The sequence below is a fragment of the Phytophthora ramorum genome (assembly GCF_020800215.1).
Source record: "Phytophthora ramorum isolate Pr-102 chromosome Unknown Phyram_PR-102_s0008, whole genome shotgun sequence".
Taxonomy (NCBI): Eukaryota; Oomycota; class Peronosporomycetes; order Peronosporales; family Peronosporaceae; genus Phytophthora; species Phytophthora ramorum.
The window spans coordinates 89985-223313 of record NW_027150654.1 but is presented as its reverse complement, the minus strand read 5'-3'; the positions used below and the strand labels follow the sequence as shown (position 1 = coordinate 223313).

Sequence of the window (133329 nt, the reverse complement as noted above, 5' to 3'; positions counted from 1 at the left end):
CACCAGATTGAGCGCAGCCGACTTGCTCACGTTCAGTGTTAATCCGGAGACCGCCGAAAAGCCCTTAACTTTGGTTACCTTCCAGCTCAGCCGAAGTCTCAATGGCATCGTATAACAAATCCACCGCAATGATGAACAACAGGAGGGTTAGAGTACAGCCCTGCCTGGTACCGCTCGTGACCCTCAACATGTCCGAAAGAAAGCCATTCGCCATGAACTGCGGTGTGTATCGCCCGTATTATTGCCAGGAGTTTTGGTGAAAATCCTTTTGCTTCCAGTACTGCTATCAAAACGTCCCTGTCCAGGGAGTCGTAGGCCTTGGCAAAGTCGAGCATGAGAACTTGTGCATGTGTAAGATCTCCTTGATTCTTGCATATTTATTTAGCCGCTTCCAACAAGTCAATCACTTCGTGAGTGGTCCGTCCGGGCACGAACCCGTATTGTCTGCGGTTAACGCGCTTGTCTACAAATTTACGAACTCGCGAGGCCAAGATCCGCGTGAAGATTTTATAATCTGTGTTCAACAGCGCAATGGGCCGGTAGTTTATGGGGTTCGCGTGGTCTCCGCCCTTGCTTACGCTGAAGATATATGCCTCCAAGAATCTTGAAAGCGTGTGCCCTTCCACCATGCAGGCATTATATAGCTTTGTCAGAATCGTCACCAACAGCGCCCCGTGATCCCTGTACCATTCATTGGACAGGTCGTCCGGGCCACACGCCTTCCCTGTCTTGCACGCCGCTATCGCCGCCACAACCCCATCTTCCGTAATATCATCATCCATTTCTTGCATGTTAATGGTCGCCCACTTCCCGCTGTACCTAGCGATATAACTCCCGACAGAGTCTGGATCCTCCACCACCCCGTTGAGGATGTCCTCCCAGCTGTCCCGTAGTATGTTGGCTTTGTCGTACTCCTGTCGTTGCCGCTCCGGATGCCGGGAAGTAAGTGTGGGGATGGTGTTATCGCCGTACGTGGTGCAAATTCTTTTGTAGAAATTCTTCGTGGTGGCCCTGGCACTCCATTCCGTGCGTGACACCACCACTCTCCTTTTCAACGTTCTTCTCATGTCCTGCACTTGTTGCAATTTTTCCAGAAGCAATGCTCTCGTGTCCGTTTCCTCGCCTCCTGTATGACACCTCCGCAGCCGGGCCTTGAGCCTCTTGATCCCCTGTCTCAACCCACCGGTCATTTTCGCTTTTGCTTCCTTCCGAAGCGCCCTCATCTGCTCCGTGATCTCACGTTTGAAGCGTTGCCAGGTCTGTACAACCTCCGCCGGCGTGACTTCTTCGACCGTGTGTTGCATGTTCTACAGTAACTGCGTGTTCAGACTGTGCGTTGCGGCCTGTACATACATCGGTGGTGGGTACATTTTCTGCCTCTTCTTGACTCTCGTCCGTCCTTTGGGCGGGTGGAGCTCCAACAGTACCGCTCGATGGTCAGTTTTGCATAGCGGTTCCTCTGTCTCGATTCCACGCACATATTAGCTGGCTGACACTCCAACATAAAACCTGTCCAGTCGCGCCGATCCCGGTGTCCGCCCTCCGCCGCCGTGGAAGAAAGTGTGTTGCTCCGCAGCGTATTGTCCTAATGCTTGCCGTCCATTGACATGCGGTTTTTGGTGGTCCCCCGGATCAAAGAGTCTAGCCTTTTCCACGAAGGCCTGCAATTCCCGCGCTCCTATATCTCGGCCAGCATGACTTCCTACTCTATCCGTCTCTCCGTCTAGTACACAGTTGAAGTCTCCTCCGCAGATAATATCCAACTCATCGGGCCATTCGATCTGCGTGAGCCGCTTGAAGAACTGTTTTCTCGTGGCTCCATGCGAAGGCGCATAAATGTTGATGAAGAGCACTCGTCGGTCCTCCAACTCTGTGGTCATTATCAAGTGCTCAGACCACAACTCCTTGTTCCAACTCTTCGTGTCGTGCACTGCACCGTATGGGTTAAGCAAGAGAGCCACCCCCGCCCGTCTATCACTCCCCGACGCCCAGAAGGAAAGGGAATCGGCGACTGTGTGCTTGAAGCCCCACATCGCTACGTGTTGTTGTTTCGCTGCCCCGTGCTCTTCCTCTCTCAGACGCGTTTCTTGGAGAAATATCACGTTGCGATTCCCCCTGCTTTGTTGCTCCTTAAACCCCTAGTAATTTCTGTTCCATTTTCCCGAGTGAGATGGCCAAGCCTCTTATATTCTGCGAGGTCACCCCATATAACATGCATAAACTAGGACGGCCGGATCCTCGACCAAACCCAAAATCTGCCCCCACCACGCCAGACTGTCTGGGACCGACCATACTACCATAACTTCTATTTTTGAGAAAATTCGTCCTTATTTTCAGGCGAATCACTTCCGCATTTGCGTACGCGCAGCAATCAATACAGCACTCTTCGCCTCAGCTGCGCTGGAAGATTACCTGGCACGGAGAACTATTCATCGGTGCACATGGCCGCTGTTCTGAAGACCCAAGCTGTCCAGCTTGAGCGCGCGATTGCAGAGAGCGTAGTAACTTCGACGAAAATACAGTGTAGGAGATAACTCTGCGCATAAAGAGATGTTTGAACGTGCACATTAGCGGACCAGTGTAAATGAATGTTCGAGCATCGATGAGCAGAGGTAGCGAAGGACAAGCGACAGCGCTGACGCTAGCGAAAGCGATAGACGCTCTGGTCTTGGTTCGCCCTCGTCATCTAACTGTATCGGACATTAGTATCGGTGTGGGGGACTCATGACGTCAATCCGCCATATCGTCGATGCCGTTTTTGAGAGCACCTTGGTGTTGAACTCGCGACCTCAAAGCCTAATCTGTGATCGAGCAGACAGAGTGAGACGCAACAAGGAAGCGTGACCTTCTAACCAGAGACGAGACCTGGTGAACGGAACGCTAGTGAAATACTAGAATATAACGACAGGCCTCACGGCCGAAAGGGAGGGTAGGAGAAGGTTGTTGGAAATGGGTACATGTTGAAGTGGTTACAGCTGTCTGTGACCCTGCATAATGGAGATCGCCCCCTGGGCCTGGCCGTTACATTCTAGAAGCTTTCGGACTTGCAACAGACAGTAAGTTAGGGTAACCACCGTAGCTCCGAGAGAGCCTCAAATGCATCAGTTCCTAAATCACCCTCAAGCTCTCAAGTCTTTTTCCAGCAATATCAGCCTTTCAACAAAAGTAGCGTGCATTTGTTTGAGAATAAAGATTAGTTCAAAACAATCTTCCGAGGTCTCACTTGCCTTTCTACACTTGGGTCAAAGCGCTCCATCATAACGTGAAACGATTTATCCGATCGTGTTTTTAAATTAAAATGAAGGCTTTATCATTCCCCGCACTATACCTGTAGATCGCTTCCTAAGCTGAACCGTAACGTGAACGTCGGCTCTATCCAAGTAGCTAAGTCCAGGCTGATGCTTCAGCTTCTGCTTCACGCCTTGGTAGTTTTTTTTTAAAGGTCGTATTCATGCATGACATGAATTTTAGGTCAGTTTTTTTTCACGACTTAAACTTCCGATCATGATGAAAGCCCGGACAAAGCGTATTTTGCTTGGGTCTGATATACGTGGATCGAAGCGCACCAGAGCAGAGAAAATATTCAAACTGCAGAGGTGCGACCCGACAAGGAAATCGAAAAGGTCGAGTTCTGTATGCCACTCATTAAAAACACGACCACTGTGTATGTTGCTTAGGTTTACTATGATTCAACCGTAGCGCAGCCATGTAGAGCAAATATGCAAGTTGCGGAAATTTAAACCTAAAAAGATAACGTAAATTCAGCAACCCCACCGACAAAACCACAAAGTCATGTCAGCCAAGTCGATGTGCTGCACTAGCACAAAGTAGTATCTACCTGTGGAGAAGTTGGCTGAGCCATTATCGCCTGTGTCGCCGTCAAAGTCAAGCGAGAAATCGTCCAAAGTGTTGCCTTTCACTTCTTCGTCGACAGCACTCTCCCCGTCTTGACTACTATCTATTTCATCGTAATCGGAGCTATTGAGGCCAGCGCTCGCTAAGATATCTTCGTCATTTTTCTCGTCACCAGACGCCTCATCGTCACTCTCAATAATCTCGACGCTCACGAGGTCAACGGCAGCAGGTACAGCAAACTTCGGTAAGGTTTGCTGTGCTTTTCTGCGAAGGCCTATCGAGGTGTGCATCTGCTTGCGAACGTAGTCAAGGGAGATGTCACGAATATATTCGACGAGCGTTGGTAAGTCTGGTTGCATGTTAGTTGTTGCGTTCGTCTCCCTATTGAAACGTTCAAGTGGATTGTTGGTTTGAGACACTAATGATATATCCAAGCCATGAATATTCCACTCGTGAGCCGAGCTGCGCTCCATCTTGGTCGCTTTTAAAATACACCCAGAACGATCTCCATTTTTTTCTCGAGTAGTGGTAACCAAGACGAGCTCATCTCGACTTGTTATCTGCTTTCACCCACGCGATACCAGTTTATTCTACCATGCCCGGCTCAATTACAGTTAGCATGTCGAACACGCCTTTCGCCATCGCGATCTTCCCTTGATCATCCGGTATGCATAATTTCTTCATCTTTTGACGCAGAGCCTGCTCAAAATGTAGAACAAAAAAATCACCCAATGACCTCTGCACGGGGGGAATGAGCCTGGACATCATTAATCAATCCAAGTTCGACATCACAGAAGACTTCTCCCGGCTGAATGTTGGAGTCGGTGCCCTCTGCTGCGCTGCGTCCCCCGCAGCACTAGATTGAGCTGGCATCTCTGCTGTCGTCAGCATGGCTTGAGGACCTGCACTTGAAACGCTCAGAAGTGTTGGATTTGATTCATTCGTGTGTGGGCATTGCTGCGCATCTGTCTGCGGCCAACCCAGTCACCGACGAGTCGTGGTGGCTCTCATAGACCACCTCGTTATGCCGGGTAGAGAATGGAATAGACCCAAGTAGGCCCACGGTGATGAGAGCTGAAGCCGATGTCTCTTTCTAAATGACTCTGGCCAATTGAGCTGCCACTGGTGCGAGGAAAGAAAGAGTCTAAATATATGCTAGTGATGTTTCCTATGCATGCGAAGTGTTCTCTAACTTTGGCGCATGTAGACAGCACGCAAAGTGAAATGTATCCATTCTTGCCTTGAAAATAACCCGACCTGTAACGGGCTAACAGAACCCGTTACCGACGTACACTGTAGTTGCGAGGAAGTAGGTAAAATGAACTCTGATTGATTGATGTGGACATGCAGTAGTCGAGACTCGAGAACGTCCCAACCAACGGTTGTACGCTCGACTCTGATTGGCCACCGCGCACACGCGGTGGCACCCGTATGACAGAGGCCTGTCACACCATTCCCCATTCAGGCTAAGAAACACGCAGAGAAGGCGAAGCTTGGATCTTCGTCAGTCGAGAATTGGAGCTGCGATGGACACTGGAGACCTCACGTACGAAGAGACACTGGAGCGGTGGGCGCTGCACGATTGCAGCGCCGTGCAAGGTGATCGGAGTGCGGACGAGATGATCGCGTTGTTCAACCGATGGAGATCGACTCGCAGTAAGCCCGTCGCGGCGAGAGGCACCGTGACCTATCGGTCCATGGACCGATCGTGGACGTCCTTCGTGGAGCGCTGGAACATTGAGGGTGAGGAGATCTTCACGCAGAGACTCGAGCAGCGCGAGGCCACGCACTCGCGCTTGTCCGTCAGTGCTCTGGCCCTCGAAATCTGTGAGACGTCGTACGACGCCGACCGCAAATCCTGCTTCGTGCACTTCAAGACAGGATGTCCACGATGTCGCGGGTTCGATCTCCCACGACCGAGTGCAGAAGAGTGGCAGCGCCAGGTTGAGGAGTATCCGCTCACCGAGTCCGAGCGTCGACTGATAGGAAGATTCGAAGCTTCGCTTCATGCGTCTAGGCGCGGCGTGGCGCCGCGCCGTCCGGAGGACTTGCCCCCTCTCCAAGGCTTGCCTCGTACGCCGCCACGCAGTCCGGAATGTCGGCAAGACGGATCGCACGGGGCTCCCAGCTATCCGGCATGGGGCCAAGCCAGCGAACAAGATACTGGCGGTGACTGGGGACGGGGTCGTCGCGGTGACGACCACCGCGACTCCGACGGCCGGAACGAGGGGCAGCACGGGCATCATCGGCTGGAGAATGGCCTCGACCACGTGGCGAATATTACCAGCACCATCGACGAGAGGAGCGGGGCCGTCCCGCTCAAACGGAGAATCGCGGACAGGACGCTGCGATCGCGCAGCGTCTGGATCGGATGGCGCGTCGTCTGGACGTGCTGGAGAATGAGAACCAGGAGCTGCGTCGCCGAGTGCCGCGGCGCCAATCGCCGCAGCGGGGCCAAGACCGGAACGCTGGGGAGTGGCAGCGTCGTCGCTGGGGATAAGCGCGGGATGGTATCGCCGCAGCCGACCGACGTAGAAAGTAGGATGAAGCCGGAGCGCTGTAGGTAGCTGTAGCGTGTAGGCATCTCCTAACACTTTCAACACTTGAAATGGTCCAATATACCTTGGCGCGAGCTTGTTCGCGCCCAAATTGGTAACCAAAATGGGTTGAATGCCGGACGTCGATAGCAAGACGCGGTCGCCGACGGCGAACTTCTCCATGTTCTTGCGGCCGCGTCGATCAGCGTTTTCCTTCTGACGATCGACTGCCACTGCAATCGCGTCACGAACATAGCGCGCCACACTCTGGCGTCGCTGCAAGAACTTGCTGACAGCCGCTGTGTCGCGCGGTTGTGGGGACGGAATGGGGTCAAAGTTTGCTGGAGGCGGCGCGGGCGGGGTCGCCGCGCCGGACGTGTCTTCATATGCAATTGCACGAGGACGCTGACGTGGGTTGATCAGCGTCCGACGTGTCCAAGATGCGATGTCGGATGGTGCCGCCCTCGTGGCGGCACGCGTACGCATGCCTCGAGTTGAGGCTCGGGCACCGTGCCGAGTCGTGACACCGTTCATCAAGGCGGAGGTAGCGCCGTCAGCGGCCTCAGTGCCGCTGGGCACTTGGTCGGCATTGGAAAGGTGCGCCGAGTCGTTCTCGTCGTCAGCGCCGCCTTGGGGAATCGAGCGCTCCATGCCGAGGAGCGCTGGAACGCGGGGATGGCGACCGTAGTTGACGTAAAATGGCGTGAGACCGGTCGACGCGTGAACGGCGTTGTTGAGAGCGAACTCAACCATAGGCAGGAACGAGCTCCACGACTCGAACGACGTGGCGAAGCTTCTCAGCACGTCCTCGACGACCCTGTTTGCGCGTTCGGTCTGGCCGTCCGTCTCTGGGTGTGACGCGGTGGACATCTTCAACCGCGTCCCCACTAGCTTGAAGAGCTCGGTCCAGAATGCGGCGGTGAAGCGGGGATCGCGATCGGAGATGATCGAGGTCGGCAGTCCATGGTGCCTGTAGACGATGTCGAGAAAGATCGCCGCGGACTGCGCCGCGGTGATGGTGACAGCAACCGGAGCAAGATGAAGCATCTTGCTGAAACGATCTACGAAGACGAGAATCCCAGTGCGGCCTTGAGCATCTCGAGGCAGCCCGAAGACAAAGTCCATACTCACGGAAGACCACGGATCCGCCGCAACTGGGAGGGGTCGAAGCGGGGCCTGCTTCGACTGCGACGGCTTGACTCGTTGGCACGCTTCGCAGGAGCGTACCCACTTCCGCACCCACTTGTACATGTGCGGCCAATAGAAGTCTCGCGAGAGCGACGCGAAAGTCTTCTCGCGTCCGAGGTGGCCGCCGCTGGGAGCGTCATGGAACTCGTGAATCAGCCGAGCCCGAAGGTCATCGTCCAGCGGGACGACGATGCGCGGCGGATCGGCGCGATCGACGCTGTATGTCAGCAGGCCTCCTTCCAGTTGGTATCGATCAATGCGGGCACGGCTCCGTGCGGACAATCGGCGCCGCGCCGTGTCGGACGGGTCTCCCAAGTACTTGATCATCTCGGAGCACGCCGCGTCCGCCTCGTACGCGGCCGATATCAGGTCTCGGAGTGGAGTAGTCGCTGCGACTTCCACTGCAGCGACCTCTTCAGCAACACACACAGCGCACTCGTCGTCATCCTCGTCGCCAACTGCGTGTCGACTCGACTGCACGTAGTCTGGCCGACGCGAGAGCGCGTCGGCGAGGATGTTGGCCTTGCCCGGCTTGTAGTGGACGACGAAGTTGTACTCGGAGAATAGCGAGAGCCAGCGCGCCATGCGCTGGGACAAGTGAGGGCTCTTCGTCGCTGTTCTCAACGACGCGTGGTCGGTGTAGATCGCGAAGGTCTGCTCGCCGAGGAGATATACGCGGAACTTGATGAGGGCGTACCGCATGGTCAGCAGCTCCTTATCATGGACCGGATAATTCCGCTCTGCCGGCTTCAGCTGGCGCGACTGGTAACTGATGACCCGCTCGCGCCCTTCGTCATCGAACTGCATCAAGGCGCAGCCGATCGCGAAGTCGCTCGCGTCGCACACGACATGGAAGGGCTTCGAGTGGTCTGGAAGCATGAGTACGGGCGCGGTGGACAAGCTCGTCTTCACCGCGTCAAAAGCCGACTGGTGCTCAGGACGCCACGACCACGCGGCATCTGCCTTCAGAAGCTGCGACAACGGACGGATCATTGCCGCGAAGTTCTTCGAGTAGTGGTGGAGGTACGTCGCGAGACCAAGCCACTGCCGGAGCTGCTTCTGATCCTGAGGAGCGGGCCAAGCGCAGATGGCTTCGATCTTCTCCGGGTCAGCACGGACACCTTCCGTGCTGACGTAGCTCCCGAGCACTGGGATCTCGGGAGCGCAGAAGATGCACTTCTTCAAGTGGGCATACAGCTTGTTCTCCCTCATCACTTCGAACACCTGCCTCAGGTGTTGAAGGTGCATCTCGACGTCCGTCATGCCGCCCGCGGCACGACTGTGAATGAAGATGTCGTCGAAGTAGCTGGGCGCAAAGTCGCAGAACGGCCGGAGCAGATTTGACACCATGCGATTGAAGGTGGCAGGGGCGTTCTTGAGCCCCTGCGGCATCACGAGCCATTCCCAGAGCATCCCACTGGGCGTGCTGACGGCAGTCAATGGCACGTCGGCTTCGCGCATCAAGATCTGGTAGAAGCCATCCATCAGGTCGATGGCGCTGAACTTGGTGCTGCCGGACATGGTGTCGAGCACCATGTCTTTCCTCGGAATCGGCGTCTGCGCCGGGATGGTGGCGTCGTTGAGCTTGTTGAAGGCGTGGACGATCCGCCATCCGCCGGTGGCTTTCTTCACGCAGAACGTCGGGCTGGAATGCGGGGACAGACTCTCGCGGACGTAGCCGGCATGCCGGCGACCTTCGAAGAAAGCGTCGATCGCTTCGACTTGATCTCGGGGAAGCGGCCACTGCCGCGTCACACAGTACTTCGCGCCTGGCACGAGGTCGATCTCGTGCCGAACGCCACGATCGGGTGGAAGGGCGGCTGGAACCTTGTCCGGAAAGATGTCGCTGAACTCGCGTACAAGAGGAGCGACTGGGTTGCCGGCAGCCTCTAGAGCCGGCAACGACTGGGCAGCGTATCGTGCTGCGCGGGCGTTCTTCGGCTCAGCACCTTTCGGACGTGTGCGAGCGTCGGACGTTGAGTCCGGTGCGAGCGTCGGACGTTGAGTCCGGTGCGTGGGTCTCGACGGCTGCGATGGATGCGGCGTCTTCGGCGACGATCATGCACACTTGTTCGATCTCGCCCTTCTTCAAGTCGCGAAGGAAATGTTTCCACGAGAGGCCAGGCAGTCGAGTGATCTCGGCAGCGTCGCATGGAGGACGTGCGACCTCGACGTTGCACGCACGCGGAGGTTCGTCCGCGTCATTCCCCACCAGGACTGAGATCATCTCGGTCTCAGCTTCGACTGGATCCCGCGACGGCGCACGAGGTCGTCGCGGTTTACGACGAACGCGACGACGAACCGGGCGTGGAGAGTCTTCCACAGCTGACAGTGAGAACCCATGCTCGATCACGTCAGCAGACTCGGGGTGCCGGAACTCGACATCGGCACCAAGACGCGGAGCCAGTTGTTCGGCCGCGTCAACTTCTTCGGGGAGCTCTCGCTCGACCACCCGCGGGAATCCATGCTCGACCGCAAGTGGGAGGCCACGCTCAACCACATCATCGCTCGGACGTGGGAACCCATGCTCGACCACGTCATCTTCTTCTTCGGGGGAGAGCCACTGCTCATCCGGACGTGGGAAACCATGCTCGACCACGTCATCATCGTCTTCATCCGAGAACCACTGCTCATCGGGACGTGGGAACCCATGCTCGACCACGTCGGGCGCGTCCTGAGACTCCTGCTCAGGACCGGCGCAGGTTGCGTTTTCGCATACTGCACATGAAGGGCCATCGCTCGCTTCGGGTGCAGCATGGGCCATGGATTCGGGGTCCATGACTGTAACATGCGGCCATTGGTTTGGCGTTCCGCACAGGAACGCTTCGACGGCATTCACGTCGATATCGCGGGGGCGGACTGTACCAGCGAGCCAATCGATGGCAGGCTGGTGGCGAGCGAGCCACGGGATTCCGAAGACGCAGTCGAAGGAGCCACTCAGCTCGATCACCAAGAACTCCTCCGAGCCGCGGAACCCGTCAAACTCGTACGCGAAGGTGGCAGATCGCCGTGGCGTACGCCGCGGCTTCCCGTCAGCATACTTTACGATCATCTCACCGCCGCTCTCGCGGATGCTCATGTCCGTCGGCAATGCCGACAAACTCGCGGCGCGAACGAAGTTGTTCGTCGCGCCGGAATCCAGCAGGGCGCGTATTGGGCGCTGTGCACCTTCAACGTGGAGACTGAGTACGATCAGTCTCGAGTCGCTGCCAGATGTGGTGGCTGATAGGCGTGCGTGAAGCACGGGAGGGCTAGGAGGAGGTTCTGCCACCAGAGAACCATCGCTCCGTACACACCCAGTAGGGCGCCCCGCACCTACTGGTCGTCGCCGTTTTTTGGAGCGGCGACGTCGTTCGCAGTCGTAGCGTTCGCCGCCATGGGCGACGGAGCACGCCACACCGCCGCGCGATGGCCAGGTTTGCCACATCGAAAACACTTCATAGGACGCGACCCCCGAGTGGAGGATTGGCGTGAAGGCGACGTCGGCTCCCGACGTCCGCGATAGGACTGGATAGCATCCACCTCCATGGGTTCGGGCTCTGGGTCAGGGACAAGAGGCCGTGAGACATCGAAAGCTTGCGATGCCGACACACTATAGTCTTCACGCAAAGCGACAGTGAAGGCTTCCTCCAGCGTCGATGGCGTCTTGCGGGTCAAGTAGAAGCGCTGGTAGCCAGCATTCATACCGGAGACAAAGACGTGGACTTGTGTGGCCATGTCGACTGGCTGCGTCGTGATACACGAGGCGAGATGGCGCGCGCGTTGAATGTACTCGAGCATGGTCAGACGTCCCTGCTTTAGCGAAAGGAATGCCGACCGTTGAACGCTTTCATCTTGGGGCGGCTCGAACGCGAGTCGCAGGTCAGCCTGCATAGCTGCCATCGTCGGGAAGCAGGAGGCGTCGGCCACGAGTCGGCCGAGCGCCCACTCCTTCGCCTTCCCGGACAACTTGGAAAGCAGGAAGCGCGTGCGCGCGAGCTCGGTAGACAATTGCCGAGCTTCGATCGCTATGTCCACCTCGCAGAACCAGCGGTTCAGGTGAAGGCGGGTCTTGCCTTCGCCGCTGTATGTGGAGACATCGAGCTTGACGATGTCGGTCTTGTTCTTGGACGGCGTGGGAGTCGTCGCACGCCGACGTAGATCAGCGAGCTCACGCGTTAAGAACTCTTGAGCACACAAGCGTTGTTCGTGTTCCGTTCCAGTCGTCAGGAGCGTCTTGACGACCGTGTCGCCTGACACCGCTGCCAGGCGGTGGAGTGCTTCCCACTCCATCAGCGTCAGGTGCGGGAAGTTCTCGTGCTCCAACGACATACTCGAGATGTCGTTCATCTTGATCTTGGGCGTTGAACGGACGACGAAGTGCTACCAGGTGTAACGGGCTAACAGAACCCGTTACCGACGTACACTGTAGTTGCGAGGAAGTAGGTAAAATGAACTCTGATTGATTGATGTGGACATGCAGTAGTCGAGACTCGAGACCGTCCCAACCAACGGTTGTACGCTCGACTCTGATTGGCCACCGCGCACACGCGGTGGCACCCGTATGACAGAGGCCTGTCACACGACCGAAATAGCAACCAGTGGATGCCTACCAAATATAGGTTAAACAGGCGTCATACTTGCAGCAGATATGTCGGCCATAATCGAGTGTAAGCCGGGCTTATCGGTCAAAGCATCCACCGCAATGGGCATACTTGGGCATGTTGCGTTCGACTGACAATGCCCCAAATCGGGTTGGTGACCTACGAACGTCTGACATCGTGTGGTGTACCCGACGCTTTGCTCCGGACAGCGCTCCACGCCGCAACCTTCTACATTCGATCGCCGAACAGCGCTATACGCCGCAACCTTCTAAATTCGATCACTTTGGATTTGCGCTCGTCGGGCACAGGCGGCATGACGGACGACGGCATGGCGTTGTTGCTGCTCCTGGCGGACGCAGTCGTAGAGCAACGGAAGGAGCTGTCGGAGGTGAGGCGGGGTGTATACGCGCTGCTGGTGGAAGAAGCGTGGCGCACTGCGATGCACAGCCGTCACTATCTGACGGCTCAGTGTCTGGACACGCCGAGCAACTCGGCATGATCCATGCTGTACAGCTACGGAAGCGACCTAAACTTCCTGGACGCAACTAGCTTGACAAGGTGCTGTAAGCAACTATGGCCTTCGCTACGTATCTATCTATGGCTGACTAACGAGACTGTGTGTGTGTGTGTACAGAACATCCTTCCATCAGCTCCTTCTTCGTTTTACTGTCTTCTACACACTGCCGAGGGCAAATGCTCGAGGTCGGCCGCCCAAACTGCGCTTCCACCACCAAGTACTGGGCCTGGTACTATGCTTCTATGTCGGACCCATGGAGCAAAGCACGCTGTCCATGCTGTTCGGTGTTCCTCCGAGCACGTTGTCGAGAACACTGTGAAAGGCGGAGATGGCGCTCTCCAAGGCGCTCGACGGGTTCGCACCTGCACGAATCTTCTGGCCGTCACCAGCCCACCAGACTGAGTTGGCGAAGTTGGTAGAGGCGCGGGAGCCTTTGCTCTCGCACACCTTCGGCTTCATAGACGGTAAAAATCTGAAAGTGAGTGGCATTTGGCTGGGAGGTTTGCATGCCCTGTGTATTAACTATCACCTTGCTGTAGGTTCAACAGCCTTTCAATGCTGGCTTGCAGAACGCTATGTATAACGGGTGGCTACACACCGTCCTGGACACGGGCACGATCTGCTTCGCAGCCGACGGTTGCAACGTGTGGAGTAAGCACAACGGCCCCGGGTTATGGAACGACTCGGACACATCCCTGGAGTTCCGGTCGAAGCTCCTCGACCCGGGGTTGTGCCCGGACACGCGCATGAACGTGGTTTCTGACTCCACCTTTCCGTGCTCGGTTGCCATGGTGGGGCGTATATTGACCCCTCTCAAAGATGGCGACCTGGAGCGCATCCAGCCCGAGCTTCGCAGTGCGGCAAGAACTCTCCACAACGCAATAACTTCGGTGCGCCAAGCAGCCGAGTGGGGAATGGGTAGTGTTCAGAAGGTGTTTAGTCGCCTCAACCTCCCTTTGCCGTACGACCAAGAACTTCGCGGCATGCGGCTCAATAAACTGTTTCGCCTCGCCAACTACCGCGTGCGTGCGGTAGGGATCTCCCAAATCCTTACGGCCTTCGCCGGCGAGATGGAAACGCCGGCCACTCTGCTGTAGTTGTGTTCTAGTCTCGTTTTTTCCTGCACTTTGAAAAATATACAACTTACTGTTTTCCCTACTTACTGTGCCAGTCAATAACTTGATTACATTCTGTATTGGTGGTGGGGGTGGTAAGGAGAGCTGGGCGACGTCGTTGGTCTCGAGAGGAATCGAGCCACATGACGAGCACTGCAGATTCAAATGCAAATTTGAAGCTTTTATGGAATTGGTTGTTGTCCATACATGCAGGAACGACTTCAGTACACAGTTAGCTGCTCTCCGCGCTAGGTTGGCGCGATGAGGATGCAGATCGTCGCGATCACCCCTTCTTGGTGAGAGTGCCAATCAGTAGCAACAGCTCCTGCGTCCGTGCGCGAGCTTCGTCCTTGTCTCGGCGCGCGCGTTCTTCCATGTCCAGCTTGTCTTGGTGGCGACGCTCCTCGGCTTCAGCCTTGTCCGCCATAAACCGGGCCTCGCGAATCACAACCTCGTCCCGGCAACGTTGCTCGTCCTCCGCACGTCGCGCCTCGGCCTTGCGCTCCTTCTCCTCGCGGAGCAGCATTATCGCCTCGATGATACTGCCCCCCCCCATGGAGCTGGTCGAGGTCTCGATCCCGCCAACTTGGTTTCGAGCGCAGTGGTGGTCTTAATCGCTCGGAGGCGCTTGGCTTTGGCGAAGCTCGCCTCGAGGAGATCCTTGTCTCCCTCGAAGCTGCGCTTCGAGCTGACGGTCTCGCGGAGCGTAGTTAGGTCTGCCCCTCCAAGGCGGTTGGAGGACTTGTGGTACTTCGAGGGCTTAGGCTCTGCTTGATCTCCGCGCAGTCGAGCCGGGGGCTGTTGTTGAGTCGGGGACTGCGAAACGCCAGATGTCGGGGAGGCTGGCGACTTGTGCGCGGAGGCCCGCACAGTTCGCGGTGCACGTACGGGAAGTGTCGGGAGGGGGTGCTGGGGTAGTTCGCGAGTTCGTTGTTGGTCGTCGTGGTCGTGAGCAAGTCCTGGAAGTGACCGCGGCAGGACAAGTAGGTGCCGGTCACGAACACGTCGGCGCAACCGGAAGCTGCGGCGGCTTGCGAGGCCGGTTCGTCGTTCGGCAAACTGCGAGCACTATCTTCATCCGCGTGGTGGTCGAGGTCGTCGCTGACGGCGAAGTCATCGTCGTCGGGGTCTACGTTGAAACAGAAGTCCGGCTCGACTTCTCGGTCGTCCTCGTCGGCTCCGTCGTCCATGACGATGACGTTGGCTATCTCGTCAATGCCTCCTTGAGTTCTTTCGCCCGTTTGATGTGTGGAGGAATCTCTGGCGTGCCGGTGGGCTTTCGCGTGCTGTATAGCACTTTAAATCTACGACGCAGACTCTCGAAGTCGCGTTCCGGCCACCCTCGGGTCCTGGAGGTGTTGTAGAATGCAGTAGCATGCTTCCACTCGTCCTTGCCAAGTGGAAGGTACTCTTTAACGAGGTCTAGCAGGCGATCTACCTCGGGCATCTTGTAGTTTGCGCTTCCCGAGAATTGGACCATCTACATGCATGCACACAAGACAATATCAGCGCATGGTGAGGTGCCGAGCCTATGAGCTGAAACACAGCGTACCAGGACTGGGGCTGACGAAGGTTGGGGCGGCTTGGGCCGGGGACTTGTTGGGGACGTGGAGAAAGCACGAATGAAGAAAGCTGACGGGCGCAGCAAGCGCGAACCGCCCCGCTCTCCAAGGAGGACGAGGTCTCCACCACCACCAATTTCTCAGTGCCCTTCAATGTTAACCCGTCTTGAGCTGAGGTCGATTCGCACGCGAAATTTGGGCGCGAAACTTAGGAGGATCGCCGCTGCGGTTCGAATTTGACCAAGGAGCAAGCTGCGTGTTGAAATTGGCCGATAACGCCAACGTGGAAAGTCACATCTCCGGACACCTACCAGCGTACAGTGTATATGATGATCAACCTCGAAGAGTTCGTTTGAATCTGTGGAATATGCAACTGTCTTCGCGTCACCATACCTATACAAGTAGCAGTAGTTTGCGCACCTCGTCTGCATCCTCGTTGCTCCAGCGCGCAAGGCCCCGGGAGCGCGTAGATCCTCAAGGGTTCTGCAGGTGATGGAGGTGGCGGTGGATGCACTGTTCCCGTTGGCACCGGTAGACGAACCATATGTCGTCGCCGTAGTCCACGGTCACTTCTTGGCCGCGGTGAATGTCCTCGGTTGTAGCAACGACGACCGTGGTGCGCCGGCCGTTCGCCACCTCCACCAATTTGGCAACGGGTGCGCACGAGTGGTTCACGAAACGCATGAGCCCACCCATGCGTTGCGCGTTGATCGCCACGCGAACAGGGCGGTTTGGCTTCTCCGGGCGCGTCTTCATCATGAGGCGATACCCGTAGTTGCGCGGGTGGTCGGTGCGAGAGACACGATCATGCTCCATTTCACCCAGGTACTGCCCGATCACCTCGCCCGCACTGATGGCCTCGGAAGCAACCACACCAAACACGGACGGGCGCGTGTTGCGGCCCAGATACATCTTGGTCGACTCGTCCAAGCCGTTGCCGCACTTGATCTCGAACGGACACGAGTTGACATTGCCGTAGATGTTCATCTTCGAGTTCCGGCACGAATCCACACGGCAGGGCGACGAGCAGTCGCACCAACCGAAGTGCGGGACCGAAGGGAAGACGGTTGCCAGTGTGTTGTACTGCTCGCGCAGGTGGGCTACACTGCAAGGCCATGAGGCTGGGGCGAAAACTTCGCCCGGGTGAGTCGCGGCTGGGTGTGCTCGCTGCGGAATTTCCGCGGGGGCGCACACCGCACGACCTGCGTCGACGACGGGGGGCGTGGGCTCTCGAATCGCAGGGTGTGATCGCGCGTACGGGCCGGCAGCTATGCGTCGAGCAAGTAGTCCGACTCGACGAATGTTTGCGTTCTTTGACGGGCGCGAGGTCTGGCGAGGTGGTGCTCGCGGAGGGGTCTCCAGCAGGATCGGCGAGGAGGTCGTCGGGCTGGGAGAACGACGAGCGCTCGCCGGTGGTGTTGACGGGGTCTCAACCGGTGGCGTTGCTGTCGAAGGCGCAATCGGTGGCGTTGTAGCCGTCGAGCGGACGGTGGCAGATCCAGCTCTCAGCTGCCCGCTCTTCGTGTAGCGCATGGTATGTCCAGGCGACAGCCACGGAGGGGTGGCCGTGCCGCACGATGAATAGTCGTAGTCAACGGAGCCGGCCTTGGCTCCTTGCTTCTCGGCGCCCTGCGTGTTTGGTGGCGTGCTCTCTTCGTCGCTGGAATCGCTGATACAGCGCAGCCGTCAGTGCAGCGAGGAGTGCGTTAGGTGCACCATCTGGTTCATATACGCTCAGCACCAGTTAGGAACGAACGTTCAAACACAACACCAAGCCACACACCTGCCTTTTCAGTAGTGTAGTCGCTCTGCTCTCTTCGGCGGGAAATTCGAAAGTGAGCGACGTCTTGGCGCGTCGGAAGATATATGCAAGTGCTTCAACGTGAGGAATGATGGTCAACGTAAACTATACAAATTCCAAGATAAGCGTTAAGATGGCTACACGGCATAACGCTAGGGATAGGTGAGTCTCGTGAGACGCAGATCCGGTCTTACGAGAGCTTATGCCCTCATAAGCTGCGGCATATCTGCTGCAGGTATGACGCCTGTTTAATCTATATTTGGCGGGCGTCCAGTGTGAAATCATCGGGTCATAAATTACCAACCCAAGTCCATGTCATACCCGAATACAATCTTTATAAAATGTAACCTCATGCCTTCCGTGGCATAGGCGAGCGAGAGTTGAAGCACCGCGTTCCCACTTGTAGCTTCGTCGCTGCTAGAACGGAATTTAGAGTGATGGTCCTTTCCAAAATTGCTGCAGGTGGTCTGCGATTTTCCAAACGTTTGAGACACCGTCTCGCACTCACTTTTAGACATCCCAAATGGCCGTGGGAATCACTCCATTATGTTCATTGAGCAATGTGTACTTAGAGTGTGATTTGCAACGACTGCAGGCACCGTTTGTAGCGATGCACCAGTGTTACAACGCTACCTAACCAATGCTAGGCCAGACAGCCACGTGCCTGGCCGAGAGCAATCATGTTGTCCTTGGTAAGCAATCGTCAAAGGGATAATTTCAAGACAAGCATTCTTTTATGTGTATTTCATTATACTCCAGCTATTGGACCTCGACCCGGTTCCAATGAACCGCGGTTCGTGCCAACGATATCGTGCCTTCCAGATTCGGCCCATGGACGAACATAAATATTTTATAGTTACTTTTATAGGACGACTAAAGCGAAGATCCCAATGGGAGCTCGAAGTGTCGTGAGGTGAGGTCTTGGCTGTGGAGAGTAAGGCTCCAGGTGAAGCTTGGTCAAGTGCGCCGAAGAAGGTAAATTGTAAAGTGAGAATAAAATATCAGAGCTCTGAGAATCGTGGTACACTTGCTGACCTCCTAACTACATGCAAGCTCTCGGATTCAAGTACGGAATGCTGTATCACTTGTGCTGCCATCTCTCTCGTTGTCTGGGGACTGCCATCACTGTATTGAAAGAACGCGATGAAGCAGCTGCACAACCGTTTGGATCATGCCAATATGGAGTTGATGAAAAACTTTGCCAACAGCAAAGTGAACTTTGGGTTCAAATTTAATACATGTACGAAGGAGTATGCGTACGTCACCTTGTTGAGGATGGCCAACTTTGAACGAAACGCGTGTCCGCCATATTGCTCGGAAACTACGGCTGCTGCCAATTAACCTACCCCAATGCAGCTTACAGTAATAGCCCTCATCGTCTTGCTTCGACACTTTCAACCCGACTCCTGCAGCCTTGGACTAGCGTCAGATCAGTATGCTGCGTTCGTCGACGACTCGTGTCCTGCCAATACAAATGAGACGGCGGCAAACATAATTTTACTAGAGAACCGAAGTACGAATCACGATTTAAGAATACCATTCGGTAGAGGAGCGTCTTGCGCTCATTTCGATCCCTTGTCCACAGGGAAATGCTAAATATTCGCGAATTGGCATCTTCTCGAAAAAGTTATCTCCTTGGAATGGGGCTACATTTTGTTGGGCGGCCGCTCAAATTTCTGTGATAGGTATATTATCGGAAAACTCACGTTAAAAGCAACCGAAAACGTGAAGTTTTACGCTTTCTAAGAGAGAGAGAGAGAAAAAAAAACTAGCAATATGGAATTTCGGCTGTGTACGAAAATTGGGTGGTCAACTTTATGGTCGATTTTCTTAATGGTAACATTATGTTTGTCATAGTCAAGTGTAGGCGTGCCCAAGAAACCCTGACAAGCAGACACATCATTGCGTACACCGGCAGGTGTTGCACCTCCGGCGCGAAAATACGCAGCGCTAAGGTCTCCGCGGTGGCCTCTCCTGCATATTAATAGGAGGGATTCTCAGTTCACGCGATTGAAGTGGAGCCCCTGGTTGAACTGCTTGAAAGTGCTCGGAAATGCTGTCAACTTGCAGCTAGTGTTCGTAAGTACACGCTGCTGTCGGTGGATGACTGAAGCTCTCGGTTCAGTCCCCGCCAAGGCATCCGATATATGTCTGCGTCTGAAGGCAAGACTGCTTTCGTGCACCGCTCTCATTTGGGGTGACTCACCTCAAAGGCAACTTCAACCTGTCAAGAGAATCAATTGACAGATGACCACATTCATCCCCGTATTTACACACAGCTTCTCCGAATTTGCATCAAGTTTTGCACCAAAAGCAAAGTCTCCACTATTTTTACGAGTTCGCGCAAAATGTCCTGAAAATAGGCCCGTGAACCTACCAGCCCATCTCCTATTGCTCCTGGATGGAGATCGTTTCAGTGGATAAATGGCTCCTGCAATTCGCGGCGGTGGACGAGGATGAGAGCGAGGCCGTGGCCATCAGCTGCGTCGAGTTTCTGCTGTCGGAGACCAACGCGCTTTTCCAGCAGCAACTTCTCGCTCGGGAAGCTGTTCGCGCGGTTTCTTGTCGATTGCGAGACAATGTGCTCGATTCGGTCTTTGCCTCCACCCTCGATGCCGAAATCGCGCTACGAGACGACCGATTCCAGTCCGAGAATCGACCCGAAGCCGAACCGAAAGACCGTCACGCTGTGCGCAGTGTACCGTCAAAAAGCCCCGAAAAATCAATTTTGACAACAATTGCACTACATGTGCCCGTCAAGACCTCGTCTCCAGCGTCGCGTGTGGGGAGCAACCACGACAAGGTGCGACCAACGCGCAGAAGGAGAAAAGGTGAGCGGCGTGTTACGCTTTTTGTGTTGACTTTTGTTGTTGTTGCTAAACTAGAACATTTGACCAGGTGAACCTGAAAAATTAGCAATTGAAGTCGCTCCTCCTGCACAAACGATCGAGAGAGAAGGAGACCCCGACGAAGAGAACCCTGTGCGTGCCGTCTTGGCTCTATTTTGCTCTTAACGACGTGTAGTCGTTTCCTTACTTTCTGGTCTTTTCCCTGCAGGAGGTCAAGGAATGGCGTGACAAATGTTTGAAAACGTTGGAGGCGTCTACCCGAAAGCCTGGGTTCGCCAGGTATGTGACGGTTGCACGAGCGTTCTCGGTGCCGGATAGTCGGGTGTCGATGGAGAGTGGGGTCATTACCGCACCTCCTCCTAACGTGGTCGCAGCACTAGCAGCAACTCCCATAGGCATGAAGACCAACGTCGACAGCTTTTCGTCCATTTTGGACGCTGGCGAGGAAGTTGAGAACGAGAGTTCTGCATTTACAAGGCGAACTAGCCGTCGACCATCTACCGCTTTGGACTTTACGGGAAGGATTCTGCAGCCCATGTCGACGGCGATCCACAGCATCGCAGAAAACCCACTGCGTCAATCCAAGCGACGATCGCAATCCGCAAATGTTAGTGATCTTGCTCTTCAGCAACAGCGCAAAACGACTTTGCTCACGGACTCCCTTTCGCGACGTAAGTTGACGCGCAAACCGTCTTGTACGGAGTCTTTGGCTGGGAATTCAATCAACGGATGGAACAGCTCTAGAAGTCTGTGGCGCTATGAATCGGAAGCTGCGAGTGCAACTAGTCGGACGTTCGTTGCTGATGGAGCCGAGTTTGACGCCACAGCTCTGCCTGCTACAATGAATGTGGCGTCCGGCGTAGTTTTGGTGCAGGGCGAAAACGTCGTGGAAGGCCCCGAGTGGGTAGAGGGCGCCACCACAATGTCTCGCAAACGCTTTGACGTAAGCCAAGCTGTTGCTGTGGTTGTCAATTTTCACAAAATGCGAGCAAGATTAACTAGTGTGCGGTGTTTTTGGTTTTGTTTCCAGCTTCAACAGCGTCTCGCCACTGATGCACTGCTGAATGCGCCGTCGGAAAGCGATTTACACTCGCCCCGATCTTTGATCCTGGGCTCGCCGCTACAGTTTGGCCACCATCCATCCTCGCCGCTGTCTGAGCTTCACTTCCGAGACTACGAAGAGGTTCCGCCGGAACCCATTCCGATCCCACAACTTTCGCCAATTTCCACATCTGCACTTGCAATTCCACGAACGGTAAGGCTTTGGTGATCATCTCGTTTCCACCACATTCCAGCGTAAATGACTCGAATTGTTGTCTGTGTAATGTCCAGCACCTCACGCCGTCACTCTCAACTCCCTCGCTTCGCGTCCGTACTACAGCTTTCAGTGGCAAAGTAGGTGGTTCGTTACATCCCAGCGTCAAAGACGACACCAGCGGAAGCAATCGCAGTATCTGTACCAACAGCAGCGGCAGCAGTCACACCTCGCTGGGAACTCTCAAACCTCGACCAACCACCGCATTAAGAACAATTGCCGGGAGTCCCAAGCTTGTTTCGAACCGTACGAGAGCAACTTCTGCAGCTCCAGGAAACGCTAGAGCATCGATGAAAAGCGCAGGGACAGCATCCGCTAAGTATCTGCGCGAGTTCCCCAAGCCCACGCCTGGAGTAATACGAGTAGTTAACGACAGCTTGTTAGGCAACGTGGAGGACCGCCAGCGAACCGCGTGGATGTCCTAGCAAACGAAATAAAGTACACAAGCGAAGCAAATGTGGCTCAAAATCAATTGAAAGGCATCTATCACGCACAACTCCTCCGTTGAGTACAATGTAAGCCCTGTTCGAGCTAAAGTCCAATAGGAGCCGAGTCTTGTAGAGTGCAAATGACCACCAGTTTCGGTGGGATGCCCACCATCTTCTTGTGTTTGACCTCCATTTGCTTGGCGCGACCCAGGTAGAACGCCATCAAAGCCTGGTAATACAGAGGGAAGCAACAAAAGTTGAGTATTGAAGCTCGAACACGAATAGAGAGTCGACACTCACTTCTTTCGACCTCGCCGCCTTTGAAACCGGAGCAAAAGCAGGAAGTCTCGGTTTCTGCGGCTCCGCCACCTGCTGCAGGCCTCGTTGCTCAATTGTCTTGATCTGCTGATGCTTCGTGTCAGTATCTGGTCCCGGCTCCGGAATTGGCTCTGGGATGGCTGCGGGTTCACTGGTCTGCACCTTCGAGGTCACTAGGACAGAAGACTCCTTGTCGTTACAATCGTCACCTCCCAACTCGACCTCCTGCCTAGCGCTACTGCTAGGCTGTGCAGTGTCTTCGACTTTGAATGGAGCAGGCGGGAGTCCTAGGTCAATCCATTCGTCGCCGTCCACGTCAACGCTGCGTCCGAAACTGCACACGACATCCATTGTTCCGCCTAATACGCTTTCGAGTCACAGCGTTGCAATCGTCACTCGACAACTGACGATGGTTTGATATGTCCTGCTACAGTGATTTGGGTCCGCCCATGCCACCAACTGACTTGCTCAAAACGGTACGCGAATGCAATGCGTCCTCCACCAGGTGGATTGGTGACCTGATGCGATTCATTGCCAGGTCCAACGATTGGTGTCTAGGATCGGACAAATTCATTCGGTCAAATCCTACGTGGTCAGCTCGTGGCAAGCTTTTCGTCCATGATTATCAACTGTGAATCGAGATGTTGTGTTGTTCTCCTCATCTTGTTCTTAAATTGGAAAATGAGCGAAGACAAGGAGAACACTAATTACGGTCGCGCTCGTTGTAGAACTCGCTAAAGTCGAGAATTGCCTGCAAATCATGAGTTGGTTTCACCACCTCGCCACAAAACCTTCCAAAGACTTTGTCGGTAACCATGTCAACACTGGTTGGTTTGGCGAGCACATCAATGCTACCGTTGTCGACGACTCCTGCTCATCCAACGGCCACACATCTGACTCCATCTTGTCTGCGCTCCAACAATGAGTGAACCATTTCTGCTACCAGCTTACTGTGACGTATCGTGATATCGAAATCCGCGTCGTTGACACCTCCATCGAGTAAACACACGCACAACCTTGGAAACTACGACGGACATCGACAGAGATGACGGCTACCAGCTCAAAAATTCCGCTTTCATTCACAATACGCAGCCGCACCTTGTTTGGCCTTGGGCCTTTAGATAGCTCCGATTTACCGCCCCTTCGAAGCCTCGTCAAGCAAAAAGTCGGACCACATGTCTGCAAATCTCTTGCCTTCAATGCTTGATGGGTCAACAGCAGCATTCCCTCCTTCGCCTGGAGCCACGAGTCCGATAATCGATGAGAAGAGGCCGCCACCTCCATTCCCTTCAATGGGGTAGCCTAAACCAACGCGGCGCTTCTGATCCTCTGAAAAACCCTGTAAATCGTAAGTACACGTTGTTAGGTCATCAACCAACGTATCGCGGCCTAAACGCACCATCATTCGCGCCATGAGCTGAAGTACTTCGTCCTTTTTGGTGCTGTCCACGTAAGCGACCTGATGTCAAGCGAAAATATTAGTACAAACTCTAGCAATAGACAGCAAGCAGCAGACACCACACCACTAATTGCGCGGCAAGTCTCTTGTCTAGCACATCGCGCTCCGAGTTGTATTGCGTCGCTGTGCTTTCAAGTGCCTGCTCAAAATATCAAACTTACAACGTTAGCTCCACAAACAACATATCTTGACCAAATTCGAGGCTCGTACCTCACGTAGCTGATCGCACTCGTGCGTCTTTTTCGCCAGCTTTTCCATCACTCGCTCTAAATCGTTGGTTCCCCCCTCGCTGGGCTCTGGAAGTGGTTGACGCGTCAGCAACTTGTTCTTTGCCTTTTCAAGCTTCGCCTCCATCGCAGCAACGCGCTCTTTCTGCGCTTTGCTGTCCACCTGAAATTGATGTAGCACGCCTTCAAGCGCATTAAGGTCACGCTGCAACCTCTCAGCATCTTGTTGAGCCACAGCCTTATCGGCCTCTGATGTGGCTAGTCGCGCCTCCAACTCATACAATCGTTGACTGTCAATGGAGCTCGCGTGCTCCTCACTTTTCACCACCAGCGCCGCCTTCTCTTCCTCGTTTGCGTTCTTCACTTTCTCCATCTCCGCCAGTAAATCCATGTACCCTTGCTCATACTCCGCAGCCCTCGAGCGCGCCTCCCGCTCGTCATCCTGCAGCGTTTCACTGGCAACCTGTAACTCTTCTACTCGATCACGCAGCGAAATTATCTCCTTCTCGTGAGCTTGACACTGCGTTGTAAGTCCTTCAGCCTACACATACACAAACTAATAATTAGTATATCCCAAATACGTCAACAATTTTACAATGAAATTTTACCTCAGCATGAGACTGCTGCAACTCCTGCACGAGTCGATTACAGTCCGTCCCTGAATCTTGCCCCTCATCAGCCTGCAACGTCGCGGCATCCTGTCGAGCAGCCTGCAGTCTCTCAATAGTAACCTTCTGCTGTGCAATCTTCACCTCCTTTATTATAAAAAAATACATCAATATCATGTCACCAAAAACAAAAAACAATGCAATACTTTCAATGACCTGCTCTTTCAATTGTCTTCTGCGTTGTCGGTCCTCCCCTGCTCGACTTTCCAGCTCATGGACCTACCACGTTATAAGAAATATTAATTATCATTATAAAATAAGAAAAAGTATCTTTACCTTGGTCTCCAGTGCCTCGTTCTGCTTCTTCCGTTGCAATAATGCGCGCTCCAAATCACAAATATATTGTTCCTGCTCGTCCTCCTCGTTAGGGACGGACGCTGAGGCTCCAGAGCGGCTCGGGGACGCGGGAGGAGGCGCCACAACGGCGGCAAAGCGACTCCAGATCTGGTCCTCGTCCTCCCGTTGCTGCTCGTCGCCCTCCTCGGGTGCCACCATGTCGGCCAGCCCCTCCGTAAGCCGAGACCACATTGTCGAGGATCGAGGTGTTATTGTGATTCTCTGAGTGGTTTACATAAATATTGAAATATAGTCAAAGTCCGACTTGCAGATGAAGTGTCGTTTCGTGTTACAGCATTCATCGCTTACCTACATCCACAACTTCACACTACTCACATCATCCATACCATCACTTGACCATCGTCATACACACTACTCTCAGTCACTACCAGGCCCCTACCAGCACTTTTAACACGACAGCTATACATATACCTTACGCAGCAATATTGATTGCTGTATGTTGGCAAGTGAACAGTGTGTTTTTAAACACACTTTTCACTTGCCATTAAAACAATATTATGTATTATTGTGGCGTGCACATATTTTGGCAAAACAGAGGGTCCGAAACTCGAATTGACAGCTCCAAAAATGTGGAACAGGCCCGTTTCAGTTGCCTTGATATCGCACCGAAGAGATAGATGTAAGAGCTATAACCGGTGAGATATATCAAAAGAAGTTACGTTTTCAGCTTTACTTCGGGGAAAGTAGTTGACTGTCGAGAACAATGGACCCCGTTCGCCAGCACTGCTCCATCATTGTCCATCGAGCTTCTTCGGCCAATGACATGCGCGGGTGACCTCCGCTGAAGGGCAGTTACTCTCCTCCACGTGTACTGCATTCCTGATGCTCATGTCTCGGAGGTGGTAGGCCCCAAGTTGCCCACAATTCGACGGTGGTACTCGCTTTTTCTGCACGACGGCATGGTGAACGAAAAAAAGAGAGAAGAAAAAGCATGTTCGATGGCCACATGGGTGCTCAAGACAGTTTTTGGCGTATGTGGAGATCCATCCGACATTATACGTAGAGGAGTTACAAGTCTACGTTACAAGACATTTTCCAGAGATATCAAATGTTTTGACGTTTCCATCACGCAAGTCACTTGGGGCAAAGAGATGTATTGTTTGCTGCGGTCGAGTCGGAGGGCGTGGTGAGGCGGGTTCGAGTGCTGCGAACGATGTGAGAACGGAAGTGAGCTACGATAACTACACGCTCTACTCTAAACTTGACTTGGCGACCTTGTCGCAGTCTGCGATGAAGCAGCACGTCATCCGCTTCTTATGCTTCCGGAAATAGGAGTATCCTTCCTGGATACTTCCACTTAACTACCTGCCGCGTGCTCAATTTTGACCTCAGTTTGAGTCGAAAGGTCTTGTCAAAATCAACCTGAGAAGCAGTGCATGCAGAGATTAAAATTTACTACGACAAGATTATGTCGCTGTGCTCCTACACGAGTAAAGTTCTATGAATCATGTCATGCCGCATGACAAGCTCCTTCGTCACCCTGGCACCAGCATCGCCTGTCCTCATCGTCATGGGCTCATAATATGTACCCGCTCGTTTCTTTAGGTTCACTCATTGATCCAGTCGCTAACAAGACAGTAAGGTGCCAGGATAACTTTACTTTCAATCTCAGTTCTCATTTTACCAAGAAAGACTCACGTGGCTTTTGTACGCATCTCAATCCATGGCCACTTCCACGCACGATAGTGATATTGGATAATACAAAAATCCATATGTACTCTGAGCTGCAGGATGTGGTTCATGCGTGCGGTGCTCGACTTCTTTATTACCACCGTACTGTCATCACCTTAATCGCATTGAGCCATGCTTTGGCTTGCTGGAACGGTGATGCAAACTGTTTTCTCTCTCTCTCTCTCTCTCTCTCTCTCTCTCTCTCTCTCTGCATCCCGAACTTTATTTAGGTGTGGCGATTCGGCACTGTACAAGACGAGATTAAAATTGTTTCGTAACTTTTTAGCACTGCGGATAATTAGAAACATCATTCCGTGATAATATATTCAACAACTCGAATACAAGAAACAGTATTAAATGTATAAGCCATGACCTCACCTTTCAAAGTCGCTCGGAAGGCTGATCAAATCGCTGGAAACACTATCACTTGAACGGTTCGGATCTAGTGATGTGTAGCTGTTTTGTTTGGTCTTGTGTTCGTAGATTGTATGTCTTGCGATTTGGCTTCGACTGCTTTTCGTACTCCCAAAACGTGGTCACTGCATCTTCGTTGAAGGCGACGCAGCCCGACGTTGTATAAGCTCCTTGAATCCCGTTGAACATATCATCACGCAGGCCACTATCATCATCATTAACAAAGCGACGGTAGTAATACTGTGCCCTTTGGAACACATCATCAAGCTCAGCGAGCACGGTCGGAGGAAACTGTCGTGCTTGCACCACATACTTTGTTGTGTTTGGGCACGGCGTAGGCAGGAAGAGATGGAAGTTAGCCGAGACGAAGCTTGGTAGTTGTAGTGTTTGAAATTGATGTGTCAGTTGTGAGACAAATTGGAAAGTGACATTCAGCTTTTAGGCAAAGACTGCGATCACTGCAAGACTACTTGGCAGCAGAGGTGCTCTGCTGTCGAATCTCGGGCCCTGGTAATACATCTAGAACGCCTATAGCGCAGCGTTAAATCTTGAACTTGGGCGGTGAGAGTTATCCCGTGCCTGCAGTGTCAGATTCGATACGAGACCGACGCGTCTAGCTTCTCCGTTTGGACAGAGGTATTTGGTCCATATAGAAGAGATTCGCTTGCCTTCGGCAAATTGCGAAGACGCAAATTGCTCGGCGCAATTCTTACAAACTCAGGATGGAGAAAAAAAGCCCAAGATGAATGAAGGCTGCTTGCAAGCATTCCAACGAGACTCCGCTAGTCCAGTCAGAGCGTCGCTCAACTCGGTGCAAGCAAACCCACGATAAATCTCCATATAGGAATTGACAACGTCAGTCACTGTGTTTTCATCTCTCTGCAGACGAAAGGAAGCAGTGCATAATGGATGAACAATTTTCTCGGTTGTCTCCAGCTTCATCCAAACCTCGTGGTCATCAAGAACACGAAGCTTGTCCATCAGTTCGCTGCTGTCCCGATAAGAGGAGACCTTATCTCCAGTGCTCCTCGTGCACGGAGGAGCAACGCGAAACATGCCTGTATTGAATTCCAGCGAGTCTCACATAGTGTGAATGTAGCAAAACTAGCTCTATAGCGCTTATGTATTGCCTTGACTGCACGAACCAGCCATTTAGAAGTAGAAGTGTTCAAATAACTGGCAACACCTACCGCATCCGCGGAAATCTGTTTTGAGGACAACTTTCACGAGGTTATTGACAGCATCAGCGAAGCAATGCACGAACGAAATCTTTGAGTATCGAAGAGCCACAAATGCGACGGGCACGTCCACATTGACCATCACAACATCACCCACATTCCACTCCGACGCAAGAAGCTCCTCGATCACCATTTCAATTTGTTCAGCAATTGCAAGCCCGTCATGGCGATCACCAGCAGGTTGCAAACCGTAATTCATTACACGACCAAACAGTGCAAATTTGCTATCGTTTCCCAGACATCCGAAAGAAAGTTTACTCTTCCACCGCTTCGATCTTGGACCGCTCAAACATTGTTTCGTTGCTCAATTGAATACAGCTCTGCATACTCGTCCAGAATACGGCTGCCCATGACATGGCAATGGGGCGTGGGACCCGGAACACCACAGCGAGCGTTCAAAAAGACGAGCAATATCCTGAATGACAGTGGCTCTACAAAAGAGTCCGGAAGCAAGGCTTCCGCTTGAAGATCCATTAGCAAACGCCAAAAGATCAGTAATTCAACGGGCATAAATGCGAGATGCATTGGATTTTGTTAGTTTGTGCATGTTTATTCGCTCCACCTTGATCTTCATCGCTCTGCAACGAGTCGCCGTTTACTCGAGCGCAGTATAAGCACTTGGCCAAGTGCTTCTCCCAAGCTTCCTTTCGACCTCGAACATGGTGTGGAAAGAGAACGGTTGCTCTGTCGCTTATGTGGACTGTGTAGCAAACTTGCATACAGTCCACCACATCGATTTGTTGCATTTCTCGTGCCGGTAAAAGTTTGTGCTGAGTGCACCTGGCGGGCGTCCACGCTTGGACCCGTCGACGTGTTCATCATGCAGCCCGGGAGGAAATCCATGAGGATGCGACCGCCGCGGTAGAATAGGGGATCGGCGACGGCGTGCAGGTTCGTACGGAGGGCAATTCTTGTAAAGCAGGATGTTTCTCTTCTGGGATATGCGGAAGTTCAGATCGTTTTACGTCAACAATATTTCTCTAAAAATGATTACGGCTGTACTCACTGACGTCGAGTACGGAATCTAGTTCGAGAATTGTGGAGTTCATCAGCGAGCGGTGAAGGTGGGAGGCTGAAGACAAGGAGGCATGAATCGGAGTGCAGATAGACAAAGTAGGTTTTTTCGACGGGGGGTTTCGTGGTAATCCAGGACTGGGAGGAAGAGGCAGCGTCATCGTCGAGCGGAGTACGGCAATGGGGGGATGGACGCCGGTATGGGCAGCTGCGACAGCTCTGAGGAGACCCATAATGACCAACAATGTCGCAGATTTTATCGATCTACACAGGTTACTATAACAAGCAGCAGCACGGGAATGAACATCACTGTAGTGGGTGACAGTGATATGATGTTGAAGATGATGAGACTACGACGACCACATAGGGAAAAGAAGCTGAGGCATGGGTGTGCGAAAGTTACTAGGTGGACGGGAATTTGCGAGGCCGATAGTTGGACACATCGTTATCCCAGGCATAACAAAATGGAGGATGGACTGGCAAACATCATCATGGATACACAACGAAGCACAATGGTACATCTTGCAGAGATGGGTCACGAGCACAGGATTTACAAAGAGCTGATAGCCCACATGGAAGAAGACATGGGGCAGTGGACGAGGGTGGGAAACGCGAGAGGGGCGACGGAGGGAGGATGCCACGAGGAACGATACCAACAAGTATCCGGAAGACCGGTCAGGATGTAAACGACAAACCGAAATGGGTATTCGATTTCATGTCTCTATTAGTGGAACAGTTACATGCTATACATCGCAAATCAAATTAATAAAAGAAAACATTTGCGCGACAGGTGCATACGTCTCGTGAAAGTTGATCACATGCCTTTGGTGGTTGCCTAGTGCCACGATTCGAGCTTTGAATCTGATGGCATAGCTCTGGTGATCGGACTTCATGGCAAACTCCCACATGATGCTGGTCGTTCGAGCGTAATTCGGCATCTCGTCGTCAGAAATTTCCTCGATCACACTCTTCGACTACCAGAAGTCCGCTTTCTGTGAGCGCATCGCTCCGCGATGGTTACGCGGAATCTTCATATCACTAGCTCGAAATGGTCTATCACCTTTGGCAAGAATTCGTGTCGAACTCTACACAGCGTTGACCACATAGTCGTCCAGATATGAATTTCAAGAGAAGATATGCTCGTTCAGGCAGTGGCTGTATGGCGAAATGATCCAGAGACGGAAGAGCTGTCGCAGATTCCTCCATATTAGCGAAGTGAGGCAACCCAACAGCGCAACTTCCTGGACTGTTTTGGGGCTGTCATATGTTGGCTACACTAAGCACAACAAATAAAGTTATTAACATTTATTTTCAGACCTCTTTCGACGAAGACTCACGGTTAATAACTCTAACTGTATACTAGCACAAACTAGTGTACATTAAATGGTGTGAATTACTGAGTTATGGAATGATATCTTGTATTTTTTTCCTGTCTTTCCACAGATCCGCTTCTGACAATCTTACGTCTTCTTGGTCACACGAGCCAGCATCGTCATACCCGATTGTTTTGGCCATGAAATAGTCGTAACGATCAGTAATGGAGCCGTTTTGTCGCGGATGACTTGACCGACACCGATACTTCAGGTGGTGTGATGCTGAGCAGAGAATAAGAAGACGCAGAAGATCAGCTCGGTTGTATTGGACATGGCTGTGGGTGTTGATGTTTCTTACTATGGAGGTTCACATAATGTAGTGCTGATAACATTATATAAAAACTAACACTACAGTGCTGGCCAAAATGATAGCCCACCCTATATTTTCCCGCATAACTCGGTCAGTTTTTCGAGTTTGGACGCCAAACTCAAACATATCTCCAGTCCAGCAATGTGTCCTAAATACCTTACTTCCTCCGATTCCGCTACATCCGGCTTTTGTATTCCTCCCATTAACCCGTCGCTGCCGCCTGCGCTGCTGTGAATGTCTATGTTTACTTTGTATTTCATTAACGTGCTCAACGCGTTGATTCCGCCAATCAAATTTGAGTGGAATCCGCGCGATAATGAGGGAGTTTCTATACAAGCCCTCGAAAACGATGCTGATCAAAAGGATAGCACAGTTATTTTGACTTAGTTTGACTATTGAGAAGTTATGTGTGCCACATGTCACTTAGCAGGACACTCATTTTCCTTCTTGCCACGGGCCGGAAGGGCCAACTCACGGAGTATAACGCGGTCAGATCGATGCCTATGCAGCTCAAGGTGCCAGCGCCAACCAGATAGCTGCTGCTATATGTCGCTCCAGAAATCCTATATCCAATTACCTGCGTGATCCTGACGCGTTCGGAAAGCGCTTCGGCCCCGGCCGCCCGCGGAAGATGTCGCCGCGCGACTGCCGCCGTGTTGTGCGAGCGACACGCCAAGACACGCTGAGCTCGTCGGGGATCAAGAAAAGCTACTATCTCCAGCCGTACTGTTCGTCGCTTCTTGAACTCCACCAAGCTCTTCAAGTATATGACCATGAACAAGGCTACGAAGCTAACTGACGCGCATCGCAAGACCCGAATCGAGTGGGCTGAAGGTCACCACGACTGGGGCGAGGGAAACTGGCGATCTACCGTCTTTTCAGACTAGAAAAAATAGAGCTTAGACGGCCCCGATGGGCTTAAGAGCTATTGGAGATGTTTAAAGGACGACCTTAAGGTGCGGTTTAGTCGCCAAAACGGCGGTGGGTCTGTCATGGTTTGGGGTGGCTTCTGGGCGGACGGGACTACGGCGCTAGCGTTTTGGAAGTGACTCAAGATTCACACGCCTATATTTACTCTCTCTCTCTCTCTCTCTCTCTCTCTCTCTCTCTGAGCACCTGCTGCCTGTGGCCCATCGCCGGTTTGGTACCGAATTTACCCTCCAGCAGGATAACGCCAGCATTTACTCGTCCAAGGTCACGAAGGCCTTCCTGGATGAGCACCTGAAGAAGGTAATGAAGTGGCCGGCTCTGTCACCTGATCTGAATCCAATTGAGAATATCTGGAGCTACTTGATGGGTAAGGTCTACGGAGGGGCGCGCCAGTATCTGACCAAGCAAGACCTCATTGCTAAAATCAAGGTGCTATGGGAGCAAATGCCTGTTAGCCACCTCAAAAAGTCGGTGCTGTCCATGAAGAAGCGGTGCGTTGAAGTGCTAAAGGCAGACGGAAAGACGATTAAGTAGTGATTGTATGTGGTACACATAACGTCTCAATAGTCAAACTAAGTCAAAATAACTGTGCTATCCTTTTGACCAGCCTTGTTTTCGAGGGCTTGTATAGAAACTCCCTCATTATCGCGCGGATTCCACTCAAATTTGATTGGCGGAATCAATGCACTGAGCACGCTAAATGGTTCGAGTTTGGCACCCAAACTCGAAAACTTGACCGAGTTATGTGGGAAAATATAGGGTGGGCTATCCTTTTGGCCAGCACTGTATTCAGTCACTAAATGAACTAACGTTATCACTAGATTTTTTCGGAATAGTCTCAATATTTTAGATTTGCGATGCACTTATTTTGGGAACTGTTACTTTTTGGACAAATTTGGGTCATTTCGCACAACTACCACACCACATTTTTTTCCCTAACTTCAAGTGCATGACAACTACGGTAATCGTGCCGATACGATGCAAGCCGCAACAAAGCCTTGCCAACCTCTCGTCTCGTGACAGGAACGTGGTTCAGCTCGCAGCGATGCGCAGCTTCAGTTCCTGGCGGTTCACTTTGCCAACTGCGGACGCCACGTCAGTCAAAATATACTTGCACCAAGTTGCGTTTCACTGCCCAAAGCGAACGTCAGGCACTGCGTACTGAGAGCGATGCTAACTCTGATCCGTCGAACGGGACCGAGGTACATGCAGTCATCGCACAATCGATTTCAGAGCGCCGTGAGGATGCAGACCATCGGAGACCAAACGTTCGTGAACCCGCGGGATACGCGTCTGGCCTACGCCGACATCATCGTACGTTGTTAGTTGCATGTATGTCTTTGGAGACTTTCATTTGTCTGACGTGGCAGCTTTGACTAGGGCGAGGAGAGTTTGAGTGGCAAGTTGATCAGCGCCGGGCCCATCTTGGAACGACTCGACATCTTCGGAGCTGCAGTCGCTGAAAAGTACGCAGCAAGCTGCAAGCCTTGAGTTGGTGTTGAAGGCTGACGTTTGGATGTTGCAGTGTGGCGTGCAAGGGCATCGCGACCATTTCGGTCGATCGAGTGGATTTCAAGAGTCAGATCGCTCACGGCGACCTCGTCCGACTGGAAGGCGAGGTGATCTACACCGGGCGCTCGTCCTTGGCGGTGCAGGTCACGGGGTACCGCCACGACGTCGAAGCCGGCAAGTTCATCCACACGCTGAGCGCCATGATGACGTGCGTTGCGCTGGACGAGAACATGCGGCCGAGTCCGGGGCTGCCCAAGTTGATGGACCCGACCGACTCGGAGTACGTGCGAAAGCACGAGGAGATCGCTGCCCAGCGTAAGGAACTTGCTGCTCGATGGCGCACAGTGCAGGAAGAAGTGGACCAGCTGCCGCATGTGTCGGTGGACATGCTCAAGACGTACGACTACGGCCGGTCCCTGGAAGTGCCGATCCCTGACACGCTGATCGAGGTGCAGAACTCCTTCCTACCCAAGCACCTCAACCGCAACAACACCATTTTCGGCGGCGAAGTGCTCACGTGGATGGACAAGGTGGCGCTGTACTGCGCTCGCAACTTCACCAAGAACCAGAACATGGTCACGGTCTCGATGAACCGAATCTTCTTCAAGCTGCCGATCACCATGGACGACATCGTGACCATGCACGCGCGCGTCAGCAGCGCTCGGTACGGTTATCTCACTGCTCTCTTCGGTATGAAATGCTCGGACTAACGACCTGCTTGCCCTCTGCAGCCGCCACCACTTGGAAGTCGAGGTGGAAGTGTTTGTCGGCCGCATCGGCTCCAAGGAGCGCCGCAAGTCGCACACAGGGTACGCACCGACCTAGGTTTCTGTGACTGGATAACTACTGACGCTTTTCACTGTGTCCGTGCAGCTACTTCACCGTAGCGAACCTGGATCGCTCCTACCGCATGAAGCAGATCTCCACGGGTCTGAAGGTGGACGAAAACGACCAGGAGAGCATGCGCACGCTGCTCAAGGCTCAACACCGTTGGCTGTTCGACGACCAAGAGCGCAAGCTGCTGACACTTGAGCCGCTCTCGCTCTCGACGCCCAACTCTTCCAACACTCAAGCCACGCCGTGAACGGCATACGTCGATAAGTACAACATGCACCAGAAAGCAGCCGTGTGCACTGGTGATTTGAAAACGCCACGTGAGATCCTTCTCCTCTTCATTCCTGAACTTGTTGTCTCCAAGTGTCGGATTCGACGCCGCTCTTTCTTGCGACTACAGCGCTCTAGAATGTCCACAGCAGCTAAAAGCGCCGTGGCGGTGCAGCAAACGCGCTTGGCATATGCCGACACCGTCGTACGCTAACCACTCCACCAATTGCTAGGGTGACACTAACTCTGATGCTGACTGCAGGGGGAGGAGCATTTGCGTGGCAAGCTGCTCGGTCTTGGACCGATACTGCAGCGCCTAGACAAGTTTGGGGGAGCTGCCGCCGAAAAGTTTGTGGTGCTTGTGGGCCAACTCAATGTTGTGAGGCCACCGACCAGGCTGACGTTAGTACTTTTATGATGGCAGCGCGATTTCCAAGAAGGTAGCCATGGCAGCACTGGAACGCCTTGACGTGGTGAGCCCCATTCTGCATGGGGACGTCGTGCGTTTTGAGGGCGAGGTGATCAATATTGGACGGTCGTCCGTGACACTGCAGGTACATTGAGCAACGGGTGCTGCTGGTTGCAGAGCAGTTTGCCCACATCGATGCGTACTGTTGTAGGTCACCGGGTACCGCCATGATACGGCGACACGTAAGTTCGTTCATGCGATCAATGCGGTAATGACAGCAGTGGCTATGGACGAGGACAATCGCCCGTTTCGAGGACTGCCAGCGCTTGTGGATCCCACAAATGGACACCGAATCGCTCAGCTTCAGGAAATCGCGCGGTACCGCAAGGAGCTATCGATGCGCTTGAAAAGCACGGAGGAATCTGTTGATCAGTTGCCAAGAATCTCGCTCGGTATGCTGGACGACGCCACGCGCGGCGGTGAGCGGTCTGACAAAGTCTCGGTGCAGGACACCGTCGTCGCACTCTCAACCTCGTTCTTGCCGCGCCATTTGAACCGGAACGGCACCGTCTTCGGCGGCGAAATCATGGCTTGGATGGTACGATACTCTTGTTGACATTAGGGCTGAAGGATCGTAAACTAACAAGCTTGGCGAACGCCATGCTTGCTCGAACAGGACAAAACGGCGCTGTACTGCGGTAGAATCTTCACCGGAAACAGCAACATGGTGACTGTGGCCGCTAGTCGAATTTCGTTCAAGCTACCGATCACAACGGATTACGTTGTGGCAATGGAAGCGCGGGTTTGTGGCATTCGGTAAGTCTTGGCGTAGTGTAGATATTCAGCGCTACAGTAATGGGCTTATCGGCACTTATACGTCTTGCTAATACAGGGAGCACTACGTTGACGTGGAAGTGGAGGTCTTTCTCAAGAAAAGCGCAACTGAGGAGCGCCAAAAGGGACTGTCAGGGTACGTAGCATATTGTGTGTCTCTTGATTCGCTGACTCTAACATCATGTTTGGTGCAGCTACTTTTCGGTTGCAAACTTGGATACTGCCGAACATGTTGACCGTGTCACTCGGGGGTTAATTGCAAACGAAGGGGACCAGCGCGGCCTGCGCACACTGCTAAAGGCTCAGCACCGACGTCATTTTCGCGAGAAAGAACAAGAGCTACTGCAACTCAAACCTCTCGCGCTCACTTCGATTTCTGGTAGCCGCCTATAGGTTAGCAGGCTGATCAAACGTGCAAGGTTGCAGGTTATAGACCTCTGGAAATGCACTCGTGTACTTCGAAGTAGAGCGTACGGTAGAAGTTCGTCGGTTCTGCACGAGTTCACGCATTTCAATGCAGATTCGTCTACCCTTTTTTCACTGCAGCTTTCTATCAGAGACGCCCGAGCAGCCTGGGAGCGACCACAGTTTTCGAAGTGGTCGTAGCGAGCGGCAGCCGATGCACCGGGGACAATTTCCGCTCCTCGCTGTCGAAACTGTAGCGGTGCTGGGCTTTCAGCATGATTCGCATGCTCACTTGATCTGAATCATCTACAAGCAGGCCTCTTGGAATGTCTGTCTTGCGATACAGTTGGTCAAGGTTCACCACCGTGAAGTAACTACAAAATTCAAAGAACTTGGGTTAGCAAGGAGCTTGAGACTGGCAGCCACGCTCTTGCGCTTTGGTCACGTACCCGGTATGCGATTTACGGCGCGCTTTCGTGCGGATATGCGAGATGAACACCTCGACCTCGACCTCCAAATCGTAGCGACTGAAAGCACAGAGAGGCGATCAATTTTCGCTCGTACATCGTATTAAACGCAGTGCTGGGGGCTTACCGAACACTGCAGACACGCGCCATCATGGTGACAATATCATCCATCCGAATCGGGAACTTGAAGAGAATACGGCTCATCGACACCGTCACCATGTTCCTGTTCTTTGCAAAACCCTTGGCACATTGCAAGGCCACTTTGTCCTGTCATACAAGAATGGTTCAGAAAACAACAACCCCTGCTCGGTAGAAAGCACCATTACCATGAATGCCATCACATCGCCGCCGTGGATGGTGTTGTTCCGGTTCAGGTTCTTGGGTAGGAAGGTCGTCTGGACTTCCACCAGTGTGTCCTGAACAGAGACGAAAGCTGATTTGGTACTCTCAAGATCCTTAACCATGTCCGTCGAAATGTGCGGCATTTGATCCACTTGGTTTTGCGCCGCACACCAGCGAGCAGCGAGCTTCTTGCGCTGCTTTGCAATCGTCTCGAGTCTTGGTACGTAGGTTGGATCCGTCGGGTGCACCAACTTGGGTAAACCTGGCTTGGGCCGCAGAGTCACCAAGTCAACAGCTACGAACGTCGCAATTGCACTCAACACTGCAACGAGCTTGGTCTGCTCCAAGTCATACCGGTAGCCGGTCATCTACAGGGCAGCATAATGCATAGCAAGTGGCTCAGAAACCTGTTCCTTCCTAGCCTGAAAGCCCAATCCACAATTACCTGCACGACTAAAGAGGTCCGCCCGATGTTGATCACCTCTCCTTCCATTCGTAGCAGGTCACCATGAGCGATGGGGCTCTGGATGTCCACGCGATCGATCGAGATCGTGGCAACCCCTTGGTCGGCGCTACTTATACTGAAATCAACGCACACAAAGTGTCACGAAAAGTAGCCATTCCGGTTGAGCCTTTCATCAATCGTACTTTCCAGCCAGCGCACCGGCAAGACGGTCGACCAGATCCAGAATGCCTCCTGCACTCATGAGCCTGCCACTGAGACTCTCATCGCCCTGGACAAACAAAGTCCAGAGTTATCCGAATCAGTACAAAACAGTTGATCGAAAGGTGAGAAACATACCACGATGTCACCGTGGGTCAGGCGAGCATCGGCCACCAGTACGATCCGCTGTTCGTCTACAGTTTGCACCACGCTTGTGGGTGAAGTGGTCGCTGCTCGGGGACGAACAGTGGTTGCAGCAACAGCGGACCCCGACATGTTGCGTAGCGTTGGAAATTGCAACTGGCAATGTGCGCGAGGCCGAAGAAACCTCTCTGGTCGATGTCAAGGACACGCACGACCAGCGCTGACGTTTTTGCGGTGATCCCTCCTGCCCAGGTGACCGTCATGCTCCCGCTCATCGAAGATCTGTTCTTCTGATGGCGTAAATCTCAACAACCAGCAAGCCAATCAACCAAACAAACTCAATGCACATCGGTCTATTGCTGGAGCTATGATGTAGTATCGGCACTGTTCGTCAACGCAACTGCAGGTTTATGCGGGTTGACTTCAAAGACGCCCGCGCAGTGTGGAGGCAACTGCGAGACTTGGCGTAGCCGTTGTGAGCTCCAATCGACCCCGCGACAGTAGATTCTGCTCCGCTTTGTCAAAAGCGTAGCGGTGTTGGGCCTTCAGCAAGGTACGCATGCTCACTTGGTCCTTTTCGTCAACAAGCAGTCCTCTCGAAATGCGCGCCTTGTTGTGCAATTGGTCGAGGTTCACCACCGTGAAATACCTGACACACACACCTCGTAGTTAGCCTCCTCATCCTAGCCTGTACCAGACACACCAGCGATTTATACGCACCCGGTGTGGGACTTGCGGTGATTCATGGTGCGGACGTGCGAGATAAACACCTCGACTTCGACCTCCAAATGGCAGCGACTGCGGAACACGAAAAAACGTTAGATGATCCGCAGTACAGCAACCACATTTTGTGCGTCTACACTTACCGGACGCTGCAGACGCGTGCGTGCATGTTGACAATGTCGTGCATGTGGATCGGCAGGTTGAAAGAAATTCGGTTCATGGACACTGACACCATGTTCCTGTTCTTCGTGAAGCCCTTGGCGCACTGCAAGGCCACTTTATCCTACAAAACCCAAGACGCGAAGAGAGCGTGTTAAGCCCAGCGTACAGGCAAAGCTTCTAGAAGGACAACGTACCATGAATGCGAGCACGTCGCCGCCAAAGATGGTGTTGTTGCGATTCAAGTTCTTGGGCAGGAAGGTCGTCTGTACCTCGAGCAACGTGTCCGACACAGGAACCAGCTCTGAGTGGTTGTACTCAGACTCCTTGATCATGTCCTCCGAGATGCGGGGGAGTTGGTCCACTTTCTGCTGCATCTCCCGCCAACGCGCAGTAAGCTCCTTTCGCTGCTTCGCGACTGCCTCAAGTCTCGGTACGTAGCTGGGATCGGTCGGGTGCACCAACTGGGGCAAACCTGGCTTGGGCCGCATAGTCTCCACGTCGATAGCTACCAACGTGGCAAACGCGCCCAATACTTCGACAAACTTGGTCTGCTCCAAGTCGTAGCGGTAGCCGCTCATCTGTACGACCAACCAAGCGTCACCACTTCAGTTGCCTGACTCTCTTTACATTGCAATCCCCTGCCAGCATTTACCTGTACGACCAACGACGATCGTCCAAAGTTGATCACCTCGCCTTCTATCCGGACCAAATCCCCATGTGCTATGGGGCTTTTGATGTCCACTCGATCAATGGACACCGTGACGATACCTTGGCCGACAGTCACACTGCATCACCAAACCTCATGAGCATCGTAAACTCTGCGATTTTCAACAAAGTTGTCACCTGCAGCTCATGCTTTTCTGCGAGAGCAGCGGCCAGTCGGTCCACCAAGTCTAGAAGGGGCCCCGCGCTCATCAATCGTCCGCCCAAGCTCTCGTCGCCCACGATATCGCCGTAGGCCAGACGGGCGTCGCACACGCGGACGATTCTCTGGCCATCGATAGTCTGCACAACCTTCTTGGACGGAGTGTCCACGGCGCGAGGAATTGCAGCAGCGCTACTAGTCGACAGCATGGCAGAGTGAGTTCTCCAAGAGGGGGCTGCTGGAGATGATACACAATGACGCACCATATAGATACATGTACCGGATTTAACGGGGCATGCGGACATAGAGTACATACATGTATAAAAGAGAGGAGGGCTTCGATTTCGACTGACGTTATATCAGTTATGCAGAGGTTTCTGAAGTTGCACAGCATTCGTACAAACGAATGATGTGAGACCGCCCACGATTCGAAGGCACAGCCCGCCAGTGGTGCCACGCATTTGCCTCGACGCCTCCGTCGTCATCGAGTCGCAGCGACAGAAAGGGTCGTCCTCATTGTGGGGTCCTCATCGTGGGGACCGCCAGCGTTGGCGAGACTTCCACTACTGTGCGAGCACTTATGCAGTTAACACCGACGATACCCGGCATTAGGAAACGAGGCTCGACAACGCCGTAGTCTGCGGTAGAACATGGAGTGCCAAGTCCACCGCGGAAGCGACGTCGTTGTCGTGGCAACGACTATGTTCTGCTGGGCTCGCGTTTGAATGCGGCTGGTCACACTCGCCAGTGGTGCTTGGTGACGACGTGCAAAGCTGAACTTTCGGTGCCGCCGAGTAACGTTGCCTACATGCCACATAACAATAAAACTCTAAGATGGAAAGCACTGGCGTGTTGTCAAGCCTGCATATGCCCAAGGCGCTCGCAAGACCGACGCCAAATCTCGCCATGACGGACGCCGCATTTCACTCGGCACGGCCACAAAGCCCAGCACCGATCTGGTCGGGCCAGTCGAACTTCAACCCCGCCGCGGATTGCACAGCACACGAGTTGCACAGCACACAAGCCCACGACAAACACCGGCAAAGTGTACACACTACACAAGCACGAGTCAACTTGAAGTTCCGCAGGTCCTGACCGCGCGCTGATTGGTCGAAAGTCGTGTTTTTCTCGGCATCTGCTGGGGGGGTCATCATAAGCAACCCGGCGCGGTCCTGAACAAGTCGACCGCTGAGTGCGCCGCCCCTCGCACTCTGTCACCAGCGCCAGGCAGCGCGTTGCAACCTACAGCTCTCGATCTCTACTATGGGTGCGCTCCCTGTGCCCACTTTGCCCCCAGTGACGTGTTCTGACCTGTTTTGCCTTGCTGCTGTCACGATCACGCAGCGGACGCTGCACTGTGCGTAGCTCCGCGCGCAGCACTTTCTTGTGTGTGCGGACCCATTCTTATGTGTGCGAACCCTATTTATTTTTTGTGCAGCAAGCGCGAGCGCGACGCGAGCGATGACGCGTTGCGCTCGTTCCACGAGGTGCCGAGTGATGCGCAGAAGCCCCGCGCAGAGGAGGAGAAGGGCAAGCGCTGGACGCCCGGGCAGGATGACGCGCTGCGCAGAGCGGTGGACGAGTTCGGCCAGCGTAACTGGAAGGCCATCGCCTCCCGTGTGGACGGCCGCAACCACGCACAGTGTCTACAGCGCTGGAACAAAGTGCTCAAGCCGGGGCTCGTGAAAGGCCACTGGTCCTTCGAGGAGGACAGCACGCTGGAGCAGATGGTGCTGCAGGGCTGCCACTCGTGGGGAGAAGTGGCGGCTCACATCCCAGGAAGGACGTACGTTGACGGGGTTTGAAGTGCTGCTGCTAGAAGTGCGCAATGCTGACGCTTTTTGTGTCGGTTGTAGAGCCAAGCAGTGCCGTGAACGATGGAGGAACCACTTGGACCCGAGCATCAACAAATCGTACGTTGCTGGTGCTACGTTGAAGTGTTGAAGGAAGTTGGATATACTAACGGTGTTGTCATTACCACTGGTGGTGCAGCCCCTTCACGCCAGAAGAAGACAATATTATCCAGGAAGGCTTTGAGAAGATGGGTAACCGATGGACGCAGATTGCAGAGTTGCTGCCAGGACGCACGGAAGACGCGGTGAAGTTGAGATGGAAGGCCTTAAACCCGAACCAGAAGGTCAAGGCCAAGCCGGGTCGTCCTAAACTCATGCCCGGTATGACAGTGAACAAGCAGCGCTCTGCAGCCCCTCCTACGCCTGACGATGTCGCTGCAACGTTGATGAATGTCCCGATTACAATGCCAGAGATGCCGACGTACGGGAATGGCTACCCCATCCCGATGCCGTATCCAGACAATAGCGTACCGATCACACCTATGCCCATGCCGCCTCTGCACCCTCCGCAGTTGACAATGCCTCACCCTGATGAGCACATACTGACTACACCGGTACCAATGCCTAGCCAATATCCGGAACCAAGCGTGGAGCCGCTGAGCGATGAAGTGAAGGCTGAGGATGAGATGAATGATGCCGCAATGCTCAAGGAGCTTCTTCGCAGTCATTCCAACAGCTTGCTGAGCTTTGGCAGTACACGCGGTTTGAGCTCATTCACGGACATGTCACCCGAAGATCTGCTAGCTAGCGGCGAGCTGGATGAGATGTTCCGCGCCACCGTGTCAATATCCAAGGAGAAGAGCGAGAGAGGTCGGCTCTCTATCGGCGCCAGCAATATGATGGATAGTTTGACCAGCTCGTTCAAGAACCCGGAGTCGCTGCAGAAGGCAGTGCAAAACTTGGATCACGACGACAAGCATCTGTTCCAGGGTCTAATCGACAGTTGGCGCGCACAAAAGTCAACTGGCGGCGATACGGTTATCCAGGAAGACGATCGCATTGCCAACCTACCAGTGGAGCCGAACGCGTACTCACAGCACAACTTCGAAACGAGCAGTGGACGCAACTTGACCCACTCACTCGACTTTGAGGAAGCTCGCTCGCTGCCTCGACGGAACTCGAACGGAATCTCATACGAGCTCGGTAATATTTCGAACGACATCGACGATCTGCTGGACTCGGACCTCATGCGCCCGATCCGGAAGGGCAAAATGTATTAGTCAGGAGCAGACAAGAACCTGGAGCGAGTGAGCGTGGACCAAGTGCTGGTGAGAGGCCCCTGCGCATGAAGTGGGGGTCGTGGACACGTCTTTATTTTCATTTTATAAGTTGGTTGGGGACACGAGACCACGAGCAGACGAAGAGGCCACACCGCCGCCAGGCAAGGACAGGAGGTAGCGACAGTAGATTCGTGTTGGTGCGAGAAATAAATCAATGGATGTTCAGCGATGTATTGGAGCTTGATATTAATAGTGAGCAACGCGAAAGAATCCGGAGCCATTCCACTCGACTAAGATAAGCTAATGAGCTGAAGCTGCTCACTTTGCGTAGCAACAAATGACTTGCGCGGGAGAGCTGGTTGTGGTCATTGTGCATACGCTCGCCATGCGCTGGTGTGTAATACATAGATGTATCTATCTGGACTTTCGTCCAATCGTGGAGTGGATTGCGCATTATCAACAAATGGGGAGAGAACTCAGGAGGGCGTGTTTTAGTCCAATTAGACGTGGGTACACTGTCTTTCCGCAGAATTGGTGCCCCAGCCCATCGCTTTGAGTCTCACTCTCTTCAGTCCAAGTCCCGCACACGTCGAGAAGCTCGAGCAGGAGGAACAAAGCAGCAGCTGCAACACACAGGACCCAACACCCCAGACCCCTCTACAATGGGTGCGTATCCACTCGCTTCGAGCGTTCCTTGCCGCCTATGTGATGTGGCTTGGTCCTCAATTACATATATACAATCTTCTAACGTTTGTGACTTTTATTTGGTCCTCGATGCATTTCTAGTGGCGGAGGCGACAGTGTACGAAATTTCAATACAATGTTTAAATGTCTTGAGAGTGATGGTCATGACGCTTTATGCGGTGCAGGAAGCGCGGACGGGACGCCGTGGGGGAAGAGACCCACGTCGAGCAGGCGGGGGAAGCGCAGAAGAAGAAGAGCGGCGGCGTCGTGAGCAAGCGCTGGACGCCCGAACAGGACGAGGCCCTGAAGAAGGCGGTGGCCGAGCTAGGACACCGCAACTGGATGGTGCGTGGCCTGCTGCTGATGCTGGAGATGGCTACAGACTCTTAACAGCTGTGGCTGCTGTAGGCGGTGGCCGAGCGAGTGCCAGGACGCGACAACGCGCAGTGCCTGCAGCGCTGGAATAAGGTGCTCAAGCCTGGGCTCGTGAAGGGCCCGTGGTCGGTGGAGGAGGACGCGATGCTCATGGAGATGATGCTCAAGGGCTACGACAACTGGCGTCAGGTCTCCAACAGCATCCCAGGACGAACGTGCGTAGATGTGGATGAGTGTGAGGAGGCTAAAGGCTGATGTTGGAGGTGGCTTTTATTGATGGCAGGGCGAAGCAATGTCGTGAGCGCTGGCGGAACCGATTGGACCCGAGCATTAACAAATCGTGAGATTTGCTTCTGCTGACTGTGGGAAGGAAATCGATTAACGTGACTATTCGTTTGGTGACAGACCGTTTACGGAGGAAGAAGACGACGCGATTCAGCAAGCCTACGAGAAGTATGGAAACCGCTGGACCCAGATTGCCGAGCTTCTGCCGGTAAGTGGATGGATATGGAGTGTTGGACTGTGACCTGTAGACTAACGGTTTGTGAACTTACAGGGTCGTACAGAAGATGCAGTCAAGCTGAGATGGAAGGCTCTGAACCCGAACCAGAAGACATATACGAAGCTGGGACGCCCGAGGCTTCTCAACACAGATGATGCCCCGCCAGCGTCTACGTCTCCAGTTAGACCGAATTACGCTGCTTCCGCGCAACCTGTGAAGTTGGAAATGTCGAACCAGCCAGTTCCTGTCAGCAACAACTCCATGAGCACGACGCAAGTTAATTTGGAGCCGATTCTAAGCCCTATGGAAGACGACAGAGACGAGCGAATGAGTGCGGAGGACGTCATGATCTTGAACGAATTCTTGCGCGGCCACTCAAACAATTCGCTAGGCAATGGCAGCTTTAAAAGCTTGCTCTCTGCTACGAGCTTGCGCGATCTCGGCGACGATATCGACGCAGCAATCTTGAGGATGGAGTCCCAGTCTGTGGCACACCCTCTGACGGAATCAACGGCATCAAAGCACTTGCCGAACCCTCTGGGCCGCCCCCCTCACCGGATGCTGAATAAAATGCTGAGTCTCGGCGATACGAAGAGCGCAAGCTTGCGCTCGATCACGGCAGATGTTGAGCCCGATGACTCGTGGATTAACGGAGGCTTGACACGGCGTCTAAGCAGTATGTCTGTGAACGAGGGCATTTTCGAGCAAGAACTTGTTGACGGCAACCAGAAGTTGAGCTCGATCGACTCATTCGAGCAGCAGCTTGCATCGCTTAACGATACGGGCTCCTTGTTGAATCTTCCGTTGGACTTGGGCGATGACAGCAAGACAGACAGTGCTGTTGCGGCTGCCGCCTATGATGCCGTGAATGGAGCTGGGTCTACAGGTGCTGCTGCTCCTGCGTCTCACGATTCGCTGCAGCAGCTGATTTTGGAGGATGAGATCCCTGTCCACGGCCTGTCGAACCAGACAGCTACGACCACTGACGCAAAGACGATGACGGCGCAGGACTTCTACAGCACCGCAGTCCCGCACGACCAGCTATCGACAGCCCACCGCTTTGAGATTTAGATGAGCTTATACGTTGTGAGAGGTGCCACTTCACGCCCGTGCAAGTATAGCGTGTGCTTGGCATGCGTGGAAAGCGGGAAAGCTCTGTGATTGACTGATTCGTCGCACCTATCTATTCGAACAAGAACTTGCAGACCGCTGGCCTAGTTTCCACCCAGACAATGCAGCCAGATCGCAGGGAAGGAGAAAAGAAGACAAGTGCGTACGATTCGACCTCGCTGTCTTCGCGTTTCGTCCTACAAGGTCCTGTGATCTGTACGAGGAATGCCTCCCTACATGTTGATATGAATGAAAGAACCTATGCTCATCGTAGTGGTACCACCGTGTTCCGCACCGAAATCCCACCGTGTTTTGGCACTTGAACTTTCAAATTTGATGTGCCGCACACCGACACACAACCGCCACAGAGCCGAAGCATATTGGAGCTCAGCACACACGCCGGAACACGTGACCATGGTGCTGCTCAAGCGCTTCCCGAGCCTCGTGGCCCGCGCCGCCCGCCAGAATGCGCGCTCAATCAGTACGCGCCTCTATCTCCGCACCATCCTCATAGTTTTACCACCTCTAATATCTGTATCTGTGTATCAACAGCTCGCCAGTCTCGGTCGCTGTTAGTACTGACGCAGACGTTTCCTGCTGCTTCTGCCACGCCCCGTGGCCTGCACACCGTTGCGTTCCCTTCGCTACGCTTCGGTGGAGCTGCCTCCTTCAGCTCGCAGGCGTCTGGCCGCGTGGTGGCCGTGGGTGATCGCGTGTCGCTGCACATGGACGGCAAACTGTCGGGCGGCGAGTCGCTGCCCAAGACGCAGGAGGGCACCCCGCTCAAGTTCATTGTGGGCAGCGGACAGATTCTCCCTGGCGTGGAGGATGCCGTACAGGGCATGGCTAAGGGTGAGTCCAAGACGGTGGACATCGAACCCGCTCAGGCTTTCGGAGCCGACAAGCAGATCCTCACGGTGCCGCTCAAGGAGATGAACCTGCCGGAGAAGGAGCGCGAGATGCTTGCGGTGGGTCAGGTGCTGGAGCTGGCTGGTGGGGAGCGTGCACGCATTGTCAAGCTCTTGGACGACACGATGGACATCGATCTTGCTCATCCATACGCTGGTCAGTCGCTGACCGTGACGCTGGAGCTGGTGGATCACGAGCTGCACTCCGAGCTGCACGTGGAAGAGCGTCTGGTCCTGCCCGAGGTGATTGAGGAGGGTGACAATGCCACGTTCCCCCAGCGTGGCGACACGATGGTTATGCATTACACCGGTAAGCTCGCGAGGGACGGAAAGGTCTTCGACTCTTCGCGCGACCGCGGCCAGCCGTTCCAGTTCCAGATCGGCGTGGGTCAGGTGATCCGCGGCTGGGATGAGGGCGTCATGCGCATGAGCAAGGGCATGAAGGCCACGCTCAACATCCCGTCGGCCAAGGGCTACGGCAAGGCCGGCGCCGGTGGCGTCATCCCCGCTGACGCCGACCTGGTCTTTGAGGTCGAGCTGCTGGACATCGTGCGTCACTAAGCCGTTGATTAGACATGCACAGACCGATTGAGTCGTGCCGAAACAAGGCACATGTTTGAAACCACAGTGAGTGTGACACATTATGGTCGAAGCACGCTAATCCTTCATCACTCTACTTCCTCTCTAAACGTCGGTGTTGATCGGTTCATCGTCCGACTCGTCCAGGTACGCCTTGAGATCTCCGTATTTGGCCACCTGTCCGATAACAATAATCGCCGGCGAGTACTTTTGTCCCTCCGTCTTCGTGGCAATGTCCTCCAACGTTCCCAGCAGCAGCACTTGATCTGGGTTCGTCCCGGAATGGATCAACGCCACGGGGGTGCCCTTATCCTTGCCGCTCTCCACCAAACTCTCACAAATGCTTCCAATCGTTCGCGTTGCCATCAGCAGCACAATAGTCTCCACTTTCGCCAGCGTGGCAAAGTCCATCTCCGCTGGTTTGTGGCCCGAGATGACAACGAAGTTCGTGCTCAGCGTCTTGTGCGTCACGGGGATGTTGGCCGTCGCAGGCACAGCCAAAGCCGAGGAAATGCCCGGCACCACCTCGAACTTGCACTGATTTCTGTACAGCGCGCGGATCTCCGAGTGCACTCGGCCGAATACCATGGGGTCGCCCCCTTTGAGGCGGACGACAATGTGTCCATGACGACACTTGTCCACCAGGACGGCGTCAATGTCCACCTGCTTGGTTGAGTCCTTCCTGCCTCCTCTCTTGCCCACGTACACGATCTCGCAGTCCTTGGGGATGAGTGCGTACACTTCGGGGCCCACCAGGTCGTCCACCACGACGCACGTGGCGCTGGCCAGCAGCCGTCGGGCCTTGAGTGTAAGCAGCTCCGGATCGCCCGGGCCAGCGCCCACGAGATACACAGTGCCTCTGGCGGCTTGCGAGCGCATCTGCCGTGTTCGCAGGCGAGGAAGCACCACGTGCGACACAAGAGCGGATAGCAGAGCCCCCGAGAGCGCGCCCAGAGCAACGTCACGCACCGCCATCGTGTGCTATTCGGGTAGGTTTGACTGCCGAAAGCTGTACAAAACGTAAATGTAGTGTGAACCACCTCATGAATGATAAAATGGCTACATTTGAAGTGGATAGCTACAACTCCCGGTTGTGTTGCTGTTGCTGTGGCGAGCGGGTTTATAGATAAATAGAGATTCTCGGCAATCAGAACGAGCGGTGCTCGTAGATGGGGCTCATGGGCAGAGCGTCTCGCTGCTTGAGTCGCCGTCTCTCCCGTCGGTTTTGCTCGTCTACGGGTTTGAGGTCGCCTGATTCCGGCGCTGGAGCGTTTTTCTTGAGATGGTGAATGCGCTTGAGGGTGTGCTTGAGCTCGCGTTCGAGCTGCTCGAGCTCGTGCGGCGCCAGCGAATCGATGCCGTATCCGCTGAACAGCATGAGCTGCCGTACCTCGTCCTCCGAGTCCGCGAGCTCTTGACGCAGATCGCGGATCTCGTGCTCCAGCTCCTGCACCGACTTGCTGCTGTCTTCTGCACTTGTAGCAGCGTCAACCTCAGCGTCGTCCTTCTCAGAGGACGACCGACGGCTGGGCTGCATTTGCAATAGCTTCCGCTGTCGACGCACGGCCAGTCGTCGTCGGAAATACAGCTGTGCCACCACAAGGCACCCCGATCCGATGCACACGGCCAATAGCAACAGCAGCGGCTTGTTGCTCGCTAAATACATCACAATAGCCTCCAGCTCGTCATCCCGCGTCGGGGACAGCGTAACCACGTCACTCCAGGGCCCATCCGTCTCCGTCGAGAAGAAGCCCATCGGCAGCAAGAACCCCAGCAGCGACCTCTTAGTCTGCTTGGCCTTCATCCTCACACGGAAACCCATTTCATGCTCCCGTGGCAAGTCCACCAGCACAAGGAACGGGTCTCTCGTAACCACCCTCCTATTTGCAGGGTTCCAGAGCCCGTCGAGTCCCCACCCTGTCACCCAAATCTGCACCTCGTACGAAAACGACTCGGAGCCTCCGTCGAGGGCTACAGGCTCTGAATCGCCTTCTTCTTCCTCTTCCAGGCGTGCGTCTTTAGCACGAGCATGAACAGCTAGCGGGTGGTCCTCCCACGTGACCACAACGCTTGACACCTCCGCTCGCGTCGTTGAAGCCGTTAACAAGTCGCTCAGCGCCTTGCGGACGGACGTTTTAGTATCTGGAGCATGTTCCTGTTCCTCTGCGTCTTCGTCCACGTAGCGAACGCGATGCACCGACAAGTTGCGCAGTCGCAAGTCCACGGAGCTGATCTCGGACGCCTCGGAGCGCCAGAGGAACGAGTTCACAGGGCTCAAGCGGCTCAGGAAAGGCGCCGGCGACGGGGACGTGAGCGCCTGCAGCGCGATGGTGGACAGGCAGATGCAGAACGCGTACAGCCCGAAGCTGCCCACGGCGCGCAGCGGACGACGCTTCATAGGGAGGAGCTGGCGCTTTGCTGCTGGTGCTGGGGAATGGCAAATGGCGACGAAAAACCGCCCATCGCGTCGGTTGCACGCGCAGGGCGAAATTTACCCCATGGAAAGGCATATTGGGCCGGGTGGTGGGAGTTCAAGCAGGGACATTGAGAGGTTGGGCACGACTGCACTGTGTCATGAAACGGTTGAATAACATGAAATGCTGCAGAGAAGGATTGGATGACGTCGGATACGGCCCACCTATCGAGCAGAAGTGACGCCGTACATGTAGTCGCATCGACGCCTTACCGGAGCTCATGCTGATGCAATGTTGCCGTGGTTTCCTAGGCGCTAGTACATTGCAAGTATCTCCTCACCATGGCCAAGCATTGAGGCGGAGACGTGGTGGTGGACTATTATAGAAGGAGCCAGCAGGGAACGGCGCGCGAGGAGAGACCCTTTCGAGACAAGCAACGCAAAAAGTGCTCAGAAGCTTTCACTACTCCAAGGTGCTGCTAGCGTAGCAGTGCTACGAAGTCTATGGCAAGAGCTTAAAAGATTTACGGTAGCTATCCTATATGGCTTGGTTCCAAGACTCGCCTTGGCATCGAATCTAGCGGTTCGAGCAAGATTCGACTGACTTCGAGCGTTCGTGACCATCAGTTTCTCGGATCGCGAAAGCGATGCTTCGACCTGATCTTACGGCCTCCAGTGGAGTAGCTTACGGTAATATGCATCACTGTCAACGACTTCAGCTGAGCCTTTGCTTGTCCGAGATTCCAAGATGTAGTGTCTCCAGATGGCCGAAGCCCAGCTGTCGATTGCAAAATGCGTTTCCCGCGAGCGATTCTCCTGGCAAGAAGGGCGTCGGCAGCCACGACACAATCGCAGCTAAGCTCACCCACATTGCAGTTGCCCGTATATGTTTGACTGACTTGGTCAAAAAATAGTTAAGAGCTGCTCAACACTCGACCAGCGCTTATCCGAGCAACGAATCAATGACACGCTTCTGGGCAACGAAGGTTTACGAAAGGACGGGAATGACGCAAATATACTTTTGTAAAAAAATATATATATATTTGTCATGTGTGCAGCTTCGACTCTCGGTATTTCTTCGTCGCAAGCCAAGAGAGCAGTTCATGGGTGCCTTTGCGTGTTGGAAACCACTCAGTAATGTGGCCAAGAAGTTGCAGCCCCACGGCTGCTACTCGATCGAACGACTACGCTGGATGAATTCTTACACGGAAGGCACAGCACGTTGCCGACTTGTACTTGTGTGTCTACTTACATCACTACCGTGCATCGCGTTGGCCATGTTAGTGGAATCGGTGCCGCTAGCTCCACCGGAAGCGGGGCCGTACAAGAACTACGCTTTCTGGATTCGAGCCTCGACGGTCACGTACTTTGTGGATTACTCAGTGTTGCTGCAAATGAGTCACAGCCTCGCGAGGTTGAAGATGAAGCACCGATCGATTATACTCATTGCACTAGCTGGAAGCATTGCGTCATTTGCCGCTGTCTTCTCAGTGGGTGTCTGGGTAGCTTTCCCAGTACCATTTAGTATGCTCGTAGCTTCGCCTCCGAGCTGCGTTGTCATTGTGGTGAGCTTTTGGTACATGTGGGGTCGTCAGTGGCGGTCCGATGCTGGACTACGCCGAGACCTCGTCCGGCATGTGTTGGTCTTCGCGTGGCAAGTTGCGCTTACGTTCATCTATCCGCTGTACATTTTTGGGTTTACTTCATTAAGCGACTTTTACCAGACACTGTTTGTCTTGATGCTGCCTACCATTAAAGCTGCTGGAGAAAGCTGGATCAGCTACACGCTTGCAGACCAGAACGATATCAAGCCTGAAGTCGTCATTTTTAACGTCGAAGTCTTCAACGCACTTTACGTTTCCTGCGCTGTGCAAAATTCCACGTCTCCCGCGACTACGGCAGTGCTCATGCTCGTAGACGTGCTGCATTTTTGGTTGGCAATGACCGGCACCATGCGAGTGCTCAGTGAAGTGTCAGATCTCATGGCTAGAATCCCAGCTCGCCATCCTCTCGCTGGTAAAAGTTTCGTGGAAGTGGCGATGTGGATGCTAGCAATGGAAGATCGCGGCGAGATGAATAGTCAATTGCACAGTTGTGGTAACAGCAAGGAACGAGACTTGCTACGTCTTAAAGCGGCCCCAAGTTCCAAGAGTCTGAGGCAAAACAAGGTCTCTGGTGAGTTTCGAGCACCAATTCGCGCCGAAACAGTAAGTTTGAGCCGTGTGAATCCGAATGGCGGTAATAACGTCAAGCAAATAATGCCAAAAGCAACGCAAGTGTACCCGCTAAGCCCAATGCAACAGGGAGTCAACGTATTTTCGAGTTCTGGGACCAAATCAAAGTCTTCTAGGCCCTACCGCGGACCGGATTTTCTTTTCTCCCGCCAGGAACGCGTGAAGTTCATAAACACAACTGCACGTGTGTTATATATCACTGAGTACCTCATTCTTGTGGAGTACACAGAAGCTATGCTCCCCATGGTCTACGGTAAGGCACAGGAGTTATTCATGCGCTCCAGGACACTCGCTGACGCATTTAGTGTTTTGCCTTCACTTCACAGCTCTCTATCTGGTATTAGCCTTCCACACTCCCAACCGAGTCTACATTCAGTCGTTCGATGGACTCTCGAGTGACCAGCTGTACACAAATGTCAGCTTGGTGCTGGCCTACAGCATGCTCGAATTTGTGTCGCTTATCATTGCCACGGCTGTCCTTAAGCGCATGCTCGGGATCTCGTCCCTGCATCAGCTCGGGTTTGTGCTGGAGACGCAAGCAACGATGATACAGTCCAAGTTGATGCTGTGGTTCGTGTATGTTATGCAAGTTCCGCTCGTGCACGTTGGTAAGTTCTCAACATCGTCGTCGTTGCGATGAGAAGTGTTAATGCATTCTGTTTCGTCATAGGCACCGACTTCAGCTTCAAATTCAAGTGGACACATGCTGCTCACTGAAAAAGATGTTGAGCCAGCAGGGCCCAGAAATGGTCCCAACTTGATCGAGCACAGCATATTGCTCAAATTGCAACCGTCTACAACGAAGACTTGTCCTATCTTGTGCTCCTGCTGACGCCTACCGGTGCTATACGTATATCAGAGCGCGCTAGGTTTGGTCGCTCGAGAGAGTTACGAGTTACGTGTTGATTAATACGCCAAACAGCCATTGTGCGTTGGCTGCCCGGCCCACCCGGAGCTTTGTGTTATTGTTGCGGATAACGCTCTGAAAGCTGTGTGCCAGTCAGGTATATTAATGTGCGGCAGCTTTCGAGCAGAACGCGCAATGTTCGTTATGATGTTGACCTCTACGGAATCACTTCGACCGAGTTGTTGTACTTCGGATAGTTCAAGTCCTCCAACTCGATGATGCCCTGCGCAATCGCGCTCTCCACGTCCGGCTGGATATCGCGCATGCACTGGATCAGGTGCTTCACGGTCTCACACACCGCAAGGAAGCCTTCCTCCCCCCACCACATCGTCTTGTTCGCGTACAGGCATCGTCCGCCGCAGACGTCCTTCACATCGCAAGTCAAGCACAAGCCTCCGATCTTGATCGAGTCGCGCACCTTCTCCGGGGTGAAGTCAGCGTCGTTGATGTGAGCCAAATCGTACTGCAGGTCGCTGTCCGGTGCAATCGGACAGGCCGAGATGCCCCCACCCGTACGCACGTTGAACGCATCGCGACCCGATCCACAACGCAGCGTCGCCTTCTCACCGGTGATTATCGAGTGTAGCAGCGGCAAGAAAGGAGCGATACCAAGCAGCTTCTTCTCGATCATTAGAGTGTCACGGAAATACGTCGCGAGCTGGGCGATTGACGGATTGTACACTTCGTCGCGCCACTTGAGGAAGCCGCCACGGTCTTCGTATCCGGCGTACATGGGGGTGCTCCACTGCGCGTCCAATTGCCAGTGCACGTGGTCGAAGATGCCCAGATCGAATAGATCCTTGACGTCCTGGTAGATGTCTCCACTCACGTGGCTCACCGTCATTCGGGCGATCAAGTCGCCGCTGAATCCGTTCTTGCGGATCAAGTATCCGTTGTCAATGGCCTGACGCCAAGTGCCCGCTCCTCGGTTCGTGTCGGTGACCTGCTCACCTCCATCCACCGAGATCAAGATGGTGTCCATCCTGTTCACCACGTTGGTGGGCGTGCGGTTGAGCTTGGTGCCGTTGGTCTGCAGCACGAACCTCGTGGCCTTGCCCTTGTGCTGGGCCATGACCTTCTTGATCTGCCGCAACTGCAGAAGCGGCTCGCCACCATAGAAGCAAATGGCGAACGGTTCCTCTTCGTTGCTCAACGGAGTCGTGAGCTTGTCCAGTGCGTCGATTTTGTACTTGCAGTCAAGTGGATCGATGAGGTCCTCGATGTCCAGTTCTTCGGACGACCCGCAGTACGTACAGGCCAGGTTGCAGCGCTGAGTCAGCGTCAAGAAGTACAGCATGGTGAACGGTTGTGTTGAATGGGAAAGACTACGAATGAGGGAGCTCCATGGACATTGACTGGCACGCATAACATGCATGACCACTTGCCAGCCAGTGATAGAGCACACACTTCTATATGACCACTATGGGTAGCATCCATGCCGACACATTTTACCCAAGAATCAGACCAATTCCCAAATAGTCAAATCTGATTCCAAAGAATCAGATACCGCACAATGAAAACATTTCTTTAACATGTATTGAGTTTAATGATGGGAATGGTTGGCGTCGAATTCTTTGCAGGACCAGGCACATGATCTCGTCTGGATCTCCAACCAAGCGTCGCAACCACCGCAGTCTGGAGCTAAGCCGAACACATTTTCCATTCCGCGAGCAATCCAACAAGTCAACGCAATGATCAAGAACCACCCAGCTTTCTTAATCGAGATCATGCACAACATGTATCATGCTGTCAGATACAACAGTTGGCGTTGGGGGTTCAACCTTCAGGGAATTCGCCGTTCAACATGCACGACGAATTGTACAAACCGCAAGATTTGAACGATAAATTCTTGACAAGTTATGGGATACGTTCTTGTATAAGTATAAAAAAAATTAAACTAAGAACGACCAACCCCGAGTAAGCAGTAAAAATTATATTGATATTGAATTGATCATTTCAAGTACATCGTTAGAATGTCGCTACCGTTGATGTCGTTTCGTGCATCTCGTTTTTGCCTGAGTTGGCTTCAAATTAATCCCCGTTTGAGCTTCTGGTAGCCAGCTTCGCAATGTAACTACAGTGTACGCTTGCCTCAGTAATAGTTTACGGTTTAGGTGGTCCCAGGCGATACGGGTAAACATCAGAGCAGGAGACATATCACGTCTGTCGCTGACTGTCAACGTTATTTTACGTCAGTTTTCCGATTCAATACTGTTGAGGACTTCCAAGCATTATTCGATCTTACCAAGTCTGAAAGCTGAGCTGTTGCTAGCGTCGCGATGTCAAATACAGGATTATAGGAAATGCGAAAGCATCACCGACCGGTTTAGTCACAACTTCGGCCCCGGCTGTGGTTCGCAAAGCTCGAACCACCTTCATGGGAAAACTGTATAACTGAACGGGAACCGTGCCATATTCAGCCAGGTGTGTGATCGCCATCAGTACCTCATTCTTAGTTATCCAACCGCGGCGACGCATTGAGCTCACAGAATGCAGTTATCAGCTTGGTTCACTTTTGCTGCCACCTTCGTATCCGCTATTATCCTCCGAGCTCCGTCAGTGCTCAGCTGGTCGCAAGATGGAACACAAGGTCCATCTGCTACGCTTGCAGACGCTTCCTCTGTCCACCTCCGCATCATGCTTTATGGCAAGAACATGAACATCCACGGACAATCCGTCTTCGACGTATTCGCGAAGCCCATCGTGTCGGCCAACGGATCCAACGTACGCTACGACGGATTCGCCACCTTCATTCAAGGCGACTCACAATTCACCTACCTGCTCGTCGACGGGGCGGCGTATGTCGTGGAGAGCTTGGGCAACGACACCACGTCTGCAGTCTCACAAACGGTTCGCTGCCTCTCGTCGATCGCGCCGTTCGACTCTATCGTGTCCGCGCTCAACACTTTGAAGGTCGTTCCGAGTACACCACGTAACGAGGATGGTTTCGAGTGTGCGGGTGGGACGCTACTCAAGACGGCGACACCGTTTGGCAGAGAAGACTTTACTGTTTGTACGTCGGGTCCGTCCGGGTTTATCGCCTACGGAGGCAATATCAAGATGTCGGTGGAGTACTTAGACTACCAGCTACACAAGATTTCAACCCCAAAGCTAAGCGATGGCGATACATCATGCGGTGTCGTGTCAACGCCTACGTCGGTGACGCCCAGTGCGCTTGCACTTCTTACTGGGGACTCCATTTCGTCAGACAACTCGAGAAAGCTAAAGACATCGGCTGGCATGGCGTCGACGTGCTCGTGTATGATCACACCGCGGCCATGCATCTTCTTGCACGGTCTCGGTAACCCAAACGAAGAAGCAGAACTCCAGGATTCTCCGGACAAGACGAATGAGAAAATGGGTGACATTGGGGATCACGCCCCATGCTGCTCAACAATCAAGTACGCCGTCCTCAACACTACGCCTGGACCAACCCTACGCTGCAGCAAAAGTTCTGCGACCACTCTCTCTCAATGAGTGACACCAGCGACTTGACGTCTCGCACCATTCAAGATACTATTGTGGTGACGCACTCGATGGGTGGACTCGCGATGGCTGGAGCTCTTGCCAACGGAGTGTGTAGCTTCGGAGAGGACACGCTGTGGGTGAGCTTGAGCGCTCCGATGATGGGAAGTATGGCGGTGGGCTACCTTCAGGATATCTGCGAGGGCGAAATCAACCCCTTTATGAAGACGCTTTTCAGCATCACGGGGGATTGCCACATGTCCCCTGCTCGCTTGTCGACATGCTACCAAAACGGACGCGCTAGCTCTCCTGAACTGAACGCGGCGTACGCAGCCGCGCAGGAGGCGTACCGGGGAAACGTAAGCGCGGCAATTTGCAGCACGTCGTACAACGGAGTCATGTCGAAGTTCACAATATCGAGCGTCATTGGGGGCACAGTCATCCCACACAAGTCGCCCGAGAACGATGGTCTCATCGAGTTCCAGAGCTGCCTCGGGGGCCTTTCACCTTCGCTATTCGGCGACAGCTATCTGGATAGATTCTACGCCGCAGAACTCAACCACGCAGACACGGGGTTCTTGACGCACGACGGGGTTTTCAAGGACTCGCAGAAACCTTTTAGATGGTTCGAGTGCCTATTCGGCTCTACGGATTAGAACGGCCAGACCGCCCGTCAAGGATGGAATCGCTGCTTAATTAATTCGCGACCGCAGCGAGTCATAATACATCGAATCCGACACAGGAAACTGGCAAGAAGCACATTATAATGTGGCTTGAATTCGTTTATACTTCCTACGAAATGGATATCTAAACCCGCAGCTTGACTGCATCGCTAGTCTCAATGCGAAATCCAGCCAGCCAACAGAACCTCAACGCTTCGATTCCGTGCGCTTAAGCGCCACACACCAGGCACTCGTCCTCGTCGTCGCCTGCTCGGGTCACGGTTTCGACTACCGCAGCAGGGGCAGGCGTGGCAGTGGCAGCGGTCTGGTCCTCCTGCGCGCGCTGCTCGTCGAGGCCCTGCTTGTCCACGGTGAACTGGATGGCGTCGGCTTTCGGGCGTCCGCGCATGTAGTACATGCCCGTCTTGAGCCCCTTCTTCCAGGCGTAGAAGTGCATGGACGTCAGCTTGCTAATCGTCGGGTCGGCAATGTGAATGTTCAGCGACTGGCTCTGGCAAATGTAGGCGCCACGGTCCGCCGACAGGTCCAACACGGCCTTCTGCTTGATCTCCCACACCGTCTTGTACTTCTCCTTGACCTGGTCCGGAATGGATTTCACCTTCTGCACGGAGCCACCGTCAGCCAGAATCTGGTTGCGCACCTCAGGCGTCCAGATGCCCAGCTCGATCAGCTCCTTCATGAGGTACTTGTTCACGATCGTGAACTCACCAGCCAGCACGCGGCGGTTGTACATGTTCGACGTGTACGGCTCGATGGACTCATTGTTGCCCAAAATCTGAGCCGTCGACGCAGTGGGCATCGGAGCCACGAGGAGCGAGTTGCGGATGCCGTGCTTGATCACGTTCTCCTTGAGCGCAGCCCAATCCCACAAGCCCGAAGACGGGGTGACGCCCCACATGTCGAACTGGAAGATACCCTTGCTGGCAGGCGATCCCTGGAACGTCTCGTACGGGCCCAGCTCCTTGGCGATCTCCATCGAGGTCTCCATAGAAGCGTAGTAGATCGTTTCGAAGATGTTCATGTTGAGTTCACGGGCTTGCGGGCTCTCGAACGCATAGTTCATGAGGATAAATGCATCCGCGAGACCCTGGACGCCAATACCAACCGGGCGGTGGCGCATGTTGGACTTGCGCGCCTCCTCCACGGGGTAGTAGTTGACGTCAATGACCTTGTTCAAGTTCCGGGTCACCACCTTGGTCACCTCGTACAGCTTCTGGTAGTTGAACACTCCATCCTCCACAAACTTGGGGAGGGCCACAGACGCCAGGTTGCACACCGCCACCTCATCGGGCGACGTGTACTCCATAATCTCGCAGCACAAGTTGCTCGAGCGGATCGTGCCGAGGTTCTGCTGGTTCGACTTGCGGTTGGCCGCGTCCTTGTACAGCATGAACGGCACGCCCGTCTCAATCTGCGCGTCCAGGATGGCGAACCACAGCTGCTGGGCATTGATCGTCTTGCGCGCGCGCCCCTCCTTCTCGTACTTCTCGTACAGAGTCTCGAACTCGTCGCCCCAGCACTCGTAGAGTCCGGGGGCCTCATTGGGGCAGAAAAGGCTCCACTTGCCGTTCGCTTCCACACGCTTCATGAACAGATCGGGGACCCACAGAGCGTAGAAGAGGTCGCGCGCGCGGTGCAGCTCGTTGCCGTGGTTCTTGCGCAGCTCCAGGAACTCGAACACGTCGGCGTGCCACGGCTCCAGGTAGATGGCGAACGAGCCTTTGCGCTTGCCTCCTCCCTGGTCCACATAGCGGGCCGTGTCATTGAAGACCCTCAGCATGGGGATGATCCCGTTGGATGATCCGTTCGTGCCGCGGATGTAGCTGTTCGTGGCGCGGATGTTGTGCATACTAATGCCAATACCTCCGGCCCACTTGGAGATGCACGCGCACTGCTTGAGCGTGTCGTAAATGCCCTCAATCGAGTCGTCCTGCATGGCCAGCAGGAAACACGACGACAGCTGCGGACGCGGCGTGCCGGCGTTAAAGAGCGTGGGCGTCGCGTGCGTAAAGAACATCTGTGACATGAGCTCATACGTGTGCAGTGCCGCCTGGATGTCTTGCTTGTGAATACCCAGCGCCACGCGCATGATCATCTGCTGGGGGCGCTCCACGACCTTTCCGTTCACGCGGAAGAGGTAGCCCCGCTCGAGCGTCTTGAAGCCGAAGTAGTCGTACTCAAAGTCCCGGTCGTGGATGATGGCCGAGTTAAGCTCGTCCTTGTGCTCCATCACGAGCGCATACACGTCGTCGGCGATGAGCGGCGCCGCGGCGCCCGTCTTCTCGTGCGTGTTCTTGTGGAAGACCTCGATGTTGTCACTGAAGACCTTGTTCGTGTTCTTGTGCAGGTTGGACACGGCGATGCGCGCCGCCAGCTTGGAGAAGTCTGGGTGCTGCGTGCTCTGGTACGCGGCCGTCTCGGCGGCCAGCTCGTCCAGCTCGGACGTGGTTACGCCGGGGTACACGCCCGCCACGACCTTCTGCGAGATCTTGACGGCGTCCACATAGTCCGGGTTCAGTCCGTAGCAGAGCTTGGTGATGCGCGCCGTGATCTTGTCGAACTTGACTTCCTCGGAGCGCCCATCGCGCTTGACCACGTACATACCGGCAAAGAGGAGGAGGAGATCTGTGCGCGAGCCGGCGGATTGAAGACTGACGTCGGTTGGAAGGTGGGGACGCGTTGGAAACCACTTGTGATTGGATAAAACCATCTCCATTAGACATCTGTGATTGGACGAAAAGACCACACGAAAACGAGTTTGGAAAATGACCAATGAGAATCGAGAGTGCGTGCCGGAGGCGTGTCAACCTTTTGGCGGGGTTTTCAAAATAGGCACAGCCTTGGCGCCAAAAACGCTCGGCGTCTACAAAACGTTAAACGGGATAAGACCGCCTAGCGGAGATGCACGTGTGTCCATCGTGATAAAGCGGTTGTCGTCAACAGGAATCCACCGTAGCAATTTATTTGTACTTCTTTTATTTTCCATCCGGACATCGCTGCTGTTGCCACAACACCGCAGCACTCGCAGCATTATTATAAGATTCGGTGACATCGCTGGAGCACGACGACAACGGTGGAGTACCCGTTCAGTTCAGTTTCGCACACCGAAGCTTGTAGCAAAATGTCATCGGGGTAACCAAAGAGAACGCAGGTACTTGGCTGAATGCGGCGGTGGCGCTGTCAAACGTTGCCAGGTACGAGCTGAAGGGTTTGGCCGCAGTGAGGCAACACAGGATTCTCATGTCCGTGGAAGACGTCCCTGTACTTTGCATGACTGGCTGTTCCCTAAGTACAGGTTAGAGAACGCTTGACTTGCAGACTGTCAGATGCATGAAGTGATGGCGCGTTACTTGGTAGAGAAACTTTGTGCGTCTTCAAGAGTAACAGCTTGCCAACGCGACCCGGTAGTAACGGCGCAGTGTTGAAGTTTGAGGTTATCATGCAGCCCCAAGCAGATGCTGTCAGTCGGTGGTTTGCACGTACAGAATATCAAACCAGACGGAGGCTTTCGTAGGAAACACGATTACTTTCATCATGCTTTATACAAACGTTAATAAGGACACTAGTTGACTGCTTAGCGGCGGCGGTGTCGGTTGAATCGGAGGAACAACGCCCCAATGACGAGAAGCTGCAGTACCACCGAGTAGCATGCCAGGATAATCATGTCCGTCATGACGTTCACATCGTCCATGCCGTAGCTCTTGAGCAGATCCCACGACTCGGTCGTGTTCACCTGGGAGAAGTGCTCGTACATGAACGACTCGAACGAGTACGTGTGGAAGGCGATGTAGTAGCCCCACTTCCAGTACACGGGCATGTCTGCGAACGGCACCATGAAGCCTTCGCAGAGCATAAACATACCGAAGAGACCGGCTCCGAGTGCGATGCCCATAATGTAGTGTGGCACCGCAGCACCAAGCAGATGCATCAACGACTCGGCAGCGATCAGCGACAGCGTCAGGTTCAGAAGGAACATCCCGAACGAATTGACGTTGGCCAGGAACACGACAATGGCGGACGCGAGTACCGAGATGAGTAGGATACCTGGCAGCGAAGCCAGCAGGTTCGACATCGTGTAGCCCGTCAGAGACAGCGCGTACGAGCGCATTTCACGCTCCATGACTGCACGGTGCTCCAGCAGAGCGGGCAGGGCAGCGACGGACATGAACACGAGGAAAGCTTGCACGTAGAAGAGCAGCGGCACGATGGAGATATCCTTGATGTCCTTGTTCGAGCTCAGGTACATGGTTCCCACCATCAGCGACAGCAGCACGTACATCATCACGCGCAGCCAGAAGACACCGGGATGCCGCCAGTTGTTGGTCATGTTACGCTTGACGAGCACGAAGAACTGGTCCATAGGCCACGGCCGCATGGCCTTCAGCAGCTCCGGGTTTGCCAGGTGATCCCGGCGAGCGCGGTCTCGCACAACATCAGCACGGAGACGCTGCGGCTCGGTGCCTTCTTTCAGCGCTCGGACGAACGGCTCGAGTTTGAGGCCTTCGTGGAAGTTGGTGTTCACCAAGTGGACGAAGTATTCAGCAGGGTTCGTGTACATCGGACACACGTAGCCCATGGAGAAGAAGTGGGCAATCGCAGCGTTGGTGGGTCCGCTGTACACGAGCTCACCGCTACTCAGGATGACCAAGTTCGTGAGCATGCCGTAGATGGACGACGAAGGCTGGTGGATAGTGCACACGACGTTCTTGCCGCCTTCCTGGCACAACCGCTCGATGTACTGCATGACGCCACGAGCAGAAGACGAATCCAGCCCCGACGTAGGCTCGTCCAGGAGAAGAAGAGCAGGGTCCGAAAGCAGCTCCAGAGCGATACCAAGACGCTTGCGCTGGCCAGACGAAATTCCCTTGTGGAAGACGTCACCCACGCGGGCGTTGGCGCACGTCCGCAGTCCCATAGCGTCGATCACATCCTGAACACGAGCCTCACGCTGCACGGGGGGCATGTGGCCGGGCAGACTCAAACCGGCGCCGATCTGCAGGGTCTCCAACACCGTGAATGCTCCGAGGAACGCCATGTCTTCGGACACGTAGTTCATGATGGAGTGGAAAGTCCGCAGGTCGCGGGGTTGTCCGTTTACTTCCACGAGACCCTCAAGGTGCACGCCCGAGCCTCCCGACGGCACTCGGTCCGCGAGCATATCCAGCAGCGTCGTCTTACCGGCTCCCGATGGTCCAAGGATGGCCGTCAGCTCGCCAGGTCCCGATCGACCCCAAACGTTGTTGAGGATTTTACGGGGCTGCTGACGCTCGAACTGCGCCTCGAGACCCGACGGCCCCGAGCCGCGCTTGCTGTTGTTGCGAAGACGCGCGAGCTTCTTCTCCTTGGGCTGGATGAAGTACGAGATGTGCTGCCAACTGATCGAGCACGTCTGCAGCGCCGCGCGTTGGCGGAACCCCTCGGTCGAAAGCTCCGAGTTGGCGTCGAACAGCGCCACCTTGGGCTTCACCGGCACGTTGTTGTTGCTGAAGGCGTGCGGGGCCGGGCCCGGTGCTTTGAGCGTGTCCAGGTTCCCGTACGACGTGTCGGGCGACATCAATCCGCTCTGGTCGAGCGCGCGACTGCGTTCAAGGTCGGCACGAGACATGGGGGCACCGAGCACCGCTGTAGGCTCCGATCCGTCAGAGCTCATGGGCGTGTGGCTAGAGTTGGAGACCTGTCGAAGCACTGGAGGCCTGTCCATTTGATGGTACCGTCCGAGATTTCGAGTCGACACTCGAGATGCTGTCTTCAAGACGGTCTTTTCCGTAGTGAGCGCCTCACATCATCCGGCCGAGGCCTGGAGCACATGTAAAGGTAAAGAACAGGTTGACCACGTTCACACGGACGAGGCCCAGATGCAGTGGAAAGTGCGCTAGGCCCGACACCTGGATGCTGCGTTGTGGCGCTCGCGCGTAGACTTGGCCAGGTGATCACGGGCGATTGGCAAAGTCTCACCTTGCGCCGCCAGAGCACGGGCTTTCGCTGATGGCCTTGAACTGCCCGGTCGTTACTGGAGCCCCTGCAGATCAAACGTGGTGGCGCCGCCGGGAGGGGAAGGTCGAGGACGCATTGAACGGCGGACCACGCCAGCGTCAATGCGGCTGCGTCCGAGATCATGCCAACGATCACCGATTCCGATGCGGTCGGTGCCACTTGCAACTGCAGCAAGTTGCATCAGCGACAGCAGGTGGATGCTGTAGAATCTTCAGTGAATGAGACCAAGCACACTTACGACCTCCAAGCTAAGGTGTCTTCACAATACATATTGTACTGTAGATGTTTGCATACGGCAGAGCTGGACTCCGTTCACAATCAAGCACCTGGAGGCAAAGGCGCGTGAGTAAGTTGTAGCACTCTGGTTGTCACCGCATCAGGGTGAGCACCAACGGATGTTACACTACTGCTCACTACGTCGACAACTCGACAAACATCAAGCACCAAGACAGCAATTGGACCCGTTCGACTGGGATGTCATTCTCATTTTCTTGTTGTCACGAAAATCCGCCAGCCACAGATCCTCTTTAGTGTTGAGAAGCATTTTCCCATTACACACTGGCCGGTTCAAGACTGCGATAGGGACGTTGTGGCACCCCGAAATTCGAGTCGGAGGCAGAATGGTTGCCGGGTTGAACGCGGTACAACTACACTGCGCTGTGAAAGGTAATGGTCGTTGCCAACGCCATTGCCAACCAGAACTTGTTGGTGACCGCTCCACTGGTATTGATACCAATCTGGTACCCCGGTCATGGACGACGACAACGAAGTACATTAAGTGTCGTCACATTTCGAGCCGTTGTATTTCATGCTTGTGGGAGCAGCATCCTGGAATGAAATGCAAGGGCCACCGCACTGTCCAATACCGCTCGTCCGTGTCGTTGACGCAGGCAAACTGACATTGTCAGCTCCTGTCACGCCACTGCCGCCGGGGACTCACCTAGCATCGTCGCGTCGCGGTCCCATCCAATTGCTTCGCTGACACCGACACTCCGCCACCGTTCCGAGCTTCCAAGCTAAGCGTTCCTGGCCTCGACTGGATAGCGTTCAGTGAACGGAGTGCTCGACTTGTCCAAGTGACCAGGCTAAAGTCTAGGAGACCACCGAAGGGCAAGACCAAACTCTTGGCTGTGAGTCAAGAGTCTAATGTACCTGTACCACGGAAGTACCAAAAGAGTCCCGTCGATAGCGCGGTGTTGAAATGGACGGCAGTCCACCTCTGCACATCCGAAAGAGCTGTCGAAGGATGGCACTCAACTCAAGTTCACAAGACGTGAAAGTGCGGGCAGATTCCAGCGGTGGTCCTGCTCAAAAGCTCGGAGGAAGGGGCAGTGAAGATGGTGGCAGTGGTCTCTCTTCGCTTCGTGAAGTTGGACCTGATGAAGGTCAGCGCTCTGCTTTTTCCGTCCGCGAGATTCGGCCGGATCGATCGATGCGGTTGCTTCTGAGCACGTTGCCGCAAGGCTTGCGACTGGAAGGTGGCCTAAACACGGCGCGAACACAAGAATCGGGCGACGGCGGAAAGCGAGGGCCAGGCTATTCCCCATCGCACAAATCTTCAAGCGCATGCCTTGTCGTTTTGGCGGCATGCCGGTCTCACCGAGTTCGAGCAGCACTAAATTTTCAATGGGCAGAGATCGTCGGACCGCGTGGTGCCGTCTTACTCTACAGCATCGCATGATGTTTCATAATTCTGCTTTGAAAATGCGGATGCAACTTTGACGTCAACGCACAATTTCGGCGCGAGATGCTTCGCTTTCTCTGCGAGTTGAACAGTTCCCACTGTCAACTCAGCATTAATCGAATTGGAAGACCAACGGATAGCGTTGCTGGAATCTGAGCAATTATATTGATTGACGTTGCCTTGCTCAATCAGATGAACGAAGTCGCGCGGTAAGTATCTAAGAGGGAGCTGACCTTCCGCCTCTATTGTAGTAGTAGTAGTCTAGCCTCCCCGCAGTAGACACGTGGCGTCACCCCTGTTCCAAAGTAGCAGTGGAGGCGAGTTCAGGTGAATAGGAAGTTTGCCTTGGTGTGTTTCAAAAATCACAAACGAGGCTCCAGCGTCTTCAAAGAGTGCAAGTTCTTGTCCTCCTCCGCAAACTCCAGGCGCTTCTGGGCCTTCATCAACATCCGCATCTCACGCTGGTTGTCTTCATCAACTTTCAGGCCCTTTTCGATCGGCTTGAACGCATCCTTTTCGTCCAAGTTCAGCACCGTAAAATAGCTAGCAACAAACAAACGGAAAAACAGGAGCCGTCAGGCTGCGGGTTTAAACCAGCACCCAAAGAGGAGGAGAGTCGTAGGCCTACCCGCTGTGCGACTTGCGCTCACCACCATCGACGATAGGATGAACGAACACCTCGACTTCGACCTCCAGGCGATACCGACTGCCACCCCATTCCCAAAACGCAAGCAGTTAGCACTCAAATTGCTCGAATCCACAGCATAAATCCAACCAACCCTCACCGAACGTTGACAACCCGAGCACGCGCCGTCACGATATCCGAGATGGAAATCGGCAGCTTGAAAAGCACGCGGTTCATAGCAATGGTCACCATTTTCTCGGATTTCGTAAAGTTCTGGGCGCAATACAACGCAGCTCGGTCCTGCACCAACAACAGAAACGCAAATGTAAGAAACTCAGCCCCTCCACCAAACCACCACCGAACGTACCATCCAAGCGAGCAGATCTCCACCGAACACCGTCTCGTTAATGTTGAGGTTGCGCGGCAAGAACCAGTTGCGCACTTCGATCTCCGTCTCGCTCACAGATACGTACTCGTCCTTGCTCTCACCAGGCAGCAGGTCTCCGTTCTTAATGAAGGGGATTTTATCCACGGCGTTCTGTTCCTTCCTCCATCTCTTGGCCAGCTCTTTACGCTGGTTCGCGACGTCCCTCATCTTGAGGCAGTAGTCGGCTCGGTCGACATCGAAGAGTTGCGGGAGGCCCTTCCTCGGCCGCCCGAAGCGGTTGATGGCCACCATCGTGATGAGGGCGTTGTGCGTGTGCTGGAACGTGCCCGAGGGGACGTCGTGGCGGTAACCACTCACCTGCACGGCCATGGACGAGTTGCTGAGGCCGATGACCTCCCCCTCGACGCGCACCAGGTCTCCGTGGAATACAGGCTTCACCAGGTCCACGCGGTCGAACGAGATGGTGGCGGTGGGGCCCAGAGACACTCGGGACGAAATGGTGCCGGCCAGCACGTCCATGAGCTCCAGGATGGGGCCTGTCCGCAGCCATCTTCCCTTCTGACTCTCGTCACCCTGTCAATGAGTACACAACCATGAGTTTCCAGAGGTACAAAGTGGCAGATACTGTGGAGCGTACGATGATATCGGTGAAGGCCAGTCGTGTGTCCTTGGCGCGCACTTGGGTGGGCATGCGCCGCATGCGCCACATGTCCTGCGCCGTCCCCAGCAGCTTCTTGAGCACCATCGTTGACTGTCACTTCACTTGGTGGCCATGATGCGGAAACCCAAACTATTTTTTTATTCCCAACTTAAGTTCGGTTTAGGTAGATATACAAATTATTAATTTGGGTCCGGTTTGGCGGGTTGAACCATCACTCTGCAAGTCATTCCGGGCTGGATGGCTTCCGCATCGACTCCCGAGTCGGCGCTGCACGTGCTGGACCGGCGCGACGTGCAGCGCATCTGCAGTGGTCAGTCGGTGGTGGACCTGGCAACGGCTGTGAAGGAGCTGGTGGAGAACGCGCTGGATGCGGGTGCCACGCAGATCGAGGTGAAGCTCAAGGAGAGCGGGCGCGACTCCTTCGAGGTGAGCGACAACGGCGCGGGCGTCGCGCGTGAGAACTACGCGTCGCTAGCGCGCAAGCACTACACGAGCAAGATCAGCAGCTTCGAGGACATCGAGCACGTCACGTCCTTCGGCTTCCGGTGCGCTGCCAGCGTGGGATTATTTCATTTGTTAGAAATTATTACTTATTTTATGTATTTATTTTGTAGAGGGGAAGCGCTGAGCTCAATCTGCGAGCTGGCAGCGAACTTCTCTGTGGTCACACGGACGCAGAACGAGGCGGTGGGGGCGCTGCTGGAGTATGACGCGAGCGGGACGCTAGTAAAGGAGACCATGAAGGCCAGGCCTGTGGGCACCACCGTCGCGGTGGAAGAGCTCTTCAAGGTAAGGAGAGGTCGGTTGCTTAAGTAAAGAGAGGGGGCTGTTCTGATGATTTTTCTTTTTCTGTGGTTGTAGCCTCTGGCGGTCCGGTTTAAGGACTTCCAGCGGAACGTCAAGAAACACTACGCCAAGCTGTTGAAGGTGCTGCAGGCATATGCTGTTAGCTGTGCAAACGTTAAGATCTGCGTGTTTAATATTACCGGCAAGAACGCCACTCGCCATGTTGTGCTGGCTACTCAAGCGCACCAGACGATGGGGGAGAATATCGCCAACGTGTTCGGCACCAAGTTTTTCAGAACTTTGGTACACGTGGACTTTGAGCTGCGTGGTAGTATGAACAAGGAGAGAGATGATAAGGACAGGGCAAGTGGTGATGACAATGACAGTGAGGAAAAAAGCTCTGAGATGGAAGAGGAAGAGGATACTTTGAGTGGACAGGTGCGCAAGGTGGAGGGATACGTTTCCAAAGTTGGAGCTGGGGTCGGCCGAAGCGACAACGACCGGCAGTTCTTCTTCATCAATGGCCGACCGTTTGATTTGCCAAAGGTATGTACAATGTTTGAGCAGTTGGAAGTGAGTTTTGGATACCTAACACATATTATTCCTTTTTATATGATACGTGTAGATGGCCAAGATGCTGAATGAAGTGTGGCGCCAATACGAAATGAAGCAGAAGCCGGCGTGTGTACTGAACTTTCACCTTCCTCTTGGCGACTACGACGTGAATGTTACTCCCGACAAACGCGAGACCTTTGTGAAGCATGTTCGTGTGGCATCTCTCCTATCAGAAACTACGTTTTGTGTATGAATCTAATCTTCGCGTTTGTTTTACATTTGACTCGATGTTTAGGAAGCAGAAATTATCGATGCCTTCAAGAGAGGTCTGAACACGTTATACGAGCCTAGCCGAGGGACATTTACAGTCCAGCCGTTGATGACAACGTTTGCTCGAGTGGCAAAACCTGAGGAGTCTACTGCTACGTCAATCCCCTCATCTCCAGGCCAAAAAGACACAGCAATTGAACAGTCTGAACGCGTGCTCACTGTAGAAACCCGGGAAGACGACAACGGCAAGCCAATGGATACTGGCTCACAACGTGAAGCAACTCGAGATAACTCGGATGAGCAAAGGCCAAAGCATGCAATTGTTGAAGTCTTGCAGCCGAGGTTCCAGAGGGATCAAAGTGCTGACCGAGTGCCAGAGAGACTACGAGAAATCGAGAAAACAAAACCGGCGCCATCATCGAAAACGAGCACTGCATCTCCACCTTCATCTCCAGAAACCGTCGTCTTGGACTTGCGGAACCCTGCAAAGAGGCAGAAATTATACTCCCCTTTGCCGTCTGAATCGGCCCCTTCGACTCCAGAGGAGCACGTGTGGTCTTTCGACGAGATGCTCAAGCAGCGTCAGCAGTATTTCGAGGAAGAAGTCGAATACAAGCAGAAACACAAGACAAATCATCTCAAGGTTCCGAAGGCATGTTCGACCTCGGTCGATAGTAACACTGTCGAGACAGACAATGCGCTCGCAGCAGCAGCTTTACAGCGCGTGCTGAAGAAAGAGGATTTCAAGCGCATGGAGGTACTTGGTCAGTTCAACCTTGGCTTCATCATTGGCAAGCTGGACAACGACTTGTTCATCATTGACCAGCACGCAAGCGACGAAAAGTTCAACTACGAAACACTGCAACAGACCACAGTCATGCACCAGCAGCCTCTTGTCCGACCGCTGATGTTGGAACTGACAGCTGGAGAAGAAATGATCATTTTGGACCATCTGGATGTGTTTGCGAAGAATGGGTTTACCTTTTTGGTAGACAAAGACGCTCCGACCACACGAAAGTTGAAGCTGCTTTCGTTGCCTTTCACGAAGCACACGCAGTTCGGTACCGAAGGTACGTAATGCCATGCACTGCCACCCAGATGAAGTGATCTAATCTTACGTCTATGTCGGGTTCAGATATTCGCGAGCTCGCATCGCTTCTCATGGACGCACCGTTAAATCCATCGACCATCCGCTTGCCTAAAGTAATGGCAATGTTTGCATCGCGAGCGTGTAGAAGTTCGATTATGATTGGAACGGCACTGCACAAGGAGGAGATGCAAAAGGTAGGCTGCACTTATATGATGCTACGAAGCAAACTAGCTGGTCTCTGACTTTTGAAACCTCGTGCCCTTGCCATCATAGATCGTTCGCAATCTCTCGGGCCTGGACCAGCCGTGGAATTGTCCACACGGGTAAGCCTTGAGCTGAATTGGGTCATCTCTAGGTATCTAACATGGTCTTTTTTGCCTCCAGCCGCCCTACCCTTCGCCACTTAGTCGATCTTATGCATCTCGATGACAGCAACAACAACAAATGAACGCGAGATATCTCTTGTACTCAAGCACGCAGTCCCGTCCGACTAGCGCGTGAGTGTGAGCCACTTTCATGTAAGGCTACCAGAATAATTATCTACCTTTGCCGCGTCTTATGGCGCTGTCCCATTTGCCATTGCAGGATTTTTATTGCTGGAGCTCGAGGGTGGCAGTTGTTTGTGATACTTCTCGCACAGCTTGTTGTAGGCATCCACGATGACGGGGTCGTTGGGATCTCCGCGGTAATTAGCGTTAACGAACTCCGTCCACTGGCGAATGTCGTTCTCTTCGGGTGAGTGTGTGAAGCAGCCTCCTTCGCACTGGCATTCACCGCCGTATTCTTTAGGCAGGTTCTCGGGTGCAACGAATTCTAACAGAGCTTTGGTGATATCCTTCTGGCCCCGTAGCACGTGAATACGCTCGCGCGTTTTGGGGTTGACAAGGGGAGACACAAGTTTCCAGATGAGGTTGAACCAAGCCGGTGGGTTAATGATGAAAACCTGGTAAACACGCTCCGGATTGTAGGTAGCAATCACCTCGCCCCACTTCTTCGTGTAATTGACCACATCGCTCGACATGTCAGCCATCGAGATGCCTTTGATGTCGTAGATCTTGAGCATGTTGCCTTCTGGGAACGGCCGCGGGTCGACCACATTCCACATGAACTCCATCATGCGAACGTGGTGCATGATTGCCTCATTTTCCGTCACACCGCGGGCCGTGAAATCATGCAGCGCCTTCCGTTGACCGCCTAGGAACTCGAAGGAAATCGGGTGCCCCAGTCTATCCTTCTTGTGGATAAAGTGCGTGAAGCACTCCTTCATGTCCGTCAACACGTGCGACGGACGTAGTAGAATTGTGTCAACGTCGTTTTCTTTTCGCCACTTCTTCGTGGTAGCGTAGCGTTCCTTCGCTTCCTCAACGTCGCCTTCGCAACCTGCCAGGAAACGGGTATCAAGCTCTAGTTCCTCGTGTTGCTCGTCTTCATCGCCGTCAGACGAACCCTCGCTCTTGCCCATCGTGATCTCCACACATTCAACACGCAACTGCTGAGCCCGCGAGAACCTTTTCGTCGTGAGCAACAGGCTGATACGCTCATGGAAGCGAGTGAGGAACAAAACGAGAGCTGACAGCCACGCCAGCAGCTCAAATGATCCGTTATCCATCGAGTTCATGACTGCTGCTACGGCTGCCAGGAACGAGGTCAGGCCCCAGAAGCGTCTGTTGGTCTCCTCCGAACCATCGAGACTGCCCAAAGCCTTCTCCGTTCGGACGGAAACATGCAGCACGTGGTCATCGCGCGGGCCATTTCCCAAGGGTTCAGCCTCCACTACAACAGGTGGACGTCCCTTCTTACCGCGAGCGAGCATCTCGCACGAGTAGAGCGCCGTGCCATTAGCCAAAGGGCCGTTCACATAAAATCGGAGAATGCTCGAGGGATACATCTCCACCAGGAAAGCTTCACCAACGGCCGGGTTGCTGATGACTACAGACTCCGGGAGTGAAGACTCGTGCTGGACAGTCACACAACTGATGCTGTTGTCCTCAGGTTGCGGACCACGCTGCAGTTTGAAGAGGGCATCCTGGAAGAGCTGCATGGCCTTGCGCAGCGTTACCGCAATCTCCGTGCACTGTTCGGGCGTACGTGCACGCACGCGGAACACTCGACCGTCTGCGCGGATCACCGTGAGAATGCGTGGAAACTGGTCGTTCACCTCGATGTGCAAAATATCTGACAGGTGAACGGAAGAACGCACTTCACCCAGCGCCATCGACAACATCGTAGCCGAGTCATCGTCAGAAATGGATCCTGTAGCCTTAAAGCACAACATCTCCGCCGTCGTAAGCATGAAGATTCTCCACTTCCACAATGCCACGTTGGCGCTCATTCGACGACTCGCAAGCGAGCGTCCTCCCATGGTAAACGTTCCCAAATACAGGATCTCGTCCATAGTGTTGTCTTGTTCCTCCAGCAAGCAGCTGTACAAGATGCCAGGCATCGCGTTAGCGGTGCTGTTCACGAGTCCGCTGCCCAACGAGTTCAAGTTGAAGCTCCCTCGACCGCTCACCTCGGGCGTTCCTGGTGTGCCGTCCATCGACGGCAGTCTGTCCTTGCCAAGAGCCGGCGGCGTCAACGGCGCCAAGAGCATCGGCATTCTCTCCCCAGAGAGCGGCGACAACTCCGGGTCGCTCTCTCTCTCAGCAAAATTGGGGTTCGAGTTCTGCCTGGCTCTGGGAATCTTGGGGCTGCGGTATCCCGCTCGACGCTGCACCAACTGTCTCGTACACAAGTCGCACACTCGCACCTCCTTCATGATCCCCAAGTGAGGCAACGGCACTTGGTTCTTACTGTGCACGCCGCACACCGCCATGCCACAGTTGCGACAGTGATGCTGCAGTCAATCCACAAAACTCCATCAGCGATCAATAAAAACTCAATCCCAACTTAATAAACCCAGTGAAAGTATAATAAAACCCACCCGAACACGCAGCAGGCGGAGAGAAGCATTGCACACGTGACACTTTGAGTCTGCGCCGCTTTGCGGGGCCACGGGCGTCACGCCGTCCAGCGACCGCTGGCTGCTCCAGTCTCCGGTGAGCACCGTGTCCTCCCCGCTGCTCGTTTGGCTGTTGTTGCTCTTGAAATGCGCCAAGAAGGCGGCTTTGCGTCTCTGGAGCTCCTCGACCATCGACGATTCGGCGTCACCAGCGCTGGGCGACGCAGGGGACGGAGACGCAGAAGAGGAGGAGGAGGAGGAAGGAACCACGTCGGGCGCACGCTCGCGGACGCTTTCGCGCAGGAATCGGGGCATCGCGAGGCGTTCGCCGGCCCCCATGGTAGCAGATTACGACGCCGTGGGAGGTCCTGTGCTGGCGTTCACCACTTGTGAAGTGGGGCACACAAAGGCCGGAACGTTGAGATGACGTGCAAGCGACACGTGATAAAATGGAAAGTTACAGGACCGGTATTCCTAATGTCCTTGCATATCTGTTTGTCACGGAAGAGGCAATAAGCAGTATTGAGTATGCATGTTGGGCTGCTATCATACATTCCCTCCCTAATCACAGCCATGGATTACGCTGTACTGATTGGTTCCGTTTAGGTAAAGTGTATGCTGTTGGTCATCGTTAAATAGTAAGGGATCCGACCCTTCGTCATGTCTCACGTTCATTTATTCGGGATATGACGCTGCAGGGTTCAATGGAACTTCACCTGGCTAAGCTGGCAGGCTTGCAATCGCTGCCGCTGTCGAGCGCTACTGCTTGCGGACGCTGCCGATACGCGTCGAACGAAACTCCTTCGCCAGGGGGATCAACTGTCGCGAGATCGGTCGCGAGGTCGTGGAGATGCTCCCGGTGACTGTCTCCATAGTCCGATGTTTACGCTTTCGACTAAGTCGCTGGATTTTAGCGAATGGGTAAAGCGTATCAATCACTTTTTCAACCAGTCACAGCGCGTTTCAGCACTCACTTCAACTTGCTCTTCAAGTACAGGTACTTGCAACTTCCTGCACCGATACTTTGTCTTTTAACGCACCAGCATGGTTATCCAAAGCCGCCTCGCTGCTGGTGCGTTAGTTGGTCGGCAGCACCGTCGTGCGTTGTCAACGACTCGTCGAACTGTCGTCGAGACGGCACAGCACCCGGTTGTTGCTTTCTCGCCGACGTTCACCTGTCTATCGGACGACTAGAGCAGACAGGAACAAGCACCGCACGTCTGCAAAGAGGAGACTTCCAGCTGGATACTGCTAGGGCAAATAGGTCTGTAGCTTGCTACAGCCAGCCAAGACCCATGCAAAGTGCTGGCCTCGGCTTGCTCGAGGACTGCTCCATCGCAGAAACAGCCAGCAGAAATCATTACAAGCGATACGGGTGCCTGCCACCTCCCAGCGCGTTGACAGTATCGAGTGGATAAGAGAGTGGACGCGCTTGGCCTGCGTGAGTCAACTGCGAGTCACAGGGTTGCTCGCACCTTGCCATCACATTGCGCTAAGCTATCCGATGGAGCATATTAATCACACGCACCACCTTTGCAATGCAGGCTCCTGCTGAGCAGCGCCACCATCGACGACGGAGCCCGCGTTGGTTTCCGCTAACTGCTCCGTTCCGCGGAAAAATTCTCGGACAGACGTAGCCAGCTCATTTGCCTCTCCGCATCGCCGGTGCTGGGCTGTTGCCAGCACCACCAGCAGTGCGTTCTTCTACATTCGCATTGCTGTGGAGTATAGTTTTCGCGTGCATTCGTGGAGATCAAGGGAGTGCCGGAGGCGAAAAACTGCGCGCCGTTCGGGCGGTTAGCATAGTGGGAAAAGCTGTTCTGGAGGCAAGTTGCTGCCTGGTCCGAAACTCAATATGCGCGGGCGATTTGGGGGCTCCATGGCCGATACTTGCATCTCGAGCAGCACTCCGCTCACGCCGACTCCGTACGACCCATCGGACGGAATTTCCGTGGCCTCATCCGGCGTCGGAGACGCTATCGACAGCGCTGACTTCGAGGCTGGGCACGGGTGCAGTTTAACGACACCAACAAGTGAGCTACGGTCTCCTTCAATCACCATGGACGCCCACTACGGTTGCCTGAACACGAGTACAGCCGACGGTGCTGTGTCCGAAGCCAAGAAGTCCAAGTCGTTTGATTTCGCAGCGGAAGTAGAGTCTGCGCAACGTCGCCAGCGTGGTTCCTTGCAGCAGTGCTCGATCAGTTGGCAACACGTTTCGTACATCATCCAGCCCAAAACGCGCTGGTTTCCAGGTCGATTCGCACGCAACAGCTCCGATCAGCAGCGACGCCTTGAACTCGAACGTCGGCAGCCTCGAAAAATCCTGAAGAACGTGTGGGGCAGATCGGGTCCTGGGGATCTTACAGCTATCATCGGTCCGTCCGGAGCCGGCAAAACTACGCTGTTGGACATCCTCGCAGATCGAGTGCCGCCAGGAGGCCCCGGAGTACGCGTCGAGGGCATTGTGGACGTGAACGGCCAGCCTCGAAACCCACGCACCTTCCATTCGATCATGAACTACGTCTCGCAAGACATGGCATTTCTCGGGTCGTTTTCAGTTCTGGAAACTCTCCAAATCGCGGCAGGCCTTGGGCTGCCAAGTCACGTCCCCGCTCTCACGCGCGAGTCACGCGTACAAGACGTTATCGACGCCATGGGGCTACGGACTTGCATGAACGCAAACGTTGGAGATGTCTTCCACAAAGGGATCTCATCTGGGCAGCGCAAGAGACTGGGAATTGCTGTGGAACTTCTGTCAGATCCGGCGTTGCTCCTGCTTGACGAGCCTACCTCAGGCCTAGACGCTTCGTCGGCCCGTAGTGTCATGCAGCACATCGAACGCCTCTGCCAGGAGGGTGGCAAGAACGTGATATGCACAATTCACCAGCCATCGTCTTCCGTGTACGAAATGCTGACAAACCTGGTGATCCTAAGCAACGGCGAACTGGTGTACTTTGGTCCAGCAACAGCAGCGCTCACACATTTCTTCTCCTTGGGTTACGTGTGTCCAATGTACTCCAATCCAGCCGAGTACTTCGTCCACTTGGTGAACCTGGATTTCCACGCCGGTTTGCATCTTGAGCCGTTCGTCCGAGCTCTCGAGGAAGGGTCAGAGCCACAGCGTTTGCGTGTCGAGGTAGCACGAGATCGCTCGATGCGGGACGTGAATCTGATCAACTACGAGATGCTTCGGGCCTTGCGCCCCTCGAGACTTGACCAGTTCTGCGTGCTGCTGCAACGGAATCTGACCAACAATTGGCGCCACCCGGGAGTGTTCTGGCTGCGTGTGCTCATGTACATCCTGCTGTCGTTCATGGTCGGTACGATGTACCTGAGCTCGAACCAGGAAATCACAAGCGCTGCCATGGTCCCTCTGCTCTTCTACGTGCAAGCCTTCCTGGTGTTCATGTCCGTTGCAGCTTTACCGGCTCTTTTGGAACAACGAGCAGTGCTGGAACGAGAAGTGCGGTCACATTCGCTGCACCTCGCAAGTTACACGACTGCCAATCTCCTCGGTGCACTGCCCGGTATCACGTTTATCTCGGTATTGGCGTCCTTCATTGTAGTGTACTTTGCTCACGTGCATTCGTTCGGGTCTTTCTTCCTGAACTTGACGTTGTCACTCGTCACTGCCGAGTCGATGATGCATCTGCTCGGAGCTGCCGTGCCGCACTACATCATGGGCATCGCACTGGGAGCCGGTCTCTTCGGTATGTTCATGCTCTGCGAAGGCTTCATGGTGCCGTTCTCCGCAATCCCTGCGTACTGGAAATGGGGCTACTACCTCGCCTTCCACACGTACTCGTTCGAGTCGTTCATGTACGAGCATTTCTCTCAAGAAAACACGAAGGAAGCGTGGGAACTGCTCAAGAGCTACGGCATGGAAAACGTCAACGTATCTCGCAACATGCTCATTCTTCTAGGCTACGCGTTAGTGCTGCAGCTCATCGGGATCCTCGTGCTGGTGCTACGCTTTGGTCGACATAAGTACCGTTAGTTTTAACAAACAAAAATGTACAAACATCTAACGGGACCACCTCAGTTGAAGTCACGTCGGACTTGTTGACGCAAAAGGTAACGTGCAGCCGACTGCTCGAGACCATGCTGAAGGCGGTGATCGGCACCGCGAAGGATCGCTGGCGTCTACGTCGAATGCCTGCCCAAGTGCGCCCGAAGGACACGCAGTCGGTCATCACCGACGTAATTGTACGATGACCTGCATCTTGAGCTCCAATGCAGGCAGTTTTAACGCCTGAATCTGTGGTTTACAGGGCGATGAAAGCCAGAAGGGCACAATGCTGAGTACAGGGCCCATACTCGCGCTTATGGACGTGGTGGCTGGATCCATTGCGTACCGGTAGGGAGAGGCAGATCGACGGACAATTGTCAATATCTGACCGCGTTTGAATGCCTGACAGACTGTCCATGGGGGCAGCAGCTACCATATCGTTTGACCGCGTGGACCTGGTGAAGCCGGTGTTTCATGGGGACCATGTGCGACTGGAAGGGGAGGTCATCGGGCTGGGAAAGTCGTCCATGGCAGTGCAAGTGAGCACCTTTCGCCACGATCTCGTGACCGACACGCTCCAGCACACACACGACGCAATCATCACAATGGTGGCTATCAACCGGTTCGGGCGGCCACGGAAAGGGTTGCCAAAGCTGTTCGATGCGGACCATGGTGAATATTGCTTGAAAATGAGCGATCTTGCTGACCAACGAAAGGAGCTGTCAACGCAGTGGAGGCAGGAGCAAGATGCAGTGGATGGACTTGCGTTTGTAAAGCAGACAGATCTGCTACCAGCCGAGAGTAAAGCCAACTACGTATCTGTGAGCGACACGGAGGTCGAAGTGCGCAACTGTTTCCTGCCTCGCAATCTCAATCCCCACGACACGGTCTTCGGTGGCGATCTACTGTCGTGGATGGTACGATTCCTTGCTCGAGCCACGGACAGATTGCAGCTTTTTATTTATGTTTGCTCTCACAGGACAAGATCGCCTTGCACTGCGCTCAGAAGTTCACCAGATCCGAGAAAATGGTGACCATAGCTATGAATCGCGTGCTGTTCAAGCTGCCAATTCGGATGCTTGACATGGTGAGGATGCGTGCGCGCGTCGTCAACGTCCAGTAAGTGGGCAACGAAGTTGCTAGCCACAAGAACTGACAAGTTGCTGCATTGCAGGCGCTTCCATCTGGAAGTTGAGGTCGAGGTGTTCATCCACTCGGTAATTGACGGCGACGAGCACAAGTCACACAGCGGGTGCGGTCGCTGTAGATTTACACATTCGTGTGTGCACTACTTAACAGTGTTGCTGCATGCAGCTTCTTCACCGTGCTCAAATTGGACGACAAGGACAGGTTCAAGTTGATCGAGAAGGGCCTCAAGGTCGACGAGCGCAACCAGGACGAAATGCGAGTGCTCCTGAAGGCTCAGAAACGACTGAAGTTTGAGGAAGAAGATACAAACCTGTACGCACTCAAGACGCGAATCCTGTCCGGTGAGTTTGCAGCAGATCGGCGCACGCATGTGTGAGGGCACCGGCAAAGCGAAGTCGTTCGCAACACACTGCAACCTCAAGTTGACACTATAAAACATCACTTTCATTGCTAAACATGAAGTAGGGGACCAGATGAGGGTCCTGTTTTCTTTCTCAAGCTGGCGACGAGCTCTCTGGCTCTGTTGCAGGCTCCGATGTCGCCACAATCACTGTCGTCATGAGCGGTGCAGTTGGCTCTTCAAACTCCTCGGATACCTCGCAGTCCTGGTCGCATTTCTTCTCGCTGCTCTTCATCTGAATGGGGTCAAGCTGCGGGAGCTCGACAAACCGATCTCGTTGCGCCGCTTTCTGCAGCTTCGTAAGTGTCCGTAGACCCAGCACAAACTCTCCAACGATGCAGAGTAGCAGCATCGTCGACGTAAATCCAATGCTGCCCACGAACACGAGCCCTGCAGCACACGACAACGTCGAAACAGTCAGCAACCCTCGACGTCGCCTTCGCTGATACCCGTCGTCCACTTACCGACGTAGTGCCATGGCGAGACCGGGTCGCAGTGCTCCAGCTCCACGGACACCCTAATGGGTCCGTCATCTTGAGCCAAGTCGTCCTCACTGGCGTTTGACCACCTCGCGACCACTAAATTGTAGACCGTCGCCTTGGACAGCCCTTCCTGCAGCTGGTAGCAGCTCAGCACGTTGTGGCACGCGTGGCTGTCTCCTAGAGCTGCCAAGCTGTTCATCGTCTCGTTGCTTGCCTCACTCGTCGAGTCCTGCAGTCTTCGGCCACTTCGGCCGCCTTTGAGGTCTCTCGAGTCGTAAAAGAGCACCTCCAGTGGCTGGGGAGATAGGATGTTCATGGTGTAGCACGTGTGGCCGAAGAGCGTAAGCAGGAACCGCTCGGACCTGCCCAGCAGCAGCTCGTCCTCGCACGGCACTCGTACCTGTCCGTACTTGGTGCACGACCGAAGCGCTACAAGCCCCAACGTAACACAACTCGTCACTTCACACCCCTTCAAGCACACATGCACCACGGCACCCTACCGTCGCCCGACTGCGCCAGCAGCACGCCCAGCATGAATGTCAACCACGTTCTCATGACGAGATCCTCCAACGACTTGTGCGGTCTCACCAAACGAGCGGTCCGTACAGATGAATGATCGGCCGAACCGCCGTGGTTGAGCTCAAAGATCGCTTGTCTGTCGCACTGCAGGTGCAAGTCACGCCATCGCCAATCCTCGAGGAGCCCAAGCTATCGACCCGAATCCAATGGCGGTGACTCAAGCTATGGAGGGCGACTCGGCCGCGTCAATGGAGACCGTGCGCGTGTTCAAGTATGCGGCCATGGTGGTGCTGCTGGTGATCACGGGTGTGTCGGCCTTGCTGCCCCTGTGGGTGTCGAGCCACGGCACCCGCAGAGCGCAGAACCTGCTGAGTCGGAAGCTGCCGTTCGCGACGGCCGGCGTCTTCCTGGGCTCCGGACTGCTGCATCTGCTGCCGGACGCCGTCAAGCTGTACGACGAGGTGGTGGTCCGCATGGAGACGCCGCCGCATTGGATGACGACGTTCCCGAGCGTCTACCTGCTCTGTGCACTGGGCTGCTCCATCGTCTGGAGCGTGGACCTGCTCAACATGGGCAACTCGGGCAAACTCATGGCCGTAGCGAGTGCGGCGCGCCCCGACTGTACGTGCGTCCTGCAGGTTGTGGACAAGTGGTGGGGAGTAATGGAGCTTTGGTGGAGCAGATGAGACCAGCATGTACCGAGTGCAGATCCCGTCGGTCACGTCGTTCGGGTGGCGCAGTCGGTCGGTCTCCGTGGACGGCAAGGAGCGGTTCTACTCGTGCTCGTGCGGCAGCGTGCCGTCGCCGTCGCTCTTCCACCGCGCAGCCAAGGCGGAGGAAGGCACGTGTCTGCTCACGCAGAGCGGCGTCAAGGTGCGTTAGACGTATTGGCACTGTTGTCGTTCCTTGCTGAGCGCTGTGGATGGCAGGTGGTGAACAGTACGTCAGGGCCTCAGGTCGTGATGGAGTACGAGTCCGCGGCGACGGAGCTGCTACAGGAGGATCACCAGACCGAGTCTGAGGCCACAGTCAGCGAGCACATCGTGTTCTCCGGCGACAGGTACGCAACGACAAGCTACTCGGCCGGTGAAGCGAGGGCACTAACCTTTGTGCTTGGTGCCAGCTACTTCCTCCCTTATTTATTAGCAGCGCTCTTCTCGGTGCACTCGCTCATCGCCGGCTTTGCGTTGGGCGTTAACCACTCCATGAACCGGACGGCCATCGCCACCACCGTCGCCATCTTCAGCCACAAGGTAGGGAAACGGCAACTATTGGCTGACCAAGTTGAAGCGGGCTGTTACTGACTGTGTGCGGCAGTTCATCGAGGCCATGTCCGTGGGGGCCAACTTCGCCAAGGCCAAGAGCAGCATCGCAGCCCAGCGGTCCATCGCCGTGCTCACACTCTACAGCTGCATGACGCCACTGGGCATCTTCCTGGGCATGGTACTGTCCGAGTCTCTCCGCGGCAGCAGCGCGCTGGCCATGGAGGCCGTGGCGCTGAGCATTGCGGCCGGAAGCTTCATCTACCTGGCCTTCCACGAGCTCTCGGAGGAGAACGCGAGCCAGGAGACCAACGCCGCCGAGAAGCTCGCGCTCTTCTCCACGGGCATCTCGAGCATGGCCGTGCTGGCCGCCTGGGCGTAACAGCAGGAGGCTTGGGGTCCTCGACAGACATTCGGACGGTCGCCTCTTGGTATGGGGAGCCCACGCAGCGCCTTGTCATTAGTAACGGAGCGCGTCCGGCGTAGCTAAAGAGTGCAATGCCATAGATATGAAGGTCGAGATGTCGTGCTGGTCTTGCACTTTGGACAGGCAGATGCAGGTGCAGCCATCCATGTGCGCTCCCATCGGAGCCCGCGGTGCCCAGTGACATGACATGCTAGCGGAGTCCCCATCGTGCGGCGCGAGAGTCCGGTGCGGGACAGAGCTCGGGCCTGTGGCGCAGCGTTCGTCGCTACATGCCCAGCCCAACAGGAATATCAACTTTCATTTTTACGCGGATGGATTTTCATCTGTAAGATGGCGAGCAGCCCGCAGCGGCCACGTGCGGCCTCGATGGCGCCAGTGTGTCCACCATGTGCAGCGAGCTGCGGGCACCGGGATTCTCGCCTCGGGGCTGACTATAGCAAAAATGAGCCCCAGCTGGGCTCAAAATACTGGTCGCATTGTCAACCTGAGCCTGAAAATCGATGCGACAACAATCGCCGCGTGGCAAGATGTTGTTGGGGCTGGTGCAGCCAAGGCTTGGGCTCCGTCCGGAGCGTCTTTGAAGTTGCCTCTCTCGGCCGGACAAAGCATGTGCTTCGGCGCCACGAAAGACGACTTGGCTGCAATCGACGACCATGACAACGTCAAGGCGAGGACAGATAAGGGGCCATTTGCTGCCATTTGTACGAGGCGCCCATCGCCGCGCTGCCCTCTTTGAACGAGGCGCTCGCGCAGCAGCGAAACGTGCGGCAACACACCTTTTCGTCGCTGCCAGCAGCCTTGCCTTTGAGCAGCCTCAACGTCCTGTGAGAACGTTGCTATCGATCGACCCGCCCCCGCTTTTTCAAGGCTGCTTGGCAGCAGTAGAGTCTTGCAAGCTATTGCAGCCACGCGCGGAGTTGAGGGTGTCGGGCTGCTGCCACCGAGGTAGAGTTTGCTGCTCAAGCTTTTCGCTGGGAAGTAACTCGCGCTATAATTTACGCGGAGCAACGCCGCGCAATGCTGCCGTTACACCTCCGCACCCGAAACGGCGATCAAATCTGAATATTCGGTTAAGTGGGGTATGACTTCAACAAGGTCATCTTGAGCACCACATTCTATCACCTCCCGTGGAAACAGATCAATGCTGCCAGCACACACTGCACGGGATATGCGCGGTGCAAGGCTCGTTGCCACAAACCTCACTTTTGGCAGCTTTGATGATGATCGCGCGAGTTTACCCCGAACGCCGTGCATAGACCGCCGAGCGCTGACGACAGCTTCATGGTGCACCGTATCAGCAGCTCCGGTGGCGTGCCTTCGATTTGCTTGCCAGTCCGGCAGGCGGCACCGACCGAGCCTATGCCTCACTCTATGCTGCCTATGCTGCACCATTGGCGCTGCTCGATGAGCTCGCGTTGCCTCGACGACCAGCCGCAGAGGCAAACAGGCGCTCGAAGCTCTTGCCCTTATCGGCGCCTGTTTGCTCGATCCTCGAGGAAGGCAGCGCCATGTGTGGTGCCGAGACTTCGAGTCTGAAGTCGTAGGGATTCCCTAACGACTCGAAATCGCTTCTCCAAATCCATCGTTTCTATGGAATTGGGGGAATTGGGAACCTCGACTATTCGTAGAAGGCATCAGGTGCGGAGGTCGAGCTCTACATTCTCGCCAACGTGTGCGTGCGTGCGTGCGAGGGTTCCGTTGTTTTCCGGCGTGGGGCCTCTCCGTTACCTAGCGCCGGCCGGCACCTCGCCGAGATGATAGGGCTGGGAAAGCCCGGAGACCTGCAGCTCTGCATCGAGGCTCATCGGTCCGTATGACACGCAGCCTGCCACCAGCCGTGCCGCGCCACCGAGCGAGAAGCAGGGCCGCCGGCAAGCGAGGCGACGACCGTTTCTCGCACCGTCCGGCACCGATAAGTCGCCAGCGCAGAGCAGAGCAGCACTGAAGTCGCCCTCGCCGGCTGGACAGGCACCAAACCTCAGCCTCAGTCCTATTCCCCGCAAACTGCAAGCCCAAATGTTGGCAAAAGTTTAGAGAAAGCGTCACATTTCCACATACAAATGGCCTGTCAACCGCTTCCGAAAAAAGAAATCCACCTGGTGGCAAAATCCACTTTCCGCGTTTAACTCTGGCGATCGTGCCGAGAGACGCGCGGTCACAAGGCCATCAGATCTGCGCTGTCGTCTGTTGTCGGACTGTGAGTGAGGCGAGCGATGGCCTCCTCTTGGCTGGCATTGCACATTTCGATCACTTCTGCAGCAGCTTCTTCCGCCTCTAGCAGCAGCAAGCAGCAAGCTACAAGCAACTAATAGCAGTCCCCGCTACAGACTGTCCGATACTACCACAACAAAGTACAAACTACTTTCCACCACTACAACTTCTACCACCACAATGCCGTACGAAAGCTTCACGCCGCAGCAACAGGTGGAGATCACCGAAGTCGTGCAGGACTCGGCCACCAACGCCTGGATGTACGTGCTGCACGTACAGCGCGGCAACACGAGCACGCACTCGTCGCCGCGTGGGCCCGTGGAGGAAGGCTTCAGCCACGAGTACGTCATCAGCCACCGCTTCAGCGAGTTCAAGCAGCTCCACGCGGCGCTCTTGCCCGTCATGGGGGACGCGCTCACGCCGCTGCCGGCCGACGGGCTCATGACGCTCATCCTGGCCGACAACCAGGCGCTGCTGGACGAGCGCCGCCAGGTGCTGGCGCAGATCGTCATGGACATCCTGCACCACCCGGTGGCGCGCGACCTGCCGGACGTGCTCGAGTTCCTGGGCCACGAGTCCATCAGCGCCAAGGTCATGGCGCCGCTGTCGGGGCAGTGCACGGGCTCCATCCGCAAGACGTCTAGTCCGGCCTGGACGGCGCTCAACGGCTCGTTCCGTGCGTCCGTCGTGTCGTCGTAGACGATGAGAGAAGATGCTGACACCAACACACTCAGAGGAGAGGCACCGACGGTCGAGTGACGGCACTCCCCTCCGAGGATAGTATTTAACCATTATTGTAGAATAGCAGTAGACAAATGTCAATGAAGAAGTCAACCAATTTACTTTGAACGAATAGTCTCGTCGTTTTGGGTTTGATTTCTGGGTTGCCTCGCAAGATCCGAGCCAAACGGAAGCATGACAAGGCATTGGAAGCATTGCGGATGTCGTGCAGGCAAATGCATTTGAAGCGGGCATGCAATTCATCGAGCGAATGTTTGTCCTAAGCTTACTAGAGGATCAGCAGACTGCTGGCCTCCGGCAGTATGGAGTCTCCATTGGAGAGGCTTGGGTGGCGCTGTCGATCGTATGAACCCTTTCAAGCATCCACGTTGAAGGCAACTTTGGGTTGTACCAAACAGACGCATCGATCGCCAGCGAAGAGCACCCGATGGCATCTTATCTTCTCGATTGCTCGCCACCGAGAGTGCAAGCGTGCCAGGCCGTGAAAGAGCTGTGGCAACGGACGTGCAGCATCACTTCGTGCTACTCAAGATGATGGGATCGTCGAAGTATTGCTTGTAGCTGTGCTGCAACGCAATCCATGCCTCGACGTCAGTCTTCAAGCGCCAAGCCTTTCAGGTCAATAGGCAACGCCACCATCACTGAGCAGGTGCAGGTCATAGCGTGAAGCGCATGGAGATGCCGCAGCAGCTTCACGGCAAGACGCAAGGAAAGCCACATCCAAACAAGGCCGAGCTTTCGCGTCTTCCCATCTGTTTCTATTGTTAGCAAGCGAGGCCTGTCTCCCTGTTTACATCCAATCGCGCCGCTTTGTTTCTATTTTGGACCAATCCGGTCGCTTCCAGAAAATAGACATGATCCGTGTTAATCGACTGCGTGCGTGGCCGGCCGTGTGAGCAAAGTCTTATGCCGCCGCCGAGCCAGCCATTCCCAAGTGTTCGCCGCCCGACCTCCTTCTCGTCATGACCGCCGCGACGTCCGGTCCTTTGCTGCGGCCGCTGCTAGCCGCCTGCTTCTCCGCCAGCGTGCACGGTGGCCGCGTCATCCGCGACGTGGTGCAGCAGCACGTGGCGCTCGACCTGGTGAACAAGCAGGAAGGCGCGTACGACCCGCAGACGGTGGCCGACCGCCGCTCGCAGCAGCGGATCATCCACGCCCTGCGCGAGGCCTTCCCGCAGCTCACGATCGTGGGTGAGGAGGGTGAACTGGCGCCGCCCGCCCCGGAGGACGTTGTGCAGTGCGACCTCAAAGCGCTAGACGACGTGGCCTTTGTCGGCGGCGACGACGCGCAGAACCGCGTGCTGGACTGGAGCGACCTCGTGCTGTGGGTGGACCCGCTGGACGGCACCAAGCGCTTTGCTGCCAAGAAGTTTGACGAAGTGTCGGTGCTCATCGGCATCACGTACAAGCAGCGCCCCGTCGCGGGAGTCGTGCACCTGCCCTTCCACGGCGAGCACGGTGTCACTTACTGGGGTACGCAGCAGTTTCTTGCTGTCTGATGCTGCTCTCGTTGCTAAATGCTATGCTGCAGGTGGTCCGGGGATCGGCGTCTTCCGTAGCGAGCACGAGGAGAGCGAGGGGCAGACGACCCACGCGGCGTTCCCCAAGCAGTCGCCCATGTTCCCTCAGCGTCCGTTCATCTGCACCGTGTCATCCACTCATTGTGACCTGGTGAACAGCGCCATGCGGTTGCTGGCGCCGTCCTCCATCCTGACGGGCGGAGCGACTGGCACGATGGTGCTCGGTGTCATCACCGGCCACAGCGACGCCTTCTTCCGCTTCAAGGCGGCCACCCGGAAGTGGGATATCTGTGCCGTCGAGCCGCTCATTGAGGCGCTCGGCGGCAAGCTCACCGACACGCAGGGCAACGTGTACATGTACGACCACATTGGCAACGCGCCCGACTTCGACAACGAGCGCGGCCTGCTCGCGTGCGTGGAGCCTGAAGCGCACCAGACGGTGTTGAACGTCATGGCCAAGACCCAGCTCACGAGGTAGATGTGTAGCTATCAACCAAATACAATGGTGTGTACTCATCTGCGGCGTCGACTTGTGCTGTTCATTGTGCAGTGCACTGGACGGCCGGGACTTGACGCCGCAGTGGTTTCAAGAGTGCGTTTTCCCTGAGCGACGAGTGTCGGCGGTGCATGTGGTTGCCGGCTCCATCCACCGAGGCAAACACTCGGCTGTCGCGAAGCTCCAAGTGCATTTTGATGACGAGGACAGCAAGACGACCTTGTTCCTCAAGAAGTCCGCAAGGAATGAACTGCCGGCGAGATCGGCGGCACACTGGAAGCGGGACCTCGCCTCGTATCGCACCGAGGCGGCATTCTACGCACATCTCGCGTCGTCCCTGCACGCGCGCGGTGTGTTGCTCATCCGGCCGCTTGCAGTGTTCCAGAGCGATGCTGCAGGAAATTGCACGGCTAATATGGTTGCTGCCACGTCCAGCGATTCGGCGACGTGCTCGTCTCCTGAAAACTTCATGATGCTGCTCGAGTGTCTTGGGTCTGCTCTGAATGAGTGCTCTACGTTTGCCAACTACGAGGCCGCGGACTGCCTCGAACTCGTGGACACTCGGCAGGCGCTGAGCTATCTCGCGAATTTGCATGCTTCCGCGTGGGGTCAAGCAGATCTGATTGAGAGGGCTGCTACGGAGCTCTGGCCTGCTGCGTGCTGGTGGGCGTTCCCGAAGCGAGGCGAGAAGGAGCTCGCTCAGGCTTCGGAGATCTGGCCACAGATGCTTAGTCATTGGGTGAAGGTCTTCGAGGCCGAGTCGTGCTTGCCTACGACAGCAGACCTCGAGTCTCTTGGTGAACGCATGATCCAGGAAGCCGCGTACATCAGCCTCAGCCTCAGCGTGGATGCCAATGCACCGTTAAGCACATTAGTGCACGGCGACTTCAAGAGCGCCAACCTGTTCTTCGAGACTCAGTCACGAAAGGTGGTGGCGTTCGACTGGCAGTGGACTGGAATGGGTCTCGGCGCCATGGATGTCGCCAACCTGCTCAACACGTCGGTGGGTATCTCACTGCTCGACAACGACGAGAACGAGCTGCAGCTGCTGCAGTTCTACTACGATTGCTTGAACGAGAGACTGCAGACGCTCGGGGTCACGTCCGACCTGCACAAGAACTACCCGTTCGCAGCCTTCGAGCGGCACTGCATGCTGGCCACGCTTGAGTACGCACGGCTGTTGATCTCCAACTTCTGGAAGCGCATGACGCCGCAAAGCTGCGTGGCCAAGGCGGGCAACGCCAACTGCGGCCTCGGCTATCGGTCGGTGCCGCATGTCGTGCGCATGGTGCGCAAGCTGCACCAAGGCCTGGAACGCGTCAAGGCGGAGCATTTGAGGTGATAAATTACTTACTTGGACCGATGGCCTGGTCGGATCTAAATTTCTAGCCTGCCTTCGCTCGAGTCCTTACTTCTGTACATGCAGTCGGTACTTCTCCTTATTATTTGCTCCTCTCGAGTCACTTCAGGTCATGCTGAAGTGCGAGAACGCCACGTGATTCTCTCGCGCGGCGGTGTCGTGTTGGTAGTAGGCTCGTCGCAGGGCATTGGCCGACCTGGACGTAGTGAGCACATTGGGCCCCACGAACTCCCGGGGCGTGACGGTTCCGTCCTCGCTGAAGCTGAAGCTGCTGCGCGAACTGATGCTTGGTGACAGCGGCGCCTTGGTCACCTCCTCGTACGAGTTGAGGTTGGCCAGGAACTCGCCATACTCGGGGGCGTCGCTGGCTGCCGGGTGCGCCTCGATGGCCGCCAGGACGCGCTCGAGCGCGAGCCGCTTCTTCTGCAACGCCGTCTGCGTCTCCCCCACGAAGAAGGTCAAGAGGCTGTCGTTGGGCAGCTTGGGCAACTGCGACTTGCCGCCGCGCGCCATGAGCGGCGCCACGGCCTCGTGCAGCCGCTTGAAGTCCTCGAAGCTGCGGCGGATGGCGTACGACTGCGTGGTGCAGGGCCGCGTGAAGGCGGCCGGGTCGGTCTTTTGCCGGCGCGGCACGCTCTCGCCGAACGCGTCGTCCTTCATGTGGCGCGTGACTTGCAGCAGATACCGCCACGTGCCGGTCTTGCGGTCCTGCACGAGGCCCCGGATGGACACGTGCTGCGAACTCTTGAAGCTCTCGTACGGCATCGGTGGAGGAGGAGTGAGCTTGATCGAGCAAATGCGCGAATGACCGAGCTGGTCCGAGGCGCTAGTTCGGCCTGGCTTGTCGCACGCGCCGACGCCGCGACGAATCCAAGCGGAGAGTGCGTCGAACTCCCACTCTGCGAGCTGGCTGCGACTCGTTTGCCGCGCCTCTCGCTGGTGCTGGGCCAGCATAACGGTGGCGCAGTTTCGGGACAGGCGAGTGTGCGTGCCGGCAGCGTTGTCTTGCTTTGGTGCGGACGGCTGCTGCTGCCTGCGAGTGTCACCAGCAGCAACCACTGGTCAAGCCTTGCGCGCATGGGCGGGCGCGTGTTGACTATGGCGGCCCGCGCGTTGAAGCGAGCGCTCTCACATAGACTGGGGCGCCCAGGCAGCGGCGCTGGCGTGCGCGGCTCCGAGCGGTGGAGCTCCAGCCCCGGAGCTGATTTTCCCGCCTCGCGCAAATCAGGAGTCGATCTGGAACGCGCACGACACCGGGGGCTCACCTGCGCCAAGATATCGACCGCGATCACGACTCGTTCATGCTGGCGAGGTCGGACGGCGCGCGCACTTGCATGATGCATTTGCGCAGCATTGTTGGTGGCCATTGCTGCCACCGCAGGCAACGAGCGAGGTGATCCCGTCGCGGTCAGCGTGGCGGACAACAGCGCAGGACGACATTGCAGGACAGCATTGTGCGGTCACATGACAAGTTCAGAAACTGCTGCTTGGATCTCGCGCCCCTTCGACGCCGCGTTGCTCACAGGTGTATGGAGCGAGATGGCCAAATTGGTCTTCGAGCAAAGCAGCGGTTGCTCTGCGCTGCCTGTGCTCAAAGGCGATACATGTAGTGACGGCAAGCAGAGGCAAGGTGCTGGCGCTGCCAACACGGGCCAGGTCTTAGCATCGCAGAGGAGTTCAATGCCTAATGTAGACGTAGACGACTTAGACCGCTTCAACGCCAGACAAAGAACCAACGCACTGATGCAGTCGAACCGCGCATGATTTCTCAGCGCCACTGTCGCGGACTCACGAGCCGTCACGGCGTCCAGGCCCTGCATTATTGCCGACGGCAATGGAGTAATGGGCGTCGCTCGTCGAGCGGCTGCAGAGCTCATGATGTGCCACGTTAGGCGCAAGATCGTTGAGGGTTCCACCGAATCGGAAAGTTCCCCGGAACGCATATTGGATCTCTCATGAAGCGCGCTGCTCTGGAGCTCCAGGCTGGAGCGTGTTACATGCTGCTGCTGGCAATGACAGACTCAATGGTTCGCAGCGCGGCATTGCTATCGTCCGGCAAAAGACAACGTCGGGGAATTGGGCTGCTGGCGTCGTTCTTGTCGACAGCCACGTTCACGGAGCCCAACGATGACGAGCTCCGTCTTGCTCTGCGTCACCTTGATCGATGGAGACGTATGCAACTCCCGACTTGGAGTGCCCCAGCAATCGTGCTCGCGACACACCGAAATTCTTTCCGGCCTCGCTACGCGAGAAGCCGTTGCGTTGACCCATGCGCTTTCACGCCGTGCCTGCCCAACGTCGATTGGACCAGTCGATGCCGCGTTGCTGTCTTCGAGCCGCATTCGTGGACGAAGCTTAGTACAAGGTATTGGATTGGTCTTCCTCTCCAGCAACAAGAATTTACAAAGAGGACACAAATCAGAAGCACGAGGTGGCACTGTGGGTCATTTGCTGATTCACCTTCCAACGAGCGAGCACTAGTACCGGTAGCCGATCGTCGCCGAGAGCCAACACGCGACTGCTCATCAGCTGCGACTTAAACAAGCCTAGCACCCATGCACTCTCGGTGGCGAGCAATCGAGAAGATAAGATGCCATCGGGTGCTCTTCGCTGGCGATCGATGTGTCTGTTTGGTACAACCCAAAGTTGCCTTCAACGTGGATGCTTGAAAGGGTTCATACGATCGACAGCGCCACCCATGCCTCTCCAATGGAGGCTCCATACTGCCGGAGGCCAGCAGTCTGCTGGTCCTCTAGTAAGCTTAGGACACACATTCGCTCGATGAATTGCATGCCCGCTTCAAATGCATTTGCCTGCACGACATCCGCAATGCTTCCAATGCCTTGTCATGCTTCCGTTTGGCTCGGATCTTGCGAGGCAACCCAGAAATCAAACCCAAAACGACGAGACCATTCGTTCAAAGTAAATTGGTTGACTTCTTCATTGACATTTGTCTACTGCTATTCTACAATAATGGTTAAATACTATCCTCGGAAGGGAGTGCCGTCACTCGACCGTCGGTGCCTCTCCTCTGAGTGTGTTGGTGTCAGCATCTTCTCTCATCGTCTACGACGACACGACGGACGCACGGAACGAGCCGTTGAGCGCCGTCCAGGCCGGACTAGACGTCTTGCGGATGGAGCCCGTGCACTGCCCCGACAGCGGCGCCATGACCTTGGCGCTGATGGACTCGTGGCCCAGGAACTCGAGCACGTCCGGCAGGTCGCGCGCCACCGGGTGGTGCAGGATGTCCATGACGATCTGCGCCAGCACCTGGCGGCGCTCGTCCAGCAGCGCCTGGTTGTCGGCCAGGATGAGCGTCATGAGCCCGTCGGCCGGCAGCGGCGTGAGCGCGTCCCCCATGACGGGCAAGAGCGCCGCGTGGAGCTGCTTGAACTCGCTGAAGCGGTGGCTGATGACGTACTCGTGGCTGAAGCCTTCCTCCACGGGCCCACGCGGCGACGAGTGCGTGCTCGTGTTGCCGCGCTGTACGTGCAGCACATACATCCAGGCGTTGGTGGCCGAGTCCTGCACGACTTCGGTGATCTCCACCTGTTGCTGCGGCGTGAAGCTTTCGTACGGCATTGTGGTGGTAGAAGTTGTAGTGGTGGAAAGCAGTTTGTACTTTGTTGTGGTAGTATCGGACAGTCTGTAGCGGGGACTGCTATTAGTTGCTTGTAGCTTGCTGCTTGCTGCTTGCTGCTTGCTGCTGCTAGAGGCGGAAGAAGCTGCTGCAGAAGTGATCGAAATGTGCAATGCCAGCCAAGAGGAGGCCATCGCTCGCCTCACTCACAGTCCGACAACAGACGACAGCGCAGCTCTGATGGCCTTGTGACCGCGCGTCTCTCGGCACGATCGCCAGAGTTAAACGCGGAAAGTGGATTTTGCCACCAGGTGGATTTCTTTTTCGGAAGCGGTTGACAGGCCATTTGTATGTGGAAATGTGACGCTTTCTCTAAACTTTTGCCAACATTTGGGCTTGCAGTTTGCGGGGAATAGGACTGAGGCTGAGGTTTGGTGCCTGTCCAGCCGGCGAGGGCGACTTCAGTGCTGCTCTGCTCTGCGCTGGCGACTTATCGGTGCCGGACGGTGCGAGAAACGGTCGTCGCCTCGCTTGCCGGCGGCCCTGCTTCTCGCTCGGTGGCGCGGCACGGCTGGTGGCAGGCTGCGTGTCATACGGACCGATGAGCCTCGATGCAGAGCTGCAGGTCTCCGGGCTTTCCCAGCCCTATCATCTCGGCGAGGTGCCGGCCGGCGCTAGGTAACGGAGAGGCCCCACGCCGGAAAACAACGGAACCCTCGCACGCACGCACGCACACGTTGGCGAGAATGTAGAGCTCGACCTCCGCACCTGATGCCTTCTACGAATAGTCGAGGTTCCCAATTCCCCCAATTCCATAGAAACGATGGATTTGGAGAAGCGATTTCGAGTCGTTAGGGAATCCCTACGACTTCAGACTCGAAGTCTCGGCACCACACATGGCGCTGCCTTCCTCGAGGATCGAGCAAACAGGCGCCGATAAGGGCAAGAGCTTCGAGCGCCTGTTTGCCTCTGCGGCTGGTCGTCGAGGCAACGCGAGCTCATCGAGCAGCGCCAATGGTGCAGCATAGGCAGCATAGAGTGAGGCATAGGCTCGGTCGGTGCCGCCTGCCGGACTGGCAAGCAAATCGAAGGCACGCCACCGGAGCTGCTGATACGGTGCACCATGAAGCTGTCGTCAGCGCTCGGCGGTCTATGCACGGCGTTCGGGGTAAACTCGCGCGATCATCATCAAAGCTGCCAAAAGTGAGGTTTGTGGCAACGAGCCTTGCACCGCGCATATCCCGTGCAGTGTGTGCTGGCAGCATTGATCTGTTTCCACGGGAGGTGATAGAATGTGGTGCTCAAGATGACCTTGTTGAAGTCATACCCCACTTAACCGAATATTCAGATTTGATCGCCGTTTCGGGTGCGGAGGTGTAACGGCAGCATTGCGCGGCGTTGCTCCGCGTAAATTATAGCGCGAGTTACTTCCCAGCGAAAAGCTTGAGCAGCAAACTCTACCTCGGTGGCAGCAGCCCGACACCCTCAACTCCGCGCGTGGCTGCAATAGCTTGCAAGACTCTACTGCTGCCAAGCAGCCTTGAAAAAGCGGGGGCGGGTCGATCGATAGCAACGTTCTCACAGGACGTTGAGGCTGCTCAAAGGCAAGGCTGCTGGCAGCGACGAAAAGGTGTGTTGCCGCACGTTTCGCTGCTGCGCGAGCGCCTCGTTCAAAGAGGGCAGCGCGGCGATGGGCGCCTCGTACAAATGGCAGCAAATGGCCCCTTATCTGTCCTCGCCTTGACGTTGTCATGGTCGTCGATTGCAGCCAAGTCGTCTTTCGTGGCGCCGAAGCACATGCTTTGTCCGGCCGAGAGAGGCAACTTCAAAGACGCTCCGGACGGAGCCCAAGCCTTGGCTGCACCAGCCCCAACAACATCTTGCCACGCGGCGATTGTTGTCGCATCGATTTTCAGGCTCAGGTTGACAATGCGACCAGTATTTTGAGCCCAGCTGGGGCTCATTTTTGCTATAGTCAGCCCCGAGGCGAGAATCCCGGTGCCCGCAGCTCGCTGCACATGGTGGACACACTGGCGCCATCGAGGCCGCACGTGGCCACTGCGGGCTGCTCGCCATCTTACAGATGAAAATCCATCCGCGTAAAAATGAAAGTTGATATTCCTGTTGGGCTGGGCATGTAGCGACGAACGCTGCGCCACAGGCCCGAGCTCTGTCCCGCACCGGACACTCGCGCCGCACGATGGGGACTCCGCTAGCATGTCATGTCACTGGGCACCGCGGGCTCCGATGGGAGCGCACATGGATGGCTGCACCTGCATCTGCCTGTCCAAAGTGCAAGACCAGCACGACATCTCGACCTTCATATCTATGGCATTGCACTCTTTAGCTACGCCGGACGCGCTCCGTTACTAATGACAAGGCGCTGTGTGGGCTCCCCATACCAAGAGGCGACCGTCCGAATGTCCGAATGTCTGTCGAGGACCCCAAGCCTCCTGCTGTTACGCCCAGGCGGCCAGCACGGCCATGCTCGAGATGCCCGTGGAGAAGAGCGCGAGCTTCTCGGCGGTATTGGTCTCCTGGCTCGCGTTCTCCTCCGAGAGCTCATGAAAGGCCAGGTAGATGAAGCTTCCGGCCACAATGCTCAGCGCCACGGCCTCCATGGCCAGCGCGCTGCTGCCGCGGAGAGACTCGGACAGTACCATGCCCAGGAAGATGCCCAGTGGCGTCATGCAGCTGTAGAGTGTGAGCACGGCGATGGACCGCTGGGCTGCGATGCTGCTCTTGGCCTTGGCGAAGTTGGCCCCCACGGACATGACGATGATTGGTAGTAATTGTCTACTTCAACTTGGGTAGCCAATAGTTGCCGACCTTATGCTTGCGCGGGAAGGGGCACAATTTGGAGGTCCTCCATGGACGCACTAGAGCACCAAGATGAGGTCTTTGCAGCGAGACTGGAGCTTCTTCAACGCCAAAAGGAGCGCCGCGTGGTCGTCCGGCTACCTGAGAATCTCACGGAGCGGGTGCGTGGAACTCAAATTTTGTCGTGGACTTCGTGAAGAGACGACGCGATCTTTAGCTGCTGGTTGGGCTCATGATGCCGCGTTGCTTTGATTGTAGATGCGAGGAGCTGTGCGTCACTGTCAAGGTGGCATGAAGCACTTCGCCGCGCCTCCGACAGAGCTCTTCTGCCAGGTAGATAGTGGTCCGCTGGAATGTGAGGATTCAGCCTCATTCTCACGAACTTTCGTTTGGACGTGCAGGATATCCGCGGTGTGGTGATGAAGAGAGAAGTGAACTTGCGCAATTTCACTAGCGTCTCCAGCGAGTGGTTGATCGCTATGGCATCACATCCTAGTGCTAGCGGTACGAAGGGTACGCAGAAGCTTGCGGTGCCGACTAACGCACTCGTGGCTGAGGTGCTGTAGGTGCTGGGAACTGTCGGACTCTCGTTCTGGAAGGAACTTCAATCGCCGACAATGGTGTTCTGCATCTGCACAAGCTCAAATACCTGGTGAGTTTAAACGTATCCAGGTACGAGAAACCTGCTACACGATGGCATTTGCCACCGGAACTTCATTAGATTGCTAATTTATTCGGGTCAGGTGTCATGCGCTGACAGATGAGGGGTTGAATACTATTCGGCGCCACCTAAGCTTGCTGCAAGAACTGCAGCTCAACGAGTGTCACCACTTTTCCAGCGCTGTGCTCTGCAAGGTGTGGAAGGACTGCAAGCGTCTCCACTCGTTATCCGTTCGCGGGTGTCCGGGCGTCACAGACGCCGTCTTGCAGTGCCTTGCGACCACGAAGCGAGCATCGGCGGCGTGCACACTTCGCTCGCTAGACGCCCGACAGTGTAAGAACCTTACATCATCCGGCGTTTCGTACCTGGCCAGCTCGACCGTCAAGGACATGTCGATGCATTCCTTGGCCGTGGACGACTGCCTCAGTGTGGACAACATGGGCTTCTTCGGCTTCGAAACCAGCTCTGGCCTTCGTTCGCTGACATCGTTGAGTCTTGGCGGACTGGGGATCGATGAGACTGCTATCAGCTGGATCGTCAAAGGCTGTGGGGCGTCCTTGCAGCGACTGAATGTCGCGCGGTGCAAGGTACTCTCAGACTTTGCGCTGCTGCTTATGGCGCCTTTGATCTCGTCACCCGTGTTCGCCAAGCTGAACATGCAGGACTGTCCGCTCATCACTGATATGGGCATCAAGAACCTCTTCTCGCTCCAAGAAGAAAAGGACCAGGACGACGAGGATGAGGATACCCCACGAACACGCTTGGCGTCGCTCAATCTGAAAAACTGCTTGCACATTGGAGACGAAGCCATGGTGCTAGTGGGGAAATACGGTGGAAATCTCGTCAAACTGAACCTGAAAGGCTTGCGGAAGGTGTCGGACCGAGGAGTGATGGAGATCGCCAAGGGCTGTCCGTCGGTCACGAACATTTCTCTCTCGGGTCGGAACATCACGGCGCAGACGTTCAAGCTGCTCGGGAAAATGTGTCGGAAGTTACGTGTCCTGGACGTCTCGGAGCGACAGGATTTGGAAACCCCAGCGTGCTTCATGAACCTAGTGTCGAGGACAACTAGAGGGATTTATCCGCCGAATCCTCTGAGAAGAATTGATCTAAGCGCCACCAACGTCTGCGATACCGGTGTGAGCGCACTCGCAGCCGCATGCCGCCAACTAGAATGCATCAACCTATCCAAGGTGAGTTTTCCCGGGTCGAACATGATAGTTGATCGAGACTGATCTGTCTGGCGCTGTTTTGTGTAGTGTGCGCAAATCACGGACTTCGCAGCCGAAGCTGTTGCCTCACGGTGCTTCCAGCTGAAAGTTCTCCTCCTTGCCAACACTCGCGGAATCACAGACAGAACGCTTACAGCTCTTGCGTTCACCAAGATCCCATTGGAAGTCCTGGACTTGAGTGGGAATACACGCGTGACGGACGAGGGCATTCTCGCATTGTGCACAAGCTGCCAGCAGATCCAGGAACTGCGGCTGAAAGGCTGTGACCGACTGTCCCAGAAAATGATCAAGCGCTGCAATGACGAGCTGCTGCCGTTTACCAAGCCGTTCGCGGCCGCTTCGTTGATCAAGACACTTGCCGCAGGAGGCGGAAACTCGGCCATGGTATTGGAGCCACTTCCAAAAGTGCACATTGAGCTGCTACACGCGATCCAGGAGCGGTACGAAGCTGCAGTTGTTCTGCAGACACGCTTCCGCAAGTGGCAGAACAAACGATTCACTGTACACTTCCTCGCAAACCGCCGACTGCTACGCGAAACGAGAGCAGCCAGGAAGATCCAAAAGTGTGTGCGGGAGTTCTTGGCCTGGCGTCGCTTTCTGCACTTGCTGTCGCTCAAGGAGAGCGTTGATAAAGTCGTGCTCGTCCAAGCGCATGTCCGAGGCAACCAGACTCGTCGACAAGTGCGAACTTGGCGCTTCACTGCGAATTTGGCCGTTCGTCGGATTCAGCGCTGCTATCGGGCACACTACGTCATCCAGATGAGGATCCGCAACTTCCACGCGCGGGAAATCCAACGAGTGTATCGCGGCTGCCTCGGGCGACGACGGTACGCGCAGTTTGTCTACGAGCGAAGACTTGCATGTGCTGGGAAGATTTGGCGCTGGTATCGTAGCTGCCTAAACCACCGCGAGTTCCGAGCGCGCTCTCGATGGCTTGTCGAGAAAATTCACAGCATTCAAGGCCAGTGGCGGACGTACAAGCGCCGAAGCAACTTCTCCACGTACATGGCCTACTACCGTGACGCAGCTATCCAAATCCAGAGTGCGTGGCGAAGGAAGTTGGCGGTGTGGCATGTGGCTGCCATGCGCATCGAGATGAACGCTGCGGCGCTCACGCTCCAGCGAGTTTATCGCGGCCACGTGGCTCGAACACGCGTGGCTTTCTACCGAACATTGGCTACGAGCACTGCAATCGCGATCCAGTCTCAGTGGCGGCGCTACCGGGCTCGAAAGGCGTACTTGTATCAACGCGGACTGATCCTCCACACTCAGCAAATGATTCGGTACGCTCGAACGGTGACACGAATGCGAGGCATTGCTCGCCACGCTGTGGCAACGCACCGCAACGAAGCTGCAGTGGATATCCAACGCTGCTATCGCGGGATGCTCGGTCGAAAACGAGCGCTGTTGTTTCGCAAGATCCGCCGCGCGAAGTACGCACGCAAAGGCCAAAACGCGACCCAAGCTCTGCTCCGGCGACGGTTTATCCACACGGGCGCTGTCCTGTGCATTCAGCAATGGACTCGAAGCGTTCTTGCACGGCGCAAGGTGCTGAAGATCAGGAGGTGGCGGCGATTTCTCGCCGCTCAGCGGATTCAGCAGTACATGAAGCAGTGGATCAGCACGTTGAGGCTGAGCCGCAAGCGTGAAGCGAAGACGCACGCTGTCGTAGATATTCAACGGGCATTTCGAGGTCACCGGGGTAGAATCTACTTCAAGGCAGAGCGACACGGACGGCGACGTCTTGAGGCGGCCCGGCTTCTCCAGCGAGTGTGTCGTGGTCGCCTTGGGCGAAAGCGCTTTGCACAGATTTCCGAGGCGAAGACGAACGCTGCCTCATTGCTGCAGCGAGCATACCGAACACGCCAGTCCCGCAAATTGTTCGAGATCAGCAAAGCTGTAGCAGCACTCAAGGCGAAGGAGCAGCACGACCGCTCGCTCTTAGGCAGACTGGATGCTAGACGCAACCCGATGGACGAACTTTTCCGCCGAGCAAAGCTGCCAAGGGAGAAGGAGGTACTAACCAAGCTGAAGGACAAGTGGGAATCGCATCGCACGCTGGAAGAGCGCGCTGTGAGGAAGCTCAAGCGCGAGTGCACTGCCGTCTGGGCCAACGCAGACGAAATCATTGGCAACCAGTACGGAGTTGGGCGCAAGCTGTACGGCGTGACGGAAAACGTCTACTCGACGCATCGGGAGCTCGAGCAGCGCAAAAAGCTTCACGCGTCACTTGATGAGGAGCTGGCCGGGCTAAAACTCCGAGTACGAGCGTTCAAACGAGCCATGCGGGACGCCGTGGAGAATCGGCGCATGCTGGAAGGCAGCGAGGTCTTCGATCTCCTCAACGAACAGGGCCTCTTCCTCGAGCCAGAGCCTCCAAACAACCAGCGAGGTTAGCGAGATCTGTAACAAGCACCACGAACGACTTTTAACGGCCCATTTCTCCATTTTCTGCAGCTTATACACAGCGATCGGTTGAGCAGTGGGTGCTTGTCTTGTGGCCTTGGCCATGTACGAGACCGGAGCAGTACCATCGGGCAAGCGACTGGTCCAGTGCAGCGCTTACTTCCGCAGCACATTTCCGAGGATGATACCGGCGGCCACACCTGCGGCAGCGATGGTCGAGTAGAGCACCAGGTGGTCGCTCGTGGCGAACTTCTCCTGCACACGCTCGCGCGCGATGGTGTTGCCCAACAAACTGTTGTTGTACGACTCCAGTAGCTGGTACGCGTAGTAGTGCGCCCCACGCTCGCCGAGCTCCTCCGTCAGGACCAGGTAGATCGGACACGCCTGCAGCGCGGGACTCACACGGCCCTTGTTGAAGCACGCCTTGAGGAAAATGTCCTTCTGCGTGAAGTAGTCCAGGTTCTTCGGCGCAAGCCCACCCGTGATGTAGAAACCTCCACGCGGAAGGTACTTCAGCATCGCGTTGCCAGCTTCACGGCCGTAAACGCTACCAAATCACAACACAACGGAGTAAAGCAGTCAGCACAACACTCAGGGCTGCAATTCCTCCCGTTCACGTACTCGACGAAGATCTCCATGGCCTGGTTGCACAGCTCGTTCGTCTTGGCGTTATCGCCCACAATCTTCCCCTGGAGCGACTTGGCGGCCAAGAAGGCGTCGTGAACCTTCTGGTCCACTTTGTGCGGGAACTTCTTGGCCAGGAACTTGTAGATCGTGGCCAGGCCAGGGCCGCTGACGATGCGCTCGACTGAGAAGCGGCGGTGGCAGCCCAAGTCGTCCTTAATGGAGTTGTACAGCTCGATCTCAAGCGCATCGGACGGCGCGAAATCCGTGTGGCCGCCTTCACAGGCGAAGCACGAGTACTGGCCATCCTTGTCGGCCGTCAAGTAGCACTGTCCCAGGCCCGTTCCAGCGCCAATGGTGGCGATCGGGGCCCCCTCTTCCTTCTCGGCCTCATTCAGCACAATGTACTCGTGAGGCTTCAATGTCAGCAGGCCGTAGCCCATGGCCGCAAAGTCGTTAATGAGCTTCACAGTGATGATGCCCAGCTCCTTCTCCAGACCCGGGCCGTCGATCTTCCAGCCGTCCTTGATGTTCGTAAACCTGCAACCACGGAATTTCACGAGAAAATTAACAGCTGAAAATCTAAGAAAATGAAAAACAAGAAAGTCTCCTACTCGACAGTGTTGTTGAGGATGGGCCCGGCGCAGGCCAGCACACAGGCCACCGGCAGCTTTTCCACGAGTTTGGCCTCCTTCATGAAGAGGTGGCAGACCTCCGAGAAGCAGCTGTAGCTCTCGTTGTGGTACTTTTTGGCGAACGTGATCTCGCCCGGGGCCACGGACCCTTTGAAGGCCACGGAGCCTTTGGGGATGAGCCACAGCGAGAGGCGCGTCGTGGTGCCGCCGCAGTCGCCCGAGATGATGAGGTCGCCACTGGGAAATTTCACGTTAGACAAGTGTTGGAATGGTGAAAGTTGTTAGGGACTGTTACGTACGACATGACTTTCGTTTGGTTTCTTTGATGGCTGCGGGGGAGATTTCAGAATGAGAAGCTCGGCTGAAAGTCGCATCTTGAAGTGATGGATGCACGCGACTCAAGGTCTTGCAGCAACGGTACCGCAACGTTACAGCAACTGAATCGATTATGGCACGGCTTAAGTTGCTGTTTATGATTATGTGCCACACGCCAAGTTCTTTTGACAAGCATCTTGTGGCAACGTTTGTCAAAATGCGAAACACAAAGCTACTTCGCCACTTTATTGTCAATGGGGCCCGTGTGCATGCATTGCATTGGCACTTCCAGCGAGCCAAAGCAGACGACGTTGACGCCACAAGATATCTTGCGATCGATGTTGGATCGCCACTTCCGTGCATAGGCAAGATCGGCCTTCTCTTGCATAGAATCCCGCCCAGCAATCGTCAAGGAGGCGACAGCTCGAGCACCTTCGATCGAAACAAACCGCCAAAACAAATGCAACGAACGAGCCGAGTAATACGGAAGAATCATGTCTTAACAAAGGGAGTTGCTCGATGGCAAACGGAACGCTACTCGACCTCACACGTGGGAGCAGGATCTGCATCCTGTCCACGACATCAGCCACGTCTACACCTCAGCAGCACTTGCACGCGATGCGACAAGAGTTCAGGCGCTCGAGTGCAGCAGCTGGTACGCGTAGAAGTGAGCGCCGCGCTCGCCGAGCTCCTCCGTCAGCACCAGATAAATCGGGCATGCGCGGAGAGCGGGGCTCACGCGACCCTTGTCGAACAGAGAGTTGAGGAAAATGTCCTTCTTCGTGAAGTAGTCCAGGTTCTTGGGAGCAAGACCGCCCGTGATGTAGAAACCACCGCGAGGAAGGTACTTCAGCATCGCGTTACCAGCCTCACGGCCGTACGCGCCCACGAAGATCTCCAGCGTCTGGTTACACAGCTCGTTCGTCTTGGCGTTCTCGCCGATCACCTTGCCCTGCTGCGTGTTGGCCTTCAGGAACTCCTCGTGCACCTTGGCGTCCACCTTCTCGGGGAACTTCTTGGCCAGGAACTCGTAGATCGTGGCCAGGCCGGGGCCCGCTCACGATGCGCTCCACCGAGAAACGCTTACCACAGCCCAGCTTGGACTTGATCTCGTTGTACAGCTCGATTTCGATCTCGTCAGCGGGGGCGAAGTCGGTGTGGCCGCCCTCGCACGCGAAGCAAGAGTACTGGCCGTCGTTGCCAGGGGTCAAGAAGCACTCGCCCAGACCAGTGCCAGCGCCGATGGTGGCCATGGGAGCAGTCTCGTCCTTGGGCACATCGTTCAGCACAATGTACTCGTGCGGACGCAGGGTCAGCAGACCGTAGCCCATGGCGGCGAAGTCGTTGATGAGCTTCACCTGCTTGATGCCGAGCTGCTTCTCGAGGCTGGCACCGTCGATCTTCCAGCCGAACTCGACGTTGGTGAAGTCCACCGTGTTGTTGAGGATGGGGCCAGCGCAGGCCAGCACGCAGGCCTCGGGCACCTGGTCCGTGAGCTTGGCCTCGTTCATGAAGAGGTGGCACACCTCGTTGAAGCTCGAGTGCTCCTCGTTCAGGTACTTCTTGGCGAAGATAGCGTCACCGGGGGCGATGTTGCCCTTGAGCTGGGTGGCGCCATTGGGGATCTTCCAGAGCGACAGGCGCGTGTTGGTGCCGCCGCAGTCGCCGGAGATGATGAGGCTGAACTCACTGTGTCAATTGAGCACAAAAATGGACATTGTGAGACTCCCAGCTATGGTTACTCGAGCAACGAGCCTCGGTTCGGTCCGTCTGGACAAGGCGAATGGCCACGTACGACATGGTGCTGGAGAAGTAGGCGGGAGGTGCTTGCTCGAGAGGCGGAAGATTCCGGAATGACCGAAGGCGTGGGCCCCGAAACGGATCGTTTTGCCGACGTGGCAGCAACTCGAACCCGGTTTATGGCACTTTGAAGTTGTGCCGCTTGGCGCGGTCTCTGCTCGGAGTCTGAACTTTCACAATCGCATCGAATGGTGCGGGCGCCGCCGCGTGCACGTGCAGCCGAGAGAGATGGCTTCGCTGTGAATCAGCAAAAGTGGCTTGGCCCGAGTGTTACTAAGCTCGGAAAAGCATGTCAATCAACGGCACAGTCTCCAGTATATGGCCTCCATTATGAGACTGTGCTTTGGCGGAGGCCATGCGGAATGCTCGGCTGCTTGTAATATACCGGCGGGCGGTGGGATGGAGTGCTCCAGCTCCCGCCATGTGCTTCCGACCGAGGCGTGACGTCACGCACCAAGCTTGATTCCTGTATGGCGCGCCTTCAACTCGCGCATAGCCATGTCCGGCTGCTTGGGCCGCAAGTCGAAGTGGACCGTCGAGGCGAGCGTCTGAGTTGGTGCTTGACTTGACTTGGCTTCACCATCCGGGCGCGGCAACCTCAACCAGGCTGGACTTGATACAAGGTGCATGGACTCGGCTCGTGGGCCTCGCGCATCATCTCGGCAAGACGGAGACCTTGACCAGCAAACGCAAGACCCAAGCGAACAAGACGCACTAGAGGTTTATTACCAAACACATTGGGGCTGCTGCCCACCTCGGCATGCTGCACGCCAGCTCAGCCAAAGTTTACTAGAACTCCTGCAGGAGCTGGTACGCGTAGTAGTGAGCGCCGCGCTCACCCAGGTCCTCGTTCAGCACCAGGTAGATCGGGCATGCGCGGAGAGCGGGGCTCACACGACCCTTGTCGAACAGAGAGTTGAGGAAAATGTCCTTCTTCGTGAAGTAGTCCAGGTTCTTGGGAGCAAGACCGCCCGTGATGTAGAAACCGCCGCGGGGAAGGTACTTCAGCATCGCGTTACCAGCCTCACGGCCGTACGCGCCCACGAAGATCTCCAGCGTCTGGTTACACAGCTCGTTCGTCTTGGCGTTCTCGCCGATCACCTTGCCCTGCTGCGTGTTGGCCTTCAGGAACTCCTCGTGCACCTTGGCGTCCACCTTCTCGGGGAACTTCTTGGCCAGGAACTCGTAGATCGTGGCCAGGCCGGGGCCGCTCACGATGCGCTCCACCGAGAAACGCTGGCCGCATCCGAGCTTGGCCTTGATCTCGTTGTACAGCTCGATTTCGATCTCGTCAGCGGGGGCGAAGTCGGTGTGGCCAGCCTTCGCACGCGAAGCAAGAGTACTGACCATCCGTACCGGGGGTCAGGAAGCACTCGCCCAGACCGGTACCAGCGCCGATGGTGGCCATGGGAGCAGTCTCGTCCTTCGGAGCATCGTTGAGGACGATGTACTCGTGCGGACGCAGGGTCAGCAGACCGTAACCCATGCCGGCGAAGTCGTTGATCAGACGCACCTTCTTGATGCCCAGCTCCTTCTCAAGATTGGGGCCATCGATCTTCCAGCCGAACTCGACGTTCGTGAAGTCCACGGTGTTCTTGAGGATCGGACCGGCGCAAGCCAGCACACAAGCCTTCGGGACGTCGTTCACGAGCTTGGCCTCGTTCAGGAACAGGTGACACACCTCGGCGAAGCTGGCGTGCTCCTCGTTCAGGTACTTCTTGGAGAAGAGCATCTCACCAGGGGCGATGTCGCCCTTGGTGTGCTTGGATTCCTTGGGGATGTTCCAGAGCGACAGACGCGTGTTGGTGCCGCCGCAGTCGCCGGACATGATGAGATCAGTAGCAGCCATGGGGCTTGGAAGGTGGTGAGAGGTGGTTGGGTGGTCTGCGACTTGAGTCCTCGACGGTGTAATTGGAAATGAAGACTGCTTTGGCAGGGCTCGCGGACTTGATTGAATTTGCGTCAGAACGCCATGCAGGACTTGCTCACGAGGTACGTGGCGATGCCCGTCAGCTTTGGAGCGTGTGTGTAGTTGGTCGCAAAATTGAAGTTCGGTTGCGGTCAGTATGCAGCTCTGCCGGCCGGTAGTCAAAGCGAGCTCAATTCTTACCAAGGTCCGTTTATATAAGCAGACAGCATTGCTAAATTAGGCTCACGACAGTGTGTAGGTTTTGTTTCTGGTTTGGTTTGAATTGCTACGCATCTGCAATTTTTGTAAATAAGATATGGTTCACCCTGCGGAAAACGAGGTGCATGACTGTACTGCACGAGTACAACTTTTCTTACCGACACCCTCTTTCCGCCTTCAAGCACGATGCGTGTCTCTCAAGTGCTGTTAGCAGCTACTGTCACACTCCTCGCAGCTAGTGCCGATGTCGCCACCGCCAGTGACGCTGCTGTAGCTGCAAAGACCAAGTCTTCAGCAGCTACAAACGAAGTCCCTGAGCTTATTGTGAAGAAGATTCCGTTCAAGTATGGCAACGTTACTGGCACGATGGTGGTCACGATCGACCCGGACAGTCTGCGCGAGGTTGACGATGACTCTGCCTCCACCGACGCATCAAAGGTATATGACTTCACCCAGTCTGACGAATCTGGATCGGAGGGTGAAGAGAGAGCGCTGTTTGGGGGCAAGTTTATGGAGTCGCTTGTGCTAGGATTTAATGGTTGGCGCAATACGTGGACTAGGTTCAAACTGGGATAAAGTGATTCGTATCACGCAAATGCCTGTAACCACAGTAGTTTTCGTTGGCTGTAGTCTACTGCATCTACTGTGTTGAAAAAAGCAATTGTCCCACCCCAGATCGGTTGGCCGCTACGTAAGTACTTCTCTGGTGATGTTGCAGTTGGCATTCACTGCATCTCCAGACTCTTCAGTCAATAGCCTCCTTCAGTAAGATCGGCTGATAGTGTTTCTCCTAGCAATTTTCACAGCGTCCAGAGCCATCCTCTTGATCTGTCTGCAAACGTGCCAGTCCGATTTTGAAACATCCATTTCCGGAATTGCACTGATTTTATTATGGGTCAACTCTAGTTGTGATCATCGACGTAGCTACTCGACATTTCACCACAATCTACAATGTGCTACAGGCAGTGGTAACATGTAGTTGACTGGTTCCATGCCGGGGTTGCCTTTTATTGATGATTTCACTCCGACTCCTATTTCGGATCAGTACATCTAAGAATTAGTTATATCGGACTCAGAAATAAATGGGCAAACAATCTTTTTGAAGCATTATTGTCAATTTTAATTGACAACAACTTAAAGTTTCGATGAACCTGGATTTTGACAATAGTGATTAGAAACTGGTTTCGCTTTTGCCAATTTCATGGATGCCTATTTCTAAATGTTGTTTTGACAGTCTTGTGAGTCTGCTGTGTGAACGAACGTGTGTGATGTTATCGCGGATGGTGGAAAGCATTTATTGTCAGGTTCCTATCGTAGTGCTCACTTCTAACTTGGATTTCTGCTTGAAGAGGTATGGGCTGCTCCGGAGTCTCAGTTTTGTCTTGGAAATAGATAGTCAAAGATCAAAGACCAGCAGCTGCACGACGAGGCACCATCGCCATGGACACGAGTCCGGTTCAAGTACGTGGGTTATTGTATCTGAATCGATTGACAGCTCCACAGTGCACCAAACAATCGCAGAAGAATTTATATGCTGCATGTATTTACCTTTCGTCCATTTTGGCACAGTAGACGAGCACTTGCTACGAGGATCGTAGGGCGTGTGCATACTTCAGCGACCGAGTTACTGCCCCAGCAACTGGTACGCGTAGAAGTGAGCGCCGCGCTCGCCGAGCTCCTCCGTCAGCACCAGATAGATCGGGCATGCGCGGAGAGCGGGGCTCACGCGACCCTTGTCGAACAGAGAGTTGAGGAAAATGTCCTTCTTCGTGAAGTAGTCCAGGTTCTTGGGAGCAAGACCGCCCGTGATATAGAAACCGCCGCGAGGCAGGTACTTCAGCATCGCGTTACCAGCCTCACGGCCGTACGCGCCCACGAAGATCTCCAGCGTCTGGTTACACAGCTCGTTCGTCTTGGCGTTCTCGCCGATCACCTTGCCCTGCTGCGTGTTGGCCTTCAGGAACTCCTCGTGCACCTTGGCGTCCACCTTCTCGGGGAACTTCTTGGCCAGGAATTCGTAGATCGTGGCCAGGCCGGGGCCGCTCACGATGCGCTCCACCGAGAAACGCTTGGAGCAACCGAGCTTGGCCTTGATCTCGTTGTACAGCTCGATTTCAATCTCGTCAGCGGGGGCGAAGTCGGTGTGGCCGCCCTCACACGCGAAGCAAGAGTACTGGCCGTCGTTGCCAGGGGTCAGGAAGCACTCACCCAGACCGGTACCAGCGCCGATGGTGGCCATGGGGGCGGTCTCGTCCCTTGGGGCATCGTTCAGCACAATATACTCGTGCGGGCGCAGGGTCAGCAGGCCATAGCCCATGGCGGCGAAGTCGTTGATCAGACGCACAGTGCTGATCCCCAGTTCCTTCTCGAGACTACCACCGTCGATCTTCCAGCCAGCCTCCACGTTCGTGAAGTCCACCGTGTTATTGAGGATGGGGCCGGCACAGGCCAGGACACAAGCCTTCGGGACTTCGTTCACGAGTTTAGCCTCGTTCAGGAACAGGTGACACACCTCGTTGAAGCTTCCGTACTGCTCGTTCAGGTACTTCTTGGAGAAGAGCATCTCACCGGGGGCGATGTCGCCTTTGGTGTACTTGGAATCATTGGGGATGTTCCAGAGCGCCAGACGGGTGTTGGTGCCGCCGCAGTCGCCCGACATGACCAGATCATGACCAGGGGCGCCAGCGGGGACTGGAGTAGCGACGATGTTGATCGTCGACTCATCGGAGCAGCATCCAAGCCACCTTTGATAAGGTATTCACACAACAATTAGAAATACTGTTTGGTAGTGTATACACCGATATATCCCGACGACAGGAAGGTGCGTACGGAGCCATAGTGTGAGAAAGGTGACGGAGGCAGCTAACGTTAGAAGGTGAGTCGCTTGATCTCTCAAAAGTCGATTCGGGAATGAGAGAGCCGCTCGAAATCTTTCAAATCGTGGTAGCAACTCACTTCAAGCCCGCGGTAGTAGCACTCGAGACACACGAAACGGTGGACTAGATATGCGAGGGCAACTTCAACTTTGCTTTTTAGAAATTGCTAAGCAATTTACGAAGCCTCGGCTGCAAGATTGACAAGACTATGGTGCAGTATATTGCTGCGATGCGAGCACGACCGCAAGCGTCGACACTTTCCCCAAAAAGTGGGGTTTGTGCGAACACATGCGATGCAAAAAGCGCGGGGGTTTCTCCATCAATTCGATGCAGCGCTGGTTTTTCGTAGAAGTGCAACATGTTGGGTTTACGTGCATATATCGCTTGCCATCTTTGCCGTTCTAGACCACTTGATAGCAAGACGACGTCAGCGAAAGTATCTTCGTCGTCGTCGCTCGAGCGCAAATTACCGGAGGCAAAGACGCGGAAATCAACAGTTGCGCGCAAGTTGCAGTTCGGAAATGAATCTGTTAGCGTGCATCTCTGCAAATCTCGCTTCAACACGGAACGCCCTTTATAAATCATGGATGGCATGTGCTAACAAAACACCAGCACCGCATCAGAAATCTGTAGGCATCCAGGAAATTGTCAGGGCAGTACAAGATTAAATGTACTGAAGAAAACAATGGGCCAACATCACCAATGTTACCTATATGTACTGAAATGAAGGTTAATTATCAGAAACAAATACCGACGCAACTGCACTACAAGTGCATCAACACAATACTTGCCACTTCTTACTCCATCTCCTTCAGCAGCTGGTACGCGTAGTAGTGAGCGCCGCGCTCACCCAGGTCCTCGTTCAGCACCAGGTAGATCGGGCATGCGCGAATCGCAGGGCTCACACGACCCTTGTCGAACAGAGAGTTGAGGAAAATGTCCTTCTTCGTGAAGTAGTCCAGGTTCTTGGGAGCAAGACCGCCCGTGATGTAGAAACCGCCGCGAGGCAGGTACTTCAGCATCGCGTTACCAGCCTCACGGCCGTACGCGCCCACGAAGATCTCCAGCGTCTGGTTACACAGCTCGTTCGTCTTGGCGTTCTCGCCGATCACCTTGCCCTGCTGCGTGTTGGCCTTCAGGAACTCCTCGTGCACCTTGGCGTCCACCTTCTCGGGGAACTTCTTGGCCAGGAACTCGTAGATCGTGGCCAGGCCGGGGCCGCTCACGATGCGCTCCACCGAGAAACGCTGGCCGCATCCGAGCTTGGCCTTGATCTCGTTGTACAGCTCGATTTCGATCTCGTCAGCGGGGGCGAAGTCGGTGTGGCCGCCCTCACACGCGAAGCAAGAGTACTGACCGTCGTTGCCAGGGGTCAGGAAGCACTCGCCCAGACCGGTACCAGCGCCGATGGTGGCCATGGGAGCAGTCTCGTCCTTCGGAGCATCGTTGAGGACGATGTACTCGTGCGGACGCAGGGTCAGCAGACCGTAACCCATGCCGGCGAAGTCGTTGATCAGACGCACCTTCTTGATGCCCAGCTCCTTCTCAAGATTGGGGCCATCGATCTTCCAGCCGAACTCGACGTTCGTGAAGTCCACGGTGTTCTTGAGGATCGGACCGGCGCAAGCCAGCACACAAGCCTTCGGGACGTCGTTCATGAGCTTGGCCTCGTTCAGGAACAGGTGACACACCTCGGCGAAGCTGGCGTGCTCCTCGTTCAGGTACTTCTTGGAGAAGAGCATCTCACCGGGGGCGATGTCGCCTTTGGTGTGCTTGGATTCCTTGGGGATGTTCCAGAGCGACAGACGCGTGTTGGTGCCGCCGCAGTCGCCGGACATGATGAGATCAGTAGCAGCCATGGTGCCTGAGTGGTGGTATGGGAAGTAGTGAGGTGGTGTTCAAGCGCTTGAGCTCTGGAACGTGGATTGGGAAATGAGGGCATTGGCGATCTTTCAAATCGGGCTCCAAGCTTCATGCACAGCGTCGCCGTATTGTTGCGTGTGCATGAAGCTCAAGTTGGCGTGCTTGTTCAGCGCTTGCCATCTGCGATACCGTGCGAACCTTCGCATACACAGCCACTTTAGTCCAAAGTTTAGGGGGGTTAACGTGCAAGCAGGGATTTGGAAAGCCAGCGTCGTCACTGTCAAAATGTCCCTCGAATTGCTGATTATGCACTGCAACTTCAGTTTTCGTGTTTTATGCAGCGAGCAAGATTTTTGTTTCTTGACAAGACCCAAGCAAATGGCTCGGAGCACGTTGTCCTGGTCAGACCTTGAGGCTCAAGGTCTGGCCAGGTTGAGCGGCATCAACCCAAGTGCTGTACATGAGGTGGCGCGGCGAAGCTCCCGATTCTGCGGCCAGGCGTCATCGCGTTGACGCTGCTCTCTCTGCTTGAAGAGGCAGAAACATGCCGAGGTCAAGTTGCAGGCAAGTTGTACAACACCGGATGTACCAGCAACAGTTGGCCGCTGCGAGAACTCGGTGGGGTTTCATTGCCGATTTCTAAAGTTGTTTTCAACCCGCAATTTCTCGGGTTGGTGGATTACTGGTGCGGTCCGAAGGCGGCCGGTCGTATCGCCATAGACGTGGGAGGTTAATTATCGTCGAGGGACACCTGAATGCTCACCTTCAAGGGTCTATGCACTACTTGCAGTTGAAGGCGTTCGCTCGTTTCTCATCGGCCGACGCCAGTCGCCACGTGGCCGACAGCGATGGCAGCCGTCAGTGCTCTCTATGGACCTTGAGAACCTCTTCAGCATGGGTCTGCTCTCAAGGAGAAGCTCCTGGAGAGCCTGAGTTCGAGAGGCTCTCCATTCCGTTCCTGTGAAAGTCTTGGCCGAAATCAGGCTGCTTGGGTTTCAGTGACGCACGTCTTTGTTGCCCATAGTCGCTGCTGTCGCCACACAAACTGTACGAGTCCGTGACAATATGTGTTGCTAATCAGATTCGGCGTCGTTGAAGCTGCTCAATCCTATCGACTTCACGGGATGTTTCGACACGGGATGTTTTGACAGCAGAGTGGATAACTGAGATCACTGCTTCGCGTAATTGTAATCAGCGCGATCTTCAGACTCGCACGCGCACCGGCCTCCACGGAGATGAGAGACATCACAATTAGACCCAGCTCCGCAATACTTTGTACTTTTCAAGAGAGGTGTTGTCCTGAAGCTCGAGAGCCGTCACGCCCGATAAAAAAGAGTGCGCAGATGGCCAGACCCACCCAAGAAAACTCTGCATCACCTTTTGCTGGCTAGCAACTTCCACACGGCGACAATTCTCCACCAGCTTGGATTGCTGTATTGAGATAGGGATCACGATGCGGTTCGTCGACATCAGAGGCGTACTGCAGAAGCTTCCGGAGATCGTGACAGCACGTTGGGTCCCGATAGTTGTTCATGCGGTTGCTTATGTTGTAAGCACGAAATGGTTTACTATGCACGCTACATTATGCTGTGAACGCGTTACAAAAGAAGTCTGGCCACGAGAGGATAGGGAGGACGGCAGGAAACATAATGCTGGCCGAGAGAGGTCAAAGGCAGTGATTGGCTTGTGCCAGACAAGCACGCTAATTTCTGTCAGGAAAGCGATAATGCAAGCAAGTATTGCTTAGTTGGAGTTGAGGCTGGAACATTGAAGGGCACGGAGCGACTGCGGGCTATGCGAGAGCAGCTAGCATAGGTGAAAAGAGAGATATTCAAATTATTTCGGATTCTCTTGTTATCACCGGTCAGCTACACTTCGTCGAACTCGCTGACGGATGACTTCGACCCCGTGTCGGGCATCGACTCTTGTGGCACCGTCAATCCACGAGGGGCCTCAGGAGCAGCGGGGCCTCCAGCTGTGTTCGCCTTGACATCATGCTCGCTCACCCGAATGCTGCTTTCATTCATCTTTACCTGTCCGACGACAATTTTACGTGGTCCAGTTGCACCAGGGTCCCGTTTGCTGACCTTGCTTAGGGTCGACGTCATCGATGCGATGTTGCGTACGCTAGAAGCGACGCTCCATGTCATAACCCAGTAGCAGAACAGCAACGAGCCGTGAGATGCGAGAATCGCAGCCTGGGATCCTTTCATGACCACACCAGCATGACCCATGCCGGTGTTCTCAGTGTAAACGTAGCTGGCGGCACCCATACCGGAGTAGTGTGTTCCGCAAACAGCAATCCCCATAATGAGAGCACTACCAAGGCGAAGCATTTCGCTATCCTGAAAAAATGTAAGCTGCGTAGAAATTAAGTCACGACAGTCAGTTTAGGGTACTCGCTGCAGATATTAGCTAGGTAGGGCCTCGTACCGCACGGAAAAGGATCCAAAACGCAGCCGTGGCCGTGAAAAAAGCGATAAGCACCGAGACCACAACGACTCCAGCTGACAAGGTCATTTCCACGTCGGCTCGCTGGGCCATCATGCCCAAATAGTGCATCACTAGGACTCCGAGAGCAGCAAACAGACCTCCTCCAGCTATCCGAGGTAGACGTGAAAATAGAGCGATGAACTTGATGCGTTTGGCAACCTTCTGCTTGTTCACGACGTCTGACATAGCCGTCGCTGCGAGGTCTTTCACCTATGGTACAACAAAAAGTTCACGGCGAGTGAGTGAAATGCGAGCTTGCAGCAATCGTGAGCTACGAGTGATCCCGTACCAGGATGTTTTTACGCTTTTCCTGCTCCAGTTCCAGGAAAAACGGGTCGGCAGATGCAATCCAGAGGCCGATGAATACACCTCCGACAGCGCAGATGAACGAGAGTATGGTCAATCCAGCTTCAAAGTTCACGGTCAACACAGAGCCATCTTCTCGCGTCAGCTCGAGTGCGTTCATGCCGGTGAAGTGCATGCACCAAATGCCACACCCGCCCAGCGCAACTGACGAGAGCATCAAGAGTATGAGCTTGTCCCTGGTCTCGATTGCACTGCGCCATTTCTCCATTAGCTGGATCGCTGTGTCACATGAACAGGCGATGAGTTCAGGTTGACAGTAGAAGACCGCAAACGCAATACCTACTGCAAAAGCTCCCGGTGATAGCAATCAGGTACGAGAGGAAGATCTTGGACACCTGCCAATGCTGCGAGATCTCCCCGGAGCTGTCCATTTCCTTGGGCTCTGCGTTTTGCAGGAACGCGAAGAATATAAAATGCGTGGGCATGCAAACCTTTTTAAGGACTGCAGCCGCGGCCATATTTAGAGGGGCTGCATGTCTGATAGCGTTGAAAGACTCAGGACAGGAAGCATTTTGGTCCTTTGGGTTGAAGTGAATCTCTTCCGAATGTGAGAACAGGGAATATTTGCATCAAAAGTGGAAATGCACTAACGAGGGCTATCTGTAGTTTGGGACGGCACATCTAATTGGCCGCGTGAATCTTCTGGCCGCTGTTCTTTCGACCCTTTGAGCTGCGGTGCGATTGTCGAGACAGTCCTTCACGCATAGTCGTCGCAGTTGCTGTCATCTCCGCGATGCGAACACTGCGCACCACACTGAAGCTGGCCAACCAGTAGCACGTCAACAATGCCCCGTGCGATGCTACAATAGCAGCTTCGGACCGATTGATGATAAATCGTGTCGATCCTGCCAATTTTTCGACACTCGGCTCGTAGGACGCCGCTCCCATGCCACAGTAGTGCGTTGCACAAACTGCGACACCCATGATCAATGCGCTCCCTAGCCGAAGAAGCTCACTATCAGGCATGAATGTCAACTGCAGGCAAAGTTAGTGAATCGGTGACCAATGTAGTGTCATACCAATGCATCGCTCACCGCTCGAAAGAGAATCCAAAAGGCTGCATTGGCAGTGAAGAAGGCGATGAGGACGGAGAGCACCACAATTCCTACATTGAGGTTCATAGTAGCATTTGAGCGCTGAGCGAGCATGCCTAGGTAGTGCATGCCGAGAACACCCAGCGCTGCAAACGCTCCTCCCAGCATAATGAGCCATAATCGCGAAAAGAGGGCAATGATCTACAGTAAAAAGTTGTCTGTCAATATGCTCAGCCCCGTCAACTGCAGATCGAGCCACACTTACTTTGATGCGGCGGGTGACGGCATTTTTGTTGACTACTGTAGACATCTTCATGTTTTTTAGATTCGCTGCCTAAGACACAGAGCAACGATAAGAACTCTTGAACGTAAGAATGACAAAACCCGAAGAAGCGACGTACCAGCATCTCTTTGCGTCTAGCAGCCTCCATTTCGAGGAAGTACGGGTCGGACGATGCAATTTTCAATCCAACGAGCACACCCAGCACTGCGAAGATGAACGATAGGATCGTGAGACCGAGCTCAAAGTCCATCTCAAGCGCCGAACCGTCCTTCAGCTCCAGTTGTAGTGCGGTCATGCCCGTGAAGTGCGTGCACCAAATGCCACAGCCTCCCAACGCGAAGGCTGAGAGTACCAACATCAATCGTTTGTGGCCAACTCCGTCAACTCGGCGCCAGTTTTCCATCAGTTGGATTGCTACAACATCAGTGACAACCAGAACGGTGAGAACCCACTGTACGCATTCAGACAAATGCGAGAGGAACTCACTGCAGTAGCTCCCAGTGGTGGATATCAAGTACGAGAGCACGATCATGGACCAGGACCAGTACTGGTGGATGTGAGCACCATCATCGCTCGCCATTTCGCGTGTAAGTTTTTACGAGGACAGGACGAAGATCACCCGCTTGTTCGCCGTGATGCCTTGTTTCGTGAAGACTGCGCTGGTAGGCAGACACGTCCAGGAAGAACTCACACTAATAATACTTTCATCGAGTTCGTCTAATTTTGATGCGTGCTTTCTTGTCTTCCATGCAACAAGTGTATCACTGTTCGAGCTATCTTTGGGCGAAAAGTACAGCCCCACATGCGCAGATCAATGCTGCCTTACCAGTTGCTAAGAGCTAAAGTGCGTCGTACCCGAAAGCGCCTCCGTAAATGGCAAAAGCAACCCGCGAGATTACATTCCCCTTTCATCCAATCACATCGCTTGACTGGAAGGTACCTCCCGTTCAATTCATCCTCGTCTTCCAGTAGATTTGCCTCTAACACCCTTCTCGATCCTTGCAACAACTGCAACGGCGGACCTTCAACTTAAGCGAGAGATTGTCATGTCTCACGCTCTTCTGTGATTGGCACAATAGCCAGTCTCACCCTTCCACGCCGTTCGAGAAGAAAGCATACAAAGCCTCAGTCACCGCTTTTAAAGCGCGGGCGTGGAAGAAACGCCAAAGCTCCGGAGCCCCTCACTACTGGTAACAACGCAACCAGCCATGGCCGCGGGACTGCCGGACGACCTCGTGCTCGAGTACGACATGCTGCAGCTCGTGGACGGCGACGACGGCGTCTCCAGCAGCTTCCTGGACGCCCCGGCGGCGTCCTCCGCCACGTCGCACGTCGAGGACCTGCTGGCCAGCTGCTCCGTGGGTGTGAGCATCGCCACGTCCTCCGCCGCCTCTGATCCTGCGGCGGGATCCTGCGCGTCCTCGGCGTGCGCGTCGGGCGGCGCCGGCTGCTGCTCGGCCACAGCCACCAAGTCCCCGGAAGCAGAGACCAACACTCACGACGAGTTTGCAGAATTCCTATTGGACGGCGAGCAGTTTCTACGGGACATGGAGAAAGTGGTAAAATTAGACCTGGACGCGAATCAGAAGAATCAGACGCCGCTGGAGCAGAGTGGTGGTGCCATCGACCTGGGCGCGTTCACGGACTTGGACATGCTGTCCCCGTGCCCGAGCGCGCCCAGCACGACGGATGGGTCGCCCTGCAAGACGGACATGGACGAGTTCGATGTGGACGTGTGCCCGCTGCTGGCCGACGAGCACAAGAAGATGGAGGAGGAGCAGGCCAGACAGCTCCACGAGGCCATGATGGGCCACGTGCTACCCCCCATGTCCCCGCCCAGGCTGCCGCACACGAACTCGTCGCTATCCACGATATCCGAGCTGTCGGACGTGTCCTCCTTGGGCCACACGGACGGGAGTGTGACGGCTTCTCCTCTTCCTACTATGCCCGAAGAGGCTGTTCAGGAGACCCACGAGGAGGACGAAGAGATGGAGGAGGAAGCCATGGAGGTACGTGGTTGATTGAAGAGGTGGTGGAGTTGAGGAGGCTGATTGTTGTCTTGTGCAGGACGAGATGGACCTGCTGGAGAAGGAGGCCAAGTATCTAGATGCGCAGAAGGATTTCCTGCAGTCCCGGGCAAAGTCGAGCCGTCCTCAGCGACAGAGCATCAAGCAACGCCGTCCTCGTGATACCGAGCAGCCGAAGTTGCTGGCCAAGAGCCAGGAAAACAACCAGCTGCTGAACGAACTCGTGAACCAGCAGAAGGTCTACCAGGACAACTTCAAGGCCATGCTCGCGTTCGCCCCCGTGAACGACGTGCGCATGGCGCTGATGACCCCCATGGAGTCGTACATTCGTCTAGGCAAGGACTTCGACGAGCGAAGGAAAACCATTCTTTCTTTGCGGGAGGAGAAGCTCGATATGACGTACAAGTACATCGAGCAGAAGTCTGCGGGCCTTGACATTAACCAGCCGTACCAGTACTCAGACATGTTCGAAAAGTTCGGCAAACACTACTGCGTGAACTTCGCGATCTCCAAGTACGACGGAGTGAGCGTTTTCCAGGTTGGTCGCGCTATCTACGAGCAGATTGCAGGGAAGGACGAGGCACTGAACAACGCGATGGGAAACACAACGATTCGCGAGTCATTTGACACGATCAAGTGCAACTTCATGCACCAGCGCATCGTCTCGAGTATGAACTGGGAGGGCGAGGACGCAGATAAAATGCCGGATATGGAGTCGAACGCTATCTTCTACTGCCGCTTCGGTGACAACTCAGCAGTATTAGCAACAGATTACATCGACCAGGACGACCTGCACCCGTACGACTCGTCAAACCGCATCCGGAAGGATGTTTCCAGCGGAGTGGTGCTCTCTGGCCATACTGACGCTAACGGCAAGAAGTTCGTGGTGATGAAGCGCTACCTGATGGCCAAGTATCACATGTACCCGCACAAGGTGTCACAGGAGCAGCAGGACCGTTTCTTCGCTAGCATGCCTAAGTGTCATGATACTATGAAGACGCTTATCGTGGATCGCTTACAGCGCAACGACACTGGCTGTCCATGCGCAGGCGAGGACTGAGTCAGTCCCCACCGACGTTCTGGAGACACGCACCCGAAGACCTGCGGTGAAGTTTCTAAGTCTCTCGCCGGCTATCCTCGGGCTTTACATATTTTCTTCTCAAGTGGTTCGTTTCCGCTGTTTCGGGCTTCCTTTCGGGGTCGCGTCGTTGACTCGTTGAGCTTGGACGCCCCGTCGAAGTCAAGGCAATCGAAGAAGGACTCGTACATTTGGCATGGAGCGAGTGACTACCGTTAATTATGTGGCAGCAGCTGTGAAAGCGCTCCGTGCTCACCATGACCAAGTGGAGTGGGCGTGTGATTCTCTTGCAGCGCTACAAGCGCGTGCTAACCAGCACATTGAATCAATACGTCCATGTACTCAAACACTGTCGTTTTGATCATCTGTTCGTCTACATGTACACTTGACTTTGTTCACACGTGCTGAGCTGGGCTGGTTGCATTTGATCCGCAGCTTCTTCTGCGAGGCAGCAGTTGAAGCTTGAAGACACCCGACTACCTAATGCTTAGTTGACAACAAGATTTACCCTTCCGGAGTGCAGCGTTGAAAAACGTCAAGCTCCAAGTTCAGTCAACAAACTGAAGTTTTCGCTATCGTAAAATTACTATCGTAACATTCACATTAGGTTTTTGCCATTATGGACTTCGCACTGACCATTTCTCGACCATGGGCGTGGACCTTCCGGACGGCTTGGTGCGCGACTACGACCTGCTGCAGCTGCTGGATGAGGACGCCAGCGACTGCATGGACTTCTCCGCATCCTCTCTAGCGGACGAGCATCTCTCCCATGAGCCCCCAAGCTCCTGCGCGTTGCCCTCGGGTTCGCACAAAAGCGACGAATTATCCGGATTTTTGTTCCAAGACGAGGAATTCCTGTTCGAAATGGAGCTACATGATGACGCAGTCCCAGACCTGGACATGCTGCTGCCATTGAGCTCTGATGCCAATTCATGGCTCAACGCTCTGGACGACGCCACAGACGTCGAGGAACTCGAGCTGGACAATCCATTGCCCCAGGACGGGAAAGTGGGGGAAATTCTGCCCCCACTGAGACTTTTACACTCCGATTCGTCACTTTCCGAAAAATCGGAAAATTCTCTAGATTTAACCGACGACAGTGGGGTGGAATCGCCTCGCTCAGAGAGCCCTGAGGATGACGAAGTGGAGTTGTTGAGGAGAGAGGAGAAATATCTCAAAGCTCAGAAGGAGTTTTTGGAGTTTCGAGGTAACAGACGTCCACAACGTAAAAGTGTGAAAAGAAGAGGAGAGTTGAAGTTGCTGCTGAAGAGTCAGGAGGACAACCAGGTCCTCAATGGACTTGCCACGCAGCAGAAAATGTACGCGGACAATTTCAAGGCCATGCTGGCATTTGCACCTGTGAATGATGTGGTATGTGCGGGGATTTCTTTTCTTTCTTTTTAGGTTCTTTGTGGCTTACTTGCTGTTTTTTCAGCGGATGTCGTTGATGACACCTTTGGAGTCGTATATTCGTCTGGGGAAGGACTTGGACGAGCGGAGGAAGACGATTCTGTCCCTACGCAAGGAGAAGCTCGACATGACGTCCAGGTTTATTGAACAGAAGACCCAGGGAATGGACTGCAATGAGCCTCACGAGTTCTCAGACATGTTTGACAAGTTTGGCAAGCACTACTGTGTCAATTTCACGATTTCCAGATATGACGGAGTGAGCATTTACCAAGTTGCTCGTGGAGTCTACAATCAGCTTGCCGAGAAGGATGAGGCGCTAAACCAGGCAATAGGAGTGACACCCCTGCGTGAGGTACGTTTCTGGCGTAAAATCAAATGGGGTCTTGCTCTAACAAGCTACTTTTGATATCTACATGTATTAGTCAACTGGCACGCTCAAGTGCAACTATATGCACCAGCGCATTGTCTCGAGACCAAACCAGGTACACAAGAATCCGGGCAAGATGCCGGATATGGAGTCCAATGGGGTTTTCTACTGTCGTTTTGGGGACAAGTCAGCAGTACTAGCTTCCGACTACGTCGACCAAGACGAGCTGCACCCGTACGACGTATCGAATCGCATCCGAAAGGATATGTCGAGTGGTGTGGTGCTCTCTGCACACAAGGATACTGACGGCAAAAAGTATGTGATTGTTAAACGATACACGGTGACCAAGCTTCACATGTATCCGCACAAAGTCTCACAGAAGCAGCAGGATCGCTTCTTCCTGAACATGTTCCATTCTCATGACAACATGAAGAAGCTCGTCGTAGATCGCGTACTACAACACAGTGACGCGGGCTGCTCGTGTACGGGTGACAAGACGAGCTGTTGCTGCGCTAGTGATGAGGCGAGCATTCCGTGTGGAGGACACCACGCGGCTCTGTAAATTAAGCTCGGATAAGTGTCGCACTCGAACGCGAGTGATAAAGTACGTGAGTGGACCGTGGTTGTTGATGATGGCTGGACACTCTCGCTGCTGGAGTTGGCTTGGAGTACGTATTCTGTTAAACGCATGGAGTAATCTGCATACAGACGTGGGATATTGCGGGATGCTGATGGTACTGAATCTCCGATTGGAACGCAGTCTTCTTTTCTCCGTCGGTAGGCAACAATTCGATCTTATTGCACACCAAGGTTTTGATCACAGCGATGAAGAATGTTCAAGGATCTTCGTGTAACAAGGACACTTTGCCTTCTTCAAAGCGACGAAGCCAACGCATCTGGTTCGCAAAGAGGAATGCTGTGCTTTGGAGACGAGGATTCAAACCTTACGAGAGGAGCTGATGATTCTCTAGGAATCAAGCGAAGATGGGGATGCCAAGTTGAAATCAAATGGAGCCAACAGCCAAGCCATGAAAGGTTTGGTGCGCAACTATTAGCTCGCAGTAGCATCAGTCCAACCCATGATCTTCAACCATCTTGAGGGTCAACGTACAAGTCCGATGTTTTTGAATATCCATCTGCCCCGAGAGTGTGGTTCTCGGCGCGAGACCCGTTTATCTTTGAAAGACGAAAGCTCCGGCAAGTCCGCACGTATTTAACGGCACGTAGCAATTGTTTGAACATGGTGAGGGACCACTACTCGGGGGAACATTTCGAGGACGAGGACGGGAAGTTTATTGGGCATCCACTTCGACCTGATTCACTTTCGCGCTGCCCGGTCAGTTAAGCAAGTCTACGATGCATGGTGTTTTTTGCGTCCAACACGGATACCGCGACCTCTGGAGACAGTTCGCAAACCCACGACCCGGGTCGACGACAACAGGCAAAACGACGACGTGTACATCTCGAATCATCGATTGTTATCAGAACAAGAAGCTGGCGTGTGACGTCGGAGGTGAGTACTATGAAGGTCAAAATGATTTTGAAACTCTTCGTGCGCAGTACTGACTGACAACGGACAGCATTGATGAAGTCGACTTGTACCCGTTCGACCACTTAATGACCTCGTGTGGTATGTTGTGGATAGACCAATTCGGCAAGAGTTCATTGCAGCGCTTGTTCTGACTGAGAAATGGCGAGCTTAGCGAACACAGGCGAATGTCGAGCAAGACGCCACGCACGCAGGCAGCACTCAAGACGGTGGTGACGATATGCAGAATTTGTGGTGGTGTGATGCGGAGCGCTCCCTCTTTGAAGGTCTATTGACCAACCTTTGAGATGTTGGACGACCCGATGGCCGGTATCGCTCAGTCGCCTGGCACAGACGGCCCGCCAGATAATTGAGGCTCAGTCGTTGTAATTCATCAACAACGTTTTGTGTTTTGGTAAGCTACGCCATGCAGTAGACTTTAGACTTGACACTTCCTACTTTTTGTGTTACCAAATCTTGTAGCTTGCGATAGCTTGATTGGATTCCGGCGATCCCTCAAGCTTGGCTTTTAAACTCGCCAGGGGCTCCCCCCTCACACACTGATCATCAATCTGAGACTCGTTCTTCTTGTTTTTCAACCCGGGTACCAACTTTGATGATCATGGTAACGAGCCACATCGGGTTGTCTTGCTGTCATGAGAGGTATGGGAAAGCATTGCGTGAGCAGAAGCAAACGCAATTTGCTGGTTGTATAGCAAGTGGAATACATATACGTCGGTTTCCTCTTCTTGGCGGACACCTCGTCGTCACTACTCATGTTTCCTCGAAAAGGTGTAATTTTCGTAATGCTATTACTTGAAGTTGTCGCCGGATTACGGCCTTCGTTCAAGCTACGATGGCGCCGGAGCATAATCGAACAGTGCTTGGTTGATGACAGCGTTGGTGAGGCGCATGCCACGGGCCTATGAAGGTCGCGTGGTGACGGCAGGGACGATGAGGCGTGTCGTGTACGGTGCTATTGGCCTCAATGCACGTGGCACGATGCGTTTGTGGGCGGAGGCACGCGCCCAACTGCATGAAGGCGAGCAGGCCGCAGGTTTTACATGATAGCTTTTCCCATTAATAAACTTTCCTCTTTGGAAAACAACCCCGGGTATTCGCGACAGAAGTATTGAACTCCCAGCAGCTTGACTTCCAGCGGTTCCAAATGGAGACTGCGATAGCTGTCTGTCCAACATCAGTGGCGTTAACATTACCTATCCGCGAGCCGATGCATCGATGTTCAGGTCGGAAGAAAGAGGTTCTTCTTGATGAGGTCGATCAGTTCTGTGCGGCAAACGCGAAATGCACATCAATACGTTCGTACAGACCTGAATCGAATTGTTGTCGTCTGCGGCATCATTGTCGCCATCGCAGCTCCTAATCGCGTTATGCCAGGGTGTCAAGTTCAGACAATCTTACGACTATTTGATGACAAGGTCTCACCACTTGGACATGTCCGGAGAACAGTTCGATGACACGGACAGGAGCTTCATCTGCGATCTCATCACTCAAGCAAGTCTAAGATGCGCTTGTTTTCTTCATGTTCAATACGGAGATTAGGTGCTGGGAGATATCACGGCTTGGGAAGACTACGACGGCCTAAATGATGGTGTGCCCATATCGGATCACCGATTGGAGTCAAACCACGCCAGCGCGGCTCGATTCTGCCTCGTTCACACGGCAGTACTTCGAAGACCAAAATGACTTTCAAAAATCAACGCGCGCTGTGCTGGTTACAGACAGCATTGACGAGGATGACGTGCACCCGTACGATTCACTCAGGAGAGACCTCACGACGGCTATCGTATTGACTGAAGAGCGGCGCAACAAGAATGCTGAACTCGATCGTGAGCTCGGTAGAGAAGTCAACCAAAATGGTAACGAAGATGAGGATAAAGTCGTGGTGGATATACGACGGGCCGCATTCATCAAGACGTACCAGCCAAACCTCGAAGTGCCGAAAACCGCGATGGTCGATATGTGCGAGCAATTTTCCCGGTGGCCATACGTGGTGGTGGGATGATCGACACTAAATCGTTGTGTTGCACACACACTTGCCAACTCGTTTGTTCACAGACTGTTGCTTTGTTTTGTTCTCCGTGAATCTCCAATACATGTCAGTAAACCTACACAGGTTTCCACGAGCCACGAGCGTGAGTCTTTCGTATGAAGTGGTTTATTACAACGCACAGACAAACTCGCGAATCGTCTGCAACATCACCTTGACCCAGCCCGCTGAGCCATCACCAACAGCGCTCAGTGTCTCAGTGGGCACGTCGAATTCTGGCCGACGGACTTTCATGAAAGATGCGCACCGGATCAAGATCATCGACTCCTCGTCGACGTCCGTTTTGAGGGCCTGGCCAACTTCGGCCCCACTTCCTTCAACGGGTTGCTGCTCGTGGCGTTTTGTGCACCCCGGTCTGTTCCTCCTCACTTCCGTCATGACGAGTGTGGCGCTCACGTCCAGCCGAACTCGTGTCTTGGGATTGTACGGATGCAACTCGTCCTCGTCGACGCTGTCGGTGACCATGACAGCGCATGGCCGTCCTCCAATCAGCTCATGGTGTTCGTAAACTTTGTCGTACAGCACCTTGTTCGACTCTGTCACAATTCCAGTCGGACGAGCGGAAATCAGACGAAAGCTGTCGATCGACTCGTCCTCTCTGATCGTGTCGTAGTCTTCCCGCACAGTGATTTGGCCCAGCGCCTCCGTCGTGCTAATCTCCACATTCGTCAAGAAGAACTTGGCTGCATTGTACACTTCCCTCAGAGACTTGACTCCCACCAAGTGGCTCACTTCGAATCGTTCGCAGCAAAAGGCACCCGCAGCATCTTCGTAGCGATTTTCCGAGCTGTGTTTGGTTAGTAGATTGAGGTGCTGCGAGCGCGCGAGGACGTATGGGAGCGCCGAATTGAGCTTGTCGTCTTTCATATCCACCAGCAGCTGCCTGCGTGTCACCCAGCACTTTGGCAGGTGAACGTACGAGTACAGAGGATTCATAACCTGTCCCTCCTGGATAACCAACAAGGAAATAACGGATACCATGTCAGATCAGCTTAAGAGTATAGTATAAGGCTGCCAAGCGTTGGTGGTGCACCTGATAGTCTATGAGCTCGGACTGAGCGCCGGCCAGGACCAGTATTTGGTCGTGAATTAACTCTTGCAGTGCATTCTTGGTGCGCAGCGAGCGCCACAGCAGCTGCAAATGGTCACTCGGAGTCATTGCCGCCGCTTCCGCCCGAGCGTTGAGCTCTTGCACCTGGTCCTACAGCGCCCGAATCTGCTCCCTAAGCGCCTCTGCCTCCTCCCTCCGCACTTGGTTCGTCGACTTGCGCTTCTTCGCTGGCATTTCGGACAGCCTTGAGCTTCTGGCACAACGTTTCGGAATGATGGCGATTCTTTTTAGCCGGTATTATACATGTTACTGTACTGGTTAACAGACTGGCTTCTGTTGCAGTATTTAAGACTTGCCTACTGAGCAAGCTTGCATTCTGGAGTGACAAGTGCGTTGTCGAACACGCGAGAGACGGTCTCCAAGTCGCCCAGTAAGTGCAGCATCGGAGTCAAAAGGTCCGCTTTTGACTGCACAAGCTTCACGCGGCTTGTTATGCTGTCCCACTTGAAATGGATCGAGCCTCGCAGCACAAACCGCTGGTCGAGCAACTTGGCAGCAAGCGGTGACCACTGATCTCGGTCTCCATTGTGGACGAGATGAGGGAACGCGAAGTGCAGCGTGTTGGCCGTGATGGTGATTCCAACTGTAGTGGTGGCGGTGAGCGAGTCTTCGGGGCCGGTATCGAGTCGCACGAGTTGGGTATCCGAGTCTGGCAGGTAGAGAGCGAGGCGTCGGTAGTCCTCGATGAGGCTCTCAACGCCAAACCCCGTCTCGCCAACCACATCCGGCGATGTCGCTGCATGCAGGAAGTCGCGTTGTACGGTAGAAACATTGGTGTTCGGGGCCACTTTCGTGCTGTTGTCGGGGTCGTTCATTAGGGCGGATCCTTTCAAGCCGTAGCGGAACAGGCGAAAGTATTCTGCCACCACCGACAAGGCAGTCGTTCCTGTGGGGACACCGGAAGAGAGCGTCTGGCACTGGAGCTGAAGCGTTTGGGTTTCTCCTCGTAGCTTTCTGACGTCACGCTCTAAAGCGATCGCATGGTCCTCGATCTTTTTCCTGTATCGCTGCATGCCTGTCCGACTACGCTGTCGGCGCAGCTCTGTATCACCTTTTCCCTCTGCGATCAGTAGTTTTGCAGCATACTGGCCAGGGACCTCCATGTTGACAGCGAGCTCTGACGGAGACTTGTTGGGAACTGGGTTTAACATACCCTTGTGCTTGGAAGGAGCCGCAGCCCGCGTGGACTGTGTCTGCGGTGCTGTCTGGAGGACGTCGTGTGCAACCACCACCACGCTACCATGTCGATGTTGGGGAAAGTGTGGTCTTGAACTTGTGTATCTTGTCGTCGTTGAACTCCTCACTTTTCCGATCACACCGTCGCTCAGCATGTGCACGTTCGGCGGTTGGAGGTAGCTGCTGTGCATGTTGTTCTACAAGCTTTCGTGGCCAGTTTCAAAGTGATTCAAGAAATGCCTAGATGCCCGTGACAATTTTGTCAATGACGAATCCCCTTGGTGGTGAATTTATACCACGCAATGTGAGACACACAATGCGTGACACACGGTATGTGTTAAATACAGATGATGTGATGTGTGCATCCTATATCCTGATCGATCACAACTATCTGGGGGAACTGGCCAATACATGTACCCCAGAAAATCATAAGCCATTCCGTTGCTATTACCTATGTGGATACACTCGCCACTGTTTTGGTTTGATCCGAGCAGCACAGACAGCATTAGCTCCTGGAAGGACACGGTGCGCTCTCCCGCATCGGCGTGTAGTGGCGCGACGCAAGCACTGACAAAAAAGCCTTCGTAGCCTCAATATAGAGTAACGATGTTTAGCACTTCCTCCGGGCGTGGATGATTGCCTCGATGGCCTTTCCACAGGCTTCAGCCTGCTGGCAAGGCGGTCTCGGGCTGCAAATCGCGACAGATCAAGTATATGAAATAAATTATAGTGACGGATGAGAGAAAGTTGGTCGCGGCTGTCGCTTGGGGCCCAAGGGTTGACAGCAGCCTCTCAACAGGGTCATCGGCGGCGGCGTTGGCGCTAATTAGGTAGGAAAGAGCACAAAAAAGGGTATTTTTGCCTCGGCGGGCATGATCGACCAAAGTTTCATCATTTTCAATCAATCTTAGGCGATCACAAGACTGTAGCTCAAACCACGTCGACGCCACGCATGCCAAGCGAAGACACAGAAAACAACAGACTTTCCCGGATTTTTCCATCTGCTTTTACAGGCAATCATAGACATTATATAATAAATGTAACAGTACTATAATAGTCATTCTGGAATTAGTTTAGGAGCCGACGGTGTAATGAAATGTGGATACGTACTAAGAGAAGCCCTTGGAGCTCGCGTGCACCTTGAAAGTAGAATACAAGAAGCTTTACGTTAACAGGGCCGGTTTCCAAATCCTTATCTGAAGTCGCTGTCGAGGAGACAGCAGAGGTGGTGGTACTTCCATCACTCGACCGCGACGCGCTTTTCTTTCTGTCTAACGACATCAGAAGTATGGTATTATTTAATAGATTTGCTATTTTCTTTATCATGTTACTGCGCGTTATGCAGGAAGTCCTTAATCAAAGGGTTCTGGGACGAGAAGTGTCTGCCATAATGCACAAACGGATCATGCGTTGACAGCATCTCTGATTGACTGCACCTCAACCTCTCCCCAGCTCGCGATACCTTCCTTTAACGACCTCATCGCACTTCTCGAGATCTCGAATTCAGGTTTGTGCATTTTCATGAACGCGGCACGCTGCATCACAACCACAAGTTCCTCTCCTTCCTCTTCGCCGGTGTGGACGCCATCACCCTGACTGGTGTTTCCTCCTTCGCTTCCAGACACGTGGCTGACTCGCTGTTCGCTCTCGGTGGACGTTGACCGCTCGTTCTTCTTGCGTTTCATTTCTGTCAGCACAGTCGTGGCACTGATATCTCGTCGCACTCGTTCTCGGGGGTTGTAAGGATAGAGGTCGTCAACATCAACGCTGTCCGTGACCACCACGGCACACGGCCGACCTCCCATCGTCACCGACTCGTCAAAATATTCCGTCAACACCACTTTGTTCACCTCCGACGTGATTCCGTTGCTATCTGTCGAAAGCAGTCGGTAATTCCAGATCGACGTCCCATCATCCACCGTGTCGTAGTCCTCACGAACTGTTGTATGTCCCAAGGCTTCGGAGATCGTGATCTCCATGTTCAGCATGAAGTATTTGATGGCTTCGAACACCTGCTTGATCGACTGGACTCCAGTAAAATGGAAAAACTCGAATCTCTCACAACAAAAGTTGCCCTGAGCGTCTTCATATCGATGGTCCATCAGCTGCGGTTTCATCAGATCCAGATGCTGACTGCGAGCCACCACATACTGGCAGCCTCTAGTGATCATACCAGTCTTTGCATTTAGCAGCAGTTGGCGCCGCCCCCACCACTCTTTAGGCATGTGAATATGTCTGCACAACGGACTTCCAGTCTGCCTCTCCTACTCAGACACCACCAGCATATAAAAACACATCACTGTGAGTAAAACCCATTTCTTTAACGTTAAAAATGCATGAGAAGTGTGAATTCTTATTCTTACCTCCATCCCAGCCAACATGGACCGAGCGCCAGCCACCGCCAATTGCTGGCCATGTATAATATCTCGGAGGGAGTTATTCGCCCCCACGACGTCCAGAAGTTGGGCTCGCGCGCTGCGGGGACGAGCCTGGAGACGCGCCAGCTTGTTCTGAAGAACCTGCAGCTGCGCCTTGACCTTCTTCACCTCCTCCTGCCGCACCAAGTACGAAGGTTTGCGTCGCTTAGCTCCGCCGCGTCGCCCCGTCATTTATTATATGGAAATTTGAAAATGGCTTAATCACCCAAGTGAAAAATTGGGTTATTTACAGTGACAATGCGCATTTTGACGTTAGGTCGTTAGGGTTCCGCGCAACGTGAAATTCTCGTGAATTTAAAGATATTGTAAATCGAGGATGCCAGTATGTCACTGCACGAAGCCGACTCAAGCCGCACTTGTCGGACCATCGCTACGAAGATGAGAACGGGTATGGTTTCTGCGAACGGTTCGAGCTCTTCCACTTCAAAGGAGTAAAGTCTCTAAAACAAGTATTTGGAACTGTTTAGTTCTTCGTGAATGGGTAACATGGAAAACAGCATACCGGTATCCGAAAGATTGGGGCTCACGAGGATTACGACACCGAGGACGGAGCGTCAACTAACGAAGCTAAGCTGACAATCCCCGTTTGTTGTCGGGAATCGGCGATGGAGTAACAACCGGGATGAAATACCGGTAACATCACGCTCGTGGAGTATTTCGATCAACGCAACGAGTTTGAAGGTCGGCCCTGTGCTGTCATGATCACTGAGCAGCTAGTCGTGTCGATGCGGCGTGCAACATTTTTAAAAATCCACTACCCAAGTTTGAGGTGCCGGCCTCCACAATCGACTCACTTCACGAGGAAGCTTCGAGTTGGGGCGATGCCATGGTGCAAACAATTCGAGGATTTATCTAGGTGAGACTGCACATTAGAGAACTTTGTCCGTCATAACTGACAAGATACCGTGATGCCTCTCCTTGTCGCTTGATCTCGATGGGGTGGTTAAGCAGCAGAAGAAGTCTCCGAACCCAGTCTGGAGGCAAAGAAGTGCAAACGGTCGAGTTCGAGTCAACGTCGGCGGACTGGAGCATGCGTTACCCTCGGGCCTGGCAGGGCCTCGACTATCAAGCCGATGTGTACAACGCCACCGAGGCATTGACGATCGCGCTGTCACTTTTTTCAGTGGTGGGTGGGTAGAGAGCGCTGTTGTTCATTGATGCCAATGATGTCGTTCAGAGTATGATTTTGCCAATAAGTTTGGAAGTGCTTGGTTGCATTATACGATACCGCATGTTTCCAATGTACGGACACCCCGTGAGAGAACAAGACACACCATCATAATCAATCAATCACCCAACCGATGTTGTGGGCTATTGTCGAGACCGGGAGGACGCTCTCGTTGTTCTGGTGGGCACGGGGTCTGTGCCGAGAAAGCTCCCTGAGCGAGCATGGGCCTGGCTCGGTATTCTGGCTCGGTATTCTGGCTCTGAAACGATGGTGGCTGGTTTAGTGTTTCGGACAAGCGAACGAGCAAGACACACCCACTCACACGATTACGCGGCAAGCCCAGCATCAAAGCATTCCTGCGCCACTTTGAAACTGGGCAAGAAAGGTCAACTAGAGCACCATACACAGCAGCCCCCTCCATCTACCGAGTGTCCACACGCTCAGTGACGGTGTGATCGGAAAAATGATGCGATCGTCCCGTTGGCCAACAATTGAAGCCAATTTCGCCGGAGACGACAACACCAGGAGTTCAACGACGACAAGATACACAAGTTCAAGACCACACTTTCCCCAACATCGACATGGTAGCGTGGTGGTGGTTGCACACGACGTCCTCCAGACAGCACCGCAGACACAGTCCACGCGGGCTGCGGCTCCTTCCAAGCACAAGGGTATGTTGAACCCAGTTCCCAACAAGTCTCCGTCAGAGCTCGCTGTCAACATGGAGGTCCCTGGCCAGTATGCTGCACAATTACTGATCGCAGAGGGAAAAGGTGATACAGAGCTGCGCCGACAGCGTAGTCGGACAGGCATGCAGCGATACAGGAAAAAGATCGAGGACCATGCGATCGCTTTAGAGCGTGACGTCAGAAAGCTACGAGGAGAAACCCAAACGCTTCAGCTCCAGTGCCAGACGCTCTCTTCCGGTGTCCCCACAGGAACGACTGCCTTGTCGGTGGTGGCAGAATACTTTCGCCTGTTCCGCTACGGCTTGAAAGGATCCGCCCTAATGAACGACCCCGACAACAGCACGAAAGTGGCCCCGAACACCAATGTTTCTACCGTACAACGCGACTTCCTGCATGCAGCGACATCGCCGGATGTGGTTGGCGAGACGGGGTTTGGCGTTGAGAGCCTCATCGAGGACTACCGACGCCTCGCTCTCTACCTGCCAGACTCGGATACCCAACTCGTGCGACTCGATACCGGCCCCGAAGACTCGCTCACCGCCACCACTACAGTTGGAATCACCATCACGGCCAACACGCTGCACTTCGCGTTCCCTCATCTCGTCCACAATGGAGACCGAGATCAGTGGTCACCGCTTGCTGCCAAGTTGCTCGACCAGCGGTTTGTGCTGCGAGGCTCGATCCATTTCAAGTGGGACAGCATAACAAGCCGCGTGAAGCTTGTGCAGTCAAAAGCGGACCTTTTGACTCCGATGCTGCACTTACTGGGCGACTTGGAGACCGTCTCTCGCGTGTTCGACAACGCACTTGTCACTCCAGAATGCAAGCTTGCTCAGTAGGCAAGTCTTAAATACTGCAACAGAAGCCAGTCTGTTAACCAGTACAGTAACACGTATAATACCGGCTAAAGAGAATCGCCATCATTCACTTATCTGACAAAAACGTAGGAAATTCGTGTTGCAGATTGCTATTGGCTAAAATTATGCAATCCGACGCCGTTTGTCAGCAGGTTCAAGGCTGCTAGGTTGTGCTTCTCGGATAAGGCGCAACACAGTAGTGACAGAGAGCTCGTCTAACCTCCTCTTCCGCGTTGACGGTGATAGCGTGAGATGTTCCATCCCAGTACGAAATAGCTCAGCTGACTGTTGTCCATTCATGTTGGTTGGTATCGTCGACCCTGCCAATGCAACCCCTCTGGATATGTGCCGTATCATCACAGCCCAGTCAGAAAAGGTTTTGTTCATGGCCCGGCTGGGTAAGTCATGACTGTGCACCCTTTTCAGCGGCGGGTGGCCTTTTTGTTTGTCGCCAAACCACCAAAGTTGCCACGCCCCAAACGGACCCACTCTTGGGAACACAAACGATTTCGGGAGAAGATGGAATTTTCCATCGTAGTAGTGAGCCATTTGGCCATCTAGCCGGCTGTCAGGATGTTGTGGCGTACGTTCTTGCGCCTGTGATAGTCCAGCACGTTCCAGCAGTTTTTCAATAGTTGACTCCAGTTGCTCCTTCATAATGTTTCCTGCCGTCACTCCTTTTTCTTCGATTAGGTTGCTAAAGCCCGCTAGCAACACCGGCGGTAAATTGTCGATAGAATTTTGCATCGCCAGAAGCTGCTTGTAGAGCTCAACATGAGGGGGTATGCCTGTCGGCTTCATCCACGGTGACGAATCACTTGCGGTCACTAAAGTAGAGCGCAGCTCGTCTAGTATTTGGTTGTCTCTGAACAGGTACGTAGACAGCAGCGGGTGTGATGCTGGAAGCGTCTCCCGAAGATAATCAGCATGATAGACGAGAGATGCGATGCAAAGCCTAAGGATGCCTTGAAGCGTGCTTGCGTTTGTTAGCGCAGGGAACATCTCCTTGATACAGGCACTCACACTGGCATCGTCATTATTGGCAAAATGGGGTGGAAGAATGGCAAACTCCGCACGATTTAATGGTAAGCCGGCCACAACGCGTCCCAGGTATTGGTCTCCCGCAGATTCGTAGCGAATATAGCGGTCTTGTACACCACCTAAAGACCAGCCCACCCTCAAACATACGCTAGCAATTGAGGGTCCACCAGTTGTGCCACTACAGGAAAACGTAGCGACACCCTTGCGAATGGAGTGAGTACCGTAATGGTTGAGACCAGTCTTCTCGCCAATAAGTTGTCTTAACGCTGTACCAAATCGAGACTTTTGTTGTGATCCAGTAAACATAGGCCCAGGTTGCTGTGTTGGTCGGCTAGCCAAGTAAATTGCCAGTGCAGTGACCCAGCACGTTAAGGGGCTTAACGGGTTCGCGTAGATGTGCCGTGGATCTTTCGGCCCGTTCCCCTCCTGGTTCGTCTTGGACTTGTGCAAAACGCACCCGACGCTATCATCATGCGCGCTCAGGTGCTCGGTACAAATGGTCTGGACAGATTCCGATCGGCACATCAAGTTCCACTGAGTAGTAAGAAAAAAGTGAGCAAACCCAGCGTCTTGACGGACCAATGTTGACTTACAAAGCTCTTGGTACAGCGAGTACGGCAGAGGATCTTTGCCAGACTCGGTCGGCACTCCAGACTGATATTTAGAGGCCTGCAGCCGCTTCAATCCTGAGAAGAAAGTCGACATGCTCTTTTCGTACGAGGAAGGGAGTGATAGTTCTTGACGGCGATAGAGATCCTTGATGGCACTGCGGAAACCATTCAACGTGCTGACACCAACTGTCTTGCGCTTTTCAAGCAAGAATTCCTCGAAGTCATATGTCGTGAACTGCTGGAGATCTATTTGACCACCCTTCTCGAAATATTTGTGCGATTCATTCTTTTTGGTCTCCACAATCCACCGAGATATCGCACGAAGGCTGCCAGCGTAAGCCTGCTGCGTTCGCTTTGATATGCAGGCATCTCGAACGTCCTTTGCAGTGACCTCTAATGCTTCCGCCGTTGTCGCACCAGCACGACGGGGCACCACCGTGCCGCTAGTAATGACCACGGCCATATCGCTAATCATAGTCGTAAGCAAGTCGCTGGTGCTGCTGGCCACTGACCCGCCGCTCTTGATCACGGAAGTGGCGCTGTTCTGGGTCGAGGGTGAGTCGCTGGTGCTGCTGGCCACCGACTCGCCGCTGCTGCTTGGCGCTGCAATGATCTTGCTCTTGAGCGGCGCTGTGGGCATCGTTGAGCAATGTGCGAGTCTGGAGGGGAGACTTGGCAAGTGGATTTTTGGCGAATAGGAATGCATTATAAACGTCGGATTTGGAGGCTACGAAACCGGGCTCATTTTCCACAACACATGCTGCTATACAAACGTGAAGATTATCGACCTGGTCTCATTGCCAGTGATAGTAAAAACAGTGGCGCATTTTCCTACGATCCCATACAAACAAGTAGATGTCGGCTACGAAACAGCGACAATCCGAAACGTTGTGCCAGAAGCTCAAGGCTGTCCGAAATGCCAGCGAAGAAGCGCAAGTCGACGAACCAAGTGCGGAGGGAGGAGGCAGAGGCGCTTAGGGAGCAGATTCGGGCGCTGTAGGACCAGGTGCAAGAGCTCAACGCTCGGGCGGAAGCGGCGGCAATGACTCCGAGTGACCATTTGCAGCTGCTGTGGCGCTCGCTGCGCACCAAGAATGCACTGCAAGAGTTAATTCACGACCAAATACTGGTCCTGGCCGGCGCTCAGTCCGAGCTCATAGACTATCAGGTGCACCACCAACGCTTGGCAGCCTTATACTATACTCTTAAGCTGATCTGACATGGTATCCGTTATTTCCTTGTTGGTTATCCAGGAGGGACAGGTTATGAATCCTCTGTACTCGTACGTTCACCTGCCAAAGTGCTGGGTGACACGCAGGCAGCTGCTGGTGGATATGAAAGACGACAAGCTCAATTCGGCGCTCCCATACGTCCTCGCGCGCTCGCAGCATCTCAATCTACTAACCAAACACAGCTCGGAAAATCGCTACGAAGGTGCTGCGGGTGCCTTTTGCTGCGAACGATTCGAAGTGAACCAGTTGGTGGGAGTCAAGTCTCTGAGGGAAGTGTACAATGCAGCTAAGTTCTTCTTGACGAATGTGGAGATTAGCACGACGGAGGCGCTGGGCCAAATCACTGTGCGGGAAGACTACGACACGATCAGAGAGGACGAGTCGATCGGCAGCTTTCGTCTGATTTCCGCTCGTCCGACTGAAATTGTGACAGAGTCGAACAAGGTGCTGTACGACAAATTTTACGAACACTTTTTTGTGTGTGGTATTATACGGATTATTGTGTTACATGCTTTCGCCAAACTCTAATACCATGCGCGACTGGCCATTCCTTCCTGTCACGTGCATCACCTCTTCACACTCCGTCGCCTCTCCTCCTTCTTATAGCCCTCTGTTTATTGTTTGTGCCTCATCGCACCATCTTCCTCCTGTCTGGTCCCACCAGAAGCCGATGTCGTTTCCTTGTCTGCTATCCGCCCCAACGTACAGCTCATGTGTTCTGTATTCCGTCGAGGCTCACACTGTGATGCTCTTTTGTCTGTCCATGGCGTAATTGGCGATCCAATCCGCCGTCTTGTTGTGCTGCCTGTAGTGGTGACTCCAAGTTGCGACCCCGCATATAGCCGCCAACCGTTTAGTGACTCGATACCAATGCTTCATCTTCTTCGATTTTGGTCTGTGCGTGTTCCTCATCCAACCGATGATAAGCACACTATCACCAACCACATGTAAGTTGCTCCATTTCATTTCGACCGCTTTTGCTAGGAGCTTTTGTAGCCCGACCAATTCTGCCACGTTATTAGTCATCGTTTGACCTCCCAACGCCGTCGCTGCTGCCCACATCAGTGTTCCTGTCACCTGTCCATTCGAGACTGCATCCCCAGTCAGCTCCCCGACCACGATACGACTTCCCCCGGGCCCTGGATTTCCCCGGGAGCCTCCGTCAAATAGGCCGATCCTAGTTGGGCCCGTCGGTGCTGTCAGTACCTTGCGCTCTCCAAGCTTTGAGAAGATGACTCGCCGCGGCAAGTTTGGGTTTCGAGTCGACCGTCAATGGATATAAACTCAGTGTGTAGCGCCTGCACGCTTCCAACAGCTCTTTTCGTAATTCTTCTGCAGCCTCCGCTAGTGTGACCTGCTGCGTGCTTATCGCGTGCACGCGATTGACATTCCACCGCCAAATCGCTGTTACCGTTAAGGCACAGCCACTAGCCCATATATCCTGCGCCATATCATTCTTTTACTCCCATTCCGTGTCTTGTTGTTGTATACCCCATTGAGCAACCCAAGCCGGGAGGCATTTGAGCCGAAACCCCAAAATGTCCTCTATCATGTCCGCCCTGAGCTGCTCTTGTGTACGTCCATCGTCCTCCCCGTTTCTCCACATGTGCAGCAGTACGTCCCAGAAAATTGCCGCCTCCGGGCATGTCCATATTAAGTGATCAGCTCCTTGGCGTGTGTCTCCCGCACATTTTCCCGCCCTGCACTTGTATTGTGTTTCCTTGTTGCACCACAATCTCAACCTCCCCCACTTTAGCTTCATCACATTCTGGACTTGATATGCTGGCACCCCTTCCATCTTTTGAATTCGCCCCCACTGCACTACGCATAGTGCGTCCGCTATCTGCCTGTGTTGCTTCCGCCACTTATCTTTTATCTTGTCGATCGCAATATTCGCTTTATGCACACTACGCCGTGCTAACTGTACTTTGAATTGCTTCCTGGTCATGGACCACCTCCTTTTGCCAGCCCAGAGTGGCCTCATTCGAGGTAACCAGGGGTGAGGGGTTACCCATAATCTCTGATCCTGAGCTTCAAGCCATCTCGCTGCCGCCTGGCTCACTGTTTCTTTCCCTACTGCCCACGGCACCTTCTTGCTGCTGGACCCCCATGTGTGATGCAACTCCGGTGACTTCCCTTTCACAACCTCAAAACTATGGTGCTGGTCATCTAGATGGTGATGTACTATCAGTTCCTCTGGTCGTCTTCCTTTGAACACGGTCTCTGGATAGTTGGCTATAATGTTGCAGCATAGCTCCTTGAACAACTCTGCTACTTTGCTGTTCATTGGTATTTTGTGCTGCACTGGTCTGAAAATCAAGTGACCCATGTCCTTCCAATCTATGACTACCAGTTCACCTAATTTAACATGCGCAGGCCTGCTCACTAATATCGCCAGCTCTTGCCAAGTCATTATTCTTCCTCTTAGATCCCACATTTTCAGCGCTCTCAGCTCCACCCCTTCCATTCCAGAGTGGGGAAAATCACCTCTCTACTTTCTTCTTTTCCTCCTCACCTCATTAATGTTGTTCTTGATACTGTCACCACAGTTGACCTGGAGCCCCTCTGCTTCCCACCGGAAAGTAACCCCGCTCGCAGCTCTCAGCTGCATCCGTATACCGCGCCCTTCCTCATCCTCTATGTTTTCATGCTTCACTCCATTTGTCATCGCCCATTGCACCCATGGCCTCCCAGTACTCCAGAAATCATCCCCAGGTTCAGTGGTGGGCTCTTTCACTTGCTGTGATATATGACCCTTCCACTCTCCTCCTCGCTGTTGCAGTAGATCGCCAGTAATCTGCATCAATGTGTTATCCGTCATTGCCCATGTCGTCACTGTTGTCGCGCTCATCGCTACTAATTCAGCTTCAATATTTGGCAATCCAAGACCTCCCTGTTTTGCTGATCGTTCCGCCAAGTCTTTCTTGATCCATCCTGCAATTGTGGAGTCTGGTCTAGCAAAAGATGACTTCCATACAAAATTTCTTATCCGTTGATCTGCCTGCTTGATCACGTAACTCGGCGGCCAAGTGTGCCTCGCAACATATAGCAGCTTGGGCACTATAATTGCTGCTGCTATTGTTGCGCGCTGCTGTGCTGTATTTGTTTTCTCCTGTGCCAGCGCTAACCTTACTGTAATTGCACGGAATGCACGATCCCATGCTTCGGATACCGTGTTGCCTGTTCCTGCGAAATGCCCCAGGTACCGTGCTGTGTCTACTTCCGTAACCACCTGTTGTGTCTCCACTGCTGTAGCCTCGTCGTCTTCATCGTAGTGGAAATCCTTCTCCGATCCTAACCGAATCGCGACTGTTTTGCGCACACTCAGCATCAGTCCCGAAACTTGCGAGAAGCGGCCAACGACATTTATTGCAGCTCTCTGCATTGCTTTTTTGCAATATAAATTGCCGTGTCATCGGCATACCCAGCTACCCTTAATTGATGTACCAACTTGCTGCTCGTTAAAGGCGTTCCTTGCAAACAAGGGTCCATCTCCACTTCGTCATAAAGTAGGTCCACTGCGATGATAAAGAGTAGCGG

The 133329-nt window shown here is 54.5% G+C and overlaps 41 protein-coding genes across 42 annotated transcripts; 17 read left to right on the top strand and 24 right to left on the bottom strand.

Annotated features, from left to right (window-relative positions):
* Window positions 1-19559: 19559 nt before the first annotated feature.
* KRP23_9128 (uncharacterized protein) lies at window positions 19560-21747 on the top strand (the record flags this gene model as incomplete). Its single annotated transcript, XM_067894654.1, has 5 exons — window positions 19560-19989; window positions 20057-20139; window positions 20216-20950; window positions 21038-21262; window positions 21340-21747. 5 exons carry the CDS (start codon window positions 19560-19562, stop codon window positions 21745-21747), a joined length of 1881 nt encoding a protein of 626 aa, XP_067742305.1.
* A 106-nt stretch (window positions 21748-21853) lies between these two features.
* Window positions 21854-22419, bottom strand: KRP23_9127 (uncharacterized protein; the record flags this gene model as incomplete). Its single annotated transcript, XM_067894653.1, has 2 exons — window positions 21854-21979; window positions 22051-22419. 2 exons carry the CDS (start codon window positions 22417-22419, stop codon window positions 21854-21856), a joined length of 495 nt encoding a protein of 164 aa, XP_067742304.1.
* Window positions 22420-23200: 781 nt separating this feature from the next.
* Window positions 23201-24950, bottom strand: KRP23_9126 (Golgin candidate 4; the record flags this gene model as incomplete). Its single annotated transcript, XM_067894652.1, has 7 exons — window positions 23201-23407; window positions 23468-23527; window positions 23592-23666; window positions 23738-24295; window positions 24363-24509; window positions 24579-24641; window positions 24699-24950. 7 exons carry the CDS (start codon window positions 24948-24950, stop codon window positions 23201-23203), a joined length of 1362 nt encoding a protein of 453 aa, XP_067742303.1.
* Window positions 24951-32974: 8024 nt separating this feature from the next.
* Window positions 32975-34325, top strand: KRP23_9125 (Acyl-coenzyme A thioesterase 11; the record flags this gene model as incomplete). Its single annotated transcript, XM_067894647.1, has 5 exons — window positions 32975-33043; window positions 33110-33195; window positions 33255-33905; window positions 33973-34050; window positions 34115-34325. 5 exons carry the CDS (start codon window positions 32975-32977, stop codon window positions 34323-34325), a joined length of 1095 nt encoding a protein of 364 aa, XP_067742302.1.
* Window positions 34326-34484: 159 nt separating this feature from the next.
* On the top strand, window positions 34485-35981 carry KRP23_9124 (putative acyl-CoA thioester hydrolase; the record flags this gene model as incomplete). The annotated part of the gene is made up of 7 exons (XM_067894646.1): window positions 34485-34550; window positions 34608-34693; window positions 34770-34899; window positions 34966-35352; window positions 35431-35570; window positions 35647-35724; window positions 35783-35981. 7 exons carry the CDS (start codon window positions 34485-34487, stop codon window positions 35979-35981), a joined length of 1086 nt encoding a protein of 361 aa, XP_067742301.1.
* A 160-nt stretch (window positions 35982-36141) lies between these two features.
* On the bottom strand, window positions 36142-37742 carry KRP23_9123 (Protein VdlD; the record flags this gene model as incomplete). Its single annotated transcript, XM_067894645.1, has 7 exons — window positions 36142-36367; window positions 36443-36520; window positions 36588-36727; window positions 36787-37170; window positions 37248-37383; window positions 37451-37536; window positions 37605-37742. The coding sequence occupies 7 exons, from the start codon at window positions 37740-37742 to the stop codon at window positions 36142-36144; spliced, it is 1188 nt and encodes a 395-aa protein (XP_067742300.1).
* Window positions 37743-38033: 291 nt separating this feature from the next.
* Window positions 38034-39569, bottom strand: KRP23_9122 (putative acyl-CoA thioester hydrolase; the record flags this gene model as incomplete). The annotated part of the gene is made up of 6 exons (XM_067894644.1): window positions 38034-38259; window positions 38331-38408; window positions 38477-38616; window positions 38690-39073; window positions 39148-39191; window positions 39290-39569. 6 exons carry the CDS (start codon window positions 39567-39569, stop codon window positions 38034-38036), a joined length of 1152 nt encoding a protein of 383 aa, XP_067742299.1.
* A 1054-nt stretch (window positions 39570-40623) lies between these two features.
* KRP23_9121 (Myb-related protein B) lies at window positions 40624-42433 on the top strand (the record flags this gene model as incomplete). Its single annotated transcript, XM_067894643.1, has 5 exons — window positions 40624-40627; window positions 40705-40717; window positions 40799-41146; window positions 41217-41273; window positions 41353-42433. The coding sequence occupies 5 exons, from the start codon at window positions 40624-40626 to the stop codon at window positions 42431-42433; spliced, it is 1503 nt and encodes a 500-aa protein (XP_067742298.1).
* A 662-nt stretch (window positions 42434-43095) lies between these two features.
* On the top strand, window positions 43096-45065 carry KRP23_9120 (Transcription factor MYB3R-2; the record flags this gene model as incomplete). Its single annotated transcript, XM_067894642.1, has 7 exons — window positions 43096-43099; window positions 43220-43235; window positions 43303-43462; window positions 43526-43707; window positions 43776-43832; window positions 43898-43985; window positions 44049-45065. The coding sequence occupies 7 exons, from the start codon at window positions 43096-43098 to the stop codon at window positions 45063-45065; spliced, it is 1524 nt and encodes a 507-aa protein (XP_067742297.1).
* A 453-nt stretch (window positions 45066-45518) lies between these two features.
* KRP23_9119 (FK506-binding protein 1) lies at window positions 45519-46573 on the top strand (the record flags this gene model as incomplete). Its single annotated transcript, XM_067894641.1, has 2 exons — window positions 45519-45585; window positions 45657-46573. The coding sequence occupies 2 exons, from the start codon at window positions 45519-45521 to the stop codon at window positions 46571-46573; spliced, it is 984 nt and encodes a 327-aa protein (XP_067742296.1).
* A 123-nt stretch (window positions 46574-46696) lies between these two features.
* KRP23_9118 (Uroporphyrinogen-III C-methyltransferase) lies at window positions 46697-47566 on the bottom strand (the record flags this gene model as incomplete). Its single annotated transcript, XM_067894640.1, has 1 exon — window positions 46697-47566. One exon carries the CDS (start codon window positions 47564-47566, stop codon window positions 46697-46699), a length of 870 nt encoding a protein of 289 aa, XP_067742295.1.
* Window positions 47567-47738: 172 nt separating this feature from the next.
* KRP23_9117 (uncharacterized protein) lies at window positions 47739-48989 on the bottom strand (the record flags this gene model as incomplete). The annotated part of the gene is made up of 1 exon (XM_067894639.1): window positions 47739-48989. The coding sequence occupies one exon, from the start codon at window positions 48987-48989 to the stop codon at window positions 47739-47741; it is 1251 nt and encodes a 416-aa protein (XP_067742294.1).
* Window positions 48990-52302: 3313 nt separating this feature from the next.
* KRP23_9116 (Mycofactocin maturase MftC) lies at window positions 52303-53442 on the bottom strand (the record flags this gene model as incomplete). The annotated part of the gene is made up of 1 exon (XM_067894638.1): window positions 52303-53442. One exon carries the CDS (start codon window positions 53440-53442, stop codon window positions 52303-52305), a length of 1140 nt encoding a protein of 379 aa, XP_067742293.1.
* A 3059-nt stretch (window positions 53443-56501) lies between these two features.
* On the bottom strand, window positions 56502-58895 carry KRP23_9115 (Ribonucleoside-diphosphate reductase large subunit; the record flags this gene model as incomplete). Its single annotated transcript, XM_067894636.1, has 1 exon — window positions 56502-58895. The coding sequence occupies one exon, from the start codon at window positions 58893-58895 to the stop codon at window positions 56502-56504; it is 2394 nt and encodes a 797-aa protein (XP_067742292.1).
* A 2492-nt stretch (window positions 58896-61387) lies between these two features.
* KRP23_9114 (uncharacterized protein) lies at window positions 61388-61994 on the bottom strand (the record flags this gene model as incomplete). The annotated part of the gene is made up of 2 exons (XM_067894635.1): window positions 61388-61390; window positions 61530-61994. The coding sequence occupies 2 exons, from the start codon at window positions 61992-61994 to the stop codon at window positions 61388-61390; spliced, it is 468 nt and encodes a 155-aa protein (XP_067742291.1).
* Window positions 61995-64333: 2339 nt separating this feature from the next.
* KRP23_9113 (Cytosolic acyl coenzyme A thioester hydrolase) lies at window positions 64334-65729 on the bottom strand (the record flags this gene model as incomplete). Its single annotated transcript, XM_067894634.1, has 5 exons — window positions 64334-64514; window positions 64600-64677; window positions 64757-64896; window positions 64964-65557; window positions 65622-65729. The coding sequence occupies 5 exons, from the start codon at window positions 65727-65729 to the stop codon at window positions 64334-64336; spliced, it is 1101 nt and encodes a 366-aa protein (XP_067742290.1).
* A 153-nt stretch (window positions 65730-65882) lies between these two features.
* On the top strand, window positions 65883-68794 carry KRP23_9112 (DNA mismatch repair protein PMS1; the record flags this gene model as incomplete). Its single annotated transcript, XM_067894633.1, has 8 exons — window positions 65883-66190; window positions 66260-66434; window positions 66507-66977; window positions 67057-67194; window positions 67282-68326; window positions 68392-68540; window positions 68620-68669; window positions 68731-68794. 8 exons carry the CDS (start codon window positions 65883-65885, stop codon window positions 68792-68794), a joined length of 2400 nt encoding a protein of 799 aa, XP_067742289.1.
* A 108-nt stretch (window positions 68795-68902) lies between these two features.
* KRP23_9111 (Phosphatidylinositol/phosphatidylcholine transfer protein SFH8) lies at window positions 68903-71626 on the bottom strand (the record flags this gene model as incomplete). The annotated part of the gene is made up of 2 exons (XM_067894632.1): window positions 68903-71182; window positions 71270-71626. 2 exons carry the CDS (start codon window positions 71624-71626, stop codon window positions 68903-68905), a joined length of 2637 nt encoding a protein of 878 aa, XP_067742288.1.
* A 3765-nt stretch (window positions 71627-75391) lies between these two features.
* On the top strand, window positions 75392-76824 carry KRP23_9110 (putative acyl-CoA thioester hydrolase; the record flags this gene model as incomplete). The annotated part of the gene is made up of 6 exons (XM_067894631.1): window positions 75392-75496; window positions 75562-75647; window positions 75709-76216; window positions 76279-76418; window positions 76474-76551; window positions 76614-76824. 6 exons carry the CDS (start codon window positions 75392-75394, stop codon window positions 76822-76824), a joined length of 1128 nt encoding a protein of 375 aa, XP_067742287.1.
* Window positions 76825-76942: 118 nt separating this feature from the next.
* KRP23_9109 (uncharacterized protein) lies at window positions 76943-77885 on the bottom strand (the record flags this gene model as incomplete). The annotated part of the gene is made up of 3 exons (XM_067894630.1): window positions 76943-77238; window positions 77313-77759; window positions 77831-77885. The coding sequence occupies 3 exons, from the start codon at window positions 77883-77885 to the stop codon at window positions 76943-76945; spliced, it is 798 nt and encodes a 265-aa protein (XP_067742286.1).
* A 170-nt stretch (window positions 77886-78055) lies between these two features.
* KRP23_9108 (Protein zntC) lies at window positions 78056-79493 on the top strand (the record flags this gene model as incomplete). The annotated part of the gene is made up of 5 exons (XM_067894629.1): window positions 78056-78470; window positions 78532-78722; window positions 78779-78909; window positions 78973-79102; window positions 79167-79493. 5 exons carry the CDS (start codon window positions 78056-78058, stop codon window positions 79491-79493), a joined length of 1194 nt encoding a protein of 397 aa, XP_067742285.1.
* Window positions 79494-81929: 2436 nt separating this feature from the next.
* On the top strand, window positions 81930-82448 carry KRP23_9107 (uncharacterized protein; the record flags this gene model as incomplete). Its single annotated transcript, XM_067894628.1, has 1 exon — window positions 81930-82448. The coding sequence occupies one exon, from the start codon at window positions 81930-81932 to the stop codon at window positions 82446-82448; it is 519 nt and encodes a 172-aa protein (XP_067742284.1).
* Window positions 82449-83452: 1004 nt separating this feature from the next.
* Window positions 83453-85848, top strand: KRP23_9106 (3'(2'),5'-bisphosphate nucleotidase 1; the record flags this gene model as incomplete). Its single annotated transcript, XM_067894627.1, has 3 exons — window positions 83453-83963; window positions 84022-84484; window positions 84561-85848. The coding sequence occupies 3 exons, from the start codon at window positions 83453-83455 to the stop codon at window positions 85846-85848; spliced, it is 2262 nt and encodes a 753-aa protein (XP_067742283.1).
* A 123-nt stretch (window positions 85849-85971) lies between these two features.
* KRP23_9105 (uncharacterized protein) lies at window positions 85972-86820 on the bottom strand (the record flags this gene model as incomplete). The annotated part of the gene is made up of 1 exon (XM_067894625.1): window positions 85972-86820. One exon carries the CDS (start codon window positions 86818-86820, stop codon window positions 85972-85974), a length of 849 nt encoding a protein of 282 aa, XP_067742282.1.
* A 2112-nt stretch (window positions 86821-88932) lies between these two features.
* On the bottom strand, window positions 88933-89451 carry KRP23_9104 (uncharacterized protein; the record flags this gene model as incomplete). The annotated part of the gene is made up of 1 exon (XM_067894624.1): window positions 88933-89451. The coding sequence occupies one exon, from the start codon at window positions 89449-89451 to the stop codon at window positions 88933-88935; it is 519 nt and encodes a 172-aa protein (XP_067742281.1).
* A 2457-nt stretch (window positions 89452-91908) lies between these two features.
* KRP23_9103 (Protein zntC) lies at window positions 91909-92223 on the bottom strand (the record flags this gene model as incomplete). Its single annotated transcript, XM_067894623.1, has 1 exon — window positions 91909-92223. The coding sequence occupies one exon, from the start codon at window positions 92221-92223 to the stop codon at window positions 91909-91911; it is 315 nt and encodes a 104-aa protein (XP_067742280.1).
* A 96-nt stretch (window positions 92224-92319) lies between these two features.
* On the top strand, window positions 92320-96559 carry KRP23_9102 (the record flags this gene model as incomplete). 2 transcript variants are annotated; one of them, XM_067894622.1, is made up of 6 exons in its annotated part: window positions 92320-92430; window positions 92528-92602; window positions 92671-92773; window positions 92836-92941; window positions 93013-94123; window positions 94190-96559. In XM_067894622.1, 6 exons carry the CDS (start codon window positions 92320-92322, stop codon window positions 96557-96559), a joined length of 3876 nt encoding a protein of 1291 aa, XP_067742279.1. The 2 variants fall into 2 exon arrangements, with proteins under 2 accessions (XP_067742279.1, XP_067742278.1); XM_067894621.1 differs by lacking the exons at window positions 92320-92430; window positions 92528-92602; window positions 92671-92773; window positions 92836-92941 and having other exon boundaries at window positions 94090-94123; window positions 94215-96559.
* Window positions 96560-96724: 165 nt separating this feature from the next.
* On the bottom strand, window positions 96725-98131 carry KRP23_9101 (Glucokinase; the record flags this gene model as incomplete). The annotated part of the gene is made up of 4 exons (XM_067894620.1): window positions 96725-97115; window positions 97190-97732; window positions 97807-98064; window positions 98127-98131. The coding sequence occupies 4 exons, from the start codon at window positions 98129-98131 to the stop codon at window positions 96725-96727; spliced, it is 1197 nt and encodes a 398-aa protein (XP_067742277.1).
* A 642-nt stretch (window positions 98132-98773) lies between these two features.
* KRP23_9100 (Glucokinase) lies at window positions 98774-99942 on the bottom strand (the record flags this gene model as incomplete). Its single annotated transcript, XM_067894619.1, has 3 exons — window positions 98774-99154; window positions 99204-99831; window positions 99938-99942. The coding sequence occupies 3 exons, from the start codon at window positions 99940-99942 to the stop codon at window positions 98774-98776; spliced, it is 1014 nt and encodes a 337-aa protein (XP_067742276.1).
* A 789-nt stretch (window positions 99943-100731) lies between these two features.
* KRP23_9099 (Glucokinase) lies at window positions 100732-101791 on the bottom strand (the record flags this gene model as incomplete). The annotated part of the gene is made up of 2 exons (XM_067894618.1): window positions 100732-101284; window positions 101394-101791. 2 exons carry the CDS (start codon window positions 101789-101791, stop codon window positions 100732-100734), a joined length of 951 nt encoding a protein of 316 aa, XP_067742275.1.
* Window positions 101792-102256: 465 nt separating this feature from the next.
* KRP23_9098 (uncharacterized protein) lies at window positions 102257-102646 on the top strand (the record flags this gene model as incomplete). The annotated part of the gene is made up of 1 exon (XM_067894617.1): window positions 102257-102646. One exon carries the CDS (start codon window positions 102257-102259, stop codon window positions 102644-102646), a length of 390 nt encoding a protein of 129 aa, XP_067742274.1.
* A 1048-nt stretch (window positions 102647-103694) lies between these two features.
* On the bottom strand, window positions 103695-104907 carry KRP23_9097 (Glucokinase; the record flags this gene model as incomplete). Its single annotated transcript, XM_067894616.1, has 2 exons — window positions 103695-104814; window positions 104900-104907. 2 exons carry the CDS (start codon window positions 104905-104907, stop codon window positions 103695-103697), a joined length of 1128 nt encoding a protein of 375 aa, XP_067742273.1.
* Window positions 104908-105743: 836 nt separating this feature from the next.
* KRP23_9096 (Glucokinase) lies at window positions 105744-106805 on the bottom strand (the record flags this gene model as incomplete). Its single annotated transcript, XM_067894615.1, has 1 exon — window positions 105744-106805. The coding sequence occupies one exon, from the start codon at window positions 106803-106805 to the stop codon at window positions 105744-105746; it is 1062 nt and encodes a 353-aa protein (XP_067742272.1).
* A 1872-nt stretch (window positions 106806-108677) lies between these two features.
* Window positions 108678-110093, bottom strand: KRP23_9095 (putative signaling protein; the record flags this gene model as incomplete). Its single annotated transcript, XM_067894613.1, has 4 exons — window positions 108678-109169; window positions 109243-109512; window positions 109592-109887; window positions 109952-110093. The coding sequence occupies 4 exons, from the start codon at window positions 110091-110093 to the stop codon at window positions 108678-108680; spliced, it is 1200 nt and encodes a 399-aa protein (XP_067742271.1).
* A 196-nt stretch (window positions 110094-110289) lies between these two features.
* KRP23_9094 (putative signaling protein) lies at window positions 110290-111565 on the bottom strand (the record flags this gene model as incomplete). Its single annotated transcript, XM_067894612.1, has 5 exons — window positions 110290-110643; window positions 110703-110903; window positions 110968-111036; window positions 111104-111399; window positions 111472-111565. The coding sequence occupies 5 exons, from the start codon at window positions 111563-111565 to the stop codon at window positions 110290-110292; spliced, it is 1014 nt and encodes a 337-aa protein (XP_067742270.1).
* A 628-nt stretch (window positions 111566-112193) lies between these two features.
* On the top strand, window positions 112194-114072 carry KRP23_9093 (uncharacterized protein; the record flags this gene model as incomplete). Its single annotated transcript, XM_067894611.1, has 2 exons — window positions 112194-112994; window positions 113053-114072. 2 exons carry the CDS (start codon window positions 112194-112196, stop codon window positions 114070-114072), a joined length of 1821 nt encoding a protein of 606 aa, XP_067742269.1.
* Window positions 114073-114738: 666 nt separating this feature from the next.
* KRP23_9092 (uncharacterized protein) lies at window positions 114739-117550 on the top strand (the record flags this gene model as incomplete). The annotated part of the gene is made up of 5 exons (XM_067894610.1): window positions 114739-115461; window positions 115526-115852; window positions 115923-116349; window positions 117309-117380; window positions 117513-117550. 5 exons carry the CDS (start codon window positions 114739-114741, stop codon window positions 117548-117550), a joined length of 1587 nt encoding a protein of 528 aa, XP_067742268.1.
* A 2027-nt stretch (window positions 117551-119577) lies between these two features.
* On the bottom strand, window positions 119578-120625 carry KRP23_9091 (uncharacterized protein; the record flags this gene model as incomplete). Its single annotated transcript, XM_067894609.1, has 2 exons — window positions 119578-120414; window positions 120500-120625. 2 exons carry the CDS (start codon window positions 120623-120625, stop codon window positions 119578-119580), a joined length of 963 nt encoding a protein of 320 aa, XP_067742267.1.
* A 2531-nt stretch (window positions 120626-123156) lies between these two features.
* KRP23_9090 (uncharacterized protein) lies at window positions 123157-124362 on the bottom strand (the record flags this gene model as incomplete). Its single annotated transcript, XM_067894608.1, has 2 exons — window positions 123157-124017; window positions 124117-124362. 2 exons carry the CDS (start codon window positions 124360-124362, stop codon window positions 123157-123159), a joined length of 1107 nt encoding a protein of 368 aa, XP_067742266.1.
* A 4554-nt stretch (window positions 124363-128916) lies between these two features.
* KRP23_9089 (uncharacterized protein) lies at window positions 128917-129255 on the top strand (the record flags this gene model as incomplete). The annotated part of the gene is made up of 1 exon (XM_067894607.1): window positions 128917-129255. One exon carries the CDS (start codon window positions 128917-128919, stop codon window positions 129253-129255), a length of 339 nt encoding a protein of 112 aa, XP_067742265.1.
* Window positions 129256-129599: 344 nt separating this feature from the next.
* On the top strand, window positions 129600-130317 carry KRP23_9088 (uncharacterized protein; the record flags this gene model as incomplete). The annotated part of the gene is made up of 2 exons (XM_067894606.1): window positions 129600-129725; window positions 129811-130317. The coding sequence occupies 2 exons, from the start codon at window positions 129600-129602 to the stop codon at window positions 130315-130317; spliced, it is 633 nt and encodes a 210-aa protein (XP_067742264.1).
* Between the last annotated feature and the right edge of the window lie 3012 nt (window positions 130318-133329).